This window comes from Acanthochromis polyacanthus, chromosome 6 (assembly GCF_021347895.1).
Source record: "Acanthochromis polyacanthus isolate Apoly-LR-REF ecotype Palm Island chromosome 6, KAUST_Apoly_ChrSc, whole genome shotgun sequence".
Taxonomy (NCBI): Eukaryota; Metazoa; Chordata; class Actinopteri; family Pomacentridae; genus Acanthochromis; species Acanthochromis polyacanthus.
Window position 1 is genome coordinate 3,750,324 of NC_067118.1, and position 121,944 is coordinate 3,872,267.

The window sequence follows — 121,944 nt, forward strand, 5'->3', positions numbered from 1 at the left end:
ACAATGCAGAAAATAATCCAAACTATAAAAATCAGTGATTGAGAAGGTCTGTCCAAACCTTTGACTGGTAGTGTACCTGCTGATTCAAACATAGTAAAAGTGATATGATTTAATGGTCAAATGTAAAAGAATGAATTTATGAATCAAGGTACAATTGACAACAAAATGATGAGTGAGGATGCAGAGCAGGACCTGTAGAGCTGCAGCTCATCTCACCATCGACTCGTCCATAAAGACCGTGCTGCAACAACCGTGTCACACCGACCCACCGGAGCAGCCTTCCCCTCAGCTTTACTCTGCAGTGAGGACCCTGACCCCCAGCAAACCGTCCTCCAGAGAGAGGACATGGCCCCCACCAAGGCACCTCCAGATAGAGGACCTTGGAAGCCATGTTGCAAATAAGGGACTTGGACCCCCGACTGCTTCGGTTCACCTGGCCCCGCTCCTCATCCCTGGCAGGGTTCTCGCCAGCGCATTTCAGCGTAACGCTGTCATAATGGCCTGTTACACTGTCTAACGGGCCGTTACGCTGTCTTAATGGCCTGTTACACTGTCTAACGGGCCGTTACGCTGTCTTAACGGCCCGTTATGCTTAGTTTAAAAGATTACACTGTGGTTAGGGCTGCTACGCCAGCGCATTTCAAAGATTACGCTGTTGTTATGAGAGTGTGTGGCTCCGTCATGAGAGAGGGAGAGAGAGCAGCGTGTGTGTGTGGGAGGGAGGGGGAGAGCGAGATGTCCAAGCTACCCTGAATGCAGCCCGAGACGGCAGTCGGTAGAGGTGGAGAGGTGTGTAGATGCTGGGTTGACGGTACTGTGCGGTTCAGCCACTGTTTATAGACAATAAAGGCTGCAGTGTTCTTCCATACGGCTGGGCTCCTGTGTCTTTGCCTCTACGGCTGCTGATGAAGTGAAGAGGGTTAACCCCGGGCTTCCTGACCACGGTCGGGGGCCGAACAGGAAGGGTTAACACTGTGATTAGGGCCGCTGCGCTGTTATTTTGACAGATAACGCCATGTGTGTTTGTTTTAAATCGACTGGGTGCCTATCTAGGTTAATTTATGTCTCCCCACCTCAGCCGTACTTTCCTGTCGATTGACCCGGTCCCGTCTATTGCACATGCGCGTTCCCGTTTATTGCGCGCGCGTGCAGGAGGACCTGCCGTTACGCTGAAAAAAAATCCTGACGAGAACTCTGCCTGGGCGTCGCTGTTCTCTGCTGGATGCCGGCAGCGCTGACGTAGGCCTCCCCTGGAGCCTGCTCTCCCCCTCCTTCACCCGTAATGAGTTCTGCATTACAGTTAATTTTGTGTTTTTGTTGTAAACAAAATCCTGTTCAGCTTCAGTCTGCATGCCGGCTGCTCTGTGCAACTCGTACTTTGGGTTCAAATCCTCCCGTCCCGTAACACAAAATTTAAACAAGTAATTAAAATTCAGATTTCTGAAGTGGAAATTATTTATAGTTTGGCCTGTTCCTGGCAAATACCATTGATGGTCCAAGTATTTTATATTGAAGTGTTTTTGTCACGCCCTCTGGCTCCAGTTAGTGGCAGGTCCTCCCTTCCTGTCCCCTGCTCTCTCTGGTCAGGTGCAGCCAGTTGACTCACCTGGAACTGGCAAGCGAGCAGGTGTGGGTAATCAAGGGCACTGCATCCTCTCCCATATACGTGGAACGCTACTCTATGCCGGACCGTCGAACAGCTACAGTCACTCTCTATTTACCTGTTCAGTCTAGCTCCTCTGCTGTTGGCCTCGTGTTCATTCCACGTTCTCCGTATGGACACAGGATCCACCTGTGTCTTCCTCCTCTGTCTGCCTGGTTCTCCTCTCCCCACCAGTTCAGTCCATCCACTGCCTTCCGTACCGCCCTCTCTGCTCTTATGACAGCTAAGTAAATGTGTCCTGGCCCAGCGAGATCCTGCAGATGCTCTCAAACGAAAACAAAAACAACGGATGCTAGCAGCGTAACAGGCCCAGGGGGAAACAAGACGGCATCAGGAGCAGGCTGAGGCTGTGAGCACACCGACCACCTCTACCTAGTGTCCTGCTGCTAACGTCCAGTCGCTGGACAACAAGCTGGACGAGTTCAGAGCCAGGATAAGGTCCCAAAGGGACACCAGAGACTGGAACATCATCTGCCTCATGGAGACATGGCTGACCCCCAAAATCCAGGACCATCCAGTGGAGTTCTTCACAGTTCATCGTACGGACATAACAGCTGATAAAAGTGAGGGGTCTGTCTCACTACCAACAACTGGTACAGAGATGTTGTTTATTCTCAAAGTCCTGCTCGCCCAACCTGGAACTTTTAACCATCAAATGCCGGCCCTTTTACCTCCCCCGGGAATTCACCTCGGTGGCGGACACGGATGCTGCATTAGCCGAGCTACATGAGGCTATCTCCAGCTACCAGGCTAACCACCGGGAAGCTGTCCTCATCATGGACGGGGATTTTAACAGTGCTAACCTCAGGAAGGTGATGCCGGAACATTGCCAGCACATCACCTTCCCCACCAGAGGAGACAGAACTTTGGACCGCTGTTATTCTCCCTTCAGAGATGACCCTAACCACCATTGGGCAGGTCAGACCACGCCTCCATCCTCCACCTGTACAGGTACAAGCAGCAGGTGAAGCGAAGAGCCACGGCGGAGTGAGAAGTGACGTGTTGGTCTGACCAATCAGACGCCTCCCTGCAGGACGCCTTGAAGACAGCGGACTGGGAAATGTTCCACCTCTGTGATGACGTCAGCGTGCTCACGGTGACGGTTGTGGGATTTATTGGGAAACTAGTGGAGGACACAATCCCCAAAAGAACCATCAGGGAGTTTCCCAACCAGAAGCCAAGGATGAACAAAGACATCTGGATGGGCAGCAGCACCCCACCACTTTTGACACCTTGATTTATATATTTATTTTTACTGTTCAGTGTGGAACAGATGCGCAGTGCATTTCATTGCACATTATAGCATATATATATTGTAGCTGTGATAAATAAATATCTTGAATCTTGAATCTTGGTGTTACCTTACGTGAGTCCACTTGTTTGTTGTATACTTTGCATTGACTCTGGTAGTTAGTACAGGTCTCCAGTCTCAGTCAGTTTCTCTGGAAACTTGTTGCGTGCCCGTACAGCATTCCCTGTTGTAGTCTTCTGGATATCAGTTGTAGTTTTTGTAAATATTATTCTGTGTTGTAAATATACTCTTTACCATTTCACCTTACGCCTGTGTCATGTCTTGTACCCTGCTCACGAGCCTCTGTTTGTGGATCCATAATGTTTTATGTTTAGTTTTGTATTACTGTGACTTGAAACTGAAAGAGGTCCAAGAAATATTTTGACTTGAAATATGATTATTTATTCAAAATTACAGATTCTGAATCAACAACATGATGAGAAATAACCGAGGAAATTTCAGAGTTTCATCCTGAATAGTTCCTCAGATGTTGTTGTTCAAACAGCATCATAAAAACCTGCTGAAAGTGGGTCAACGGGCAGCTTTTAATAATATCTCTAAAGTATTTGATGTCTTGAATTGAAACTTCAGATACAGTTTTATAAATATCCACACTGTTTGATAAAGTTTTCAGTCCAGATTGAACCGACTGTTTCTTTACAGAAGCTCTGTGGGATGGACACGCCCACATCCTAGTACTTGACAAAAACACCGGAGACCAGTTGAACTACGGCTTGCAAATTACATCCAACGCCAGCATCCAGTTTCTGTGCAGGAGGGAATGTCAAGGATCAGACGTCCTCATCAGAACCGAACAGAACAGAGCTGTGAGTGGCAGATACAGCATCGAGTACCAGAAAACATCACCCAACGGAGGACACATGACCGGATTCATCGAGTCTCTGGAAACCTTTGACTCTGGACGGTACCGGATCGGTGTCGGCAGGCCTCTGGTTCCTGATAAGTTCAGGGACTTTGAGCTCCGAGTTACTGGTGGTGAGTTTCAGATGATTATGTCCACCTATAAAAAGACCCTGTTTGTCATCAGTCTGTAGTTTCTAATGGCTCATATAATGATGGAATCAATGAAACATGAATATTTGTAACTTGAATTATCAGTTTTGGTGATGTACAAAGTTGTGTTAATCACATTTTCTTAGTTTTGTGGACTCTTAACATCTCCTGAGTGATTCTGATCGACTACAGCTGCTGACTCCTCTGATCCAGTTTAAATAGAACCTATTGGATCCATTAATTAGACTAAAGTCAGGACTTTGGGGAGACCAGTCTAGAACCTTCATTCCAGCCTGATGGAACCATTTCTTTACCACGTCTGATGTGTGTTTGGACTCATTGTCTTGTTGAAACATCCAACTGTGTCCAAGATCAACCTTCTGCTGATGGTTTTAGGTTTTCCTGAAGAATGTGGAGGTGATCCCCCTTCTTCATTATTCCATTTACTTTGTGTGAAGCTCCAGTTCCACAGAGCATGATACTACCACCACCATGCTTGATGGTAGGTTTGGTGTTCTTGGGGTTAAAAAGATTCGCCCAAGACAGTCTGAAACCAGTCCTCATTCAGGACCAGATCCGGAGTAAAATAAATCCTAAACCAACTTTAAATCACATTCAAAACCAGGAGAACCAAGACTGAAACCAAACATCAACCAGTCCCAAAAAAGTCCAGAACCAGTCCAACATAAAGTCTGAAACCAGTCCAGAAGCTCTTCTAGAAAGCCCCAGAACATGATACTGCCACCTCCATGCTTGATGGTAGGTTTGGTGTTCTTGGGGTTAAAGGCCTCACCTTCAGTTTTTCTTCCATCTGACCACACAACTTTCATCCAGAAGATCTTTTCTTTGTCCATGTGATCAGCAGCAGACTTGAGTGGAGCTTTAAGGTTCTGCTTCTAGAGGAAGAACTTCCTTCTTCATGGATCCTCTCAGCTCATGTTGATGGAAAATCCTGTGGACACTGACAGCTGTGTTCCAGCAGCTTCTCATTCATTCACACCTGCTTTTTCATCATTCTTGCTTGACTCTTGTCCATCCTGACCAATGGTCTCTCAGCAGCAGGTGATAGTTTGTGTTTTCTTCCTGATGGTGGCAGTAACACAACTGGACCATGAACTTTATTCTGACAAACAGATGATTTAGGATCTGAAGCTGCTTTCAAATGGCTCCAAGTGACTTTCTGACTTGTTCAAGTCAATGATTTTCTTTTTCAGATCTTTGCTGAGCTCCTCAGACTTTCCCACTGTAGTGTTTGAGTCTAATGAGTGGATCTGATGGGTTCTATTTAAACTGGATCAGAGGAGTCAGCAGCTGTAGTCGATCAGAATCACTAATGAGAAGTTAAGAGGCTACTAAGAAACTTTCTACATTACCAAACTGATAATTCATGTTGCTGTATGTATATTTATGACCCAACAGATTTTGTCATAAATCAGACTCTGAATCTTTTTCAATCCCATCAGCCACCACTGCACCACCAACAACCCAGAGTTCAGGATCTCCTCCGTTCAGTCCACCTCGTGAAACCTTCAGCCAGTTTTCAGGTAAATTCATCTCCATTTATGCTCCTTCAACTTCATTTTCAGTTAAAAAACACAAATCTACAGTCGAGGATTCTTTGGATTTTTTGGCTTAAATGATGAATTAGTTCACTCAAATTACTAAATTACGTTTAAAAAGCAAATAAAACTAGTCCCTGTTCTATTTACAAAAGTGTAACATGAACTTTTTACAATAAAATTTAGTGTGTTCCTCAATAAACTAGAATAACGGAGTTTGCTCAATGCTAAAAGAAAATTCTTTTATTTTGCGTAAATATTTAGTTTTTTCCAATTAAAATCATTTTAAGAATTAATTCTTCGCAGTTGAATGTGGACAAAATGAACTCAATCAAAAACACAAAGTATTTCCATGTTTTTATAGAGTTGAGTTCAAGTTGAAACAAGTTTATTTACTTGAGCAATTTATTTAAAACTGTAAAATGTATTACTTATACAGACTTAATCAAATTAGGTTCAGCCCAGCTCTTTGAATTAATTTGAATCAACTCTAAATACTTCTGTTGACTCAACACAAGAACATTAAACTGGTTCAACAGAAGTTCTTGTGGCTAAAAGAAAATAATTTTATTTTGTGTGAAACTGTAAAATTCATTGTCCCAGTGTGGTTAAATGAAGTCAGGCCCAAACCTTGGAAATGAGCTAAATTAACTCTAATAAATTAAGTTGAGCTCAACCCTTTGAATTAAGTTTAATTAACTCTAATAATTTATGTTGGCTCAATACAAGAGCATTAATCTGGTCCAACAGATGTGATTAATGGTAATATATATTAAACAGCTGTTTTTTAAACTGTTAAATTCATTGTCCCCGTCTGGTTAAATTAAGTCCAAACCTTGGAAATAAGTTGAATCAACTCTAATAAATTGTGTTGACTCAACACAAGAACATTAAGTTGAACCAACAAACACTGAAAGAATGTAATTTTTTCACTTTTGTTTGAAAAAACCTTCTATAAATGTAGAAAATGTACACACGTGGACAAAATTGTTGGTACCCCTCAGTTAAAGAAGGAAAAACCCACAATTCTCACTGAAATCACTTGAAACTCACAAAAGTAACAATAAATAAAAATTTATTGAAAATTAAATCATCAAAAACAGCCATTACTTTTGAATTGTTGATTAACATAATTATTTAAAAAAACAAACTAATGAAACAGGCCTGGACAAAAATGATGGTACCTCTATAAAAGATTGAAAACTATTTGACCAGAGTGACATGATTAACTCAGGTGTGTCATTTAATTGACATCACAGGTGTTTCCAAATTCATAATCAGTCAGTCTGCCTATTTAAAGGGAGACAAGTAGTCACCCTGCTGTTTGGTGAAAAGGTGTGTACCACACTGAACATGGACAACAGAAAGCGAAGGAGAGAATTGTCCCAGGACATCCGAAAAAAAATGATAGACAAACATCTTAAAGGTAAAGGCTATAAGACCATCTCTAAACAGCTTGAAGTTCCTGTGACAACAGTGGCTCATATTATTCAGAAGTTCAAGACCCACGGGACAGTAGCCAACCTCCCTGGACGTGGCCGCAAGAGGAAAATTGATGACAAATTGAAGAGACGGATCGTTGGAATTCTATCCAAAGAGCCCAGAGCAACCTCCAAAGAAATTAAAGGTGAACTCCAAGGCCAAGGTACATCAGTGTCAGATCGCACCATTCGTCGTTGTTTGAGCCAAAGTGGACTTCATGGGAGACGACCAAGGAGAACACCACTGCTGAAAAAAACTCATAAAAAAGCGAGACTGGAATTTGCAAAAATGCATGTTGACAAGCCACAAAGCTTCTGGGAGAATGTCCTTTGGACAGATGAGACCAAACTGGAGCTTTTTGGTAAGGCACATCAACTCTATGTTCATAGACTCAAAAACCAAGCATACGAAGAAAAGAACACTGTCCCTACGGTGAAACATGGAGGAGGCTCAGTAATGTTTTGGGGCTGCTTTGCTGCATCTGGCACAGGGTGTCTTGAAAGTGTGCAAGGTACGATGAAATCTGAAGACTATCAAGGCATTCTGGAGAGAAATGTGCTGCCTAGTGTCAGAAAGCTTGGTCTCAGTCGCAGGTCATGGGTCTTCCAACAGGACAACGATCCAAAACACACAGCCAAAAACACCCAGGAATGGCTGAGAGAAAAGCGTTGGACTATTCTAAAGTGGCCTTCTATGAGCCCAGATCTGAATCCCATTGAACATATGTGGAAGGAGCTGAAACATGCCATTTGGAGAAGACACCCATCAAACCTGAGACAACTGGAGCTGTTTGCTCATGAGGAGTGGACCAAAATACCTGTTGACAGCTGCAGAACGCTCATTGACAAATACAGAAATCGTTTAATTGCAGTGATTGCCTCAAAAGGTTGTGCAACAAAATATTAAGTTATGGGTACCATCATTTTTGTCCAGCCCTATTTCATTAGTTTGTTTTTTTAAATAATTATGTTAATCAACAATTCAAAAGTGATGGCTGATTTTGATTATTTAATTTTCAATAAATTTTTATTTATTGTTACTTTTGTGAGTTTCAAGTGATTTCAGTGAGAATTGTGGGTTTTTCCTTCTTTAACTGAGGGGTACCAACAATTTTGTCCACGTGTGTAAAAACAGAGAAAGTCTGAGTTGAATTTATTTAACATTCTGAGTTTGTTCAATTTGTTTTCTCAAGTTTAGTTCATTTAATTCAGTTTTTTCTATTTTCTCGGCTCATGAGGCAACTTTGGACTAATTAATCGTGATAAACTCTGGTGTTGTTGAACTTCTTTATGTACGTTTGTGAGCTGAATGAACTAAACTTCCTTCCAGTGCTGCTTGTGGTCGGAGGTTCGGTGGTGATTGGAGGGATGTTGGCCGTCATTCTGCTTCTTTACAAACTGAAGAAAAAGAATCAGGGAATCAGGAACATGGAGGTGAACGTCTCTGACTCTTAAACCGTTAGGTTGATTGAAAAAAAAGTGAAAAATTTCAGAGAAATCAGAATTTTTGCGAATCAACTCAATTACATTGACTCAATATGAGAACATTAAGTTGCTGATAGAAAGCTGTTTAATTGGGTTTAAATACTATTATTTACATATTTCATAATGTGTTCCCATAAAATGATACAATTACATCAGCTACAATTATAACTATTTGACAGATATTTCCTGTTATTAGAAAGAAAATATATCAGTGAAAAATAATTACAAATGCATCTATTTTACAAGATTTTCCCTGTTTCATAGTTTCATAACGTTGCAGTATTCCACTGCTTTTTATTTTAACTGTTCATCTACAGAGGTTTTATGTTCTATTTCTTCTGTGGTATTCAGTCATTTAGAGTTAAAACTTCTGATTTAAAGACAAAATGTCAACAATCTGAAAACTAAAATGAATCTAATGAACAGCAGCAACGTCCAGCTGCAAATCTACATCAATGAAAATGTTAAAACAAGATAATAAACATGATAATTGTTTTTGATTTCGTGATTTTTTTGTACTAAAATGTTGCTTTAACTTCCAGTCTGCCACCTATGAGAACCTCAGAGGAGATCCCAACTACCAGAGTCTGAACCTGGACGGAAACAATCAGGAACAAATCTACTTGACACTCTGAACACCTGAAGACACAGAAACGTCCTGTTAATGAGCAAAAACACGTCTGGGTTGAACTGCAGGCAGTGTTTTCATGTTTGACGTAAAGCAAAGTTGGAAAAATTCCAGGTCTGAGCTTAAATGTAATCATATTTTATCAAAATCACATCAGTCGACACACCTGATTTTTAAAAAAAATGTCAAAAATTAAGATTTGCAGAGTTTTCGGTTGAACTGCAGGCAGTGTTGTCATGTATGATGTGAAATATTGTTGGAAAATTTTCAAATTTAAGATTAAAATTCACGATATTCCATCATCTTGTAGGTCGACTTGTTTGATTTAAAAATCGACTCCAGCTGACATTAAATCATTGAACCACATTTTGCTCCTACGTACTTTTACTTCAGTAGGACCTGTTGAGGTATGACTTGTAATGCTGTAAGTTTACTTTACTATTTTGGTATTTTTACTACAGTAAAAGATCCAAACACTTCTTCCACCCCAATAATTCTGATCCACACACTTCCATACATGTTGTGTTATTTATCTAATGATTGATTTTTAGATTTGATGGTTTAATTGTTTAATATTGTGCAATGTGCTGTTTCAGTAAGATTTTCTCAAGTTTTGTTAGTGTAAACTATGAATCAGAAAAACTAAATAATAGTAGTAACTGAGTAAAAAATACAAGTCTGAAATGTAACCTGAAGTAACAGAAGCTCAAAGTACTTCAGTAAATATACTTATTTGTGTTTTAATTCCAAGTAATAAATGTATGTAGAATAGAAAAATGCAAAATTGCCCTTTTAGAGTGCTAAATTTGGGCATATTTAATTTTTGTATAGGAGATAAACTTGTATTTTGCTGTTATTATCATGTTAGCAGAATAAAAACACGCTGAATACTCCTTATTACTACATTTAGCTTTTATTTAAAAGCATTTCTTCCACTACTGTTGGATATTGTGTACTTTAATATGCAGTTAGATCTCTAAACTCTACATTCCATCTCTGTTAGCTGAATATTAGTAAATAATCCGACTCCATAGCTGTTAGTAGCTAACAGCTAGCCACGCAGCGCTAATGTAAGCTAATAACAAACATCAGCCGGTTTAAACCACTCTAAGTCGTTTTAAAACTGAAGTGATTTAAAAATGTTTCATGAATATTTAAACTCCACATTGCTCCACTTTAATGTTACCTGAGTCTTGTTTCTGTCTCCGTTTTCCATCTTTAAATTAACAGTTTTTAACTTTATGCTCTACTGAACGTCAGTTAAGATAACAGAAGACACGCAGTGAAGGGGAGCACAAACTAATCTGGATCCGAAGCAGAGCGTAACACCGGCGGCAGTTTACCGGGAGGACAGGTGGATCTGTGAGGACCGTACAGGTGTACTGATGAGCTCACCTGTCTGCAGGTACAGTCAGTCCTCTGTCCAGGTCCTCACCTGTCTGCAGGTACAGTCAGTCCTCTGTCCAGGTCCTCACCTGTCTGCAGGTGGAGCCGTCATGATTAAAAACAAGTGAACCTGGCTGCTAACAAGATGACGGACAGGAGACACTTTTGTCGCTGACAGAGAAAGAGGTTACAACAGGTTACAACCTGTGAAGGTTTTATTCACTACAGATATGTTTTAAAACTTTGTTGATTTTGAAAAAACGATATTGAGTACATCATTTATTCTTTAACATATGTATGAATATATGAAGAGTACATTTGCAAAAACAGATAACTCCGTTTTGCTAACATTTTTTATTGTTTACTTGAGATAACATCAATCAAACTGAAGTTGAGTGGATTTGACTCAGTACAAAAATACATGACAACATAGAGAAAAAATAAATTATTAGTGTTATTACTATTATTATTATTATCTCAAGAAAACAATAAAAAATGAGTTTTCTGAAAACGGAGGTTTTGCAAATGAACTCTTCATATGTTAGCATTACAAATAAAAATATTGTGAATATTAATATATTTATATTTTTTATTTTTAAAATTGATATATTTGAGACATGTAAACATTTTTTAAAGATAACATACATTTCTAGAGACTGAAAATAATTTTAAAAACCATAATTAAATCTTTATACAAATAATTAGCAATATATTAAATTATAAAAATGCATGTATGTATTAAAAAATCTTCATATATTTTAAGTCTATTGACTCTATTAAGGGCTACAGACAGCTCTTTCTTTCTTCTTTAAGTATTATTAATATTATTATTATTATTATTATTATTATTCATGGTCACCATTGTTATTATTGTTAATAATAATAATATATTTATTATTATTATTATTATTATTATTATTATTATTATTATTATTCATGGTCACCATTGTTATTATTGTTAATAATAATAATATATTTATGAATAATAATAATAATAATATACTTGATTTCTAAAGTACCTTTCTAAACTGGAGTCAAAAAGTGTTTTGCAAAACATTAATTACACAAAGCATGTATTTGTATGTGTATTCATTAGAAATAATTTAAAATTTAAGTACATGAATATGTTAAACACATACTGAGATATGTACAAAATAATTTAATATATTTTAACACATATTTAAATATAAATTATATTAAAAAGATCAATCTGTTTTTAAATATATTTTATGTAAAATGTATGTGAATGTATGTAAAATGTATGTACTTTTGAAGTTCTACATATTATTACAGTAAATATGATTAATAGTTCCCATAACAGCATCTGATAGACATTCAGTAGTAAGGTATTTGCTTCATTTCAGCCACATAATTCTGTTTACAGTAATTCAGAAATATAATATCAGGTTTTCTGTCATAAAACAACAGAGACTCTACATGTGTTGGAGGTCGATGAAGGTTCCTGAAGCCACATTTATCTGCTGATCATCATCTCTGCATCCATCAGAAACAACCAGACTGTGAAACTCTGCATCAACATCTGGATCCTCATGAATCCTGCAGCAGACCTTGTGACCTTCAGCCTCCACCAGGACTGTCAGGAAACACCTCCAGTAACACAACACATGTTTAACACTGTTCACAATGTGGAAAACACAAAAACATCCATCCAAATGCAACAACCTCTATAGTGAGAAGAGCCTCTGGAGTTTGTTTTCATTGGACAGTAAACAGATTTTCAGATTTAACTGTGATCAGGGAGCCGTGGAGATGAAACATTCATGTTTTACATTCAGCAATCTCTAACCACACTGAGCCGTTTAAAGCCACTTCACTGAGGAGACATGAGGATGCAGAAACAGACTGAACAAATCCCTAATTTAACCTGTAAGTAAGACAAAACGGACAGCACGTGGTTACCGTGGCGACCGCAAACAGGCAGGTGATGGGGCTGCTGCTTCACAGCCATCAATGCGGTTAGAGAACGAGATGTCAGCATGTAACTGTACGACAAGCGTTCAGTGTGTATATATATATGTGTGTGTGTGTGTGTGTGTGTGTGTGTGTGCCCATGTTTTTGCTATATTGTGGGGACCAAATGTCCCCACAACTGCAGGAAAACTGAAAACTATGTCACTTGTGGGGACCTCATTTGGGTCCCCACAAGTTTAAACAGTGTTTTCTTGGCCATGCTGTTGTTACTGAAAAAAGTAAAAGTGCAAAAACGTTTCTTTAGGGTTAGCCAATGTTTTGGTTAGGTGGAGGGTTTGGTTAAGGTTAAGGTTAGGGTAAGGGTTAGGGGTTAGATATGAATGGGAGTCAATGGTATGTCCCCACAATGATAGCAAGACACACACACGTGTGTGTGTGTGTGTGTGCGTGTGTGCGTGGGTGTGTGTGTGTGTGTGTGTGTCAGCGCTAACGGCTAACGGATGAGCCTGTCTGTGTGGTTGCTGATATTTCGTGTCATTCTTCATCTGTACCCGAATGCAACACACACACACACACACACACACACACAGATGGAAGGCAGGGCTCTGGCCGGCCTCAGACCACCAACCGCCTCCTTCAGCTCCTTTTTCCTCTCTTGGCCCTTTTTTTTTTTGATTCCGGAAAACCAGAAGCCTCCTGGTTGCACAACATGGAGGGGGGGTGAAGAACACGATGTCCTCTGACAGGCTGAGGCCTCTCAGCAGGAATAACTGCAGTCTGTGTGGCGTTCAGGTGTCTCCTCGCTGAGACCTTCAGGCTGAACTGAGCTCTCTGAGCTGAAAGACTCATCGATGATAAAACAAACAGTCTGGATATTGATCAGAAGTTTGATCAGCTGTTCTTGTTTGTGACATTTCAGTAAATGCAACATTTACCGCCTGTAAATCCTCTGATTGACTCAGCTGCACCAACATGCAGTAAATGAGCACAGCAGAAACGTGATGTCACTGATTAATAAGATGATGTAAGATCAACTTCAACATCCATGACTGCTTTGGACACCAGTCAGATATCAGGAAATTACAGAGGTAATTATCAGCTTTCAGGTGTTCTTCATCAGGCTCTGAGTGATGCAGCAGCAGTTACCATGGTGATCTAGCTCTACAGCATCAGTTACCATGGTGATCTAGCTCTACAGCATCAGTTACCATGGTGATCTAGCTCTATAGCATCAGTTACCATGGTGATGTGGCACTACAGCATCAGTTACCATGGTGATCTAGCTCTACAGCATCAGTTACCATGGTGATCTAGCTCTACAGCATCAGTTACCATGGTGATGTGGCACTACAGCATCAGTTACCATGGTGATCTAGCTCTACAACATCAGTTACCATGGTTATCTCGCTCTACAGAATCAGTTACCATGGTGATCTAGCTCTACAGCATCAGTTACCATGGTGATCTAGCGCTACAGCATCAGTTACCATGGTGATCTAGCTCTACAGCATCAGTTACCATGGTGATCTAGCTCTACAGCATCAGTTACCATGGTGATCTAGCTCTACGGCATCAGTTACCATGGTGATCTAGCTCTACGGCATCAGTTACCATGGTGATCTAGCTCTATAGCATCAGTTACCATGGTGATCCAGCTCTATAGAATCAGTTACCATGGTGATCTAGCTTTATAGCATCAGTTACCATGGTGATCTAGTTGGCTGTAAAACCACTAATGAAGCTCACTGTGAGCAAAAACAACAACCTGATAAATCCAAGAGTCTGTGAACATGTTTTTATTAAACCCCGGTAGATACACACAAACACACACACACACACACACACACACACACAACCTTGTTACTGAAACGATGACTGAGATGAAAACAGAGTAGAAACTGACATCATCATGTGAGGATTCAGACAGAGGGAGCAGTGATACACCAGCAGCTGTGTGGAACTACTTCCTGAACTTCACTGTATCCTTCCACACAACAACTAGTTCCAGAACTCACAGTAAAACCAGTCAGTTCAGCAGAGTGGGCCGAGCTGAAGGGAGGGGGAGGAGCCAGCCTTGACCTCATCAGTGGGAGGGGCTAGGGCTGGACAGCATGAGCTCTGATTGGTTGGCCTTCCTCTGGTTCGTCTTCTTATTGGTCAGTTTTCGCCTTCTGGTTTGGATTCCGTCTCTCTTCAGCGCTAAAGGCCGGTTCACCTGCAGACAGAATTCAGGGTGAAGTACTGCAGGTAGTACTGTAGGTAGTACTGCAGGTAGTACTGCAGGTAGTACTGCAGGTAGTACTGTAGGTAGTACTGCAGCTAGTACTGTAGGTAGTACTGCAGCTAGTACCCGAGGTAGTACTGCAGCTAGTACTGTAGGTAGTACTGCAGGTAGTACTGCAGGTAGTACTGTAGGTAGTACTGCAGGTAGTACTGCAGGTAGTACTGTAGGTAGTACTGTAGGTAGTACTGCAGGTAGTACTGTAGGTAGTACTGCAGCTAGTACTGTAGGTAGTACTGCAGGTAGTACTGCAGGTAGTACTGCAGGTAGTACTGCAGGTAGTACTGCAGGTAGTACTGCAGGTAGTACCGTAGGTAATACTGTAGGTAGTACCGCAGGTAGTACCGTAGGTAATACTGTAGGTAGTACCGCAGGTAGTACCGTAGGTAGTACTGCAGCTAGTACTGTAGGTAGTACTGCAGCTAGTACTGTAGGTAGTACTGCAGGTAGTACTGTAGGTAGTACTGTAGGTAGTACCGCAGGTAGTACTGTAGGTAGTACTGTAGGTAGTACTACATATAGAGATGCACCACAGTAGTGATGTTTGCAGAAGTACCAGATGCAGTCTGCAGTACAGTCTGTAGTACTTTTTGCAGTACAGTTTTAAGTACTTGTGTCAGTACCTGGTGTAGCGTGTAGTATTTATTGCAGTATCTGGTGTAGTTTGTAGTATTTATTGCAGTACCTGGTGTAGTTTGTAGTACAGTCCACAGGCGTTACAGACTGGTTCTCCTGCAGAGTTTCTTCTCCACAGAGTCGTGATTTTAGTTTGACAGTTGAAACATTCAGTTCCTTTTTTCTGATTCACCGTCTGGAAACACAAATATCATTATATTATATTATCCATCCATCCATCCATCCTCTATACACCGCTTTATCCTCACTAGGGTCATGGGGGGTGCTGGAGTCTATCCCAGCTGACTCTGGTGAAGGCAGGGGACACCCTGGACAGGTCACCAGTCTGTCACAGGGCTACATATACAGACACACAATCACACTCACATTCACACCTACGGACAATTTAGAGTAATCAATTAACCTCAGCATGTTTTTGGACTGTGGGAGGAAGCCGGAGTACCCGGAGAAAACCCACGCATGCACAGGGAGAACATGCAAACTCCATGCAGAAAGATCCCAGGCCGGGATTTGAACCGGGGATCTTCTTGCTGCAAGGCCAAAGTGCTAACCACTACACACTGTGCAGCCCTATATTATATTACATTACATTACATTACATTATATTATATTCATGTGGACAAAATAGTTGGTACTCCTCGGTTAATGAAAGAAAAACCCACAATGGTCACAGAAATAATTTGAATCTGACAAAAGTAATAATAAATAAAAATTCTATAAAAGTTAACCAATGGAAATCAGACATTTGTTTTGAACCGTAGCTCAACAGAATTATTTTAAAAACAAGACGACATGGTCATCAATATCCCCCGCCACATGTGACGTCTATGAGTCTATATCCAAAATAGTGATAAAGGGCCAGAACTCTTAAATATTATCGCACAGGTCTCATTTTCGAACTTGATCAAGGTGTCCATGGTGTGAAGCTACACACTAAATTTTGTAATCCTAGCTGTAATAGTTTCCGGGAAAAGCTGTCCCCTTCATCTCGGACGGACGGACGGACGGACGGACGGACGGACGGACGGAGGCCAAACCTATATCCCCCTTTTCCACTTCGTGGAGGCGGGGGATAATAAACTCATGAAACAGACCTGGACTAAAATGATGGTCCCCTTATCTTCATGTTTTGTTGCTGAACCTTTTGAGGCGATCACTGCAATCAAACCATTCCTGTAACTGTCAGTGACACTTCTGCTCCTCTCAGCAGGTACTTTGGTCCACTCCTCATCAGCAGATGCACCAGGTGTCTCAGGTCTGAAGGGTTCCTTCTCCAGATGTTTCAGCTCCTTCCACAGATGTTCAATAGGATTTAGATCAAAGCGCATAGAGCCACTTCAGAACAGTCCAATGTTTTCCTCTTAGCCATTCTTGTCTGTTTTTAACTCTGTGTTTTGGTTCATTATCCTGTTACAGACCCATGACCTGCAGCTGAGACCAAGCTTTCTGACACTGGGCAGCACATTTCTCTCTAGAATATGACTGACTGATTGATTGATTTCTTGATTTTCGTGTCATGCACTAAGCGTGCCCAACCCATGGGTTTACAAGACACCAATATACCAGCACTGCAACAACACATCCAAAACACACACTATTCTGCTGCTCAATCCTTAAACTAAATATGTTTCCTTCTATTCAGGCCTGGCAAAGAAATTCTGCCATGAAGAAGGTTCCTCTTGTAAAACATAACTCTAGTTTTTCATGGTCATCCAACCAAAACAAATCAAATAAACAGAGGACATCTTACTGAAAAGTACCTCATTTACATCTTCATCTACAGGACAGTAAAACACAAAATGAACCTCATTCTCAACTCTACCTAAATTACACAGCAAACAAAGTCTGTCCTCCTCTGGAGCAGCATTAAACCTCCCAGTCTCTAAAGCTAATGCTAATGTTCCTGAGCGTAGCAGAGCACACAGGGATCTCTGTCTTTTACTTAAATTATACTTAACATAAGGTTCCACGCAGTACCTATCTTTTATAAGGCAACACATTCATAACTTTGGTTTATACCAAACATCAACAGACCATTTTTCTCTAAACCTTAGAAACATATTACTCCTCATCTCCTGGATGTCACATGATAACCTATTAAAAAAATAAATGATGAGTTATTCAAATGGAATAAAGACTTTATCTCATTTGCCTAGGGATGAAGATTGGAGATGCTCCAGTTAAAGACCTTTTTAATGATTCTCTGATTTGACATCTTCACCAATCTGTTCCAAAGACGAAGCATTTGGCATTTATGTCTGATGTTTGGAGGTTCCCATCCCATATCTGCAGTAATGGCCAACACAGAAGTAAATTTATGGACTCCAGAAATGATGGAATGGCTCTGTGATGCTCTGCATTACAGCCTGTAGGTTCCTGGAAGCCCCAAACACCAGAAGCAGAGTCAGACACATGAACTGTAGTATGCAACCCTAGATTACCACAATGCTTAACTTTGTTCAGTACAGATCCCAGAGCTCTGCCTGCAGACTGAGCTAAAACATCAACAGCTTCCTTAAATGTCGTGTGTTCATCCAGTGTCACCCCAAGATATTTATACTGCTCAGTATAAGACAGCTCTATTGGACCAAAATTAAAAATACCTTGATAGTCATGAGATTTCATTGTTCCTGCACAGATTCAGACTCCCTGTTCCAGATGCAGTAAAGCAGCCCCAGAACATAACAGATCCTCCATGTTTCTGTTCTTTTCTTCATGTGTTTCATGTTTGTGTCTGTGAACATAGAGCTGATGTGCCTTTCCAAAAAGTTCCAGTTTTGTTTCATCTGTCCATAAGACATTCTCCTAGAAGGTTTGTGGCTTGTCAGCATGCAGTTTGGTAAATTCCAGTCTGTCTTTTTTATGATGTGTTTTCATCAGAGGTGTCCTCCTTAGTGGTCTCCCATGAAGTCCACTTTGGCTCAAACAACGATGGGCGGTGGATCTGACACTGATGTACCTTGACCCTGGAGTTCTCCTTTAATGTCTTCAGAGGTTGTTCTGGGCTCTTTTGTTACCATTCCTGTTATCCGTCTCTTCCATTTGTCATCAGTACGTCCAGGAAGGTTGGCTACAGCCCCATGGATCATAAATTTCTGAATAATATGTGCATCTGTAGTCACAGGAACATCAAGCTGCTTGGAGATGCTCTTATAGCCTTTGCCTTTAACATGCCGGTCTATCATTTTCTTTCTAATCTCCAGAGACAGCTCTCTCCTTGTCTTCCTCTGGTCCATGTTTAGTGTGGTACACACCATGTCAGCAAACAGCACAGTGACTACTGTAACCCTATAAACAGGCCAACTGACTGATTACAGGTTTGTAGACACCTGTGATGCTAATTAGAGGACACACCTTGACTGAACATGTCCCCATGGTCACATTATTTTCAGTCTTTTCTAGAGGTACCATCATTTTTGTCCAGACCTGTTTCATGAGTTTATTTTTTAAATAATTAATTTTCTTAGAATTTTTTTGAATTTATTATTACTTTTTTCAGATTCAACTTATGTCTGTGACCATTTGGACATATTGAATCCAATAGAACACCTTTGGAACATTATGTTTTGTTCCATCCGACACCATCAGGTTGCTCCTCAGACTGTCCAGGAGCTCAGTGATGCCCTGGTCCAGTTCTGGGAGGAGATACCTCAGGACACCATCCATCGTCTCATTCAGAGCTTGTCCCGGCATCGTCAGTCGTGCATACAAGCACATGGAGGCCATACAAACTACTGAATACCATTTTGAGTTGCTGCCAAGGAATTTCAGAAAGATGGACCAGCCTGCCACATCAGTTTTTCACTTTGATTTTGAGGTGTCTTGAATTTAGCCCTCCTGGGGGGTTGATAATTTTCATTCCCATCAAACAATGTGGCACTTTTCATTCCTAATACATTAACCAGTCCATATCAATGTAAATATCCAGTTTGTTTTTTCCCTGTATTGAAATATGATGTGTTTTCAAAGTGTTCCTTTAATGTTTTGAGCAGTGTACATACATACATAATAAATATATATGTGACGATATTATTTGCAAAAACAGATAACTCCATTATATAAATTTTCAGAAAACTGAGATGATAATAATAATAATAATAATAACAATGATTTTTTCTCTATTTTGTCATGTATTTTTCTACCGAGTAAAACCCACTCAACTTCAGTTTGATTGATATTATCTCAAGTAAACAATAAAAAAAGTCTTATGAAAATATATAAAAATGGAGTTATCTGTTTTTGCAAATAAACTCTTCAATAATATGTGTATGTATGCACATACTCACATAATATGATATAATACATTATATTATATTATATTTAATAAATATGGTGTGTGTCTTACAGTTCTCCTCTTTGGTCTCAGCAGTGGTGCGTTCTTGTCGTTCTCGTTGTTGTTGTTGTTTGTTTGTTGGAGGCTGCAGGTGTTACACAGGTGTTGTCCTGCAGCGCCTCTTCTCCACAGGGGGGCGCTGCAGCTGCCACAGCTCACACACTGACGCTGCTCTGGACGCACAACACACATCATTAACACATCAACACACATCAACACACGTCAACACACGTCAACACACATTAACACACATTAACACACATTCGTCAACACTCACCTGGTCCAAAGTCCCGCCCCCAGCACAGACCGCCAGATAGCCTCCAATCAGCTGCAGAGGGGGAGGGGACAGCACTTGTGTCGCCATAGTAACCAGTCCATGGAGCTGCTGATTGACAGTTGGAGTTGTCCACCCACAGGGAGGGGCGGAGGAGGAGTGGAGTGTCGTGGGACGTGAAAGGTGATTGGAGGAGAGTCTCTGAGGGGGCGGGGCCAAACTGGAGGCACAAAGGAAAGAATCAAAGTGTTTCAATAAGAACAGAAATCAGCTGACTGATCTGTGTCCCCTGTACAGATAAATACCGTTACCATGGTGATAACAGATCAACCTGCACAACACATTCAGGAACTAGAAAAGCACTCGGAGAGTGCAGACCTACACCAGGCCATCGCTCAATTGTACAGATGACCAATCGGAGTTTGTTTGTCTGTCTGTTTGTCTGTCTGTCTGTTAACAGCATAACCCAAAACGTAATGGACGGATTTAATTTAGTTTTAACAGTTTGTGCACAAAGCATAACATGCATGTACAGTGTAACAGCACAGTGTTTTGACGCACGCACATAACGGTAGCGTTGCGCACGCGTGTGACGATACTGTTCGCGTCGCCGCCGCTTCGTTCCGTCGGTCCCAACTCGCTCGGGCAGCCCGAACCGGCCGCGCGCGATTCGGCCGTCGCCTGGGATCGATCCGGCGACCTCTGTCTGTACAATTGAGAGATGGCCTAGTGGCCATCCCTCGCAATTGTCCTCCGACCTTCAAAAACATCCTGGATCCAGTGATCCGGATCACCTCCAAAATCTAATCGATTGTTACTTTTGCTCTTCCAGACATCCTGTAAAAATTTGGTGAAAATCCGTCCATGACTTTTTGAGTTATGCTGTTAACAGACAGACAGACACACACACACACACACACACACACACACACACACACACACGCACACAGACAGACGGACAGACAGACAAACAAATCCCGGCGATTACATTACCTCCTGGCGGAGGTAATTAGTACCTCACAAGGATGAAATATGTTTCAATTCATTCTGGACAAGTTTTGAGTCATTTTGTGAGTAATTTCAAAATATTTTGGACAGATTTTTGTCAATCAGGGAACTATCTGAGTAAATTTAGACAAATTTGAATCATTGTGGACAAACTTTGATTGATTTAACAACGTTTGATTTGAAGTATTCCTGGACACACTGTAAGACACTGTTGATACTTTTTGAGAAATTTCTGGAAAAACTTGCATCATTTGGGACATTAAATCAAATTTATTAAACTACATTCAATAATCCAATAAATGTTTATTTTGTTCTGATTTCAGTCTTTCTGTATCTGAAAGAGTTCTCTCTCCTTCATTCTGGTTCCTCGGAGCTGCAGGACTTCAAAATGAACCACAGTGAGCTAAAATGTGCACATATATTTAGCAGTGTTGGACAAGTTTCAACTAATTTTAGAACAACTGGACACATTTTGTGTGGTTTTGTGAAAGATTCAAGTCGTTCTGGACACATTTTGAGTCATTTAAGGGAAATTTTGAATATTTTTGGACAAATTTCAAGAAATTCCTTCAAAACAAGCTTCAAATCTTTTCTGACAAACTGAGACACTTTGGACGTATTTTAAGAAATTTTGGACAAGATTCAAATCATTCTGGACGAGTTTGAGTCATTTTAAAGGATCTGAGGCATTTTGGAGAAATTGTGAACAATATCTGACAAGTTTTCTAGAATAAATAATCAAATAAAGGCTTATTTCCTCTGGTTTCCATCATATAATATCATATATATATTTATTTATCCACCTCCTGCTGTGACTCAATAACAAACATAAAGCAGAATTATCAGCTTTGTTTAATAAAACTGAAAATTATAGAAACTTGGTTCAAACTGTTGTATTAGAGTGTGTTTTACATTTCACAGATAAATAAAGCCACTGAATGTACAGTAAAGTATGAAGAATGAGCTATTTTCAAACAGTTATGAACCGATTATGACGTCATTTATTTATTTATCTGCAGTCTTTTTTATGCACTTTCAAGGAATTTAAAACAATAGCTAATTCTGCAGAAAGTTTAGCCTCAAATCACCTTAAAAAGTGTCTGTGAAGATATGAGAGTAGATTATACGACAAAGAATCTAAGTGTGGTGAAAACTACTGGATTATTTATTTGGTTGTAAATTCAACATTTAGGACAAATTTGAACTGAATCAGGTGAGAAAAAAACAACAGATGAGGCTTAAACTCAGCTCCAATGAATCAAAATCAAAAAAATTTCTTCAGTTTAGTCGTAAAAATGTAGAAAGAAAATCCCAGAGATGAAGATGAAGCTTTTAAACTGAAAATCTGAATATAAAACTCAACAAAAAAACCCTGAACACTCCTTAAAACGTGACTTCTGGCTGCAGAACTCCAGATTAAAGCTGCTGAAAACTGCATTTAGGCAGATTCTGACCTCAGCGCTGAAACTCGCTTCAGATCCGGCAGTCGCCACGGCCGAGGACCAATCAGCCGCCGGCGAGTAGTGTGACATCATCGCTGTGTTTCTGAGGGAGAAGAAGCTGCTCTGATGAAAACATAAAACATGTCAGGTATTTAAAGGAGGAAGAGGAGCTGCTGATTGGCTGCTGATGCTCTGACATCATCAGGAAGAGGAAGGGTTAGACTCCGCCCACAAAACCTGACTTCTGAAATCTAAAGTTTAATTTCTGCTGAATGAAATCAGATAAAATGAAACTCAAACTCTCTGAGGACAAAATATCAGAGCATTTAGTACTGTTATATATTTAAATATTGTTAGGAGGAGCATTTTAAACAAATAAAGAGTCGTACAGTTGAAATATATAGAAAGAAAACACAATAAAACACAAAGAGAAGAAAGATAAAACACAAAAAGAGCTGAAGTCCAACAATAAAGTCTGAAGCAGATTTAAAAGATTATTTAAAAGCTTTGGTTCTCTCCATTTATGGATATTATAATATAATAATTAACGTAAGTGCTTGCTTTGCTGCAGATTCTTTCACTTTTCAGGAAGTTTTTAATTATTATTAAATCCTCTAAAGTCCAAAACTCACCAAAAAACAGGTTAGTTTCTTTTCTAATTCAACGTTTATCAGCTGGAAACTGTAAAAACACAAAGACTCACTGGATTTTCTTTACAACACTCCTCCAATGTATTATGTGTGAATTCTGACGGGAAAATGAACTAAAATCCTGATATTTCATCAAAACCACTTCATTCTTCACGTCTACTTTAATCAGATTGTGTAAAAAGCTAAAACTTCCTCCGTCCTGGTTCAGTTTGTAGAGGTCGTAAAAGCAGAAAAAGCCGATGAGACGCGACACGTTTCCATCTGTCTTGAACCAGAGTTTCTGTTGGCGCCCTCCATCCACCCCAAGCTCCTCGCGTCAGAAACGTGGAGTTTTGTTTCTAAATTTCACGTATTCCATCAACGTTTTCTAATGAAATGCAAACAAGTGTCTGTCATAAGAACACAGCTGGTAATTCTACAAGTGTGAGACGACAGAAAACATCTGGAACTAGCAATAAAAATGTCAAACAACAAAGAGAAACAAACCAAACTAAAAAAAACACTGGATAAAAACACGTTATAAAAACACAGAAAGTGCAGAATTTAGCAGCTGAATAGACTGAAGTTTCCTCAGGAGACCAAAAACTAGCTAAAAGAGAAAATGCTGGACTGAAACTCACCCAAACGCATCAAACGTGACTCGTTTTCTGAGAAACTCAAAAATTACTTTGAGAGAGCAGAAAACTTTTTCCAGAAATTAAGAATTTACATGTTTCAGGTTCATTTATTCTGCTTCTTCTAACATGAGCCGTCTAATACGTATAAAAACATCAAATAAAAACGGCTAATGTGGCTGAAGAAGTGGAGGAGCTGCTGGAGACAAACAGCTGGTAGTACTGATTGCAGTACCTGGTGCAGTCAAAGTACAGTCGTAGTACAGCTGTAGTGCAGTTGTAGTACAGCTGTAGTAAAGTTGTAGTAAAATTGTAGTACAGTCGCAGTACAGTTGTAGTAAAGTTGCAGTACAGTTGGTATTACAGTCATAGTACAGTTGTAGTACAGTCATAGTACAGTTGTAGTACAGTCGATAGTACAGTCGATAGTACAGTTGCAGTACAGTTGTAGTACAGTTGTAGTATAGTTGGTAGTACAGTCGTAGTACAGTCGTAGTACAGCTGTAGTGCAGTTGTAGTGCAGCTGCAGTAAAGTTGTAGTAAAATTGTAGTACAGTCGGAGTACAGTTGTAGTACAGTTGTAGTATAGTCGGTAGTACAGTCATAGTACAGCTGTAGTACAGTCATAGTACAGTTGTAGTACAGTCGATAGTACAGTCGTAGTACAGTTGCAGTACAGTTGCAGTAAAGTTGTAAAGTCGGTAGTAAAGTTGTAGTAAAGTCGGTAGTACAGTTGTAGTACAGTCGTAGTACAGTTGTAGTACAGTCGGTAGTACAGTCGTAGTACAGTCGGTAGTACAGTTGTAGTACAGTCGGTAATACAGTCGTAGTACAGTCGTAGTACAGTCGTAGTACAGTCATAGTACAGTCGTAGTACAGTCGGTAGTACAGTCGGTAGTACAGTCGGTAGTACAGTTGGTAGTACAGTCGTAGTACAGTCGTAGTACAGTCGGTAGTACAGTTGTAGTACAGTCGGTAATACAGTCGTAGTACAGTCGTAGTACAGTCATAGTACAGTCGTAGTACAGTCGGTAGTACAGTCGGTAGTACAGTCGGTAGTACAGTTGTAGTACAGTTGGTAGTACAGTCGGTAGTACAGTTGTAGTACAGTCGGTAGTACAGTCGGTAGTACAGTCGGTAGTACAGTCGGTAGACCAAAACCAGAGCCATAGAATGTTGGAGTCAAACTCACCAGCTGGACTCCTGAACATGACGTGGTGTTTTAAAATTCAGAAATCATTTAAACAGAGCAGAAAAACTTTACATATGTTGAGCTTTTTGTTCTAATCCAGAACCCGCTGGTGGAGCCGATAATAAATGAAGCACTCGATGAAAGTGAAGCCGATTGGTCGGTTCAGAGGCAGGAGGCGTGGCCATGCAGCAGTGCGGGGTCCACCACGCTGCTCTGCAGGGGCAAGTCCACTGAGAAGTCGGTGGGCGGAGCCTGGAGGCGCTGGCGGGGGGGCGGCCCCCCCTCTGAGGGATGGGCAGCTCTGAGTGGTGGGCAGGAAGTGGAGATGAGAAGAAGTAGGGATGGAGGAGGGCCTGCAGGGCAGATATCAATAATCAATGATCAAAAATCAATAATCTATACTCAATAATTTATAATCTATAATCAATGATCAATACATCCATCAGTGAGACTGGTGAGCTCCAACCTTCACCTGAGCTCAGTTGGAGGTTGAAGCTCACCTGATCATTAGTTCATTTTACTTACGGTCATTTAGGACACATTTTCAGTCATTTTCTACAGACTTTGAGTCATTTTGGGATTATTTTGAGTCATTTTGGGAACTTTTTGAGTCATTTGGAAAAATCTTGAGCAGTTTTGGACATTTCAAATTTCAAATGATTTAGTAAATTACAATAAATAACCAAATAAATGTTTATTTGTCATCCTGGCAGAAAACGTCTCTGAGTTTGTGTGCTTCAACCAGCTGGTTCTGATCAGTAATCAATAATGGACCCTCTGACACGTGTTGGTGTCACCTGTGAGGCGGAGCAGCGCTGCCTGGACGGGTAAACCAGGAACTTGTAGAGCAGGTGGACGGCCTGGGGACAGGTGTCGGGGACGATCTCCTCCAATGGGATGGCTGGATTCTCCTTGAAGGTGATCTTGTTGTAGTCGGGCAGCTCCACGATCTCCTGGACAGGAAGACGCGTCATCAGAGCAGCAGCCAGTCAGGAGGCAGAACTGATGTTTAAATGATTTTAGATCAATGAAGCCAAACAGAGACGTCTCCTCACGTTCTGGTTTTAATCTGGCTTGAGACACAACAAACATCCATTCTGGGTCTCTTCCTGTTTTACTGTATCAGCTCTTGAAATTCTGAAAAACATTGATGCTTCTGTCATCAAAATTTTGACTGATTTTGGACTCATTTCAAAACATTCTGGACAAATCTGGGTAATTCTGGACATGTTTTGAGTCATTTTTGAAAGATTTTTAATTATTTTGGACAATTTCCGTCTGTTGTTGGACAATTTTAACAATGGTTAGTTATGTTTTAAGATATTTTGGACACATTTTAAGAAAATTTTGATCAGTTTTAGGATATTTTGGACAATTCTGCCAAATTTTGGACAAAGTTAATCAAAGTTTGGGCCAATTTCAGTTCATTTTAAACAACTTTCAGAAACTTTCAACAAGTTTCACACCCAAACAAACTAAAAACTGGAACCCTGTCTGGTCCAATTTTAACACATCAGATTCTACAGTTGATGAAATGTCGACTAAAGAAAAATATGGATCCATCCATAGATAAACATTTACAGGAACTTTATGGAGACACTAGACCAGCCTGGATTGGAAATTTTTGCCCTTTTTTCTATTTTTTCAAGGTGCAATAATTATTCAGAATAGTCTTTTTTTTGACAACTTTGATAGTTTTCAATTAATTTATTAGGCTCACCGGCCAGCTGTCCTGTGTCGGCGTTCCTAACACTCTGAGGACACAACAGAGCTGCTCGATGTCGTTTTCTCCAGGAAACAGAGGAGACGAGTTCAAGAGCTCCCCAAAGATACAACCTACTGCCCTGTAACACAATAAATACACAATATATACACAATATACACAACCTACAGCCCTGTACCAATAAATACACAATATATAAACAATATACACAACCTACAGCCCTGTAACACACACAATATTCAAACATACACATACAACACACACATAGAGCAGTAATCTGTCATGCTGCTGCCCCCTACTGTTCAGCTCTCAGTACTACATCTGTGTGTTTCTGTAAATATTTACTCCTTTATAGTCAGTGTGGGAATAAACTGGAATAAAATCAGCCTGAATTAAACACAATAAAAACATCTGGACATCCTAATGAAGGCTCAGGTAGCAGCATCAGTACTATTTCATGAGTACTACCTTATGAGTACGACTTTATGAGGACAACCTTATGAGTACTACTTTATGAGCACGACTTTATGAGTACTACCTTATGAGTACTACTTCATCAATACTACCTTATGAGTACTACCTTATGAGTACTACTTTATGAGTACTACTTTGAGTACTACCTCATGAGTACTACTTTATGAGTACTACCTTATCAGTACTACTTTATGAGTACTACCTTATGAGTACTACTTTATGAGTACTACTTTATGAGTACTACCTTATGAGTACGACTTTATGAGTACTACTTTATGAGGACTACCTTATGAGTACGACTTTATGAGTACTACTTTATGAGGACTACCTTATGAGTACTACTTTATGAGTACTACTTTATGAGGACTACCTTATGAGTACTACCTTATGAGTACTACTGTATGAGTACTACTTTATGAGCACTACCTTATGAGTACTACTTCATCAATACTACCTTATGAGTACTACTGTATGAGTACTACTTTATGACTACTACCTTATGAGTACTACTTTATGAGTACTACCTTATGAGTACTACCTTATGAGTACTACTTTATGAGTACTACTGTATGAGTACTACCTTATGAGTACTACTGTATGAGTACTACTTTATGAGTACTACCTTATGAGTACTACTTTATGAGTACTACTGTATGAGTACTACCTTATGAGTACGACTTTATGAGTACTACTTTATGAGGACTACCTTATGAGTACTACTTTATGAGTACTACCTTATGAGTACTACCTTATGAGTACTACTTTATGAGTACTACTGTATGAGTACTACCTTATGAGTACTACTGTATGAGTACTACTTTATGAGTACTACTTTATGAGCACTACTTTATGAGCACTACTTTATGAGTACTACCTTATGAGTACTACTTCATCAATACTACCTTATGAGTACTACTGTATGAGTACTACTTTGAGTACTACCTTATGAGTACTACCTTATGAGTACTACTTTATGAGTACTACTTTATGAGTACTACCTTATGAGTACTACCTTATGAGTACTACTTTATGAGTACTACCTTATGAGTACTACCTTATGAGTACTACTTTATGAGTACTACCTTATGAGTACTACCTTATGAGTACTACTTTATGAGTACTACTGTATGAGTACTACCTTATGAGTAGTACCTTATGAGTACTACTTTATGAGTACTACTTTATGAGTACTACCTTATGAGTACTACCTTATGAGTACTACTTTATGAGTACTACCTTATGAGTACTACCTTATGAGTACTACTTTATGAGTACTACTGTATGAGTACTACCTTATGAGTACGACTTTATGAGTACTACTTTATGAGTACGACTTTATGAGTACTACCTTATGAGTACTACTTTATGAGTACTACTTTATGAGGACTACCTTATGAGTACTACCTTATGAGTACTACTGTATGAGTACTACTTTATGAGTACGACCTTATGAGTACGACTTTATGAGTACTACTTTATGAGTACTACTTTATGAGTACTACCTTATGAGTACGACTTTATGAGTACTACTTCATCAATACTACCTTATGAGTACTACTGTATGAATACTACTTTATGACTACTACCTTATGAGTACTACTTTATGAGTACTACCTTATGAGTACTACTGTATGAGTACTACTTTATGAGTACTACCTTATGAGTACGACTTTATGAGTACTACTTTATGAGTACTACTTTATGAGTACTACCTTATGAGTACGACTTTATGAGTACTACCTTATGAGTACTACTTTATCAATACTACCTTATGAGTACTACTGTATGAGTACTACTTTATGACTACTACCTTATGAGTACTACTTTATGAGTACTACCTTATGAGTACTACCTTATGAGTACTACTTTATGAGTACTACTGTATGAGTACTACCTTATGAGTACTACTGTATGAGTACTACTTTATGAGTACTACCTTATGAGTACTACTTTATGAGTACTACTTTATGAGGACTACCTTATGAGTACTACTGTATGAGTACTACTTTATGAGTACTACTTTATGAGCACTACTTTATGAGCACTACTTTATGAGTACTACCTTATGAGTACTACTTCATCAATACTATCTTATGAGTACTACTGTATGAGTACTACTTTATGAGTACTACCTTATGAGTACTACCTTATGAGTACTACTTTATGAGTACTACTGTATGAGTACTACCTTATGAGTACTACCTTATGAGTACTACTTTATGAGTACTACCTTATGAGTACTACCTTATGAGTACTACTTTATGAGTACTACTGTATGAGTACTACCTTATGAGTACTACCTTATGAGTACTACTTTATGAGTACTACTTTATGAGTACTACCTTATGAGTACTACCTTATGAGTACTACTTTATGAGTACTACCTTATGAGTACTACCTTATGAGTACGACTTTATGAGTACTACTTTATGAGGACTACCTTATGAGTACTACTTTATGAGTACTACTTTATGAGGACTACTTTATGAGTACTACTTTATGAGGACTACCTTATGAGTACTACTGTATGAGTACTACCTTATGAGTACGACTTTATGAGTACTACCTTATGAGTACTACTGTATGAGTACTACTGTATGAGTACTACTTTATGAGGACTACCTTATGAGTACTACTGTATGAGTACTACCTTATGAGTACTACTGTATGAGTACTACTGTATGAGTACTACTTTATGAGTACTACTTTATGAGCACTACTTTATGAGCACTACTTTATGAGTACTACCTTATGAGTACTACTTCATCAATACTACCTTATGAGTACTACTGTATGAGTACTACCTTATGAGTACTACCTTATGAGTACTACTTTATGAGTACTACCTTATGAGTACTACCTTATGAGTACTACCTTATGAGTACTACTATATGAGTACTACCTTATGAGTACTACCTTATGAGTACTACTTTATGAGTACTACTGTATGAGTACTACCTTATGAGTACTACTTTATGAGTACTACCTTATGAGTACTACCTTATGAGTACTACTTTATGAGTACTACCTTATGAGTACTACTTTATGAGTACTACCTTATGAGTACTACTTTATGAGTACTACTTTGAGTACTACTTTATGAGTACTACTTTATGAGTACTACCTTATGAGTACTACTTTATGAGTACTACCTTATGAGTACTACTTTATGAGTACTACCTCATGAGTACTACTTTATGAGTACTACTTTATGAGTACTACCTTATGAGTACTACTTTATGAGTACTACCTTATGAGTGCGACCTTATGAGTACTACTTTATGAGTACTACTTTATGAGTACTACCTTATGAGTACTACCTTATGAGTGCTACCTTATGAGTACTACCTTATGAGTACTACTTTATGAGTACTACTTTATGAGTACTACCTCATGAGTACTACTTTATGAGTACTACTTTATGAGTACTACCTTATGAGTACTACTTTATGAGTACTACCTTATGAGTACTACTTTATGAGTACTACCTTATGAGTACTACCTTATGAGTGCTACCTTATGAGTACTACCTTATGAGTACTACTTTATGAGTACTACTTTATGAGTACTACCTCATGAGTACTACTTTATGAGTACTACCTTATGAGTACTACTTTATGAGTACTACCTTATGTGTACTACCTTATGAGTACTACTTTATGAGTACTACTTTATGAGTACTACTTTATGAGTACTACCTTATGAGTACTACTTTATGAGTACTACCTTATGAGTACTACTTTATGAGTACTACCTTATGAGTACTACCTTATGAGTACTACTTTATGAGTACTACTTTATGAGTACTACCTTATGAGTACTACTTTATGAGTACTACCTCATGAGTACTACTTTATGAGTACTACCTTATGTGTACTACCTTATGAGTACTACTTTATGAGTACTACTTTATGTGTACTACTTTATGAATACTACTTTATGAGTACTACTTTGAGTACTACCTTATGAGTACTACTTTATGAGTACTACCTTATGTGTACTACCTTATGAGTACTACTTTATGAGTACTACTTTATCAGTACTACTTTATGAGTACTACCTTATGAGTACTACTTTATGAGTACTACCTTATGAGTACTACTTTATGAGCACTACTTTATGAGTACTACCTTATGAGTACTACTTTATGAGTACTACCTTATGTGTACTACCTTATGAGTACTACTTTATGAGTACTACTTTATGAGTACTACCTTATGAGTACTACTTTGAGCACTACTTTATGAGTACTACCTTATGAGTACTACTTTATGAGTACTACTTTATGAGTACTACCTTATGAGTACTACTTTATGAGTACTACCTCATGAGTACTACTTTATGAGTACTACCTTATGAGTACTACTTTATGAGTACTACCTTATGTGTACTACCTTATCAGTACTACTTTATGAGTACTACCTTATGAGTACTACTTTGAGTACTACTTTATGAGTAATACCTTATCAGTACTACTTTATGAGTACTACCTTATGAGTACTACTTTATGAGTACTACCTTATGAGTACTACTTTGAGTACTACTTTATGAGTACTACCTTATGAGTACTACCTTATGAGTACTACTTTATGAGTACTACCTTATGAGTACTACTTTATGAGTACTACATTATTAGTACTACTTTATGAGTACTACCTTATGAGTACTACTTTATGAGTACTACTTTATGTGTACTACCTTATCAGTACTACTTTATGAGTACTACCTTATCAGTACTACTTTATGAGTACTACCTTATGAGTACTACTTTATGAGTACTACTTTATGTGTACTACTTTATGTGTACTACCTTATCAGTACTACTTTATGAGTACTACCTTATGAGTACTACTTTATGAGTACTACCTTATGAGTACTACTTTATGAGTACTACCTTATGAGTACTACCTTATGAGTACTACTTTATGAGTACTACCTTATGAGTACTACTTTATGAGTACTACCTTATGAGTACTACCTTATGAGTACTACTTTATGAGTACTACCTTATGAGTACTACCTTATGAGTGCTACTTTATGCAGTACTGTGAGTGTACTCACCACAGGTCGACTCCTTCGTCGTACTTTCGGGCTCCGTACAGCAGCTCAGGTGCTCTGTACCACCTGGACACACACTTCACTGTTACCTGAACACACCTGATCTGCTGCTACACAACAACACGATAAAACACACAACCTGACGACAACAAACACTGATGGGCTGTGGCCATTTGCTGTCTCTTTGTGGTCGTTTTGTGCCTTCATGTGGTAGTTTTATGTCTCTTTGTGGTAGTTTTGTGCTTTTATGTGGTTGTTTTGTGTCTCTTTGTGGTAGTTTTGTGTCTCTCTGTGGCAGTTTTGTGTCTCTTTGTGGTAGTTTTGTGTCTCTCTGTGGTGGTTTTGTGCTTTAATGTGGTTGTTTTGTGTCTCTTTGTGGCAGTTTTGTGTCTCTCTGTGGCAGTTTTGTGTCTCTTTGTGGTAGTTTTGTGTCTCTTTGTGGTGGTTTTGTGCTTTAATGTGGTTGTTTTGTGTCTCTCTGTGGCAGTTTCGTGTCTCTCTGTGGCAGTTTTGTGTCTCTCTGTGGCAGTTTTGTGTCTCTTTGTGGTAGTTTTGTGTCTCTTTGTGGTAGTTTTGTGCTTTAATGTGGTTGTTTTGCATCTCTTTGTGGCAGTTTTGTGTCTCTTTGTGGTAGTTTTGTGCTTTAATGTGGTTGTTTTGTGTCTCTCTGTGGTAGTTTTGTGTCTCTTTGTGGTAGTTTTGTGTCTGTTTGTGGTAGTTTTGTGTCTCTTTGTGGTAGTTTTGTGCTTTAATGTGGTTGTTTTGTGTCTCTTTGTGGCAGTTTTGTGTCTCTCTGTGGCAGTTTTGTGTCTCTTTGTGGTAGTTTTGTGTCTCTTTGTGGTGGTTTTGTGCTTTAATGTGGTTGTTTTGTGTCTCTCTGTGGCAGTTTCGTGTCTCTCTGTGGCAGTTTTGTGTCTCTCTGTGGCAGTTTTGTGTCTCTTTGTGGTAGTTTTGTGTCTCTTTGTGGTAGTTTTGTGCTTTAATGTGGTTGTTTTGCATCTCTTTGTGGCAGTTTTGTGTCTCTTTGTGGTAGTTTTGTGCTTTAATGTGGTTGTTTTGTGTCTCTCTGTGGTAGTTTTGTGTCTCTTTGTGGTAGTTTTGTGTCTGTTTGTGGTAGTTTTGTGTCTCTTTGTGGTAGTTTTGTGCTTTAATGTGGTTGTTTTGTGTCTCTCTGTGGTAGTTTTGTGTCTCTTTGTGGTAGTTTTGTGTCTGTTTGTGGCAGTTTTGTGTCTCTTTGTGGTAGTTTTGTGCTTTAATGTGGTTGTTTTGTGTCTCTCTGTGGTAGTTTTGTGCCTTCATGGAGGTCAGGGTTGTGTGTTTGACTCTGTTGGAGCCTCTAGTGGACATCAGAGGAACTACAGGTTTTTAGTGTAAATTGTCTGAAACTGAACAAACTGAACTCTGACTTCCAATCAGCTGTTAGTAGAGGTGAACATTCAGAGATCTGGTCTGACTGAAAATGAATCAGGTGTTTCTCTGGAGCTCTGCAGGTGTGACAGTTCTCACCTGGTGGCCACCTGGTGGCTGTACAGTCTCTCTTCCTGCTCACTGAACAGCCGAGCCAGACCGAAGTCTGCGATCTTCAGGTGACCCGAGGAGCTGATGAGGAGGTTCGCTGGCTTCAGGTCCTGAGCAGAGAAAACTGAAGCGTCAAACATTTTGACTCCTCCATTCAGGGGATTTTAATGCACATTTTGGTCCTTTTCTACATCATGTTCATTAAAGGAAAGAAAAAGAGTAAATCCAGGTGAGGATCTAACTCTAAAGCAGCTTAGTTGGTTGTTTGAGCTCAAAATTGATATTTTAAGATTCAAGAACAAGAAATAAAGCACATTTATTTACACCAGTCTGTCTGAGAACACAGTGGAGCTTTAAACAATCAGTCGATCCACAGAAATAAAATAGTTTTGTGTGTCTCTGTAGTCGTTTTGTGTCTCTTTGTGGTCATTTTCGTTACCTCCCTGTGTTCGACGTGAACTTTTCTGTCTACAACACATCACATATGACAGGACTGAAGGCTGAGATGAAGAGGACAGGAAGTGGGACTGACCCGGTGCATGATGTTGTTGTGGTGCAGGAAGGCCACGCCCTTCAGCAGCATCATCATGTAACCTTTGACCTGCGCTGGGGTCAAAGGTCGCTGGGAGTTCCTGATGACCTCCGAGAGGTCCGACAGCATGAAGTCGAAGACGAGGACGAAGCCGGTGCCGTGAGGAAAGACGTCCTTCAGCTTCACCACCTGAGACAGAAAACACGACTGAACACTCCAGAACGCTGATGGGGCGATTTGTTTGTATTGACTAATGATCATTTAACAGATTTACTGATGGATTGACAGTTCAGGAAACCAACAGTCTGGAAATAAAAAACATCTGGAACTCCATAACTTCCCTTTCTGCTTTCTCTGAGCCCGTAAACTGTCTATCTAGGTATAGAAGGAGTCATAGTTCCACTAATCAGGAGGTCTAGAAGGAGTCATAGTACCACTAATCAGGAGGTATAGAAGGAGTCATAGTTCCACTAATCAGGAGGTATAGAAGGAGTCATAGTACCACTAATCAGGAGGTCTAGAAGGAATTATAGTTCCACTAATCAGGAGGTCAAGAAGGAGTCATAGTTCCACTAATCAGGAGGTCTAGAAGGAGTCATAGTTCCACTAATCAGGAGGTCTAGAAGGAGTCATAGTACCACTAATCAGGAGGTCTAGAAGGAGTCACAGTTCCACTTATCAGGAGGTCTAGAAGGAGTTATAGTACCACTAATCAGGAGGTCTAGAGGGAGTCATAGTACCACTAATCAGGAAGTATAGAAGGAGTCATAGCACCACTAATCAGGAGGTCTAAAAGGAGTCATAGTACCACTAATCAGGAGGTCTAGAAGGAGTCATAGTTCCACTAATCAGGAGGTCTAGAAGGAGTCACAGTTCCACTAATCAGGAGGTCCAGAAGGAGTCATAGTACCACTAATCAGGAGGTCTAAAAGGAGTCATAGTAGCACTAATCAGGAGGTCTAGAAGGAGTTATAGTACCACTAATCAGGAGGTCTAGAGGGAGTCATAGTTCCACTAATCAGGAGGTCTAGAATGAGTCATAGTAGCACTAATCAGGAGATCTAGAAGGAGTCATAGTACCACTAATCAGGAGGTCGAGAAGGAGTTATAGTTCCACTAATCAGGAGGTATAGAAGGAGTCATAGTTCCACTAATCAGGAGGTCTAGAAGGAGTCATAGTTCCACTAATCAGGAGGTCTAGAAGGAGTCATAGCACCACTAATCAGGAGGTCTAGAAGGAGTCATAGCACCACTAATCAGGAGGTCTAGAAGGAGTCACAGTTCAACTCATCAGGAGGTCTAGAAGGAGTCATAGTACCACTAATCAGGAGGTATAGAAGGAGTTATAGTTCCACTAATCAGGAGGTCTAGAAGGAATTATAGTTCCACTAATCAGGAGGTCTAGAAGGAGTCATAGTACCACTAATCAGGAGGTCTAGAAGGAGTCATAGTTCCACTAATCAGGAGGTATAGAAGGAGTTATAGTTCCACTAATCAGGAGGTCTAGAAGGAATTATAGTTCCACTAATCAGGAGGTCTAGAAGGAGTCATAGTACCACTAATCAGGAGGTCTAGAAGGAGTCATAGTTCCACTAATCAGGAGGTATAGAAGGAGTTATAGTTCCACTAATCAGGAGGTCTAGAAGGAATTATAGTTCCACTAATCAGGAGGTCTAGAAGGAGTCATAGTACCACTAATCAGGAGGTCTAGAAGGAGTCATAGCACCACTAATCAGGAGGTATAGAAGGAGTCATAGTTCCACTAATCAGGAGGTCTAGAAGGAGTCACAGTTCCACTAATCAGGAGGTCTAGAAGGAGTCATAGTACCACTAATCAGGAGGTCTAGAAGGAGTCATAGTACCACTAATCAGGAGGTCTAAAAGGAGTCATAGTAGCACTAATCAGGAGGTCTAGAAGGAGTTATAGTACCACTAATCAGGAGGTCTAGAAGGAGTCATAGTAGCACTAATCAGGAGGTCTAGAAGGAGTCATAGTTCCACTAATCAGGAGGTCTAGAGGGAGTCATAGTTCCACTAATCAGGAGGTATAGAAGGAGTTGTAGTTCCACTAATCAGGAGGTCTAGAAGGAATTATAGTTCCACTAATCAGGAGGTTTAGAAGGAGTCATAGTTCCACTAATCAGGAGGTCTAGAAGGAGTCATAGTTCCACTAATCAGGAGGTATAGAAGGAGTTATAGTACCACTAATCAGGAGGTATAGAAGGAGTCATAGTTCCACTAATCAGGAGGTATAGAAGGAGTTATAGTTCCACTAATCAGGAGGTCTAGAAGGAATTATAGTTCCACTAATCAGGAGGTCTAGAAGGAGTCATAGTTCCACTAATCAGGAGGTCTAGAAGGAGTCATAGTTCCACTAATCAGGAGGTATAGAAGGAGTTATAGTTCCACTAATCAGGAGGTCTAGAAGGAATTATAGTTCCACTAATCAGGAGGTCTAGAAGGAGTCATAGTACCGCTAATCAGGAGGTCTAGAAGGAGTCATAGTTCCACTAATCAGGAGGTATAGAAGGAGTCATAGTACCACTAATCAGGAGGTCTAGAAGGAATTATAGTTCCACTAATCAGGAGGTCTAGAAGGAGTCATAGTACCACTAATCAGGAGGTCTAGAAGGAGTCATAGCACCACTAATCAGGAGGTCTAGAAGGAGTCATAGTTCCACTAATCAGGAGGTCTAGAGGGAGTCATAGTTCCACTAATCAGGAGGTCTAGAAGGAGTCATAGTACCACTAATCAGGAGGTCTAGAAGGAGTCATAGTACCGCTAATCAGGAGGTCTAGAGGGAGTCATAGTTCCACTAATCAGGAGGTACAGAAGGAGTCATAGTACCACTAATCAGGAGGTCTAGAAGGAATTATAGTTCCACTAATCAGGAGGTCTAGAAGGAGTCATAGTTCCACTAATCAGGAGGTCTAGAAGGAGTCATAGCACCACTAATCAGGAGGTCTAGAAGGAGTCATAGTTCCACTAATCAGGAGGTCTAGAAGGAGTCATAGTTCCACTAATCAGGAGGTATAGAAGGAGTCATAGTTCCACTAATCAGGAGGTCTAGAAGGAGTCATAGTTCCACTAATCAGGAGGTCTAGAGGGAGTCATAGTTCCACTAATCAGGAGGTCTAGAAGGAGTCATAGTTCCACTAATCAGGAGGTATAGAAGGAGTCATAGTTCCACTAATCAGGAGGTATAGAAGGAGTCATAGTAGCACTAATCAGGAGGTCTAGAGGGAGTCATAGTTCCACTAATCAGGAGGTCTAGAAGGAGTCATAGTTCCACTAATCAGGAGGTATAGAAGGAGTCATAGTACCACTAATCAGGAGGTCTAGAAGGAGTCATAGTAGCACTAATCAGGAGGTCTAGAAGGAGTCATAGTTCCACTAATCAGGAGATCGAGAAGGAGTCATAGTATCACTAATCGGGGCTACAAGGTAAATGCCCATGCTTGGTGCTCTGAACTAAACTTCCAGATGAAAGTTTGCTGAAGAACACGAGAAGAAGCCTGATGGATGCTGGAGAACATTCTTTGGTCAGATGAAGATCAATGAGTTGGGCTCAGATGTTTGGTGAGAACCTGACCAGGACTACCACAGTGGATGCATTGTTCTGACAGTAACATTTCTAGATGCAGCATGAAGGTCCGAGGATAAACCCCTCTCTGAGACCATGACCTTTAGAAGGCAATGCTCACATGCTGGTTGTCCTCGATCTCCTGCAAGGCCTTGATCTCCCTCAGAGCCTGGTTGGGGATGCCGTCCTCCAGCCGCCTCAGAGCGACTTTCTTCAGAGCCACCGTCTCTCCTGTCTGAAACATTTCAGCCAGACATATAAAGAAGAGGTGAATACGACGGAGGCCTGAACATCATCTTACTGCAACTTCACTCACCTCAATGTGTTTGGCCTTGAATACGATACCATGAGCTCCTTCTCCGATCCGACCCAGAATACTGTACTGCTCCATCAGCCTCAGTGTGTCTGCAGAGCTCCCAGGTTCAGTTTTCTCAGCTGATATTTCCTTTAACTTCAGCTGGAGTCAAGTTTGTTTACAGCACAGCTCAAAAATCATCGCTGCAGCTTAAAATTAAACGTTTCTCAGATGGTCTTCTGCAGCGGAGCTTCTATTAAATCAACACGGTGAAATATTAAAGTGCTGAGTTCACCAAGAAACTCCGACAGACAAAATAAAATGTTATTGAGCTCCAGAACAACCAGTCTGGGCCATTGTTGTAGCTTCCAGTTGACTAGCAGAGGCAGGAAAACAACAAGTTACGCGAACCCTGAACTCCAGTCATAAATTAATTTGTTCAGAAAGTTTCGCTTCTCGGCTCATTAATAAACAAGGTTACTTACTAATTACTTGAATCTTACAAGAGTTGAAAGACTGTCTTTTAATTCGGCGTGTAAAAAATGTGCTGCTCTGAAGATAAATCAGCTTTAACAAGAGAAACTCACCGCTTCGGGAGGGAGCTCGCTAAACTGTTGGCTAACGTTGCCTTGGTAACCAGCTAACTGAGCTAGCTCAGCTAGTAAGTCAAATTCGACATTTGCTGGAGCTAAATTGCAGCTCCCGTCACCGACACAAACAACGAAACGCGTATCTACTTACTAACTGTAAATGCATGTCGTTGTTTATTAATCCAGGACAGGTTTAAAGATGTTTGATGCTAAAAGAGCGAACCGCACAGCCGCCATGTTTGTTTACAGTGACGTTATCGAACTGGCAGAACCAGAGCAGGTAGAAGAGACAGAACCAATGATATTTTTTATTTATTTTTATTTTATATCCCTTATTAATCCCACGAGGGGAAATTCTGATTTTCACATATCCCTCCATCTGGGGGGTCAGAGCGCAGTTGAAATATAAAACTAACAAATTGTATTATATTAAATGTAACATTAACATTTCATATCTTTAAGATAGCCTTGATGTTTTCATCCTTAAGGCAGCAATAATATTTTATTGTTTGATACAACACAAACATTGTAAAATTTAACATAACAGGAATATTTGAGGTATTTAATATAATAGTAAACATAATATTTCAGATATCTTAAATGAATATAAATTACCAAATCAAATACAACCCAACAAAGAGATATGAAAATGACAACATTAAAAATAATAATAGAATATATATATATATATATATATATATATATATATATATATATATATATATATATATATATATATGTTTAGCATGTATATGCTAAACTTAAAAAATACTGAGAACAGTAAAAAAAATAATGCATAAAAATAATCAATAATGACTGAATAATACTAAATTATAAATTCAATCAATAATAAAAAAACATGAATAATATTTTATGCATTTTATTATTGATTTTATTTTGCATTTATAAAGAGAACAGATGAGTGACATGATTTAATCGGGTTTATTCTTAAATAAAGTGAAAAACTACATAATGATCATCGTGTTTCCTTTCTGCTGCATCGATTTTTACTGTTCAAAGCTCTTTTCTCTTGGCTCTAACTCTATATTACATTGCCGTTGAACACCGGAAGTACTTGTTGTTCTTCTTCCGGTGCAGCTCTGTTTACATCCGCTGTTAGCATGCTACCATGCTAGCGCCGTGAACCAGACAGGCTGAGGATCGATAACTGCGCAGAAACTTCACCGTGAGCGGCGGAGAGAGACTCGAGGGGAGACCGCTGCACATTATTATCACCACATCTGAAAGATATTTTTTATTTTTTCATTTTTATCTAGAAATCGGTGAAGATGTCTCCACCTGCTGATGCTAATGCTAATGCTAACGTGGGACAGAAGGTGGTTCAGTACGAAAACTTCATCAACGAAGTTCTGAAGAGAGATTTACAGTAAGATTCACTCCTTAAAGTCACTCGTACACTCACAGTACGCGGATTTATCACAGTTTAAAAATACATGGAAGTCGTTTCTGTGAAAATATTTGTTAATTCTGCTTTCCATGGTAATTCTATGTAAATATTACTAAGGTAAAGAGAATAAAACTGGTTCTGTTTATTCAATGTCTTACCATCTTTTGCGGAAGTAATGCACAGTTTTATGGTATCTGTTCAGTCTACGTTTTATAATGATTTAAAGTGTAATTAGTGAAGAGATGTTCCTAATTTAAAGGTTGTAATATTGTTGTAGAGCTTTTAAAATGTTTTAATTAGTAATAAATCAGGTCAGAGGAGTTTCTTAGTTTAAATAATTTTTTCTCTTTTGCTGTGTGTTTTTCTTTACTGCTTATTAATTCATATTAATATTTAATTTTTTTTGACATTTTCTTCATTGTTTTTAAATTGATATTTTAGAATATTTTTGAAAACATTTTCTTGATTATTGTGGTTTAATGATAGTATTGTAATATTTTTTTTGCCATTTTCTTGATTGTTTTTAACGTGATATTTTAGGATGTTTTTCTGACATGTTCAGCTGTGGTTTTTTGTGTTTAGACTCAGTTCTTTGTGACTCGTTGCTCTGTATCGATCCGACCGTCTGATGGTTTTAGTTTGTCTGAAGATGAATTTTAATATTTTCTGTGATGTTTCTGTTGGACAGGAAGGTGTTGGAGCAGAGAGACATCGTTTATGAGAAGATCTCTCAGTACCTGCAGCTAAAAAACACCATCCAGAGTCTGCAGGTAGAACCAAGTGTTCTCTTCATGTTCTGTTAAAACGTTTGCCTGAACACAGATCCTCTCTGAGTAAAGACGTGTCACTCTGAAAGATTTCTGCTCATTTTCCCGGACATTTTATAAACATTTTATTCTGATTATTGCGTATTTCATTAATATTTTTGATGTATTATTGGTCTCTTATTATGTTATTAACATTTTTTCAGACATGTTAATATTTTTCTGATATTTTATTAACATCCTTCACACTGATTATTCCTGTTTTTATATTTTATTTATATTTGTAGGCATTCTTAAAAAAATTGACACTTTGCTGTAGATATTTTAGGAATTTTCTTCAGACATATTTTAAAGATTCTATGTGAATTAAAAATTTCAACATTTCATGAAATATTTATTTAGATTTTTAGATGTTTTCTGAATTTTTCCAGAGATTATGGTGATATTTTTGGATGTTTTATTCAAATTTTTCAGACATTTTAGAAATAATTTTTAGATGTCTTGGAAATATATATTTCCATATCTTTACAATGTTAAAAGACACATTGATGGTATTTTTGTTAAAACATGTTTTTAAGTTTTTAAAGACATGTTCTTCATGTTTTTATTATAATTATTATTATTATTATGACATGTTCTCATTATTTTGGGATATAGTTTATATATATATATATATATATATATATATATATATATATATATATATATATAATTTTAGAAACATACATTTTAGACATGTTATTACTACTTTTTGGTATTATGACTATTTTTAGGATTAATAATTCCTGATATTTTATTATTATTTTATTGTTTTCATTCAGACATATTTTACACTTTTTTATATTTCTCTGCTAAGTTGAGTTTTTTGTCGATGTGAATCAGATTGTTTACAGAATATTTATTTAGATTTTTGGATATTTTATGAATGTTTTCCAGAGATGTTGTTCTGACGTTTTAGAAATATTTTTAGATGGGTTAATAATGTATTTAATATTTTATTAATGTTTTTTCTTAACATGTTAAGAATTTGGGTTATTTTATTAAATTTTTTTTTCCAAAATGTTTTCAATATTTTTCTAAGACAGGTTATTCATTTTTGGATTTGGGATGTTTTAATAATATTTATTATTTATTTAAATTTAATGAAGCTGATTTCAGAAATGTTTTTCATACTTTCTGGGGTTTTAAGATTTTTTTTCAGACAGATTATTAATAATTGTCAATATTTTATGACTGTTTTCAGACATTTAATTGTTATTTTACAGACATATTACCGTCAGCGTCACAATGTTTCGGCGTCGCTGCTGATGTTACGATGATGTCACTTTGTGTGTCTGCAGGAGGCGGAGTCTCGGCGGCTGAAGACAGACGTGGATCTGGGTTGTAATTTCTACGTTCAGGCTGAAGTGTGAGTGACGTTTATCAGATGAACGCTAAGAGTCGATTCTCTAAAAACTCAACCCTGTATTGTCTCTTTTCCTCCGACAGCGACGACTCGTCCAGAATCTTTGTTGCCGTCGGTTTCGGTTTCTTCGTGGAGATGACGCACGATGAAGCTCTGAGGTTCATCGACAAGAAGACGAGTCAGCTCACAGCGTCAGTAGTCAACAAACACATGAAATAAATAAGCAGAAGAAATAAACATAGAATAAGTAAACATATAATAAACACAGAATAAATAAACTCAGAATAAATATACACAGAATAAGTGAAAATAAAAATCACTGGACTTTTTCCAGATTCATCTTCAGTTATTTACTTATTTTCATATTAATATAGAATTTATTTTAATAGATAATCACATTTCTTCATTTGTTTTTCAAGCATTTTAATAAATATAAAGAACATTTTTTAGACATTTCCCAATTTTTTTCATGATATTTTAGAATATTTTTAAGACATTTTAAAAATAATTCTTCATTTTTGGGTAGTTTGAATTTTGAATTTGTTTATTTTTGTTATTGTATTTTATCAATAATATTGAAATATTTTATTCAGATTTTTTTTAGAAGAAATTTTAGAAATTTTCTGTTTACTTTTTGTAAATGTGTTTTCATATTTTATGTTAGTTATTGACTCAGTGATATCACTTAATACTCAATAACATTTTAATAGTTTATTATTATTTTTAATATAGTTTTGGTTGAACGTTAGCTCAATGCTAGCTGTGTCTGTTGTTCTGAATGAAGGATGCTAACCATGCTAACGCTGTGTTTGTGTTTCAGCTTTACAGAGCAGCTCACCAAACACTCCGCCAAAATAAAAGCCAACATCCGCATGGTGCTTGAGGTCAGTTTGTTTTACCTTCTACACAGAATACATCCCATAATACACAACCATAATACAGACACAATAACACAGAATCTCGTCTCCTGTTCAGGGTCTGAGGGAGCTCCAGGGCCTCAGCGACGTGCCGGAGAGCCGAACCACAGACGTTTTCTAGACGTTTTCTAGACGTTTAATGAAACCGTCTGTTCCTGAAAATCATCGCAGAGGACGAGGAAACTGAGCCTCTTTATTGTGGAAGTTCTTTTAGGATTTCATGGATTCAACAGAAGAAAGACGTGATGTCAGAAACACGACACTTCCTCTTCCTGATGATGTCATCACATCGGACGCCGCCACAATAAAAGTCTGATCAAATGACGAAGGCTGAGAATCCATCTGATTTGAGTTTTTCTGAACTTCCTGATCAGACTGAGGCTGATGTGAGAAAGAAATGTGAAATAATTCAGATTTAAAGTTGAATCAAAGCTCAGACGAAGCAGCTTCTCATTAATGTTGTTTTGTTTTTTTTTTACTTCTGGGGGATTTTTCTGTTTCTGAGGAACGTTTTGCAGAAACATAAAAAAATATAACAAGATCTAAAATTTCAATAAATTGCATGGTCTGTGTTTTTCTGGGTAAATTTCTTTAAATAATGTATTGAATATATTCAGATGTATTTGTTTGTCCTAGTTATTTTTAATTCTATTTTTTTTTAGGATATTTTTTGGAGGGTTTTTTTTATGGGGAAATTCTTTAAATACTTCATTAAATATTTTTAGGATCATGTTTTGTCCTGTTTCTTCTTACTAGAATTTTACTAGAATTTTTCTATTTTTATGATTGTTTTTTGTTATTTTTTTTAATTCTAACTTTTATTGGAATTTTTCCATTAAAACCATTTTTGAAAGGACTTTTTTTTGCAGGAGTTTTGTTTTTGGTGAATTTTTAAAAATAATTTATTGAATAGTTTTTGGGTTATTTTTTGTGTTCTTTTTTGAAATAAGTTTTCTAAGTTTTTTTTCATGTTTTAAGGATATTTTTTTGGAGTTTTTTTTCCCCAATGAATTTCTTTGAATAATTTCAATAATATTTTCATGAATATTTTTTGTCCTATTTATTATTATTTTATTATAATTTTTATGACATTTCTTTCTATAATTGTTAGGATTTTTTTTGGAGAAGTTTTTGCTGACTTTCTTTAAATAATTTAAATATTTTTACTAAATATGTTCCAAATTTCCTAATTTTCTCAATAACGACCTCTTCTAATATCTTGAAATTAATAATTCACACTTGTTTTACAGAAATATACAGTTACCTTCAAAAGTATTGGAACAGCAAGTTCAATTCCTTTGTTTTTGTTGTACACTGAAGACATTTGGGTTTCAGATAAAAGATGAATATGACACAAAAGTTCAGAATTCCAGCTTTTATTTCGTGGTATTTACATCTAGATGTGTTAAAGAACCCAAGACAGAGCACCTTTTCTTTGAGCCCACTGACTTTTCAAGTGAACAAAAGTATTGGAACAGACATTGTTAAATTAACTTAAAGTGAATAACATTTAATATTTGGTGGCATAACCCTTACTTGCAATAACTGCATGGAGCCTGTGACCCATTGACTTCACCAGGCTGCTGCATTCTTCATTAGAAATGCTGTTCCAGGCCTTTACTGCAGCCTCTTTCAGTTCTTGTTTCTTTCTGGGGGTTTCTCCCTTCAGTCTCCTCTTCAGGAGGTAAATGCATGTTCTATTGGGTTAAGGTCTGGTGACTGACTTGGCCAGTCCAAGACCTTCCACTTTTCCCCCCTGATGAAGTCCTTGTTGTGTTGACAGTGTGCTTTGGGTCATTGTCTTGTTGCATGATGAAGCTTCTCCTGATTAGTTTGGAGGCATTTTTCTGTAAATTGCCAGACAAAATGGTTTTGTAGACATCAGAATTCATTCTGCTGCTACCATCATGAGTTACATCATCAATAAAGACCAGTGAGCCCGTTCCAGAAGCAGCCATGCCAGCCCAAGCCATGACACTACCTCCACCATGTTTCACACATGAGCTTGTATGTTGTGGATCATAAGCAGATTTCTTTCTCCATACTTTGGCCTTTCCGTCACTTTGGTAGAGGGTAATCTTGGTCTCATCAGTCCATAAAACTTTGTTCCAAAACCTTTGTGGCTGATCTCTGTACTTCTTTGCAAAATCCAATCTGGCCTTCCGATTCTTTTTGCTGATAAGTGGTTTTATCTTGTGCTATGGCCTCTTTATTCCTTCTCTCCGAGTCTTCTTCGAACAGTGGATTGTGACTCTTTCACCCCTGCCCTGTGGAGGTTGGCAGTGATGTCAGTGACTGTTGTTTTTGGATTTTTCTTCACAGCTCTCACAATGTTTCTGTCATCAACTGCTGTTGTTACCTTGGGCCGACCTGTTCCATGTTTGTTGCTCAGTACACCAGTAGTTTCTTTCTTTTTCAGAACATTCCAAATTGTTGTAGTGGCTATGCCCAATGTTTGTGCAATAGCTCTGATCGATTTTCCTTCTTTTCTCAGCTTCAAAATGGTTTGCTTTTCTCCCACAGACAGCTCTCTGGTCTTCATGTTTGCTTAACTGAAAATGCAGTTTTCACAGGTGAAACCCAAAGCCAAAAACAAGAACTATTTAATGTCTCTGCAATCGATCTAAAAGGCAACACCTGGGCAACTAGAAACATCCATCAGTCACATGATCCAATACTTTTGCTCACTTGAAAAGTGAGTGGGTTCAAAGAAAAGGTGCTCTGTCCTGGGTTCTTTAACACATCTTGATGTAAAAACCACAAAATAAAATCTGGAATTCTGAACTTTTGTGTCATATTCATCTTTTTATCTGAAACCCAAATGTCTTCAGCATACAACAAAAACAAAGGAATTGAACTTGCTGTTCCAATACTTTTGGAGGCGACTGTATAACCTAGAAACTATTTATTTCTTTGCAAACATTTTGAAAATATATTTTTCAGTGTTTTAAGTTCATTTAAATCTTTATGGTTATTATAATTATAGATAACATTTCTGTATTTTTTTTATTATTTGTACAAAATACAACAAGTACATTTCTCTTTTTTTCCATGATTGGAATCTAAAAAAAATTGAGAAATTGCTAAAATATTTTTTAAAATATTGATTTTTGAAGAAAATATTTTTAGTATTGTTTTGTGACCATTTTTATTTTATTACTATTTTATATTTTGACATATATTTGTTCCTGCTTTTTTCGGAAAATTTTCTTTATAATTTAATATACGTTATTTTAAATGTATAACTACAAAATTTCTGAGATTTGCTGATTTTTTATGTTTTATGATGATTTTTTAATTTCAGATTTGATTTAATTTTTTTTGTTTACAGTTAGGTTTTACATCTTTAAACTAATACTTGACCCATATTTAGTAATTTATAGGACTAAAACTGCATATTCCAAATGTTTTAATTGAGAATTTTTAAGATAAATTTGAGGATTTTTTTCATCTTTGGTTAATAAACTTTTAATAAGCTGAGACATGTTTCACAACAGATCTGACATCAAATTAGTTTTTTCCTCTGAACATCTGAGGAGCTGATTCTGCTCTGATGATGATGAAGATGATGATGATGGTGATGATGATGATGACAAGGCGTTCGACTGTCAGCTGCTGTCAGAGATGCTCCTCGTCGTCACGGAGCCTGTTGCCGTGGAAACTGGATGCTGAATAGAAGCATAAAGAAGCTGAGAGACGACGCTTGAAATAGACTCAGAGAAAAGAAAAGCAGCTTCGAGTTGTGGAGAGAAACGTGACTCTGGTTCAGATTAAAACCCCAGAAATTTGTTTTACAAAAACATCTGGTTTAAAAGCGACTTCACTGCTGCAGATTCTGTGAAAATAAAATTAAAACCACTGTTTAGAAAAATCTAAAGTTCAGAGAATTTTTACTAAACTTTACAAAAGATTTCAGTTCTTTGAAAGTATTTTTATTATTTAAAAGCATTTTAAACTCATCAATACAACACCAATAAAAATAAAATATATTTTTACACATATTTATTCACATTTTGGTGCTTTTTGGGCAGCTTCACAATTATTGAACATTTTTTATTCATTATTTTGTAGTATTTTGCAAATATTTGTTTTTCTTGTGTTTTATAAATATTCTTTAGAGAAAATATTTATATTTTAAATTTTTTCTTGACTTCTTTTCATATTTTACTAATGAGTCACAAACTCTTTTTTTTAACATTTTGAAATAATTGTTTTGGTATTTTTGATCGCATTTTTTGTGATCCTTTTTTATTATTATTTTATTACTGGATATTTTTTGATTTTCAAATGTACCTTTTTTATTCTAATGTTTCATTGTGTAAAACACTTTCCTAATTTTTATAAAATAACTTGAACTTCATCTTTATATTAACTTTTTGATTCTTTGAATTGCATTATTCATATTCTAAATATCAATAAAAATATTTTGTCATTTGTCTGGACATTGATCTTATTTTAAATATTTATATTTTTGCACTCTATATGCTGTTCCACCTGTTCCTTCTTTTACAATCCGATAGTAAATTAGCTTATTGTTTTCAATTGATGCTTTATAAAATGTTTTTTCTAATAAACAGATTTTTCTGCTCCACACTGAACTGTGTCTCTCTGGTACTTTTATTTTGAATCGGCTCCCGGTTGCTCGGCAGCTCCTCGGCAGCGGACAGGCGTCGTAATGACGTCATCGCCCTGTTGCCGCAGAAACAGCGCGCAGCATCAAGTTTGATGCTGTTAGAGAGGGAAAGACACAGGAAATCGATCAGCGTGTGGCGGTGGTCGTTCAAAGGAAAAGCAGTTCAATTTTTCAAAACAAAAATAACAAAATAAATTAAATACATAATATCATCAGTTGATGTTGGGACTAAACTGTAAATATTTACACATCATTTACAGATGTGATTATTTTTATTACACAGCTGTCTGATATTTGTTTATTTTTTAATTTCTAAACTGCTTTCAGATCATCCTCAGACTCTTATTTTGGAATTCATCTTTGATTTTGAAAAATAAAGTTTGAATCTTTGGTTTAAAAAAGCACCCTTAATGTATAGTAACATAATCCTGTTAATGTGATTAAATATTTATGATTCATTTCATTTTATCTTTTCAGAAATTAGAAAACTAGAATAAACAGATGCGATTTTTTTTATTTTAAGATTTCATTTTCTTAATATTTCTTAATAAAAGTGTTACTATTTTTTAGATGTTTGATAAATACTTTTATGAGATCTTCCTAATTTGTGAAAACACCTTTCCTGATATTTTGATTTTCTAAACTTTACAATATTTCCTTATTTTCTGTATTTTGTCAATATTCCTTTGAATTATTAGAGAGATTTTTTAAAAATCGTAATAAACAACAGCATTTTATTTTTATTCACAAATATTTATTATATTGTATCAAAGGATCATTGAAAAGTGGACTCAATAAACAAGCATCCATTTTCTTCAGTTTCTAGATATAAGTGACAGAAATCAACAGCTTACATAGAAATTATTAAAGGAGATGTTTTACCCTTAAAGCTACTTTTCTTCAGAATTTCCTGAAAACCACTGAAATCACTAAATCCAGGGATTTTCAGCTACAAAACTGTGGGACCAAACTGAACAATATCATTTTAGACAATAATAAAACAGAATAAAAAATAGAACTTGAATGGAAAATTTAAATAGATTTCTTTTTATCTATAATCAACATTTAATCACTTAAATTTACATTTTGAATTAAAAGTAAATTTTGACTGAATTATAGTAAAATATATATAAATGCAATTTTAATTTAAAATGAAAAACTAAAATATAAATATAGTTTCAAATTAAAATTAAGATGGATTTCCTGGTTTAAATCCTCATTTAAAGTGCAATTTTAATTTCAGGCATAAATGTAAATAGAACTTTAACTGAAAAACCAAATTAAAATGAGTTGAATTGTAGTTTTAGTTTAAGATGTAAATTAAAATGTATTTGGATAACTTTGATACACGTAGACCTAATTTGAAAGTCTCTCTGGAAGCGCTGCAGTAAATGGCGGAAACCTGACTGTGATGAAAAGTGTTGAGGAGGCGTTCGTCCAAACAGGAAGAAACTGGAAAACACACCAAATATCAACCTCTAGAGTCGGGACGCAGCGGATTAAGCGCCGGGCGGATGCTCCAAACTACTTTTGCTCCGTGTCGGAGGCCTGCGGAGGGTTCCCGGTGAACTCTGCGGCTGCGGTCTGCAGTCAGCGGGCGCTGTTTGGGGGCTGACGCACCAGCAGGAACGGAGCAGGCGGGGGGCTGAGGCTAGGCTAGGCTAGCTGGTTAGCACGCTTTGCTAACAGCCTCAGCGGAAATCAGAGAACTTGTGGAAACTTTGCATGAACCAGCAGCCGTTGGTTTAACCGGAAACCAGGAGGAAGATTAAAGTAAAGACGGCCAGAATCTAGTTAACCTACCAGCTAGTTAGCGGCTAGTTAGCAGCTAGTTAGCTCCATCAACACTTTAAAGCCGCAGGATGGACTTAACTCAGGTGCTATTTAACGCCGTGCATCGTAATTAGCACCGAGTCCGGAGCCTCTAACGGCGGCCCGTCCACTTTCTCAGCGGTGTCTCGGTGCTCGTTGGACCGTGTGAACTTTCCACTCCCCGCCGTCGCCGTTAGCATGGAGGCAGCGGAGCCTGGCAGTGGCTCGGAGCGGTTACATAACGCCAGCAGGTCGGGAGAGAAGCTGCCGAACGTCGCCTCCTCCTCCTCAGCGAGGCTCTGACAGCTGTAACCTGCACGACAACACGCACACACACACACACAGTAACACACACATTAACAACGGCAGGAGCATGATGGAGATCTGAACCCTCAGAAAGCAGCAGCAGATCAACTGAAGATGGAGACGAACCCCCTGATCAACGGTCAGTTACTGAGTGAGTGTGTGTGTGTTTGTGTTTGTGTCTGTGTGTGCGCGCGCGCACGCGTGCTGCAGCTCTGTGTGTGTTTTTGTGCTGCAGCTCTGTGTGTGTTTTGTGCTGCAGCAGTGTTGCAACAGGTGAGATGAAGCTGCTGAGGCCTGCAGGTGTGTTATGGTGTGTTGTTATATCTGTGTGTGTTATTATATGTGTGTGTTGTTATTGTGTCGTGTTAATGTGTGTTCATGTTTGTTTTCAGGTTGTGTCTTGAATCTGTTTGTTGGTTTTCTTCCATCTTGTAGAAAGCTGTTTTTTATGAAACTTAATGTTTTTATTTGTGTAGTTTTCTGATCTGAGTCATTTATTTATTAAAAACATTCAGACTGAGGTTTTCCTCAGTGGTTCAGTCGATCAGTGGTTAGAACCGTTGCCTCACGGCTAGAAGATCCTCAGTTCACATCCCAACCTTTCCTGGATCTTTCTGTTTCTTTCTGTTCTCCCTGCTGGCTTCTCCAGGTTCTCCAGGTTCCTCCCACAGTCCAGAAACATGCTGAGGTTAATCAGTGATTCTAAGCTGTAGGTGTGAGTGATTGTCTCTGTGTGATTGGCTGTTACCTGTCCAGGTGAACCCTCAGTAAGCTGAATAGACTAAGCAGTGTCTAGATCATAATTATTGGATGGATTTCCCTCAGTAATTTGCTGATGTGTTTCTCCAGTTGTTGTTTATTTTTCCCGTCTGCTGCTCAGATCATCACGTTTGTTTATTTTAAAGTTTTCCTTCTTTTACTTTCCGTCGTCTTCTTCACATCCAGCAGCTTCTTAGTTTAAAAATAAACTGCATTTTAGAAAACAGTAGTTTAGATGTGAACAATATTGTTTCTATTTTTCAAATATATTGTTTAAATGTTCCAAATTTTCATGTTTTTTATTTTTCATTCTTAAATCTATAGAGTTCTCAGTGGGGGTATTTTATTATTTGTTTTAATTTCCCTTTTTATATTTTACAGATGTCTTGCAAATATTTTGAGGATATTTTTTCATTATTCATCTCCACTTTTTAAATTATATTGAACTTTTTTGTTTTGGGTTTGTGTTGATTTTTTTAGATAGTTTTTCAAATTTATTGTAGATGTTTTACAGTTATTGAAATTCTAATATAATAATATGTTTAAATGCATTTACATTTATGTTTTCCAGTTTCTAAATATACTTTTCAGTCTTTAGAATATTTATTATTACAATTATTTGATTTATATTTAGATATTTTACTGATGTTTTACTAATATTTTAATAACTTTTCACAATGTTTTTTGGGCGGAACATTCCACGTTTTATTATATATTTTACATATTATTGGTATTTTTGTTTTTTTTTCAAAATATATTTTTTAAATAAATTACAATTGTTTTTAATATTTTATTTTTTTCTAAAAAATAAAAACATTACTCGTGTGTTACTAATAATATTATATTTCATATTTTCATTTTCCTGTTTGGATTTTACTATTTTAAAATCTTTATTGGTGTTTTGCATTTTTTTATATTACCAGTTTATTTCAAATATTCTTAGGGAAATATTTTAATCTATTTTTACATTTTATTTGTAATATTTTCCTTCATCTCTTGACATTTTTCCGTGGTTATATTTCACTAATCGCATGCTGGTAGTTTTTTTGATAATTTTCTAATATTTTTTTATATTTTCATTTTTTGGCTCGTGCAAACATCCGTGAATTAATTATTTGTGCCGAATTCACGCTGAAGGACGTCACACAAACCAGAATAGATGTGACTAGAACTTTAGCTGCCATTTTTTTATTATAAATTAATATAAATTAATAATTTTATGGATGTAAAATGTCAGAAAATGTTGAAAAAAGGGTGCCTTTACCTGTACTGTAGCATCATTTTGTCAGCGTTTAATGTTTAAATTCTAGCTGTAACTCATAATTAGTTTAATTGTGGATTAATCCAAGTTATTTTCTGGGCTAAAATGTTGAAAAATATGAATGAATGTTTCCTCACATGTCAGATTTTGTCCAAAGATCTTCAGTTTACTGTCACAGAGTAAAGAAACCAGAAAATATTTACGATGAAGAAGCTGAAATCACAGAATGCAGACCGTTTTCATTTTGAAAAGACACTTAAACAGATGATTAAAGTAGATTATTGACCATTAATGTAAATTGATGTGCTATAAATATTTTCTCCCCTTTATCTTTCTTTACACCGCCTGCAGTTCACCTGAAAACTCTGAATTTTCTCCTCCGTCAGTCACAGCTTCACGGCTCCATAAAAGAAGTTCAGAATTTATATTTTTTACAGAATGTGTTTCATGTAAACTGTTTTTTTGGTGCATTGTTTAAGTAAACGCGTAGAATGATGTGATTTTGATTTAATCTCTTGATATTTATTTGGTTATTTTTCCCAGATGGAGCTGAACATTCGACGTCAGCAGCGACACGTCCAGTAAATAGATCGTAAAATAGCACCGTTAAGATAAAAACGCAAAGTAAAAGTGCGCTTCTATGCAGATGATGCCATAAAGTTGAAACAGAGATGAAAAAAACTGCAGTTTGAGAGAAATACATTATTATCAACCCTCCTGTTGTCCTCATTTACAGGCACCAAAAATATTGTTCTTTGTCTGAAAAAAATCCAAAAATTCAGCAAAAAAAATTCCAAAATTTATGACAATTTACAAAACCTTCAGGAAGAAAATTCCAATCATTCCTTAAAAGTTTCCCTTATAAATTTTGTTTAAAAAAATCCCCCAAATTTGGCAATAAAATTCTTGTAAATATTTTCAAAAAAAAATCTGAAAAATATCTAAAGTGATTACACACACGTCAGTAAAACTTCTGATATTTTCTTTAAGAACATTCACATAAAAGTCAATTCACTGGATTTTGGTTGGGTTTTTTGTAAATGTTCTTAAAAAACATTTTTAACTTTTTTTTTCCACCAAAAAATGTTAAAAAATTTCCAGAGAATGTGGACATCAGAAGTTTCACTGTGAAAATATATTTTTGTCCACATTTTCAAACTTTAAAACGGGTCAATTTTGACCAGCAGGACGGCACCAGGGTTAAATCTAAAAAATAAAGAAAACTAAAATTCTGCTGTTTGTTTCAGATGAAGATCAAACACAAAGAATACGGGAAGTTATAACCAGTTTTTACAGCCTGTGGTTGATGTACAGAGTCATTTTGGTGATTTATTTTTCAGATAACGTGTCTTTAAACCTTTTTAGCTCAGCACCAGTCCTTTAGCCACATAAACTCATCCACAGAGTGTAATATTCATGCTAACGGGTGAGTTTTACAAGCTGTAATTTTAATAATTAACATCCAGCTGAAGTCTGAAAGTTTAGAATTTAAACCTGGAAGATGAAGAATCGAGTAGAGCAGCAGATCAGACGTCACAGACTGTTCTGTTTATTATTATTATTATTATTATTATAATAGACTGTTGTCATGGAGACAGTGTCAGCCCGCTGTGATGTAATATTCACACGTTGTCGTGGCAACACTGACGCATTCTGATGAGCTGTGAGATACGACGTGTTTCTGATGAGAAACGGAGAGTCACAGTAACAGAAGTAGCACAGATACTACCAGAAGTACTATTAGAAGTACTGAAAGCAATAGTGATAGAAGTACTACCATAAATACTACCAGAAGTACTGATAACAGTACTACTACCAGCACAATAAGACATAAAATGACAAAAACAAGACACAAGTGACTACAACGAGACACAAAACAACAAACAAGACAGAAAACGGCAAAAACGAGACACAAAGCGACATGTGTGTACACACACACACTGTATTGCCAAAAGTATTTGCTCACCCATCCAAACAATCAGAATCAGGTGTTCCAATCACTTCCATGTCCACAGGTGTATAAAATCAAGCACCTGGGCATGCAGACTGCTTTTACAAACATTAGTGAAAGAATGGCTCGCTCTCAGGAGCTCAGTGAATTCCAGCATGGAACTGTGACAGGATGCCACCTGTGCAACAAATCCAGTTGTGACATTTCCTCACTCCTAAATATTCCACAGTCAACTGTCAGCTAGGGATGTCCCAAATGATGCATCGATGCATCGTCTGAGCACGACACATCATCAAAAGCGGAAGTGAGCGCGCAATGCAAAAGGCCGTGTTTCGCGCTCCAGTCGGCCGGTGATTTCTGTTGCATTGCGCGCTCACTTCCGCTTTTGATGACGTGTCGTGCTCAGACGATGCATCATTTGGGACATCCCTACTGTCAGCTGAATTATAAGAAAGTAGAAGTGTGTGGGAACGACAGCAGCTCAGCCACCAAGTGGTCGGAGCGGGGTCAGAGGATGCTGAGGCGCATAGTGCCAAGAGGTGGCCAACTTTCTGCAGAGTCAATGGCTACAGACCTTCAAGCTTCATGTGTCCTTCAGATTAGCTCAAGAACAGAGCTTCAGCAGAGAGCTTCATGGAATGGGTTTCCATGGCTGAGCAGCTGCATACAAGCCGTACATCACCAAATGCAATGCAAAGCGTGGGATGCAGTGATGTAAAGCACGCCACCACTTGACTCTAGAGCAGTGGAGACGCCTTCTATGGAGTGACCAATCAGCTTCTCCATCTGGCAATCTGATGGACCAGTCTGGGTTTGGCAGTTGCCAGGAGAACCATACTTGTGGAACTGCATTGTGCCAAGTGTAAAGTTTGGTGGAGGGGGGATTATGGTGTGGGCTTGTTCTTCAGGAGCTGGGCTTGGCCCCTTAGTTCCAGTGAAAGGAACTCTGAATGCTTCAGCATACCAAGACATTTTGGACAAGTCCATGCTCCCAACTTTGTGGGAACAGTTTGGCGCTGGCCCCTTCCTCTTCCAACATGACTGTGCACCAGTGCACAAAGCAAGGTCCATAAAGACATGGATGACAGAGTCTGGTGTGGATGAACTTGACTGGCCTGCACAGAGTCCTGACCTCAGCCCGATAGAACACCTTTGGGATGAATTAGAGCAGAGACTGAGAGCCAGGCCTTCTGGTCCAACATCAGTGTGTGACCTCACAAATGAGCTTCTGGAAGAACAGTCAAAAATTCCCATAAACTCACTCCTAAACCTTGTGGACAGCCTTCCCAGAAGAGTTGAAGCTGTTCTAGCTGCAAAGGGTGGACCGACGTCATATTGAACCCTATGGATTAGGAATGGGATGTCACTGATGTTCATATGCGAGTCAAGGCAGGTGAGCCAATACTTTTGGTAATATAGTGTATATACATACATACATTGTAAAACATTAATATACAAAAAGGAAAGCTGCTGCTGCTGATGGTTTTCCAGTGTGGCAGGAAGTAGAGGAACCGCAGAGCAACAGGAAGTGGTCAGGAAACCACATTCTTCTTCTCTGGTGGAGAAAATGAGCAGACTGCTGGCTGCTCTTCGCTTTTTATTCACTCTGGATGTGATTTAACACGATGCTAATATGATCTACAGTACAGGTCAGAGTCTTAAAGGTGTGAAGCTTTACTGGGTCTTAAAAATATTTGGGGAAAAATAGGAGGCACAAAACGACAAACAAGACACAAAATGACAAGAATGAGACACAAAACGACAAAAATGAAACAAGAACGAGACACAAGATGACCATTATACAGTTTTTGTAGGGGTTTTATTCTTGCTATCTAGATTACTCAGTGTGAAAGCACAGTAGGGTCCAAATACTTTCACTTGTTAGGTGAACTTACACCACCAGTCATTCTTTTTTTGTTGTTGTTTTTACTGAAAGCACTTTGGTGTGAAAGCTGGTGTTTTAATTTTGCTTAAGAAATAATATGAAGTGATTAATCCTAAGTCAAGTTTCCGTCTGTCTTTTAATTGTTTAAAGCATTTATTAACTGATGAGACAGAAGAAGAAGGTTCTGATGTCATAAATCAGCTGTAGTTCCTGGTTGTTCCACCAGGTGGAGCCTCTTCCTGTTTAATCCTGTAGAGACCAGAGGAGGCATCACTCAGACTACAGTTCATGTTAAAGCAGAGAGCATTGTGGGAGTTTAGCAGCAACGGACACCATGACAAAGACTTCTTTGGAGGTTAATGACCTCCAACCAGAACTAACTCTTACATGCAAGTTAAAAGTAGCTTTTGGGCTGATTTAAAACTGGTTTTGACCAGTTCTGGACTGTTAGTCTGTATTGTCAGATTTAAGGCTAGTTTCAGACTAAATGTTTTTAGACTATGTTCCGAATTTTAGGGGAGCAAAAAATTGTGCATTCATGTGTCTTGTTTTTGTCGTTTTGTGTCTCGTTTTTGTCGTTTTGTCTCATTTTAGTTCTTTTGTGTCTCGTGTCTTTTTTTGTCTTGTTTTCATTCTATGTCTCATTTTTGTCATTTGTGTCTCGTTTTTTGCTGTCTTTTGTCTTGTTCTCATTTTATGTCTCGTTTTTGTCATTTTTGGTCTCGTTTTTATGATTTTGTGTCTCGTTATTGTCGTTTTGTGTCTCATTTTTGTCTCTTCCTGTTTAATCCTGTGGCAGAGAGCATTGTGGGAGTTTAGCTAGCAACGGACACCATGACAAAGAGCTCTTTGGAGGTTAATGACCTCTGACCAACTCCAACAATATGCAGACGACACAACATTATCTGTGTGTTTGTAATAACAAATAGCTAACGTACCTGAGACTGTATATGCACATTTTTTATGGTATGAATTTCATTTTTGACTGTAAATCAAATTGCCCAAATTGGGACAATAAAGATTTTCTAATCTAATCTAAATGTGTTTGTCGCTTAGCAAGCAACAGGCCAGCGTCGCCAACTTAGTGACTTTCTTGCTAAATGTAGCGACTTTTCAAAGCTCCTAGCGCCTTTTTTTGTCAAAAGCGACTAGCGACAAATCTAGCAACTTTTTCTGCCATTTTGGAGACTGACAGGAAAACTCGGCTCATTCTGCAGTTACTGTCCTCAACAAGCAGCAGGTGCTGCTGTGAGCTTCTCCCCCTCCCAGAGCACAGGCTGTCAGTCCAGTAACCCCGCAGCAGTCCCAGTGTCTGATTAGAGGACTCATTACTCCGTGGCCAGACAGCAGATGAATCGCACATGCACAAAGTCACTACAGATCCCATCCAGACTTACGGAGAGGGATATAAATGAAAATGTTTCTTCACTGTCACACTAAAATAAACCACAGCATTTAGCCTCTAGTGAAAAAACATATTTTGGGTGTTTTATACTCACTTTTTGGTCTCTTCCACAACGTTATTCCTCTCTCCTACAGCATTGATTACAATTACATGCAAACTGGGAAATATGCAAATTATGCGATGGCGTCATTTAGCGACTTCTGGCGACTTTTAGGACAGCCAACAGCGACTTTCCTTACTAAAGAGTTGGCAACAGTGCAACAGGCACCATGACAAAGACTTGTAAGGAGGTTCATGACCTGAAATGTTCCACCTTTAAGTCGTAGGAGCTTCAGGAGAAACCAACTGGACTTCTCTGGCAGATGTTTCTTGAAACGTTGGTTTCTCCTGAAGCTTCTATGATCCCCAGGACCTGGATGAGTTTAGCAGCAACGGGGCACCATGACAAAGACTTCTGTGGAGGTTAATGACATCCAAACTGAGCCCAGGTGTTAAAGATAAGATGGAGGACAACATTTCTACAGCTGAGTGACCAGATTAATTTGTAGTTAATGTCACAAGTGGGTCAAAGGTTTCTCTTTCAGCTCCTGATGTCACATCAATTTGTTTCAGTCGCTCTAATAATGAATTCATTATTGATCGTAATGCTGCTGGCTGTTAATAAAGTTCAGGATCAGTGCTGAAGTGCCTCTGAGCCTCCATCCTCTGTCCTGCTCCCATGGTAACCGTTGATGAAAGGTCTCACCATGGCGATGGTTTCCGTGGCGTCTGATAGGCTGGTTGTGTAACGGGTGATTAGCGTGGCTGTAATCTGTTTAATGTCTGCTGAGTCTCTGTGATCCACTCAGCCTGAACGTTTACCTGCTCCGGAGCAAACACACCTGGATTAACGTCTCCTGAATGTCTCATCTGGTCTCCTACAGCCATGGACCCGTCCATCACGCTGTGGCAGTTCCTGCTTCATCTGCTGGAGGACCAGCGGCAGCGACACCTAATCTCCTGGACAGGTGAGGACGGAGAGTTCAAGCTCCTGGATGCCGAGGAGGTGGCTCGACTGTGGGGCCTCCGCAAGAACAAGCACAACATGAACTATGACAAGCTGAGCCGGGCCCTCCGATACTACTACGACAAGGTACTTCTACTGCTGTTAGTGGTGACGGTACTGCTGATAGTAAAACTCATGATAATACGACTGATGATCAAACTGATACTACTGATGATGCGACTGATGATAATGCTGACAATACTACTGATGATAAAACTGATAATACTGATGACAAAACTACCAACAATACAACTAGTACCAACAAAAATACCGACATTACTACAAGTAGTAACAAAACTACGCATAAAACTACCAAGAATACTACCACTATTTACAAAACTACCAACAATATAATCAGTACTGACAAAACTACTGATACTAAAACTGATGATAATATTGATAATACTACTGATAATACTACTGACAATGCCCTTGATAATACTGCTGATAATTCTGATAAACACGACTGACAAAAATACTACCACTACTGACAAACGACTTCTAAATATACAAACAATATTAACAATTCCAACAAAACTTCCAACAATACTACCCCAACTGACAAAACTCCCAATTATCATGTCACAGCTGACAAAACTACCAAAAGTACTACCACTGCTGACAGTACTACCAACAATGCCACTACTAAAGACAACACTACTCATAAAATTGCTGTCTATAGTAACGACAAAACTTCTGAAGGTACTACCAACAGTACTGCTGACAGTACTACAGAGAAAATTACAGACAATCCTACCTCTACTGATGACTGTACTATCAGCAATTAAACTAATAGTACAACTGAAAAAACTACCTATGAAACTACCAGTAATATTAATGATGATACTACTGCCAAAACTACTGACAGTACTGTCTAGGAAACCGCCAACGATACTACCAGCAATACTAACGACAGCTGGTAATACCATCAGTAGTGGTAGTATTGTGGGTAGTTTGTTGATAGTATTACCCACAATACTACCACTACTGACAGTACTACAAGTGAAACTACTGACAGTCTACTAGTACTAGCAGTCGTACCGAGTACACCACAGAACGCGGTTAGTATTGTTTCCTTGTACTCTTCAGAACATCATAAAGAAAGTGAGCGGCCAGAAGTTCGTCTACAAGTTTGTGAGCCAACCCGACCCGTCGCTACCTGACGGAGTTCGCTGTATGGAGGAGGGTCAGAGGAGGGACATCACCGACCCAAACGGCCAATCAAAAGGCCTCGGGGGCGTGGCCTCAACCTGTCCTTCAAAGGGCTTACCACAGGTACTTTTAGCTTTGGACATCTCAAGCCCAAATTCTGCTCAGAGACAGGAATGTGATCTGAAAGAAATATTGACATCCTTCAATGTTCCATTGAATGATTCATTGATTTACTGATTTATTGATTGATTAAATCATTTATGGATTCATTCATTCCAGCAGCGCTCGTCACCCAGCAGCTCCCAGAAGAGCTCCAGAAACGACTACATGAAGTCCGGCCTCTACTCCACCTTCACCATCCAATCACTGCAGACTTCACCCAACCCGCGGCCAGTCAAGTCGGAGCTCCTGCTGCAGCAAGACCCCGCCCCCAAGGTCGATCGCACGCCCAGAGAGGTGAGAGAGAGCGTCCTCTGTGCTCTGCTCATCATCAGTAGAAAGATGTTTCACCATGCTGGATGGATCCTCTGTTCACTGTTTCTGAGCCGAACTGCATCTCAGTTTTGTGGCTTATTTGTGGTGCTGTGTCTCGTTTTTGTCATGTTATGTATCGTTTTCGTTTTGTGTCTTGTCTTTGTCGTTTTGTGTCTTTTTTTTGTCATTTTGTCTTGTTATTTTGTGTTTCTTTTATGTCATTTTATGTCTAGTTTTTGCCGTTTTGTGTCTTGGTTTGTCTTTTTGTGTCCTTTTTGTGTCTTGTTTTTGTTATTTTGTGTCTTCTTTGTCATTTTGTGTGTCTTTTGTCGTTTTGCGACTCAGTTTTGTTGTTTTGTGTCTCGTTTTTTTGTCTCATTTTTTTATTTTGTCTTTTTTTGTCATTTTGTCTCTTTTTGTTTTTACGTGTCTCGTTTTGTGTCTTATTTTTGCCGTTTTGTGTCTCGTTTTGTCTTTTTGTGTCTCGTTTTGTGTCTTATGTGCCTCGTTTTGTGTCTTTTGTGTCTCGTTTTGTTTGTTTATTTATTTATTTCGAACTTGGATCAAAATAAAAACAATACATACATATATGTATTATTTTTCACATATACAACAAAATAAAATAAAATTGTAGCTATGACATCTTTTTTTTTGTACTACCAATAATCAATTTCATAACGAGATTTTGTCCGAAAAAGGGTGTAGGAAGAAGTAAAAGAACTTATCTAGTCCCACCCCTTATTCCTTATCAAAATGCATCACTAAATTCACCCTGAAACACTGTTCAGGTCACGGCCAGTCATTAGTTAACAACAAAACAAAACAAAAACAGCAGCGAAATCAAAAGAATAACAGCATAAAATACAAAAAAAAATAAAATAAACAACATCCCAGGATACACAACACCCCTGATGTTACTGATTTTACCCGTTTTCTATTCTCTTTCCATTCTATATCTGTTTAATATTTCTGTTTTAAAGATGTATTTCAGCCTACCTATTGTTTTACACAATTTCAGTTCATCACTGCAGCTGTTCCATAGTGGAACTCCTTTTACTGAGGCACAGTGAAGTTTCATATTGGTTCTGACTGGTTGTTTTTTGAACATAAAAATTCCTCTGAGATGATATTTGCCTTCTCTCAATTGAAAAAACCTCTGGATACTACTCGGTAACTGCTGATTTTTAACTTTATACATAACTTGAATTGTTTTATAATTAACCAGATCCTTAAATTTTAATGTATTAAATTTGATGAAGAGTTGGTTTGTTGGTTCTCTGTAGGTGAATTTGTTCAAAATTCTTATTGCTCTTTTCTGTAGGATAAATATAGACCGTGTATTTGTTTTGTACGTGTTCCCCCAAACCTCCACACAATAATTCATGTACGGGAGTATGAAGGAGCAGTATAAAATGTATAATGAAGATTTATTTAGGAAATATTTGACTTTATGTAAAATTGCCACTGACTTTGCTATTTTTCCTTTAATATAGTTAATGTGTGATTTCCAGCTCAGTTTCTCATCTATTATAACACCAAGAAACTTGATTTCAGATACTCTTTCAATCTCTACATCATTTGTTATTAGTTTTTTGGTTGAGCAGGTTGGACGGTTTCCAAATACTATGAATTTTGTTTTGGCTAAATTTAATGTTAGTTTATTTGAATCAAACCAGCTCTTCAATTTTTTTAGCTCATCACCTACTTCATCCAAAAGTTTTTCCAAATTGTCTCCACAACAGAACAAATTAGTATCATCAGCAAATAGTATACATTTTAATGAACCAGAAACTTCACAGATATTATTGATATATAAAATAAACAACAATGGTTCCAATACTGAGCCCTGAGGAACCCCACACTTTACTCCTAAAAGTTGTGATTTTGCCGAGCCTATTTGTACATACTGATTTCTGTTATTCAAATAACTAATAATCCGTGCAAGTGCTAGTCCTCGTATCCCATATTTCTGCAGTTTTATTATTAACAGGTTGTGATCAACCGTATCAAAAGCTTTTTTTAAATCTAAGAACACTCCCACTGCATATTTCCGTTTTTCTACAGCAGTTGATATCTCTTCCACAAATTCCATGAGTGCCATTGAGGTAGTCCTGTTTCTCCTAAATCCATATTGTTGATCATAAAGTATGTTATGTTTAGTGATGAAGTCATGAAGTCTTACGTAAAATATTTTTTCCATTATTTTTGAAAATTGTGAAAGCAAAGAAACTGGTCTATAGTTAGAGAGAATGTGACAATCTCCTGCCTTATAACAGGGTATGACTTTTGCTGTTTTCATTTTCCGTGGAAAAACACCAGTTTTCAGGGATTGGTTACATACATGCATGAAGGGTTTTACCACACAGTCAATTATTTGCTTAACCAATGACATTTCAATACCATCACAATCTGTAGATTTCTTACCCTTAAAACTTTTCACAATATCAATAATTTCTTTTTCATTTGTTCCTTTTAAAAACATGGTTTCAGTAACTTGTATGTTTTTACTTTTGACCTCATTTCTGTCACTCGAACTTATAGTGTCTCTTGCTAAAGCAGGACCAACAACTGTTTTGTGTCTTATGTGTCTCGTTTTGTGTCTTTTTTGTGTCTCGTTTTGTCATTTCACGTCTCTCGGTGGTCGTTTTTCCCACTCATCCTCATCATCAGTAGAAAGATGTTCCTCCATGCTGGATGGTTCTCTAACAACCTGCTGCTCTGTTCTCTGTTTCTGATGCATTTATTTTATTGGGTTTCCTCTGTCTCTCTATTTTTCTACACAGCCTCTGATAAAGTCATTTATTATCAGATTAGTTTTAAATCATACATATAAAATAACATTATTCTGGATAAATATCAGAATTTTAAGCTCAGGTTTGCTTCATCTTTGCGTGATGCGTTCGACGACTGCAGGAAAGTTGAAAACGTGACTTTCTTTTTCTGTCTTTATAGTTTCTGGCTGACATCTGGTGTCATTTTGTGGGTGTTTTTTGTTTGTTTTGTTTTCTTAGCGATCGTGTGCTTTCAGCCCCAGCAGTGGGGTTTAGAGTTTGGAAGTCAATAAATACTTGTGATAATCGGGATCTCAGCCGTGCAGTTGGATAACAAAATGAAAATCTGTTTACAGAAATGATAAATTAAAAATGAATGTCTCATTTCTAAAAGTACTCAGACAAATGTTTTGATTTGTTCTTCGGCAACTGTTTCCTGGGTTTGTTTAATCTGTGGAAATAATGAAAAGTTAAAAAATGATGGATTTATTGATAAGTTTTTGCCTAAATGTAGCATAAATGATGAGCCATCTGCCTCACAGTAACACTTGACTGCAGATGTTGAAGCTGGACTCAGATCAGGAATCAGCTCTGGTCTGTTAATCTCCTCAGAGGATCATCGGCTCCTCTAAACCCTCATACCTGTTCTTCCTCCTTCTCCTCCTCTTCCTCTTCCTCTTCTTCCTCCTCCTCCTCCTCCTCCTCCTCCTCCTCCTCCTCCTCTTCCTCTTTCTCCTCTTCCTCCTCCTCCTCCTCTTCCTCTTCCTCCTCCTCCTCTTTCTCCTCCTCCTCCTCTTCCTCTTTCTCCTCCTCCTCCTCCTCAGGTGTGTGTCCTCTCAGACTCTAAATCCTCTCCATCGGTGGGCGGAGCCGTCGACTCTTCCCTCCAGGTGATCGTCACTCAGACGTCTCCGTGTCCGACTCCAGCTCTCAGCCCACAGATACCTGCCAGCACCGCCAGCCAATCACAGGTCAGCATCTGGCCCCGCCCCCCACCAGGTCCCTCAGTGGGACATTATTCAGTTAATTAAAGTGAGCTGAGGTCAGAGGAAGGACGGACTGCAGCACAACCTGATTCACACTCAAAGCTCTGACAGCCTCACAGTGATTATATGTTAGAGACACTGACTTTACACTATTTTACTGCTTTTTGCATCTTAATTTATAACTACTTTATCAGATACGTAATGATTAACATGATAGAAATTATTTTAGTTTGACAGGCGCCAGTCATCTACCAGTTAAACTGGGTTCAGTACTCTGTTGGAGGTCATTAACCTCCACAGTAGTGGTTGTCATGGTGCCCGTTGCTAAGCCCATCCACGTCCTGGTGATGGTTGGCGCTTCAGCAGAAACCTGCAGGACTTCTCTGGAAGACACTTCTTGAAATGAGACCCAAAATGACACAACGAGACTCTAAATGACAAAAACAATGCACAAAATGACAAAAACGAGATACAAAACGACAACAGAAGACATAGAGTGACAAAAACGATGCACAAAATGACAAACGAGTTCTACAGATAATTTACACTACAGTTCTTTACATGCACAACCTTTTTCTGCCTCATCAGTTAATATATTTTTAATCAGTTAAATTATTAACAGCTATTGATCGATTGACGACTAACCATAGTGCATATTCTGACATGCAGAACCTTCTTCCACCTGTTAAGCTGTTATATATTTTGTTTAAGGTACAACAGATAATCTGCAGCAGTGGTCCCCAAACTACAGCCCGCCTCCACATTTGGTCCGGCCCCCTGAACTACACTAGAGACAAATTATGAGTTTTTTTTTTTTCAGTCTGGCCGCGCGATCGATACTAAGAACGTGGAACCTACAAAAGGATTCAGTGTTTCCTCTCGGACTTCTTTTCTGTAGGCGGCAGGCTCCCCGCTCGCCCCCCCCGCACACACACACACACACACACACACACACACACACACACACACACACACACACACACACACACACACACACAAAGAGTAGATACTGAGAGCACCACAGTTATCTGTAGGTTACCTTAGTACTCACGAGTACCCGACACGGTGCAGACTGCTGTGAAGGTGGAGACATGCAGCAGTGGAGTATTTGCGACGATTAAAAAAATAATTTAAAGGAGCGGCGCTGGAATTTTAGCAGCAGCAGGCTGTCGCTGCAGAATGAATGTAGCAGAAACCCTGGGATTAAAAAGAAGGAACACAAGACCTTTGAGACACTGCTCATAGGATTCATTTAAGTCAGAGATTCTGCTCTGACAACTAAGATGAACTTTTCCCTGTTAAGAGTGCACACAGGGCCGCCTGTATAGCTCAGTGGTTTAAGGTGAATCATGTTTAGGGGCTGGTCTCCGGTGCAGCGGCCCGGGTTTGATTCCCGCTCGTGGCCCTTTGCTGCATGTTTTTTCCCATTCTACTCCCCCGTTTCCTGTCTCTCTTTCACTTCGTCTATCCAATAAAGCCAAGAAAAGGCCATAAAAATAAAATAAAATAAAATAAAAAGATTGTGCACGGCACAATTGAAAATTAATGTTCCATGGACTTTTTTTCTGTGAAGAACCCTGAGAGGGTAATTTAGTTATTATTTATTTCATAAATAGTGTTGTTATATATTTCCTGACTTTATTTTTTCTGTGAAGAACCAAGAGAGGGTTATTTGGTTATTATTTATTTCATAAATAGTGTTATTTATGTCATTAATAGTGTTATTATTTATTTCCTGACCTTTTTTTCTGTGAAAAAAATATTAACCCGGAAAGGGTTGTTAATATTTGATTATGTGTGGCTTTCTGGAAAACAGTGTTTACGTTTAGGCACCCCTGCGATCGTCACACTTTCTGTTACAAACTGACCCCGGCCCCCCACCAGAGAAGGGAAAAGTTATGTGGCCCTCACAGGAAACAGTTTGGGGACCCCTGATCTACAGTATATTTTCTGGCATGCATGACCTCCTTCTGCCTCATTGTTTAGTAGATCTTTAATTGTTTAAATACGACCATCTCTGTTCTGTCCGCTGAGTCGAGTGGTTCCAATCTGTCCAATCACAGAGTTTGGTCTGTTTTTTCCCAGAATCCTCCAGCTGCTCCTCTCACCGACCCTCCCCAGATTTACCTCACCAACGTCGGGGACCCGTCCTCCCTCACGCCCCTGATACCCCTGGGTCCCGTTGGGGGGACGGTGAGCCCCGTCCCTCCTCCTCCTCACGTCTCCATGGGCCCCCAGGGGCCTCAGCAGGAAGACTGTGGCCCCGCCGGCTTCCCCCCTCACCCCCACAGCGCTCCTCACCCGACTCACCCCCACCCGGTGTTCGTCATCATCAACCCTCCTCCCTCTCAGCAGCAGCAGAACGTGGCTCCTCCTCCTCCTGTAGCTCCTCCCACCAGACCTCCTCCTCCCCCCATCGTGATCAAGGAGGAGAGCCTGCCGTCGGAGGAGGAGCTGCTGGAGATGGTGACCCTGGAGGGGAAGCAGGTGGAGGAGGTGAGAGGAGGACACCACTCTGACTTCACCTCCATCCTTCAGCAGACTCATGGAGTGTCTCTTCTCCTCCTGCAGGTTCCTCAGCTGATCTGTGGGTCCGGAGAACCAGAAGCTCCCCTCACCGTGGTGGAGAACCTGCCTCCTCCCTGCATGGAGCCCAGGGAAGGAGTCCAGCAGCAGGCCGAGGAGGAAGGAGGCGAGGGGGAGGTGAAGGACGCGCTAACCGGTAAGAAACACGGAAATACAAAAACGCCGAATCACACTTAGTCATTTTAGACGGAGAGGAGAAAAACGACACGTCCAAGGGGTCGCAGTACTTTAGCTTTACTTAGCAGTAGTTTTCCTTCTCTTGCTATAGTTTGGCATTACTTTGCTGTACTTTTATGTTGCTTTGCAGTACTTTGCATTCTTTCACAGTTATTTTGGCTTCCTTTGCAACAAGTTTGCTCTCTCACAGTACTTTAATGTTATCCTGCAGTACTTTAATTCTTGCAGTACTTTAATTCTTGCAGTACTTTAATTCTTGCAGTACTTTAATTCTTGCAGTACTTTAATTCTTGCAGTACTTTAATTCTTGCAGTACTTTAATTCTTGCAGTACTTTAATTCTTGCAGTACTTTAATGTTATCTGGCAGTACTTTAATTCTTGCAGTACTTTAATTCTTGCAGTACTTTAATTCTTGCAGTACTTTAATTCTTGCAGTACTTTAATTCTTGCAGTACTTTAATTCTTGCAGTACTTTAATTCTTGCAGTACTTTAATTCTTGCAGTACTTTAATGTTATCTGGCAGTACTTTAATTCTTGCAGTACTTTAATTCTTGCAGTACTTTAATTCTTGCAGTACTTTAATTCTTGCAGTACTTTAATTCTTGCAGTACTTTAATTCTTGCAGTACTTTAATTCTTGCAGTACTTTAATGTTATCCTCCAGTACTTGAATTTATGCAATACCTTTGCAGTAGTTTTGGTTCTATCACTACAGATTTGCATTCCATCGCAGTATTTTGTGTTTCCTTGCAGTACTTTTGGCTTCCTTCCTTCCTCTCCTGGTGCAGTAGCGTCCATCATTCTACCACTCAGTGTAAAAACAGAAGTGACATAGGAAGTAGAATAAAATGAAGGAAGACTATGTGAGTGAGGCGTTTGAGTTTCTGAGGTGGTTTCACATGATTAAAAACATTGACTGATTGACCTGGAGGAACCGTAACCATGTTCTCTCAGCTCAGCCGTTTCTGCTTCTTTATACCTGACGACATATTCTTAAATTCCCTTCTTCCAGGCAGGAGTACGCTCCAAGTATTTGTTGCACATAAAATAAAACTACACAACTTAACCTTCACAACGAAGCGCCAAAGTGTTAGTGAGAAAAATCATGTTTAGTTTCCATCACATGTAATCCTAGTTAGTGTTCACCCTAACCGGCCTACATGTAAAAACATCCTCCCTGCCAAACACGTGTCCTCAGTCTACAAAATGCTTCCAGAGAGTTTCTGACATGGCTTACCTTTTTACAAATACTCCCACTTTTTAAAAATATCCTCACCTGGCTGGGTGTCATCATGTTTTATGTTGGTCCTTTAAAATATCTTCTCTTTCTGCTAATTGTCCTTAACCTTTTCAGGTATCTTGACTTTCTAACATTTATCATTTCTTTCAAAAAATGTTCACATTTTAAACTTTGAAATATATTTAAGTAAAATACAGGAAGTCCTCGACTTACGTCAGAGTTCCATTCTTACGGATCTACAGAAGTTGGAACTGCGGTGAAAATGTCATCAAAGCCGTTCCATTCATCATGATATTGATCAGTTCTTTGGAAAAGTCATGAATTCCAATGACTTTCATGGATGTATGAATCATTTTACTAGAAGATAACAGAATATGTTGACCTGTTTTTACAACTTGATCAGGCTTGGGAGCCATAATGAAGGTAAAAAGTTAGTGAATGTAGCACAATCCAAGGTGGAGTACAACCAGAGAATGGAAACAAAACCGTCTGATAGCGCCGTCTGACGACATATTCATCCGCTCTGCTCGTCAACTAGTTCCACGTAACCAGTTCCAACATAACAATGAAACGCCGTAGGTCAATGATACCATAAACCAAATGCTTCCTGTATACTATGAATAAAAAATGTACTAAATGTAAAATGCACCATAAAGTGTCACATGCTCCTAAAAATATACAGTGAATGAGGGAATTAAACAGCAGAATAAACAGTTCAGGCTGCTGTTGTGTAAAAAACTGAAATATTTCTGTTAAATATTTGACCACAGACTGATTGTCTTCTCTGTAGTGGTCTGATCTTCCCCCTCCAGGTTCATTCTGAGCTTGAACCCCGTCTGTAGCGTCCCATAAATAAGCCTGGACCAGTTGGATTCTTTAGTTTCAGTTTTTCCCTCTGATAATAAACTCCAGTCTGTTGGTTTTCTTCCTGTCAGATCCCGTCCTCCCTCCGGTCACGTCCTCGTCAGTGGTGACTCCTCCGGTGACCTCAACGTCAGACGCTGTTCCTCCCAAACCAAAGAAGCCTCGGGGCCTGGAGCTTCCCTCCTCGCCGTCGCTCCCCCCCGGCCTCTCCCTGGATAAGGTCTGCAGCCTCTATCCACTTCATTCAGTTACAAACAGATCGGATGGTGATTGAATCTGTGTGTGCGATTAATATCTTCATGTTTTGTTGACAAAATGGCCTAGCATTAGCATTTGTGTTACCATTAGCATTACCATTAACAACATTGATATTTACTTCAGTTTTTTGTCATGGACTAATATCTTCGTGTTTTGTTGAATAAATGAGTCTTACTTTTGCAGATAATGCTAACCTAGTGTTAGCATTAGGGTTACCATTAGCATTAACAACGTTGATATTTACTTCAGTTTTTGTCTTAAGCACATCATGGACTAATATGTTAGAGTTTGTTGATGAAATGATTCTTAATTTTGCAGGTAATGCTAACCTAGCATAAGCTATAACTTTAATATTAGAGTTACTATTAGCATCAACATAAAAAACATTGATATTTACTTCAATTTTTGTCTTGAAAACACGTCATGGACTAATATTGTAGTTTTTTGTTGAAGAAATCAGTCTTTATTTTGCAGTCAATGCTAGCCTAGCATTATCGTTTCCATTAGCATTAACATTAACAACATTGATATTTACTTCAGTTTTTGTCTTGAAAACACGTCATGGACTAATATCTTAGTGTTTTGTTGAAGAAATTAGTCTTAATTTTGCAGGTAGTGCTAAGCTAGCGTTCGCATTTCCATTAGCATCCTGGATTGAAAGGGTAAGCTGTGACATGGCCTGTTTGCTGTTTTTCCTGCAGGTGAATGCAGCCGTTAACAGCTTATTGGCTCCTGGATCGGCGACCAACACGCTCACGCCAACCGTCATCACCTCCCACGCTCTGGTAAACACCGTCTGTCTGCATGTTCACTCACATTAGTCCTTCTTGAACAGAAAATGTGTAATTTCAGCAGTTAGCCTCTAGGGGATGCTGGAACCAGTCATCTCTGTGAAGCTGCTCAGTCATTTGCAGTCAAACCCATCACACTGCATTGACTTTAGACAAATGTTTGAGCTTTGTTAAGGTGGTAATGATGGTGAAACTGCCTGGGGAGGGACCTCAGGAATGTGTCATATGATAAGTGGTGTCGTAGATTCCTCCTCTGATCAATTAATTAATCCTCCCCATAAATTAATATGTTGGCTTCTCCAAGGTATTAATTTTATTGAAACTACATGGGGAGCGATGACTGAAGGTGTTAATTATGATACACTGCCTACAAAGGGGTGTGTGTCACTTTGGTAAAACTACCTGAGGAGGGGATAAGTCAAGGTGTTAATGTGGGTGAAAGTAACCAGGAGGGGATGACGCGAGGTTTTATTTTTTGATGGAACTGCTTGGAGAGGGATCTTAGGACCTGATCAGTGATGTTGTCGACCCCCTCCCCTGGCAGTTCAGTCACCATTAACGCCTTGACTAACCTTGACTTTGTAACCATAGTAACTGTACATAAAGATGGCGACAGCGTTTGTGTTTTTTTGTTCTAACTGGTTTCTTCTCGTCTCCTGGTCCAGACTCCGGTCCTGTTGACTCCCAGTCCTCTTCCCTCCACTATCCACTTCTGGAGCACGCTCAGTCCCATCGCTCCCCGATCCCCAGCCAAACTCTCATTCCAGGTAATAGACCGAGCCCACCGCCCCCAGTTCTGATGTACACAACTGTAAATACTTTAGAGAACGCAACAGAACGTAGTATTACTGCCGTAACCAGAAAGCAGCTTTAATTACAGTTTCATGGAGATCAATCTTCAGATTTCTTAAATCTGTGTCCGAGTTTGTAGTGCTTTGGTGTTACCTAGCACCCCTCAGTACTTCTACCTCGCAATCTTGTTGTATTACCTCACAGTAATTTTGTGATAGCCAGTAGTACTTTTGCATTCCTTCTCAATAGTTTTGTGTGGCCTCGCGATACTTTTGTGTTGCTTTGCAGTACTTCTGTGGTTGTTTTGTGCCTTTTTGTGGTTGTTTTGTGTCTTTTTGTGGTGGTTTTGTGTGTCTTTGAGGTTGGTTTGTGTCTTTTTGTGGTGGTTTTGTGTCTTTTTGTGGTGGTTTTGCATCTTTTTGTGGTTGTTTTGTGTCTGTTTGTGGGGTTTTTTTGTCTCTGTGGTCACTGTATTGACCTACCAACAGAAAAAGTTAACAGAGACAGAATCATGTTTGATGGGACACGGTTCCAGTGTAGAACCCTGAGGAACTCCTTAACAGACTCAGGCCATGTCCACACGTAGCTGGGCAGTTTTAAAACTGAATATCCGCCCCGCTCCGTTTAGGAAAATATCTGTGGCCACACGCCCCCATTTTCTACAAAAATCACACACACAGCAACACACACAGTAACACACACAGTGCTCTGCATGTACCTGAACCATCTCCAGGACCCAGACTTGTTTATGTGTTTGTGCTTCTATCTCTGAGGACTCTGTAGATGTTATAAATGTTCTCCAGTGTTTAACCTGAAGGTTCCAGCAGCTGTTTAAATGTTCCACCCTGAGAACCAACACGTTCTCTGAAGATCTACGGGTCAGATGTGTCCTCACAGAGACACACAAACACCCAGAGCTGGTGTTCCTGCAGGTTTCTGGCTCTGGTTTCCTCCATCTGTTCTCTGCTGAAGTTATTAAAGGTTCACTTCACAGAAACCGTAGAGAACAACAGATTTCCTGTTTCTGGGCTCCTCGGACCTCATGCCCAGTTTACAGTGTTAAAAATACACTATAATGTACTGTTTAATAATAATAATACACTATAATATACTGTTTAATGGTAATAATACACTATAATATACTGTTTAATAATAATAATACACTATAATATACTGTTTAATGGTAATAATACACTATAATATACTGTTTAATGGTAATAATACACTATAATTTACTGTTTAATAATAATAATACACTATAATATACTGTTTAATAATAATAATACACTATAATATACTGTTTAATGGTAATAATACACTATAATATACTGTTTAATGGTAATACACTATAATATACTATTTAATGGTAATAATACACTATAATATACTGTTTAATAATAATAATACACTATAATATACTGTTTAATAATAATAATACACTATAATATACTATTTAATGGTAATAATACACTATAATATACTGTTTAATGGTAATAATACACTATAATATACTGTTTAATGGTAATAATACACTATAATGTACTGTTTAATGGTAATAATACACTATAATATACTGTTTAATGGTAATAATACACTATAATGTACTGTTTAATGGTAATAATACACTATAATATACTGTTTAATGGTAATAATACACTAATTTACTGTTTAATAATAATAATACACTATAATATACTGTTTAATGGTAATAATACACTATAATATACTGTTTAATAATAATAATACACTATAATATACTGTTTAATGGTAATAATACACTATAATATACTGTTTAATGGTAATAATACACTATAATATACTGTTTAATGGTAATAATACACTAATTTACTGTTTAATAATAATAATACACTATAATATACTGTTTAATGGTAATAATACACTATAATATACTGTTTAATAATAATAATACACTATAATATACTGTTTAATGGTAATAATACACTATAATATACTGTTTAATGGTAATAATACACTATAATTTACTGTTTAATGGTAATAATACACTATAATATACTGTTTAATGGTAATAATACACTATAATATACTGTTTAATGGTAATAATACACTATAATTTACTGTTTAATAATAATAATACACTATAATATACTGTTTAATGGTAATAATACACTATAATATACTGTTTAATAATAATAATACACTATAATATACTGTTTAATAATAATAATACACTATAATTTACTGTTTAATAATAATAATACACTATAATATACTGTTTAATGGTAATAATACACTATAATATACTGTTTAATAATAATAATACACTATAATATACTGTTTAATAATAATAATACACTATAATATACTGTTTAATGGTAATAATACACTATAATTTACTGTTTAATAATAATAATACACTATAATGTACTGTTTAATGGTAATAATACACTATAATTTACTGTTTAATGGTAATAATACACTATAATATACTGTTTAATAATAATAATACACTATAATGTACTGTTTAATGGTAATAATACACTATAATATACTATTTAATGGTAATAATACACTATAATATACTGTTTAATAATAATAATACACTATAATTTACTGTTTAATAATAATAATACACTATAATATACTGTTTAATGGTAATAATACACTATAATATACTGTTTAATAATAATAATACACTATAATATACTGTTTAATAATAATAATACACTATAATATACTGTTTAATGGTAATAATACACTATAATATACTGTTTAATGGTAATAATACACTATAATATACTGTTTAATGGTAATAATACACTATAATGTACTGTTTAATGGTAATAATACACTAATTTACTGTTTAATAATAATAATACACTATAATATACTGTTTAATGGTAATAATACACTATAATATACTGTTTAATAATAATAATACACTATAATATACTGTTTAATGGTAATAATACACTATAATATACTGTTTAATGGTAATAATACACTATAATATACTGTTTAATGGTAATAATACACTAATTTACTGTTTAATAATAATAATACACTATAATATACTGTTTAATGGTAATAATACACTATAATATACTGTTTAATGGTAATAATACACTATAATTTACTGTTTAATAATAATAATACACTATAATATACTGTTTAATGGTAATAATACACTATAATATACTGTTTAATGGTAATAATACACTATAATATACTGTTTAATGGTAATAATACACTATAATTTACTGTTTAATAATAATAATACACTATAATATACTGTTTAATGGTAATAATACACTATAATATACTGTTTAATAATAATAATACACTATAATATACTGTTTAATAATAATAATACACTATAATATACTGTTTAATAATAATAATACACTATAATTTACTGTTTAATAATAATAATACACTATAATATACTGTTTAATGGTAATAATACACTATAATATACTGTTTAATAATAATAATACACTATAATGTACTGTTTAATGGTAATAATACACTATAATATACTATTTAATGGTAATAATACACTAATTTACTGTTTAATAATAATAATACACTATAATATACTATTTAATGGTAATAATACACTATAATATACTGTTTAATGGTAATAATACACTATAATATACTGTTTAATAATAATAATACACTATAATATACTGTTTAATGGTAATAATACACTATAATATACTGTTTAATGGTAATAATACACTATAATATACTGTTTAATGGTAATAATACACTAATTTACTGTTTAATAATAATAATACACTATAATATACTGTTTAATGGTAATAATACACTATAATATACTGTTTAATAATAATAATACACTATAATATACTGTTTAATAATAATAATACACTAATTTACTGTTTAATAATAATAATACACTATAATATACTGTTTAATGGTAATAATACACTATAATATACTGTTTAATGGTAATAATACACTATAATATACTGTTTAATGGTAATAATACACTAATTTACTGTTTAATAATAATAATACACTATAATATACTGTTTAATGGTAATAATACACTATAATATACTGTTTAATGGTAATAATACACTATAATATACTGTTTAATGGTAATAATACACTATAATATACTGTTTAATAATAATAATACACTATAATATACTGTTTAATGGTAATAATACACTATAATTTACTGTTTAATAATAATAATACACTATAATGTACTGTTTAATGGTAATAATACACTATAATATACTGTTTAATGGTAATAATACACTATAATATACTGTTTAATGGTAATAATACACTAATTTACTGTTTAATAATAATAATACACTATAATATACTGTTTAATGGTAATAATACACTATAATTTACTGTTTAATAATAATAATACACTATAATATACTGTTTAATGGTAATAATACACTATAATATACTGTTTAATGGTAATAATACACTATAATATACTGTTTAATAATAATAATACACTATAATATACTGTTTAATGGTAATAATACACTATAATATACTGTTTAATAATAATAATACACTATAATATACTGTTTAATAATAATAATACACTATAATATACTGTTTAATAATAATAATACACTATAATTTACTGTTTAATAATAATAATACACTATAATATACTGTTTAATGGTAATAATACACTATAATATACTGTTTAATAATAATAATACACTATAATATACTGTTTAATAATAATAATACACTATAATATACTGTTTAATGGTAATAATACACTATAATTTACTGTTTAATAATAATAATACACTATAATATACTGTTTAATAATAATAATACACTATAATATACTGTTTAATAATAATAATACACTATAATATACTGTTTAATAATAATAATACACTATAATATACTGTTTAATGGTAATAATACACTATAATATACTGTTTAATGGTAATAATACACTATAATTTACTGTTTAATAATAATAATACACTATAATGTACTGTTTAATGGTAATAATACACTATAATTTACTGTTTAATGGTAATAATACACTATAATTTACTGTTTAATAATAATAATACACTATAATATACTATTTAATGGTAATAATACACTATAATATACTGTTTAATGGTAATAATACACTATAATTTACTGTTTAATAATAATAATACACTATAATATACTGTTTAATGGTAATAATACACTATAATTTACTGTTTAATAATAATAATACACTATAATATACTGTTTAATGGTAATAATACACTATAATTTACTGTTTAATAATAATAATACACTATAATATACTGTTTAATAATAATAATACACTATAATTTACTGTTTAATAATAATAATACACTATAATATACTGTTTAATGGTAATAATACACTATAATATACTGTTTAATGGTAATAATACACTATAATTTACTGTTTAATAATAATAATACACTATAATATACTGTTTAATGGTAATAATACACTATAATATACTGTTTAATGGTAATAATACACTATAATTTACTGTTTAATAATAATAATACACTATAATATACTGTTTAATGGTAATAATACACTATAATTTACTGTTTAATAATAATAATACACTATAATATACTGTTTAATGGTAATAATACACTATAATATACTGTTTAATGGTAATAATACACTATAATTTACTGTTTAATAATAATAATACACTATAATATACTGTTTAATGGTAATAATACACTATAATATACTGTTTAATAATAATAATACACTATAATTTACTGTTTAATAATAATAATACACTATAATATACTGTTTAATGGTAATAATACACTATAATTTACTGTTTAATAATAATAATACACTATAATATACTGTTTAATGGTAATAATACACTATAATGTACTGTTTAATAATAATAATACACTATAATATACTGTTTAATGGTAATAATACACTATAATTTACTGTTTAATAATAATAATACACTATAATATACTGTTTAATGGTAATAATACACTATAATATACTGTTTAATAATAATAATACACTATAATATACTGTTTAATGGTAATAATACACTATAATATACTGTTTAATGGTAATAATACACTATAATATACTGTTTAATGGTAATAATACACTATAATTTACTGTTTAATGGTAATAATACACTATAATTTACTGTTTAATGGTAATAATACACTATAATATACTGTTTAATGGTAATAATACACTATAATATACTGTTTAATGGTAATAATACACTATAATGTACTGTTTAATAATAATAATACACTATAATATACTGTTTAATGGTAATAATACACTATAATATACTGTTTAATGGTAATAATACACTATAATATACTGTGTATTCCTTTAAGTTCTTTTAAATTAAACATTTTGTAAAAACATTAAAAGGAAAAGCAGCAAATGATCACATCGAAGAAGCAGAAAATAGAAAATTTGTGACATTTTTTCATGTAAACAGCTCAAATGAGTGAAAAAGTTACTTTTTCTGTTTAATTGATTTTTTGGTGGTTTCATTTATAACAGTATAGTTTTATAAACTTCTATAAATGAAGGCAACTGTTGATTGTTTTCATTCTGGGTTAATCTGTGGAATGTTTCCTGGAATAATCAGTTTTTCTCTGAAAATGCTGCAAGGTTTGGATCAGTGTTTGATCAAATGACTTTCAGTAGGAAAGAAACCAGAAAATATTCACATTTCAACTCTGTTTAGAGAATTTAGACAGTTAGTAGTTGACAGCTTATCTTTTTTTTGTTGCAGCTCTGATTTGTTGAGTTTAAAGGGGAACTTCGGTTTTTTTCAACCTGGGGTCTGTTTTCATGTCATTTCATACATGTGAGTGATGGAGGAATTAATTTTTGACATAGCTCCAGTATTTAGCCAGGCAGGCAGCTTAACAGCTCAGCTAGCAGCTCAGCTAGCAGCTCAGCTAGCGAAAAGTATGGGGCAACTGGCCCCCCGCGTCAAAGTTCACCCTAACGTGCTTTTTTCCCCACACTGACCGGCTCAGATAGTCTCAATGAGTGTCCCACAACATACTAGAGATGAGAAGTGAACGAAAACCTCCACATTACCTGGTGATCGCTCTTTGTTGTGGTCTGTATCCAAATCTGGGGACGCTAGAAAGCAAATCTTGTTCCGAAATCGCACGATAGCTCGCAACGAGATTTGCTTTCTAGCGTCCCCAGATTTGGATACAGACCACAACAAAGAGCGATCACCAGGTAATGTGGAGGTTTTCGTTCTCCTCTCATCTCTAGTATGTTGTGGGACACTCATTGAGACTATCTGAGCCGGTCAGTGTGAGGAAAAAAGCACGTTAGGGTGAACTTTGACGCGGGGGGGCCAGTTACCCCATACTTTTCGCTAGCTGAGCTGCTAAGCTGCCTGCCTGTCTAAATACTGGAGCTATGTCGAAAACTCATTTCTCCATCACTCACATGTATGAAATGACATGAAAACAAACCCCAGGTTGAAAAAAACCGAAGTTCCCCTTTAATGCAATAAATAGTTTTAATTTTCTGATGAACAGGTTTAAAACGTCTTCTGGTGTTTGTTGTTGTGAAGTTTGTCGCCTCCTGCTGGTGGAAAATGAAAAAAACTCCTGAATATCAGCTGCAGTTTTGTTTTGACCTCAGCTGAGGATTTGTTTTATATTTCCAAAACTAAACATTTTCACAAATAAACAGTCAAACATGAAAACATCAAAGTCTTCTGAGTATTTTAAGACTTGAAGAAGGTTTGTAGGAGCACAAATATCAGAGCAGGAGGCTTTTAAAAATGTTAATATGAGATAGATTACTACACATGTAGAGGTAGCACACACCTCCGAAACACAATAAACATTTTAGTTTTAGTCGTGTTTCTATCTGCAAGTGTGGAAGAAGAAGAACTAAGATGAAGAAGAAGAACTAAGATGAAGAAGAAGAACTAAGAAAGACGAAGAACTAAGAAGAAGGAAAAGAACTAAAGAGAACTAAGAAAATCTAAGAAGAACTAAGAAGATGAAAGAAAAAGAACTAAGAAGAACAAAGAACAGAAGAACTAAGAAAAAACTAAAGAAGAACTAAGAAGAAGAACTCAGAAGAGAAAAACTAAGAAGAGCTAAGAAAGAAGAACAAAGAACTAAGGAGAACAGAGCAGGAGAACTAGAACTGTTAGTGGTACTCCTTCTATACCTGCAGCCACTGAGAACGTTCTGTTGTCCACGGCTCATTTTAGAACCATGTTCATGCAGCTAGGCTGATTTTTGGCTGATTTTTGTTTTTTAGTCATTTTGGATCATTTTTAGTAACTTTGGTTAGTTTTAGTTTTGAGTCCTGTTTCTGAGAATGTCTGTTCCTAGCAGCAGCAGCACCGATGTTTGAAATGAAAACATGGAGGAGTAAAGTGTGAACATCACAGAAGAGAAATGAAAACATGACATCTTCACCTGTTTTTTCTGTGTTTTTTCCCTCCAGTTTCCGTCCAACGGCAGCAACCAGATCCACATCCCGGCCCTCAGCGTCGATGGACTCTCCACCCCGGTGGTTCTCTCTCCTGGACCCCAGAAACCCTGAGCTCTCTGCCCGCCTCACGCTGCTCCTCGCTGGGCTTCGGCCTCCATCCACGGCCCCCTGTCCTGGAGGAAGACTGGACTCTGGAACCGGGAGCCACCAGGGCTTACTGGTCCTACTGGGAGGGTTGGTGGTTTTACTGGGGCCTTCTACTGGTGGAACTCCTCAGGTCCAGGTGTCGTCTGGGCTTCGTCCTTCCTCCTCTCGGGTCACAGTTTGGTTTCTGTGGCGGTGAAGGTGTTCTCTGACTGACGTCGGCCTGGAAACTGTGAAAACTGTTTCTCCAGTTCGACTCAGAGGAACGCTGGGATGGATTTCAGTTTTTGTCGGAGAATGTGATGGTTTGGTTTTTAAACTCGTTGATGCTAACGAGGGTTTCTGAGACGCACATTTATCACTTCAGATTGCTGGATGTTTTTATTTATTTCCCTTTTCTAAACTTTAAGGCTTTATGCTTCGCTGTTATTGGCCGCTTTTTTAGGCCCCGCCTTTCTCCAGTTATGCATGGACTGAGCGTCGTCGTGAAGTGACCAATCACGGAGGAGGGACCGGAGCTCACCTGGAGGCTTTTTTCTCAGCCAAGTTGTTTCTCTCTAAATGTGACTGTTTGGATTTAAAGGTTCCTTCGGGTCTCATTCCTTCGGCTTTAAGGCACCGTGTTGTTGATCGATGATCATTCCAGGCCTGCGCTACACTTCAGTCCATCAGTGAATGTTTATTCTGTTCATGATCGCCTCGGATTCTTGGAGTCTTTGCAGAGATGTTGCCACGAGTCGGACGAGTTTCCAGATTTTTGCTCTTTTCTGTCTGGACCGGGATAAAAACATTATTTATCGTCCCGTGTTAGAATCCCATCCTGTCCTTGATCAGCTGGCTATCTTTACAGTTAATCGATGAATCATTTGGTGGTAAAAACCCGTCACACCGTTCTGGAGTCCAGAACAGGAAACATTTTAGTTTAACTTTCAGATTTACTTCAACGAGAAAAGGTTGTATTCAAAAGCAGTTCTCAACGTGACGACTAACCGTCTGAACGTCATCCACCAAACATCACAAAAACCAGCACGGTAACTGACAGTTACAGTAATCAGATTACTTCTAAGTTGACCAGTAGGGTCCAGGGGCCTCATTTATAAAACATTGCCTAGGATCCACACTAAAAGTTTGCGTACGCCGAAAATCTGAAATAGGTGTACGCCATAAAGTGTTCTGATTTATAAAACTGTGTGTAAGCACAGCTGCACGCAATTTCTTTATAATCACACACCGGCTGGAAGATTGCACAGGTGGATCCACCTCACATTCCGCCCACAACACACCCACATTTTACCATGAATGGTCAGTGCAAAGTAACTCATGAATGTATCTGTATATAAATAAGCTGCTGATCCACGGCATTTTACGCAGCGCCCCCTGCAGTCTGTTCACTGCTGTGCTTCAGGATGAATGAATCATGTGTTGACCCAGGCCATCCTGACACTAAATTTGTTATGATCATGTCTGATGTACAAATAATTTGTACACTGATTGAATGTACATTTTTTCGGTTCACAGACAAATTCATTTTCACTCGGAGCCCTTACAGCAACATGAGTGCAGTCAGTTACGCCGATTACATTTGGGAAACCGGACATCGCTGCAAATTGCCGTTTAATGTTGGCCTGTTCACCCACAGTGTAAGGAAACCTGATGTACTGACTGGTCATGTTTATAATGTCATCCAAACAGCTGGCATTATTGAGGGATGGTTGTGATATCCAGACCTAAAGGACATCATTTAACTGTATATCAGACCCAGATAGGATTTAGACAACAAATGTAACCTCATATATTCTTCATATAAAACACATACCTGTCGGCCACTTAACGCTGGAAGGAGCCAGAAACCCCCGAGTGGTCAGCTCCTGTGTCTGTACCGGGATGGTTTGGGTGGGGGGGTCTGTCTAAGACGGCCCAGTTCAGCACATCGATCCAAGAGTACTGCTCTAGGGAATCTGAATCTGCTTATTAGCCAGTCATCATCATGGGCCAGGAAATCCCTGTGATCCCTAAAATCTCTCTCCATTCTTAACATGATCTTCCAGCAATGCCAGCGCATCCATTGTGCCACATTACGCACGGCTGTCACCCGCTATTTATCCACTTGATCAGCGATTGGACTGATTGTCACAGACCTTTTCCAAATCAGTAATCAATCAGTGCCACTCACCGCTCTGTATCATTTGAAGATGGAAGTTTGATATATGAACTTAGTTCTGCAAATACAGTCGTAGGCCGAATGACGCACTATATGAACATCTACAACAATGAGGGTTTATGATTATCCGGCTCTACAAGTCTAATATGTGATAACAATAAAGGTTTGAGATCAATCTGGTTTCAATTCACCACTTCACCCTCCGGCACTGCCGTTCCCTCTGTGTCCAAAATGTGCTTAAGCAAGCATCAAAGTTGGCGCACCGGTGCACACATTCTCACGCCAAGTTTGTTTTTAGAAATCACAACCTTTGTGTAGAAAATGGCGTACGTAACTTTCTAGCCCTGTTTTGTGCGTACGCAAGCTTTATAAATGAGGCCCCTGGTCATGATGTCACATTAAAGTTCAGGCTCCACGGTAAGAACAGAATCAGTGAGATCTTTGAGGTTTAAGCTGGTCTACGTTCTCCACAAAGTTGTTCTGTTGGGTTCAGGTACTAGAAGTTGTTGTTCTTCAGATGTTCTCTTCTTCATCTGGTCGGTCTACTTTGGTTCATCCTCAGACATTCGGTGTGGTAGTCCCAACTCATTGATCTTCATCTGATCAAAGAATGTTCTCCATCATCCATCTTGTTCTTTAGTTTCATCTGGAGGTTTATCTCTGTGGACAAAGCTCAGAACCTGAGCAGACACCAGGTTTAGTTCTGGTCCTCCGTCCATAGAGGCTGATGTTCTGAAGGTTCCTTCACAGCTCTGATTAGTGGTGCTATGACTCCACAGCTGAGAATGTTCTCCTGTCCACAGCTCATTTTAGGACCATGTTCATGCAGTTAGGCTGATTTTGGATCATTTTTAGTAACTTTGGAACAAACTCTAGGTAGTTTTGGATATATTTTGAGTCATTCTTGATGTTTTGCTAGAGTTGGACAGATTTGGAGTCAGCTTTGATTCATTTTGGTCATTCTGTTCACTTTGTTCTTGTGTCTAAACTATTTGTGATCTTTCTCTTCCTCTGTTCAGTTCTTCTCCATGTGGAGCTCTGATGACATAGATAGACCCGGTCCAGAACCGAGAATGTTCTGCTCAGTTCAGATGAGTTTTGAGTCACCGAGTTTCTACTGTGGAGCCTTAATTTTCAGTTTAGCCTTTCCTAAGTGTTTTTGTTTGTCCGTTAGAGTAAATACTCAAACCTGAAAGTAATCAGATTACTGTACACTGGTAGCTCTCTGCTGTTGTCCTCTGGTCTGCATGCCAGCAGGTGTTGATGGGTTTGGTTCAGTTTGTGGTTTCTCTTTACGTTTACCTCCTGAGACGTTGTCGTGCTGAGAACCGGTTTTAACGGAATCACAACAGTCGTTCACCTTACAGATGTCTGACGGTAACCCGTGGCAACATCTGGAGCAGAAACCAACCAGCTGCAGACGTCGACGAGACGCTGATCCTTCTACAGAGACTGTTGTTGTTCTTCTTATTGTTGTTGTTGTTATCTCTGATGCTAGCTGTGGTTGCCACGGTAACCTGACCCCGACTGTTGCCGCCGACCTGCAGGTTGCCGTTTCCTGTCGCTGTCGTCGTTGTTGCTGCCAACGCTGTAAAAAAAATTGTGGGGTTTTTTCTACGCTTCTGTGTGTGTGATGCCTCGCTGCCGACACACACACACAGTAACACACACGCAGCAACACACACGCAGTAACACATACACACAGTAACACAGTAACACACACACAGCTGGACCTTCAGGAACCGACTGAAGCTGAAATTCAGGGTTTTATTCGTTAAATTAATCCGACTGAACACTTTAATTCTCCCTGAATTTTAAAGAAACCTGATGATGATGATGTCATCGGGTCCATCAGAACCGACTTGATGACATCACTCTGGTTCCAGCCCCGGTTCTGTTCCTGAGGGTTCAGGTCCTCAGCAGCTCCAAGCCATCGTGTTCGACTGTTCTCTCTCTTTACAGCATGATTCTATTTTTCTATCAGAGACCGCCTGTTTATATCGAGTAGAATTAAAAGAGCCTTAAGATTTCAGAGCAGACGGACAGACAGACACGTCTTCGTTGTTTTTAAAAGAAAAAAGTGGCACCATGAAGGTTAGAAATAAGCCATTTTATCGAGGCGAGGAGCCGAAGTTTCGTGGACGAAGGTTTTAGTCTTTGAGCCGATGTTTCTCTCACCAGCAGAACAGGAAGAATGTCTTTATAGCGATCAACGGCAGCATTGCATTCTGGGTAACAGGCCTTTTTAAACCCAACCGAAGAGTTTTGGGGGGATAAAATGCTGCGTCGGTTTGAACAACCGGAATCAAGTCACGACAGCCGACAGTCTAACGGAACTATCCTTTAACTTCACCGTGGTTCATTTTAAAGTCCTGCAGCTCTAAGAACCAGAACATCATGAAGGAGGAGAGAACTCAGAGACGTCTTTTGTCTCGAGGACTCAGTTAGACGAACCCCAGAATTTACATAAGTCACCTCAAAATTAGGTTAAAACAAATAAATCCCATCTAAAATCACAAAAATGCATCCAAACCAACTTAAAATGCATCCAAAGTGACTTCAGAATGGTTCAAAATTACTCAAAACTTCATTAAAACGCTAAGATTTTGTCAAGAAATTCCAAAGAAGTTTTTAAATGACATGAAATGTCTAAAGTGACAAAGAAAACCATCCAAACTGACTAATAGACGGAGAAAAAACTCAAGATGAGTTTAAAATGAAGTTTGTCCAAAATGACACTTAGTCGTTTAAAAGTTTGGTTTTAAATGAAAAAAAACAAGACAAAAAAGAAAAGAATGATGCTACGTACCAAAACATTCTATAATTACAGGAGGTCCTCAGTTTATGATGTCATTGACCTATGGCGTTTCATCATTATGTCTGTAGTGGTTACATGGAACTAGTTAATGAGCGTAGCGGATGAGTACGTCATCATGCGACACTATCAGACGGCTTTGTTTCCATTCTCAGGGTGTACACACCTTGGATTGTTCTACATTCATTAAATTTCTGCCATTCATTATGGCAACATATTCTGTTATCTTCTTGTAAAATGACTCATACTTGCATGAAAGTTGTTCATATTCCTGACTTTTATAAAGAACTGATCGAAATTGTGATGCACAGAACAGCTTTGTTTACATTTTCTCTGGAATTCCGACTTGCGTAGATCAGTACAAATGGAACTCTGATGTAAATCGAAGACCTCCTGCAGATAACTAGCTACACTATCGTTCAAAAGTTTGGGATCACTTAGAAATGTTCTTATTTTTGAAAGAAAAGCTTTTTTTTTTTCAATGAAGATAACAAATGAATTTAGCTAATGTTAGCTAATGCTGTTAAAAGGCTCATTGATGACTAGAAAACCCTTGTGCTGTTATGTTAGCACATGGATAAAAGTGGGAGTTTTCATGGAAAACATGAAATTGTCTGAATGACTCCAAACTTTTGAACGGTAGTGTATGTATACTACTAAATATTTTATTTGTTTCCATGCCATGAAAACACTGCCTGCAGTTCAACCGAAAACTGAGATTACAGGGGGTCCTTGACTTACATCTGAATTCTGTTCCTACGGCGCGACTTAACACAATTTGTGCCGTACGTCAGAACTCACAACTACCTATAGGCACTTTTCCATTGGCGTCTACTCGACTCGCTTCAGGTCATTTTCCATCACAATTGAGTACAACATCATCATGGGTGGAGCTGTCATAGCACAACGGCCTGGCCACGGAGTTAGCATTGATGGCTAACTAGCTAGCTAATTGTCTTCATGCAGGAAACGGCGACATTGCTTTCATAATATGCTTGTTTGTTAAAAGTGAGCTCGCCACCAAAGGGATAAGAAACGTAAAAGTTTCCTTCAGTCACAAGACACTCACCAGTTTTCGTGAAGGAGTTGTTGTCGTGTGTCGTCACTCCCTGTCCAATCACTGACCTGCACTCTGTCGACGTCACATTGTCGGCTCAGCTCGCTTGGAACCCCGGCTGAGTAGATACTAGGGCTGGCCCGAATAGTGGTTTCTGCCCTCCGAACATTCGGGCCCTATTAAAGACGAATATTCGTTCCGCCCCATAAGGGGGTGAATATTCGGATACCAAAATTAATATCCGGATACCGCCGTAGCGAACGAATATTCAGATATTCGGGATATTCGGGTCCAGCCCTAGTAGATACTAAACTAGTTCCTAGTAACCGCCATAGGAACAACTGTGCAGTTGTCGGTAGGTCTACTCTAGAACTTTCTACAGTTGGTACCAGGTACTACAGCCTAGTGGAAAACCTCATAAACCAAGTGGAGTCAGGGCAAGTTGAGCTGAGTAGGTGTTAGTGGAAAAGCACCATTTGTCAACTGGCCGAAGTTCGTGGGTGTTTCGCCCTGTTCCCAGTGTTTTATTCTGTCTAGTTTGACTTCCATGGAGACGTCTTTCCTTTTCTTCCAAGCATCAGAAGAGTCTGACTCTTGGGAGCCATAATGAAGGGCAAAAAGTTAGTGAATGTAGCACAATCCAAGGTGGCATATGTCAGGTGAAGTCTTCAGTGGAGTCTGGACTTCTCTAGATGAACACTCAGTCATCTCTCAAGTCAAAGCAAAGTCAGCATGAACAGAACACAGTCTGGACAAGGTCACCATGTGCTCCACATGTTGGTTATCAGTATTACAATGAAGAAGAACATTTAATCATCAAATACAATCGTTTTCACCACACCTACAACCAGAGAATGGAAACAAAGTCTTCCTCGTTTAGCGGCGTGTGACGGCGTGTTCATCCACTCCGCTCACCAACTAGTTCCCATGAAATTAGTCTTAACGTCGTGAACACCATAGGTCAGAACGATGGAACAGGACTTCGGTCATTTTAAGGGAGCCGTAACCTCAAAAGACCGTAAGTCCAGGACGTCGTAAATCGGGGAGCTGCTGCCTTTTGTTGCTTTTCTGCCACCTCTGATGATTTCAGCTTTAATCAGTCGTTGCTCCTCAGTTCTGCAGAGAAACTCAGACTTTTTAGGTTTTTATAGAATCTCGTTCGAACCAACGGTAAATTTTTGGTGAATTTTTAACTGACGTGGACAAAAATTCGCACTTTTAAAGCTGGGATTTGGATAAATTTCCCAACGGAAGAGTATCAGAGACGAGTACTTCAAGGACCGTAGGAAAGCGTAGAATCTGATCATCTTTTTCATTTTTTACGGTTTTATTATTTGTTATTTTAAAGTCTGTGTACATTTCAAACCAGCTGGCTGGTTTTGGCCTTCAGAGGGTTAAACTCAAATATTTTCACTTTCTTTTTTCATCCAAACAGATTTAAAAATGTCCAAAAAGCAAAATACTGCAGAGAATCTCAAAACTTTCCCTGTTGATCGCTGATGTCGAGATTTCTGAAACTTTATGTTCAAATATTCAAAAGAAAGAGTTAACAAGTTAAAAGTACAAACATATATGTTATATATTTATATAATCAGAAAATTTAAAAGCATTTTTATTTCTGACAATGTAGGAAAAAGTTCTAAAAATATTTTTTACAAAATCAAACACCCAGAAATGTATAAAATATCCTTTAAAAAATAGTCCAGTCTCTCAAAATATTAATGAAATGTTCTATAAATCAACAAATGCCTCTGATAGAAAATAAACTTTAAAAGAAGAGCAAAAGAGCAGCAAAGTAGATGAGAGTAGGAGCAAAAAAAGTTTACAAAAATCCCCCACAAATCAATAAAATGAAAATATTTTCAACTTTATTAGAAATAATAAAATTCCTATTAATGAAAAGCCCAAAAGATGCCTTTAAATAAATATTTAATAATAATGACATAAAAAATATTAACAAGAGTCATAAAATATTTTTTTAAATCCCTAAAAAAAATGTGAAAATGAAAGCAGCATGTTTTATAAATCAGATTTATGAACAAACTGTCAGAATATTTTTAACAAAGGAAAATGAGTTTAAATTCTGTCGTGACTTTTTCCTGTTTTTCTTTCATTTCTCTGCCGAGTCGATAGAGAAACGTTAAAATGTGACGCATGGAGTCGAGGTTGGAGCGCTGCAGATGTTCAGGTTTTACTGGAGGGTTTTGAAGTCTGAAAACGTTTAATTCAGTCTGGAGGACGTTTAGAGGCTTTTATTCTGAAAGATGTTTAGAGTCTTTTATTCTGGAGGATGTTTAGAGGCTTTTATTCTGAAAGATGTTTCGAGTCTTTCATTCTGGAGGATGTTTCGAGTCTTTTATTCTGAAGGATGTTTAGGGTCTTTTATTGTGAAGGATGTTTAGGGTCTTTTATTCTGACGGATGTTCAGAGTCTTTTATTCTGTCGTGTTGACGTGAAACGTGACGAGTTTTAACTATATTCTGAAATATCTGGAGCTTCCTGTCTGATCCACTCTGCTGTAGATTTGGTTAATTAGTCCTTTTCTTAATATCTCTGATCATTTATCCAATAGAAACTCCTCCTGTGTCCTGCAGCTGCTCTGATTGGCTGCAGGTTTGGCTCCACTTCACCTCCAGCCAATCAGAACTCGAGCTGAGGAATGAAAACAGAAATCTTTTCTGGTGGAAATCTGCTGAAAATGTGAATTGATTTCAGTTTTTCATAAATGTTCATCCTCTGGAGGCTGGAAAGACTTAAAGCTGCGGCGCTAATGACAGTTTGATTATTTTCTGGATCAATCGATTAATTATTTTGTCTCTAAAATGTCCAAAAAATGGTGAAAAATGACCTAAAATCCGACAAAAAAACTCTGAATTTCAAAATCGTGGACAAAAGTACTTGAAATTTGTCCAACTTTGTACAGTTTTATTTTAAAAATGAATCAAATGATTAATCGATTATCAGAATGTTCCGTCATTCAGTCAATAATCAATAAATCGATCTCTTCAGCTCTACTTGGAACAGTTCAACTGCAGTTTGGTCATTAAACATTTTTGTATTGATCAGCAGTCGATCGATTAATCAGTGAGCTTCAAACATTAACCGATCGAATGAATCGGCAAGCGTTTTGGTAATCGATCAATAGTTTTGGTCCTTTTTTAATGAGCTAAAAATGACCATATTTATATCAGAAATGTGACCTAATTAGCATATCAATCAATAGTTTTACTCCTTTTCTAATCAACTTTTCTGCTCCTTCACATTTGTTTCAGCTGATTTTACCAGAAATTGATTTAAAATTTGCAGCACGTTTGTCGTTAAACTACAGGAAACTCTCCCATGATGCTTTGCAGCAGGACGACATTAGACAGGAAGTGACATCAGACAGGAAGTGGAGGTTGGAGCTGGAATCTTCTCTGTACATAAACTATAACCTGAACATGAATCTATATCTTCTGTACCATGTGACCCGCCCGACCAATGGGCCGAGGCGTGTCCGTGACGTGTTGTTTCTGTGGCCTATTGTCGCTGTCAGATCCCGGCATGGCCCCGCCCCTCCTCGGCTGCGATTGGCCGGGGAGTTTATTGATATGAGGGGGTGGGGCCTGCATTTATTTTTGACATGTACTGGAAACATTAAAAGAAAACATATTTTTTATGATGTTTGTTTCTGATTGTATTATTATTTATTGCTCCGTGTCTGTTATTAAATCTAAAAACATAAATTACAGAGTTATTAACGGCATGATTAAATATAGTTTTGGAAGGAAAAGAAGTGATTTAAATATTTTAATGTCATTTATTTACAGTAAAATTGTTTTAAAAATTAACTCCACTACTGCTTATATTGTAAATGTAGCACTAATTAGCATATTACTACTTTGAAATGACGACTTATTTCTGAAATATCAGTATTTTTGCATATTCATTTAGGATGTTTACCATAATTAGCTTATTAGTTTGTATATCTGCCTAATTAGCATATATATTATTCAAGATATTTCCCCTAATTAGCATCAATACATATATACATATATATATGTGTGTGTGTGTGTGTGTGTGTGTAAATACACTATATTGCCAAAAGTATTCACTCACCTGCCTTGACTCGCATATAAACATCAGTGACATCCCATTCCTAATCCATAGGGTTCAATGTGACGTCGGTCCACCCTTTGCAGCTAGAACAGCTTCAACTCTTCTGGGAAGGCTGTCCACAAGGTTTAGGAGTGTGTTTATGGGAATTTCTGACCGTTCTTCCAGAAGCTCATTTGTGAGGTCACACACTGATGTTGGACCAGAAGGCCTGGCTCTCAGTCTCTGCTCTAATTCATCCCAAAGGTGTTCTATGGGGCTGAGGTCAGGACTCTGTGCAGGCCGGTCCAGTTCATCCACAGCAGACTCTGTCATCCATGTCTTTATGGACCTTGCTTGACCTGCTTGACCTTGCTTGATATATATATGTGTGTATGTGTACACACATATATATATGTATATATGTGTGTGTGTGTGTGTGTGTGTGTGTGTGTGTTCTTGTACTTGCTACATTGTGAGAACCATTTTCTGCATTTAACTATCAAAGTGAGGACATTTTTACAAAGTGAGGACATTTTGGCCGGTCCTCACTTTGAAACAACCATGTTTGAGGGTGAAGACTTGTTTTTAGAGAACAGGTATGAATTGAGGTTTGGTTAGGGTTAGGGTAAGGATTAGGGTTAGGCGATCAGTTGTGATGGTTAAGGTTAGGGTAAGGCTCTAGGAAATGCATTACGCCTATGGATGTCCTCACTAAGATAGAAGTACAAACATGTGTGTATGTGTGTGTGTATGTGTGTGTACACACACATATATATGTATGTGTGTGTGTGTGTGTGTACACACACATATATATGTATGTGTGTGTGTACACACACATATATATGTATGTGTGTGTGTACACACACATATATATGTATGTGTGTGTGTACACACACATATATATGTATGTGTGTGTACACACACACACACACACATACATATATATATATATATGTATGTGTGTGTACACACATATATATGTATGTGTGTACACACATACATATATATGTGTGTACACACACATACATATATATATATATATGTATGTGTGTACACACATACATATATATATATATGTATGTGTGTATGTACACACACATATATATATATGTGTGTACACACACATACATATATATATATATGTATGTGTGTACACACACATACATATGTATGTGTGTGTGTACACACATATATATATGTGTATGTGTGTACACACATACACATATATATATGTGTGTACACACACATATATATGTGTATGTGTGTACACACATACACATATATATGTGTGTGTACACACACATATATATGTGTATGTGTGTACACACACATACATATGTATGTGTGTGTACACACATACATATGTATGTGTGTACACACATACATATATATATATATGTATGTGTGTGTACACACATATATATATATGTGTGTGTACACACACATATATATGTATGTGTGTGTACACACACACATACATATATACGTGTGTGTACACACATACACATATATATGTGTGTGTACACACACACATACATATGTATGTGTGTGTACACACATACATATATATATATATATATATATGTATGTGTGTGTACATATATATATATGTGTGTGTGTGTGTGTATAGATAGATATATCAATGCTAATCATATTGATTAGCATCTATATTCTATATGCTAATCAATATGATTCGCATATTGATGTCAAATATTTCACCACAATCATTATAGAAATATATATTACATATATTTATTTTTATTTACATATTATGTTGATCTAATTAATGTGTTATTTCCACACAGTCGTATCTGGATGTCACCAAGTTTTGATTTGTTTTTACCCATGATTCAATCTGCCTCATTAATTATTCAGTATCTGCTGCCTCCAGTGCCATAGATCATTTTCATTCCTAATTACCTTTTCAGTTGTTTGGTTACCATGTAAATACAAACAAACAAACAAAGCTTTAGCGTCACTGTGGTGCTTATTTAGGACACACTTTTATTCACTTTAAACAAGGTTTAGTCATTTTCTGAGCACATTGGACCACTTTCCAAGTCATTTTTAAAATGATGTCGGACTCATTTTAGTCATTTAGGATCAACGTTTGTTGTTTATTTTTTAATCAACCTGCATTTGCTGGAAACACAATCAAACATGTGACACCTGATGATGGACGTAAGCAAAGCGTTGAGCTCAGATTTGTTCTGAAGACCTTGATGACTCCAGATCTTTGACTTGAGATCAGGATGTTCTACCTGGTGATCTTTGTCATGTGACCCATAAAGAAGTGGTGTCTCCACCGTCCTGCTGGTTAAGTGGGTCACATTTTGCCCCAAAAACCAGGAGGAGCCGATGGATTAACGTCCCCGCATCGCAGCAACAACACAACTACACACACTGATGGAGTCTGTTTTAATCCACACTAATCTGGATTTCAGAGGATTGTTTTCACTCAGCAGGACTTCTCACACAGACCTGCAGGTCACATGACCCACTGGCTAGCGTTAGCATTAGCATTAGCACAGCTGGAATCCTCCACTTTAAGACTTAATGTAGCGTCTCAGCTGACTTTGATTCTCCTCCAGTTTCATTTTTACATGAATCATTTTCTTTTCACACACTAATGGAACTACTTTCCTGGAACTGTTTTAAACATCTACAGCAGGGGTGTCCAACATGCCCGTGGCCCAAAAGTGGTCCTCCAGAGGGTCCAATCTGGTCCTCAAAGTGTAAAAACTACAGAGAAGACATTAACTGCAGATTGTAAATTAGTAAAACTATAAATTTAAAATCATTTCTAGACCATGACAAGTTGTTTGGATCAGAAAGTAAAGATTGTTCTTTGTTCTTTTGTCGTTTTGTGTCTCATTTTTCTCATGTTTTGTGTTTCCTTTTAGTCTCGCTTGTGTTGTTAGTCCATTTTTGTGGTTTTGTTTCTTTTTTTGCCATTTTTTGTCTCATTTATGTAATCTTTTGTCTTGTTCTTGTCCATTTTTGTCTCTTTGTAACTATTTTTGTCTCTTTTTTTGTCTTGACACGAGACACAAAACAACAAAAAAACTAAACACTATTTTGTGTCGTTTGTCTAATTTTTTTTGTCATTTTATGTCTCATTTTTGTTGTTTTGTGGCTCATATGTGTAATATTTTCTCTTGTTTTTGGTCGCGTTTTTTTTGTTTTTGTTTGACTTTTGTCGTTTTGATCATAAAATAAAATTCTAGATTGTTCAGTTCCAGATAGCCGTGATTATAATTAGGAGTTGTGGTTGTTTATAGGTTATTATGCAGTGGTTTTACTGGTTTTACTGGTCCGGTCCACTGCAGATCAGACTGGACTGGATGTGACTCGGGTCATTAAAGTTTGGTGATCAGCCGTTAAATGACTAAAAGTCGTCCACCAGAAATATTTTTGTGTCCTCAACGACCATAAATGGTCCCACATGACGAAATGTCATCCAATGTGACAAAAATTTAGTAAAACTTGTTAAAAGTGATTAGAAAGTGTCCAAAACAACAAACATTTGTTGTAAATGATGACGATTTGTCCAACATGAGCGTGTATTTGTCTTAAATGACCACAGAAATGTATCAAACCTGTTCAGAAATGGTTCAAATTGGTTTGAAGAGACTAAAAATTGACAAAAACAACAAAAAATGGCCTAAAACTTTCAAAAATGGTCCCAAATGATTAGAAGTCATCCAGTGTGACTAATATCTGTTCTTAATGACCAAAAGATGTTTAAAGTGAATAAAAATTGTCTGAAACTAAATGAAAACAACAAATGTTTATCCAAAATGATCCAACATCCAATTAAAGTTGTCACATTACATAAATGTGTCCAACATAAATGACAAAATAATGTCAAAAAATGGCTTTAAAAGGATTGTAATTGACTAAAAGTTGCTTCATATCATGATGCTGCCTCCACCGTGCTTCATATCATGATGCTGCCTCCACCATGCTTCACATCATGATGCTGCCACCACCATGCTTCACATCATGATGCTGCCACCACCATGCTTCACATCATGATGCTGCCTCCACCATGCTTCACATCATGATGCTGCCACCACCATGCTTCACATCATGATGCTGCCACCACCATGCTTCACATCATGATGCTGCCACCACCATGCTTCACATCATGATGCTGCCTCCACCATGCTTCACATCATGATGCTGCCACCACCATGCTTCACATCATGATGCTGCCTCCACCATGCTTCACATCATGATGCTGCCACCACCATGCTTCACATCATGATGCTGCCACCACCATGCTTCACATCATGATGCTGCCACCACCATGCTTCACATCATGATGCTGCCACCACCATGCTTCACATCATGATGCTGCCTCCACCATGCTTCATCATGATGCTGCCTCCACCGTGCTTCACATCATGATGCTGCCACCACCATGCTTCACATCATGATGCTGCCTCCACCATGCTTCATCATGATGCTGCCACCACCATGCTTCACATCATGATGCTGCCTCCACCGTGCTTCTCAGTGGGGATGGTGTGTTTGTGATGATGTTCAGTGTTTGGTGTCCAAACATATCATCTAGTCTGATGGACATAAAGCTCCATCCTGGTCTCCTCAGACCAAAGAACCTTCTTCCAGGTGTCTTCAGAGTCTCCACATGTCTTCTGGTGAACTCTAGTCCAGATTTAATTGGAGCTTTTTCCATCAGAGTCTTTCTCTTTGTCTCCATAAAGCTTTGACTGGTGAAGAACAGACAACAGTTGTTGGATGAACAGCCTGAAGATGGAACTCCTTCAGAGGAGTCATAGAGTCTTGGTGGCCTCCCTCTCTTCTCTTTCTTGAACTCCTTTATGGTTCCAGGACCTCTGACTGTATTTCGGGTTTTGTTTCTGCAGTGAAATGATCTCATCTTGTCTCCACTGATGATCTGATTTCTCTGATGTCATCCTTCATCACCTCATCCTCGTCTTCATCATGGACCGTAACTGTGACTCAGGCCGGACACTTCCTGGATGCTGTGACATCACAGAGGTGTCAGATTACACCTGGTCTGCTTCTCCTGCTGCTGGTTTAAAGATACAATCACCTCATTTTTTTAAATAAACTTTAAAAATGAGTGAATTTAAATGTGAACTTTTAGGAGGAAGGTTCAGTAAATGTTTATTCCAGCTTCATCTCCTAATAGTAATCAGGTTTATTTAAATCTGCTGCAGACGTCTGAACTCCTGATGTGATTATTAGTGATGGAGGAGATCAATAATAATAATAAGAAGAAAAAGAACTGCTGATTGGAGCTGTTCTGTCTTTCTTTGGGTGTTTTAAATTAAAATGGTTTCACTAAATGATGCTGTGTAGCGTCTGCACATTAAATAAATTCGTTTCTTGAAGCTGTTTGTTCTAAAAGACTTTAAATTGAAGCTGAAGTCAGTCTGTCAGGTTTTATTTAGAATTTTCTTCTTATTTTCTTTCTAGTATTCTCTTTATCTCCCTCATTATTTGTTCCACGTTGAGTTGTTCTCTTCAGTTGGAGGTTATAGTCTCTCTTTTAGTCTCTTTGTGGTTTTAATAATGAACCGTATCAGAAGAAATCAAACAGAAAACAGAAGAATCTCAGTAAATGTCAGAACTGTATTCCATGTTCTGTGTTTTAGTGCTTTGGTTTGTCTGGAAGGAAAATTATGATTTAATTATTTAGTTGGAGGAGAAAATGATATTAGACTGAATTAATAACAATAATAATAATAATAATCTTTATTTATATAGCAGTTTTCATCCAGGAGTTGTAGCACAGAGTGCTTTACAAACAGACAAATAATTAAAATAGATGAAAGAAATTGTGACCCAAATCCACCCCACCCAGCCCCGAACCCACCACCCCACAATCCATACACTGTATTATTAAAAGCAACATAAATAAAAGACAATAATAAATCGGGGACATTCTTCTTCCCAGTACGTACTGAGGAAACACCATCTAAAGGTTTAAAATGGGTAAACACTGGAGGTTAAAGTGTAAAATAAATGAATAAAATAAAATAAATCCATAAGTAGATCAGTAAAATAAATAGATAAATAAGTAAATTAAATAAAATAAAACAGAATAAAAGATAGATAAAATAAAATAATAATAAAGATAATAATAATAATAGTGATAATTATAAATTGGGAGTTGTAAAAAGAATCAGAACATTAAAAGGTAATTAAAGTAAAAGCCAGACTAAAAAGGTAGGTTTTAAGTTTGTTTTTAAAGCTGAATTAAATGTTTAAACGCTGATCTGTGCTCCCTCCATCAGCTCTATAAGCTGTTGATAATTCTGTATTTACTGATATTAATAATTGTGTTTTTTTATTAAAGTTTGCTGATTTTCCCATCTCTCCTGGACATGAAGTTAAACTTTCATCTTCCTGCTGTTCTTGTTTTATTTTTATTTCCTCTAAACTTGTGAAATAAAGAAACTTTTCCTCCACTTCTGTCTGAACTTCTCTCTTCTTCTTCTCCTGATGATCGCAGACCGACACCACCGAAGAAGAAGAAGAAGAAGAAGAGAATCTGGAGCATTACGTCATCCATCAGACCCCCCCCCCCGCCCCCCTTCCCTCCTCTCTCTGCAGCATCCGGCCTCTGATTGGTCCGTCTGCCGGCGGCCTGTGAGCCCCATTGGCTGCTGCAGAGTCAGCTGCAGACCTGATGGAGGACAGGAGGGAGGGACGCTCCGGATAAAAGCAGCGGGACTCGGTCCGCCTCCATCCGGATCAACGAAGCCTCCGACCGGAGAAGCTGCAGGCTCTGACCCGTCCTGGTCCCGGTCCTGGTCCCGGTCCAGCTGGTTCTCTGCCCCGGTCTCTGTGCGGGACTCTGCCCGGCTCGGAGCGCCTGTTGGCGGCCTGCGGAGCCGCTGCGGCTCGGAGCGACGGAGCTGCAGGCGGAGGACAAGGTGAGGAGCTGGTCTGTCCTTAGAAGCGAATTTACGGCGATCTGACGGGAGATTTATTATTGTTATTAATTATTATTAATGATTAATACAGTTAAATATCAGAGAATTAAATGTTTAAACATCCTGGAGGCTGGAAGGGAAATAAAATCCTGTTTTTATAGGAAGAAACTGATGGAAAATAGAAAATAACAGACATGAAAGTCATTTAATTCATCATTATGTTCAGTATCACTGGATCACTGCAGTCAGATTGTACTCTACTTTCAGTTTAGTTCACTGTTGATGTTTTTTACTAATCTATTAAATCTTATTGATATTCTGCGTTTATTCTCCTGTTTTCTGACCAACATCAGGTAAAATCATTTATTTTAGGACAAATAATGATCATCTTATCTTCTCTTATCTTAGATGTGGCGTCTACAGTCTAAAATTAATCAAAACTGACCAATAATCAATAAAAACAGCAGTTTTGAAACAAATCAAATATCGTTATGGATCTCCAAACATTCAGACACTGATGCTAAACAAACTCAGTAGGATAGAAGATGATGCAAGACAGCAACAACAACCACAATAATAATAAAAAAAATCTCGAGACATAAGAGCTGACTTTAAATGTTTCATCTATTAAATTATAACAAAGATGAAATTGTTCTCAGTTTATTGATGTATTTAAATAGTTTTAGTTGCAATTAATTTAAGTTTTCTTCAAAAATTGGGATTTTTTTGGTTATTCACAGTTTCAGGTTTTTAAAGTTGTTTTATGTTGCTCTCTGTGTCATCACACTTCCACCTCCATGCTTCACTGTCAGGACCATCCATCCACTGTGGTAGTCCTGGTCAGGTTCTCACCAAACATCCGGACTCCATCTGAGCCCAACTCATTGATCTTCATCTGACCAAAGAATGTTCTCCAGCATCCATCAGGCCTCTTCTCGTGTTCTTTAGTTTCGTCTGGAGGTTTATCAACCTCTATGGACGAAACTCAGAACCTGAGCAGCCACCAGGTTCTGGTCCTCCGTCCATAGAGGTTGATGTTCTGAAGGTTCCTTCACACTGTCTGAGCTTCACACTAACTCTGGTTTCCATGGAGAACCTCTGAACCAAGTCTGAAGCAGCTGATGTCTGTTTTTACAGCTGATGGAGAAAGTAGTTCACTGTCTGTGGAGTCATTTTAGGAGCTCTGATTAGTGGAACTATGACTCCTTCTAGACCTCCTGATTAGTGGAACTATGACTCCTTCCAGACCTCCTGATTAGTGGAACTATGACTCCTTCTATACCTCCTGATTAGTGGAACTATGACTCCTTCTAGACCTCCTGATTAGTGGAACTATGACTCCTTCTAGACCTCCTGATTAGTGGAACTATGACTCCTTCTATACCTCCTGATTAGTGGTACTATGACTCCTTCTAGACCTCCTGATTAGTGGTACTATGACTCCTTCTAGACCTCCTAAATAGTGCTACTTTGACTCCTTCTATACCTCCTGATTAGTGCTACTTTGACTCCTTCTAGACCTCCTGATTAGTGGAACTATGACTCCTTCTAGACCTCCTGATTAGTGCTACTGTGACTCCTTCTAGACCTCCTGATTAGTGGAACTATGACTCCTTCTAGACCTCCTGATTAGTGGAACTATGACTCCTTCTAGACCTCCTGATTAGTGCTACTTTGACTCCTTCTAGACCTCCTGATTAGTGGAACTATGACTCCTTCTAGACCTCCTGATTCCTGCTGACTCTGTGCTTCACTGGTTTTTAGGTGTTCACTGATCTTCCTGGATCTTTTTCTATCTTTTTGAGACTCTTAGTCAGATGTTTCTGTTCCTCCATGATGCAGACATAGATAGACCTGGTCCATATCAGTACCTGATTTTCAGGTCAGTCTTTCTCATGGATTTGTTTCTGATTGTTCATCAGGGAGGTGTGGTTCAGTCAGTTCTGGTTTTGTGTTTGTATATTTTCATCTGTCTCGGTTTATTTTCTGTACTTGGTTTTAAATGTTCAGACTTTAGTGCTGCAGAATTCTGGTTCTGAGGTTTGAATCAGCTGGTTTTAGTTAAGAACTTGTCGTTTTTGGATCTCTGAGTCCACTTCCTGTTGACCGGATCACATGGTCTTCATGTCTCTGACCGGCTGAAGGAGGCTGACTTCTCTTCTTGTTGCGTAACGGATTCTCATGAATGAAAGTAGGTCAGAGAGTTTCTTCTCTTCGGCTTTACATTCTCAGGGTTTCCACGGTAACACCGACTCAGCTTCATGTTCTCAGGTCATCCTGAAGGTTCCTCGGAGAACGATCAACTCAACACGATGAAACCTGACAGACTCACGATGATCCAGACTGAGTGTTGGTGGTGGTTTTATGTCTCTTTGCTCTTCGTGATCGTTGGATTTTTCAGTTTTGTGGTGATGGTTTGTCGTCTCAGTAAACAGCTCCTCACTTGGTTGCTCCTGAAATTGATCAATTCTGTTCACTCGTCTGTGTAGGAATAAAACCAGAGCAGGAAAGTTGATTCCTGACAAAACAGAAACACTCAGATTCCACTCAGTAGAACCAGTGAACTGGAGGCTTCACTTAAAATTAATAAAGTGCTCTGTTATTATTTTTCCAGAATGTGATCTTCAGTGTTTCATTTAAAAACACCACAAACATGGTTGATATATTCATGTGTGTATATCTCCTGTAGTTTTAAATGAGCTGTTGCTGGCCCTGCCCCCTTCAGGAAGAAAACTCTGTCTGTGATTGACAGATGATTGAGACTTTCTATCTTCTAACTCTCTCTGAGCATCATTTTACATGGAATCTGTGTGAATTATGTGCTTAGTGAGTTTCTCAGATGACACTATGAATCAAAATTTAAATGAAGCTACTGCCGGCTAACATGTTAGCATATTAGCATGTCATCTTGATAAGTTTCACTGTTTCATCCTCATTTTGCTGCTTGACAACAGAAACATCTGGAAGTCAGAGCAGCTTTATTGTAGTTCAGCTGGATTAAAATGCAGTTTAATGATCACAGAGAGCAGGACAGAAGCTAACAGATGCTAACATGAAAACACAGAAACCCACCCAGGTCTGGTGTTCCTCATTTAAATTAAAGTTTAACATTTCTGAAGGTCCCTCAGTGGTACAGTTTATACAGAGACCTGACCATCAAAGCTAGCATTAGCCTTATTACTAGTACCACTATCAAAGCTAAAATTAGCTACATTACTACTATTACTACTGTCAAAGCTAATGAAAATTTTCCTGCTGCAGGATCAGTAAAACTTTAATCTATCTATCTATCTATCTATCTATCTATCTATCTATCTATCTATCTATCTATCTATCTATCTATCATTAGCCCATTAATGCTAACGCTAGCCACATTACTACTACCACCCTTAAAGCCAATGCTCGCCACATTACTACTACCACCATCGACATAATAAAGAGTAGACGCCGCTCGGGTTGCTGCGCAGCGAGAAATACGGCCGCCATCTTGGTCCGGTCAGCCGCTCCACTCAGCGCTGTTTGACAGCGCATTTAATCCATCTTAACTCTGAATATTAAACTGATTTTCACGCTTTTTTATTTATTTATTTTTTTTATTTTTATTTTTATTTTTTTCTTTGTGTCCTGTCCAGCAACAGAGCAGGCAGAATGAGGATCTGGCTGCTGCATTGTGCCACACAAGTTTGCTTTTCCAAGGGGAGTTCGTAAGTATAAGACTCCCCTTGATACTGTACAGTAATTTATTTAGTTTGAATACTTGTTGATTAGTTAAATATACATAAATTTGCCGGACCTGACAGGGGAAAGGCAGGAAGAAAGAAACGAGAAAAGGAGAAAAAAAACAACAACAAGAGGGGATAGTGAAGAGAAAAGGAAAAGTGCAAGAATACCATTATCTTTCAATTGAAACCGACACAACAGACAACAAGCTAGTACACCTTAACAAAGACACACCGGAACGCATCCTACAGGTTTTGTTAGGAAACACAGCTAGTAATTATTCAAATCATCTATGTGAAACACACAAACTGAGGAAACATGTCTTCTGATATTTTGGCACCAGGACAAACTTAACTCCCCACAAGACAACATGGTTGCTATGTCCACATGCAGAGTACGGTGCAATTGTGACTGTGATCATGCAACTATGACCTCTGACCTCCGTGAAGGCCAGAAGCGGGCCGAGAGCCCACAAGACCCAGGCGAGCCGGCAGCAATCCCAGAGCAGAGATCCGAGCCACCAAACCACGAGGACGACCACGGACCGGCCCGGAAGGGGGCAGAGGGAGAACCCGGCCAGGACCCCCAGCGCCCAGCAGGGCCGGGCCCCAGGCGACCAAGATCGGCGGCCGCCGACCCCGCCAGGGGCCGGAGGCCCAGGGCGGACCCAGCACAGGATCCCGGGCCCCAGGCGCCAAAGAGGCAACCCCCGCCCCCCCAGGCAGAGGGTTAGGGTTAGTAGGGAACCAGCCACCCCAGACGGCCACCCGGCATGGGCCGGCGCCCCCGCCGCAGCCCAAGATCCAGGGCCAAAATACCTGTCTACAGTCGAGCTTAATATCAGAATATTCTATTACCTATTATTATTATGATCTATTATTCCTGCTATGAATATTAAAATACGCCGAACCATTTGTCCTGTATCAGAGGTACATGTATGACGTTTGCAGCAAAAAAATAAAAATAAAAAACGTGTGAAAATCAGTTTAATATTCAGAGTTAAGATGGATTAAATGCGCTGTCAAACAGCGCTGAGTGGAGCGGCTGACCGGACCAAGATGGCGGCCCCACGTCTCGTCAGCCCCAATAGGCAGTAGCGGTCGATGCGGCGTCTACTCTTTATTATGTCTATGACTACCACCCTTAAAGCTAATGCTAGCCACATTACTACTACCACCTTTAAAGCTAACGTTAGCTACATTACTACTACGACCATAATCAAAGCTATTGTTGGCTGCATTAGCCACAAAACTAACTCTAAGGACCTTCTTATAGTTTCAGCTGATGCTAGCATTAGCCTACTGCATGCTAACTCTTAGGATCCTCCTATAGTTGTCGATGATACTAACTAACTGTGGGGCCCATCAGTAATCTGGGTGCTATCAGTGCATGGAGACTCTTGTGTTCACTCTAACAGCAGAACATCTGTTGAGTTTTCAGACATTATAGAGTTTAGCAAAAGCAGCTGGAGGAAGCAGGAGGACTGAGAGGCTCATTGTGATTGGTTCACCTGGAGGTAGTGAGGGGGCGGGGCTATCTAGAGCTGGACCATCATTGGTTAGTTAGGAACCAGGTGAGTCTAATTCTCGGTAGCTTGTAAGCTAGTTCAGGGGTGTAGCTACCTTAACTGAAGCAGAAGATGTTTGATTCGTGGTTTGATGTCTCTTGGTTGTTCTGATCTGTAATTATTTTGTGTCTATGTTTTTTTGGAGTGTTTTTAATTTGGATTTACAGTTTAAGTGAGAATTTGCTTCTGAAACAGATTAACAGACTCTCAAAATGTTTGTTAATCTGTTATTTTTTCCTTCCATTGTTTCATTATAATTCTGTAGTTAACATTATAATTACATGTGTGTTATCTTATCTCATGTGAGTACAAATGCCTGTGTGTGTCTGATTTAATTATCTATCGCCTCCTGCTCTCCTCCAATCACAGCCAGGGCTCAGGACACTTAACGAGGCGCTCGCTCCTCGTTAAATAATTAAAATTATCTCATCAATATTCCATCTGCTGAGCAGCAGGAGGGAGGAGAGGAGTTCAGACGGACCTCCTCACAAACACACTCAGCTTCCCATGATGCTCTGGGAGAATCCCCGTGCTAGTGTTGTAGTTTGAGGTCACATGCACGCTCCTGGTGGACTCGTGCACACTCCTTCAGGTTTGAACAGCAGGTGGAGGATTATTAATATCTGACATGCCAGATGTTTGCAGCTCACATCTGTACATCTGTCAGACGGCACGCGCGCACACAAACACACAAACACACACACACACACACACACACACACACACACACACACACACACACACACACACACACTGTAACTGTCAGGAGTTGGGACGCTGTCAGAGGCAGCCGGCCAATCAGAGAGCAGCTCAGAGGTCACTCCTGCCCCTCTGTTTTGCCATGTCATTTCTTGGCTGGTTGCCATGGCATCAGAGGCAAGGTGTCCCCGTTTCCAACCCCACTGAGTGTGTGTGTGTGTGTGTTGTCAGACTATTTGCTGCTGCTGTTGACGGTTGCTGCAACACAAGTTTGACACAGTTAGCACTAATGAGCTACGCGTGTTCTTCTGAAGAGATGCTAAATGCTAAGCTAGGCTAGGCTAAAGGCTAAACACTTCCTCCTCTCAGTGTTTGTGTAGATGCGCTTACTGTTGACCTTCTGGAGGAAGCTGCCTCGGCCCGGTGCATCATGGGATCTGCGGTCCTGCCCGTGCTCCTCCTCCTCCTCGTCTCCATGGTGACGGTGTGTCCTGCAGGTGGTGCTGTGCTGTGTCCTCTGCAGTGTGTGTGTGAGACGCGACCCTGGTACACTCCTCAGTCAGTATATCACCAGGCCAGGACGGTCGACTGCAACGAGCTGCACCTACAGAGAGTCCCGGCCAACATCTCCGCTGACACGCAGGTAATGCTGACATCACACAGGTAAAGCTGACATCACACAGGTAACGCTGACATCACAAAAGTAACGCTGACATCACACAGGTAACGCTGACATCACACAGGTAACACTGACATCACAAAAGTAACGCTGACATAACACAGGTAACGCTGACATCACACAGGTAACACTGACATCACACAGGTAAAGCTGACATCACACAGGTAACGCTGACATCACAAAAGTAACGCTGACATCACACAGGTAACGCTGACATCACACAGGTAACGCTGACATCACAAAAGTAACGCTGACATAACACAGGTAACGCTGTGGCTTACCTGTTCTTGTTTTGTGTCACATCACACAATGTTGACAATAAAACATGTATTTCTGATTTCTTGATTTCTTTCTGAAACATTGTAAATATGTTGTAAATGTGTTGTAAGCGTGTTGTAAGCATCTTTCTTGTCCTGTCTTTAAGCTGCTGTTGCTGCAGAGCAACAACATCTCCTCTATCACTACTGAGCTGCAGAGTCTGACCAACCTGACAGAGCTGGACCTGTCTCAGAACCACTTCACTCAGGTAACTCACCTCCTTACCGAGGCTCCATAAACACTGTTTCCTTTCCGGTTCTACTGGTTTCTGTTTCCATCCAGGTGAGCTCTATGGGTCTGTCCTCTCTGGGCCGCCTGGTCACTCTGTACCTGGAGGAGAACCACATCGAGGAGCTGGAGGACTTCAGCCTGAAGAACCTGTCCAGTCTGGAGGAGCTCTACATCAACCACAACCACATCTCCTTCATCGGACCCAAAGCCTTCGCTGGTCTCACCAACCTGCTGAGGTAACCACCACAGCTTCTTCTTCTTCTTCTTCTTCTTCTCCTTTCCTCGTAAAAAAACACTACAACTACCCAAAGTACCATCAGAGCCACCTAAGGGAGTCCTAGAGCCCAAAAAGCACCAAGACAACAATGGTATCACTTGAACCTCAGATAAAGGACCACCTGAAGGACATCTAGAACCTTTTAAAGTTCAAAGTCACCCAGAACCCCATCAGTGACCACTAAAACCACCTGATAGGATCACTAGGAACTCCCAGGGACCACCAGAACTAGAACCATTTAAGCACAAATGGATCCCCTTAGATTATCCCTAGAAGTCAATCAATGACGACAAACATCCCAAAGGAATCACTCGAGTCTTCATGAAAGGACAATGAGAACCATGTGAAGGACCCATTCAACCCCCTGTGAGGAACCTTAGATCCTGTTCAGTGAATCAGATTCTTCCAGTGGCCAGCAAAACTACCTCGAGGGCTTCCAGAACCCTTTAAACTCGATTTTGACAGCTCGAACCCTTTGATCCACCTCAGTGACCATAGGAACCTCTTCATTAAGCACAAGAACCACCTGACAGATGGCGAGAACCTTAGAATTACCTTCATTTCTTTCTTTCTTAACGTTCTGGTCAGTAAATCTCTGTCTGAATGACTTTCTGCCTTGTGTCCGGTCTTGTAGGCTCCACCTCAACTCCAACCGTCTGGTGGCCATCGACAGTCGCTGGTTCAAGTCCCTGCCGTCCCTGGAGATCCTGATGATCGGCGAGAACCCCATCCTGGGTCTGGAGGAGAAGAACTTCTTGCCTCTATCCCGGCTCCACAGCTTGGTCCTGGCTGGGATGGGTCTGGCCTCCGTCCCGTCCGCCGCCTTCCTGGGCCTCGACTACCTGGAGAGCCTCTCATTCTATGACAACCGGCTCAGGTTCCGTCGCAGTTTCACTTTTATTTGTAGAAGTTCGAAGAGAAAAGAACTGAGTCCAACTGTGTCTGTAATCTGGACAAAGTGGACAAACCACTGTCTTCCTTGCAGGTCTGTTCCTCGGGACGCTCTGAGCATTCTCCCAAACCTCAAGTTCCTGGACCTGAACAGGAACCCGATCAGCCGAGTCCAGCAGGGAGATTTCCAGAACCTTCAGCACCTGGAGGAGCTCAGGTAGGGCTGAGTACCGAACTTCGGTTCTTTAATGGCACCGACCGCAATGTTTCGGTAGTAATGAGTATCGAAATAAGCCTCGTCTTTCGGTTCCATGTTCCGGTACTTATCACGTGATTATGATAAAGCAAACCTGTGATTGGCTGTAACATTACACGTGACTGCGGAAAGCCGGAAAAAAACATGCTGCCCATTCACAGACAGGTTTCACGTTAGATACATTGAATTTACTCCAGTTGTGTAGCATGTCGTCAAAGCAAGATTACCTGGCTGCAGCAGGAGGTCCCTCTCCGTCGAAGTGGGAAAAGATGCCTCTGAGGTCTAAAACGTGGCTCTACTTTTGTAAAATGGACGTCAATAGTGCGCGGTGCAGTACATGCCAAAGCGGGTGGTAAACTCCATCTAAGGCTAAATACCGGCACGAGACCGATAGTCGGCAAGTACCTTAAGGGAAAGTTGAAAAGAACTTTGAAGACAGAGTTCAAGAGGGTGTGAAACCGTTAAGAGGTAAACGGCTGGGGTCCGCGTAGTCCGCCCGGGGGATTCAATTCGGCGGGGCAGGGGCGGCCGCTCGGTGCGGGAGGATCCCCTTGCGGGACCTCTCGCCGGGTACGGGCCGTCCCCCGCCGGGCACAATTCCTCCGCGGTGGTGCACCGCGACCGGCTCCGGGTTGGCCAGGAAGGGTCCGGGGGGGAAGATGACTCAGTATGTACTGAACTGTACATTGCTTGCAAATGTTCTTTTGCACTGGAAATCACTGGAAAATTAAACTCAAGATGTGAAAAGTAATGTGTAATGCAATTTTCATTCTGTTAGAGTATACATTGTAAAACTGGTATCGAAAAAAGTATCATTTAGGAACTGGTATCGAAGTGAAGGTATCGGAATTGGTACCGGTATCGAAACTTTTACATTGATACCCAGCCCTAAGCTGAGGTCAGTCTGACTGCAAAATCCATAATCCTAGTCTAAGTCCTTATGTTTGGTCTGTCTGAAATCTAGTTTAACGCAGCTGTTATTTACAGTTCCTGTCTCTGCCTGTAGAGGATATTGTTCTGTAGTTCCTGTCTCTGCCTGTAGAGGACAGTGTTCTGTAGTTCCTGTCTCTGCCTGTAGAGGACATTGTTCTGTAGTTCCTGTCTCTGCCTGTAGAGGACAGTGTTCTGTAGTTCCTGTCTCTGCCTGTAGAGGGCTGTGTTCTGGTACCTTCCTGTATCACATTCAGTGTGTTCAGGTTGTCTTCTGTTTGGCTTCAGTCTGAACAACATGGAGGAGCTGCTGATGGTGGAGCGAGCAGCTTTCCAGAACCTTCCAGAAATTGCCAAACTGGAGCTTTGCAACAACCCAAAGCTGTCGTACATCGACCCGCAGGCCTTCAGGTGACTTTCTGAGCTGGTTTCTGCTTTTCTATTTCTGTTAGACCAGTTTCCACCAAAAGCAGCAGATAGACGCCATTTACCAGAGTGATTAGCAAAGGTTTAAGAACGACAACACCAAAAGCAAACTTCTTCTTGGAGCTGAATAGTTTACCTACCTAACTACTTTACAACAACATACCACTAAACCAAAAATCTAACCACTCCATGCAAACCGAAATACAAACATAGAAGCATCTCTAAACTAAAACTATCAATGATTTCCATCCCAGTGTCCCTGTCTAAGAATTTAACTCCAAATAACAACCCATCTAGTTCCCGTGACGACTTAGACCGAGCTGGGGCACACCAGGACAAGATCAACTCCTCACTAAACAGCTGTTTAGGACTTTTAAAGCCTGGTGAGCAGTTTGATTGGAGGCTGTAGTCAGGTCTTATCCAATCTAGCTTCAGGAGAGGGAAGGCGGGACAACGGAAGCCAATACAGCCAATTAGGACAAATTACAAAGCTGTTCACAACAAATTATTATGAGAAAAGGATTAGAAGGAGGGCAACGGCTCGCTAGTGAGCACTAACAACAGATTCAAATTAAGGACATTCACCTAAAAACGTTAACCTAAAGACATTAACCTAGAGACATTAACCTAAAAACGTTAACCTGAAGACGTTAACCTAAAAACGTTAACTTAAAATCGTTAACCTAGAGAAATTAACTTAAAGACATTAATCTAAAAAACATTAACCTAAAGACGTTAACCTAAAAACATTAACCTAAAAACATTAACCTAAACACATTAACCTAAAAACGTTAACCGAAAGATGTTAACCTAAAAACGTTAACCTAAACACATTAACCTAAAAACGAAAAACGTTAGCCTAAAAACGTTAACCTAAAGACGTTAACCTAAAGATGTTAACCTAAAAACGTTAACCTAAAGACATTAACCTAAACACATTAACCTAAAAACGAAAAACGTTAGCCTCAAAACGTTAAACTAAAAGCGTTAACCTAAAGACATTAACCTAAAAACGTTACCCTAAAAACATTAACCTAAAGACATTAGACGCATAAAATTATCAAAATGAGATGCAAAAGACCTCAAAGAGACACAGAATTTGTATATATGGCCACAAGACGACCAAAGTTTGACATGAAATAACACAAAGAGACAAAGAGCAACAGTTTCTGTGTTTAAGTGTTTTGTGGACCCGTCCCTCCACCCCGTCCTCCTGAAGCTGGTAAAGACTGAAAGCAGGGTCAGGTTTTAAGACACAAAACTACCAAATGAGACACGACAACAACTAAATGACCAAGAGAAGACAGGAAATGGCCACAGAATCAGACAAAAGGAATACAATATGTTAAAGATACACAAAGTGACTGTAAAGGGACACAAAGTAAGACATTTACCGACCACAAAGAGACACTAAAAATTAGAAAGAAACACATGAAATGACTGAAATGAGAGGCTAAAGGACCAAACTAATATGTGAAACATCAACAAGGAGACAAAAAATGAGTGTAAAGAAAAACAAAACAACCGAAGTTTGGCATGAATTTACACAAAAAGACACGAAGTGACAGTAAAGAGAGACAAAATGACCAAAATAAGATGCAAAAGGCACAAAATAATATACAAAACGGCCACAAGCAGACAAAAAATTAGTATATAGGGACACAAAACGACCAAAATTTGGCATAAATCGACACCGAGAGACACATAGAACATATTTAAGCAAGTTTTGTGGACCCGTCCATCCAAACCATCCTCCTGAACGCTTCTTTCATCAGGATCATCTATTTAACGTTGGTTCTCCTAATTTAATAGGGATCTATTTATCATTGGTTCTCCTCCTTTAATTGTGGCTAACGTTGGTTCTCTTCCTTTAATTGTGGCTAACGTTGGTTCTCCTCCTTTAATTGTGGCTAACGTTGGTTCTTGTCCCTCAGCGACCTGTCATCCCTCCGGACCCTCCTCCTCCACAGTAACCAGCTGAGCCTGCTGTCCGGGGACGTCCTGTCCTCGCTGTCCTCCCTGGAGGAGCTGTCTCTGCACTCCAACCCGTTGCGCTGTGACTGCCTGTCCTCCTGGGGGCCTCACCTGGGCAACCAGTCTCACCTGAAGCTGCTCGAGGCCCCCGTCACCTTCTGCTCCTCCCCGCCGCACCTGATTGGCCGAGAGCTGCAGGAGGTGGTGGCGGTCGGCTGGGGAGGGGGCGGGACCAATAGCTGCCTGCCCCACATCTCCCCCCACGCCTTCCCCCCCACCATGAACGTCAGCGCCGGGCAGCCAATCACGTTAGAGTGCTGGGCGGATGCTGACCCCGTCCCCCAGTTCTATTGGGTGACACCGAATGGAGACAAGGTGGGTGGAGCCACGTGTGTGATACTCTCTGATACCTCATAGACACACAACAACTGTAAACAAGTAAACAACTGTAAACATACAAACAACTGTAAAAGGACACACAACTGTGAACAAATAAACAACAAAACCACTGCAAACTAAACGGCTGTAAACAGACACGTTACAACTGTAAACAAATAAACAGCTGTAAACAAATAAACAGCAACTGTAAACAGCACAACTGTAAACAAACAACAACTGTAAACAAACACATAAGAATTATAAACAAATAAACAACAATTGTAAACCAACACACAACTACTGTAAATAAATAAACAACAAAGCAGCCCTGTACAGACACACAACTGTAAACAAATAAACAACTGTAAACAAACACAAATAACAGTAAACAGACACACAACAACAATAGACACGCAACAACTGTTAATAGACAACAACTGTAAACAAGTAAACTATAACAGTAAACAAACAACTTTAAACAAATAAACAACTGTAAACCGACACTCAACAACTGTAAAGACACACACAACAGTCCTAAACAAATAAACAACAGAACAACTGTAAACAAGACAGCTATAAACAGACATGCAGCAACTGTAAACAAACAACAACTGTAAACAAAGACACGGTGACCGTAAACAAACACAAAACAACTGTATTTAGACACGAACTTTAAACAAATAAACAACTGTAAACAAACAACTAAATAAAACATCTGTAAATAGTCAACAACTGTAAATAGACATCAAGTGTAAACAGACATACAACAACTGTAAACAAACACATAACAACTGTAAACAAAACCAAAATATCTAAAATGAACATGAATGGATCTGTCCATCCACCCATCCTCCCCCCCACACCTTCATGTCTCTGCTGACCTCCTGCTCACTGTGACCTCTAGATGGCGCCGTCACTGAAACGTGATGTTAGAAACTCCTGAAGCTCAACGGTAAAATCTTTGCTGCTTCAGACGTCAGGAACCCTGAGATTCTGAGCTTTACATTTGTTATGATCATTTCATTTTGATAAGTCGACAGCTGCAGCCTAAAAAAAGAAGAAAGAAAAAATAACGCGCTGCAAACTGAGAATGAATACACGTTTTCATTAAAGACTGAAACTGCACTTCTTCACTTTTAAAAAAGTCGTGTTTTTATGAGACTGTAGTGATTTTTTTCTATTTGAAAGATAATATAAAATAAAATAGATTTAAATAAATGAATAACATGAACATGAATAAATTAAATGAAGTGGAATAAATACAAACATCAAACATGTTTAAGAATTGAAAAAATATAAATGTAAATATTTTAGAAATGATATGGAGTAAACAAAAATAAAAAACAACAAAGTAAAATAAAATAAATATCAAAATATATTTAAGATACAAACAAATAAGTAAATAATCTAAAACTATATATACAAATAATAAATAGAATAAATACAAGCTTAAAACGGAAAAATAAATTAATTATATATTATATATGCATAAATACAAATTTACATCTAAACATGTATATATGTGTATGTGTGTGTGTACATATATATATATACATGTAAATGTCATAAATTCAATTTAATTTAAAATTTAGAATGAAGAAAAATAGAAACACGCTTAAATAAGTGTGAAAAATTAAAAAATGCGATAATTAAAATAAATAAAATGCAAAATGAAATTTCACAAAAAAATATAAATACAAAATATAAATGCTGTAAATATTAAAATTAAGTAAACAAGATAACATATATTAGAGAAATAAAATAATTTAGTGGAATAGAGATAAATAAAGTACACCTTTAAAGATGCATCACAGGCTGATTGTCGTTGTGAATATTTCTACCTGCTCAGGTGAGCTCAGAGGCGATGGCTGCTCCAATCATCTCGGAGGAGGGGCGTGGCCTGAGCTGGAGGAAGAGGAAGCACCGAGTGTCTGAACCCGGAGCTCTGGTCATCGAACACGCCGAGCCGTCGGACGCAGGTCAGTCTGAGTCTCAAACACCTGAAGCTCCTGTTGACTCCGCCTCCATGACACCTGTCCGTCTCCCTCAGGTGTGTACACCTGCGTAGCCTGGAACGCCGAGGGAGCCGACACCAAGAGCGTCTCCGTGTCCGTGGACTCTGAGGGGGGCTGGAGGGGCGACGAGCCCAGCAGAGAGCAGCCGTGGACGGGCAACGCGTCCAGCGCTGCAGCCTCCCTGGTGGTTCTGGCCAAGGTTCCTGTTGACCGTTATTATTTACACACGTGGACAAAATTGTTGGTACCCCTCAGTTAAAGAAGGAAAAACCCACAATTCTCACTGAAATCACTTGAAACTCACAAAAGTAACAATAAATAAAAATTTATTGAAAATTAAATAATCAAAATCAGCCATCACTTTTGAATTGTTGATTAACATAATTATTTAAAAAAACAAACTAATGAAATAGGGCTGGACAAAAATGATGGTACCCATAACTTAATATTTTGTTGCACAACCTTTTGAGGCAATCACTGCAATTAAACGATTTCTGTATTTGTCAATGAGCGTTCTGCAGCTGTCAACAGGTATTTTGGCCCACTCCTCATGAGCAAACAGCTCCAGTTGTCTCAGGTTTGATGGGCGTCTTCTCCAAATGGCATGTTTCAGCTCCTTCCACATATGTTCAATGGGATTCAGATCTGGGCTCATAGAAGGCCACTTTAGAATAGTCCAACGCTTTTCTCTCAGCCATTCTTGGGTGTTTTTGGCTGTGTGTTTTGGATCGTTGTCCTGTTGGAAGACCCATGACCTGCGACTGAGACCAAGCTTTCTGACACTAGGCAGCACATTTCTCTCCAGAATGCCTTGATAGTCTTCAGATTTCATCGTACCTTGCACACTTTCAAGACACCCTGTGCCAGATGCAGCAAAGCAGCCCCAAAACATTACTGAGCCTCCTCCATGTTTCACCGTAGGGACAGTGTTCTTTTCTTCGTATGCTTGGTTTTTGAGTCTATGAACATAGAGTTGATGTGCCTTACCAGAAAGCTCCAGTTTGGTCTCATCTGTCCAAAGGACATTCTCCCAGAAGCTTTGTGGCTTGTCAACATGCATTTTTGCAAATTCCAGTCTGGCTTTTTTATGAGTTTTTTTCAGCAGTGGTGTCCTCCTTGGTCGTCTCCCATGAAGTCCACTTTGGCTCAAACAACGACGAATGGTGCGATCTGACACTGATGTACCTTGGCCTTGGAGTTCACCTTTAATTTCTTTGGAGGTTGCTCTGGGCTCTTTGGATACAATTCCAACGATCCGTCTCTTCAATTTGTCATCAATTTTCCTCTTGCGGCCACGTCCAGGGAGGTTGGCTACTGTCCCGTGGGTCTTGAACTTCTGAATAATATGAGCCACTGTTGTCACAGGAACTTCAAGCTGTTTAGAGATGGTCTTATAGCCTTTACCTTTAAGATGTTTGTCTATCATTTTTTTTCGGATGTCCTGGGACAATTCTCTCCTTGGCTTTCTGTTGTCCATGTTCAGTGTGGTACACACCTTTTCACCAAACAGCAGGGTGACTACTTGTCTCCCTTTAAATAGGCAGACTGACTGATTATGAGTTTGGAAACACCTGTGATGTCAATTAAATGACACACCTGAGTTAATCATGTCACTCTGGTCAAACAGTTTTCAATCTTTTATAGAGGTACCATCATTTTTGTCCAGGCCTGTTTCATTAGTTTGTTTTTTTAAATAATTATGTTAATCAACAATTCAAAAGTAATGGCTGTTTTTGATTATTTAATTTTCAATAAATTTTTATTTATTGTTACTTTTGTGAGTTTCAAGTGATTTCAGTGAGACTTGTGGGTTTTTCCTTCTTTAACTGAGGGGTACCAACAATTTTGTCCACGTGTGTATAGTTTATTTATTAAAACACACATTTACTTTCATCTTTACATTACATTACAATACATTTTATTAATAGAGTTTATTTATTAAAACACAAGTTTACTGTCATCTCCTAATGTACTACATTAATACATGTTAGTAATATGATTAATTATTAAGACAGTCAGCTATCTAACAGCATGACTGTAATATATATATATATATATATATATATATATATATATATATTTATAATAATTAGAATTAGTCAGTCTGGTTGTTTGCAATTTTAATATTCATTTTTTGGGAAATATAAAATTTACACCTTGTTATTTAAACTAAAATATAAATATTTATTCATTAATGTAAATATTAAATATTAAGTTTTTTAAACAAAATCTTGTTTTGTTTTATTTTTATTATTATGTCAACTGTATATCTATAGCATTTGCATTTATTTGTATATTTATTATTGTAAGAGGATTACTTAAAAGGTGCAAAATTGTTGTTATTGTTATTATTAATAACAATAATGATAATTATTATTAATTTGTTTAGTTTTTGCATAGTCAACATTATACCAGGAGTCTGTAGCGTTTATATTCTTTTCAGTACATTTCAACTTTGGTATTTTTTTTTTGTTGGATGAATTTTTAGAAGTTATTACTTTATTTTATTGTTGACTACATATTTGTAATTATTTTCAATATTACTGGTATATTAAATATTTAAACATGTAACATAATGGTAATATTTACATTTTAAATAATTAATAATTCATTAATTATTCAAATACTGATGTCATAATAAATACTAAAATATTAGTGGAATATGTAATATGAAAAATCAGTGTTAAATTTTAATTTTAGTGGAATATGTTTTTTTTTTTAAATAATCGTAATCTTTAGTCTTGTAATTGTTATCCAGTTGGTTCCAGCTGATTCATGTTCTGGTTCTTCATCTGCAGTAACTTGTTCCAGTAATTCTCTGCTTCTGGTTCTGGTTCTGGTTCTGGTTCTTCAGGTGGTTCACGCCCAGTCGGTGGTTCTGGAGTGGAAGTTGTATCCCAGCAGAGAAGCCTCGTCTGTGGGTCAGACCCAGCAGGACGTCCCCGTCCCTCCGCCCCACTGGACCAGCGCCACGGTCCACATCGACAACCCGACCATCAGCTACACGGCAAAGGTACTGCCACTCAATACCTCCAGGTCCGACCACTTCTGACTCGACTCGACTCCAGTTTAACTTGTTTTGACACAACCGTTAATCCCCTCAGGTTCATTTAGTCCCCCACAGGTCGGGTCATCACAGCGAGTTAAACCAAGTCCAGTCAGGTCCAGTCCACTTAATAACAGCTAATCAAATGGAGAAGAGTCAAGTTAAATAAAGTCAAATCAAGTTGGGTCATATAGAGTCGAGTTAACTCAAGTCAGCAAAAGTAAATCAAATCAAATCAAATCAAGTTATATCGAGTCAACTTGACGCAGCTGGAACTAAGTCAACTTGAGTTGAGTCAAGTCACTGAGGCTCAGGCAGGTAGGCCCAAGTCAGTTTAAGTTAAGTCATGTCGAGTCGCATCGAATCTCAGTGAATTAGGCCGATCCTAAAACAAGCCCAGTCAGATCAAGTCGAGTTATCTGGAGTCGAGTTAACGAGGTCCAAGAAAATGTGTCCAAGTCAAGTTAAATAAGATCAGTTTGGATCAGGTAGAGTCAAGTCACACTGAGTCAGGTGGAAATATCAGTAAATCAAGTCAGATAGGATCAGGTTAGGTTGAGTAGACTTGACGCAAAGTCAGATTATAAAAAGTCAAGTTTAATCAAGTCAGTGAGGCTGAGGCAAATGGATCCAAGTCATTTTAAGTTGAGTCGAGTCTCTTCTCAGTGAGTCAGGCTGACCCTGAAACAAGTCCAGTAAATGGAGTCAGACCAAGTCGAGTCTGAACCGACCTGTTTTCACCTCCAGCATCCATCTTCCAGGTGTTACTTCCTTCTTGTCTCTGCAGGTTCCTGTCGATGTTCAGGAGTACAACGTGACTCACCTGCTTCCTGCCACCCAATACCACGTCTGCCTGACCATCTCCTCTGCCCCCGCCTCCTCCTTTAGCTCCTCCCCTTCCCCCGTCCCCTCCTCCTCTTCCTCGCCCCTCCCCCCGGCGCCGGTCCACACTTCCTGTCTGAACGTCACCACCAAGGACTCGGGCTTCTCGGTGGAGCTGGTGGCGTCGCGGCGCAGCAGCGTGGCGCTGGCGGCCGTCATGGGCTCCATGTTCGCCCTGTCCATCATGGCGCTGCTGGTGGTCTACATGGGGCGCCGCGTCCAGCAGCACAAGTCCTGCGGACACTCACTGAAGAAGTACATGCAGCACGCCACGTCCATCCCTCTGAACGAGCTGTACCCGCCGCTCATCACGCTGTGGGAGAGCGAGGCCGAGAAGGACAAGGACAACCAGGAGGAGGAGCAGGAGGGCGGCGGCAGAGGGCCGGAGCCTGGGGGCGGCCAGATCGACACCACCAAGACCTACATGTGGTAGCCGAGGGGGGCGGAGCCACAGGACGGACCAATGAGCTGCTTCCTTCATGTTTCAGCCCGTTAACAACAAACACAGTTTCAGTTACTGATCTGACTGATCTCTAGCATTCAAACTCTGCCGCTGCCTTCAACTCATCAGTCCTTTGTTCTTTATAAATTTACCGTAAATAATTTAATTTATTTAACTTTAATTCCAAACACATAAAACTCCCTGAAACACAAAGCAAATGATAAACTAACAAGAAAATGAAGAAAAAGTCTATTTTTTAAATTGAACAAAATCTGTCTGAGATGTTTTCAGGAAAATTATCACTTTATGTAAATTAATTTTTCTACAGAAAGTGAGTTTGTCCATTTTGTTTGTAAATATGTACAAAAATAGAGACTGAAATTTCAACACAGCTCTTATAGAAGAGATTCTTAATCTCAATAAGACTTCCTCCATTAATGAACACCTCATGTATGTATATATGTATACATACAGGTATATATATGTGATGAACACCTCATATATGTATGTATACATATATATATATATATATATATATATATATATAGATATATATATATATAGAGAGAGAGAGAGAGAGAGAGAGTGTTCACCACTCTACCGTTTAAAAGTTTAGGGTCACTTCAATGTCCTTATTTTTGAAAGAAAAGCAGTTTTTAATCAATGGCAAATGTAAACAAAAACCATCTTACAGCGCCATGTGATGACATATTCATCCACTCTGCTTACCAACTAGTTCCACGTAACCAGTTCTGACGTAACGATGAAACGGTGTAGGTTGTAAACTGAAGCACTATTTTCCGACACGATACACTCTTCAGGTATGGTAGACCAGCTGTAATTCCAGGTTATCCCACCAGGTGGAGCCTCTTCCTGTTTACTACTGTAGAGAGCAGAGGAGGTGTCAGCTAGCAACGGGCACCATGACAAAGACTTCTGAGGACGTTAATGACCTCCAACCAGAGCTGATGTGAAAACGTTCTTCCAACACCACCTCTTAGTCGTGGGAACTTCAGGAGAAACCAGCTGGACTTCTCTGGAAGATGTTTCTAGAAGTGTCTTCTAGAGAAGTCCAGTTGCTTTCTCCTGAAGCTCCTACGATCTCCAGGACCTGAATGAGTTCAGCAGCAAAGGGCGCCATGACAAAGACTAATGTGGACGTTAATGACCTCCAACCATGTCATTTACACCACCGTTCCAAAGTTTGGAGTCACTTAGGAATGTCTTTTTTTTAAGAAAAGCAGCTTTTTTCAGTGAAGATAACTTTAAATGAATGATAAATCCAGTGTAGACATTGTTAATGTGGTAACTGACTATAGCTCTAGCTGGAAACAGCAGATTTTTAATGGAATATCTCCATAGGGGTACAGAGGAACATTTCCAGCAACCATCACTCCTGTGTTCTTTGGCCTGTGAGAGTTTCCCAAAGACTGTTAGAACCAGGAATCAGAGGCTACCGAGAGCTTGATAAAAGACCCTGTACCCCTCTCTCTTCACTCCAAGGTCCTTAAATTACTTCAAGAAACTATAAAACCTTCTGGAGTCCCAAATAGCCACATGGTGGATGTTTATTCGAGCTCCTTGGTGATGTCTGGAACCTCCTTTGTATCCTTCAGATCATGATTGAAGAACTTTGGAGACTTTCAGATACACCTCAAAAAATATTGTTTCCTTCTCAAATATTCCCAAACCTACAAAATCATTTGAAGGACATCTGGAACCTTCTCAAGACCCTGAAAATTCCCCCAAACATAGAATTGTCTGGATGACTCCAAACTTTTGAACAGTGGTGTACGTATAAATATAGAAACTGAAATGTCAAAAAGCTCCTAAAGAAGAGATTCTTAATCTCAGTAAGACTTTCCTCCATTAAGGAACACCTCCACATGTATAAATCTCTACAAATATAAACCAACTTTAGCGTCATTGTCGTGTTTTAACCTCAAATTTACGTCTAAATTAGCAAAAATATCTGTTTCATTGCAGGTTTCTGGAAGGATGTTGTGTTTATTAGAAGAAATATATTGAAAGAAAATAAATCCCATCATCCATTCTCTTTATCTGCTTCATACTTTTATTAAACCAAACACTGAATGTTTTAAGTGGTTCCTCTTCTGGATGGAAACAGCTGCTGCTCTCACATTTAGTTTTTATTTTGGGCTGAAACATGAAAAAGCAGCTTTCAGTTTCTGTTCTGAGGAGCTTCTTCTGTCCAAACAGACAAACAGACGGATGGAAATGTTGTCGATCGGCTGCTTCAGACGATTCTTCCTTCAGATGTTTCCACCTCCGTCAATGGGACTGTTAATAAACCATGTTATTGTAATTTAGTTCATGTTTGAACACGATCGCAGCACTGACACTGAGCACAGAACCAGGAGGATTTACTGTCAGGAGGTCCAAGGTCCTGAAGTCACCAGAACCCCTCAGAGGTCCGACGTTTAACGGAAACGAAGCTGAAACATCAGCAGCAGATTAACGAAACCCATCAAACTCACGTCAACCGTGAGCTCAGATCAGCATAGCTCTCATGTCACTTAATAGACGTGGTTCTTTCTGGATATTTCTGTTCTGAGTTTTAGTTTCTGAATTTTCTGAGTGATTTCTCCTCTTCTGGAAATTCCACTTTATTGTTTTAAACTGTCGAAGCTCAGAGTCTGCAGGAGGAGCTCTGGATGGATGGACGGCGTAGACAAAAACACTTAGTTTAATCTAAATCAATCTCACTGGCTGCGTTTCCTTCAATGTAGTTTTATTTTGAAGTTTGGCATTTGATAAAGGAATCAGCTAAATTTGAAAAAACGTCCTCAGATTCTCTCACTTTGTTGTAGTTTTTGAGTTTTTTTTCTAAAAAGTATGAGCTTCACCTTTTCTGATTAACAAACATTTTCTTCTTCTTTGACTTTTTTTTTTAGCATTTAACAAACAGCTGGTTTTGTTGATGTCCTGTGATGCGTAGCATAGCGCCACCTTCAGATGAAACCGTTAGCGCGGCACACGGTTCACTTTTACTTTTCAGGTCTGTTTTTCAAAAGTTTGCTTCAAATTTGCAAACGTTGTTGCAAGATTGTTCAGTTTTCCTGACATAAAACATATTTTAATTAACATTTTTTAATTTTTATTAGAATCTGAGTGCAGTATATCAAAGCTAAGCCCCGCCCCTTCTTGTAAAGCATTTCTTTTGTCATAAATATATTTAAATAGGTGTTTAACAGGTGACGTGAGTTTTAACCTGAAAATTCCCAAAGATATGAGACAAATCTACATATGTTTTTGACAAACGGGTGTGTATGTCTGAAAAGTGGAGTTCCAAAATGAAAAATATTCCCATATTTTAAAACAGTATTATTTTAGTTTTACTTGAAGAACCATAGAATCAAATTGTCAATCTGTGCTCAAAGATTGGACTTGAATTAATTTCTTATTTCAGCATGGTGGCAGCATCATCATGGTGTGAAGTTGAAGATTTTAACAGAAACAAACCATTAGATTTCAAACAGGAAGTCCCGAATATAAATAAAATGTCGATAAAACAGAAACAAAGCCTGATTTGCTGCCATCTAACTGCAGCTTCCAGTGTTTCCTGACAAACCTTTGCAGATGTTCTGATGACTTCTGGACCTTCAACCTCTTCAGGCTTCACTGCTTCCCTCCTGGATTTTATTATTCAACACTGAGAAACTTTACTGACACTCTGCACAAACACTAACGGACTGTTTTCTATGGGTGCTGCTGCTGCATGTCTTTGCACTTCATGTTTAGGACTGTTGGAATCAGACGACCTGCAAACTGCTGCAGCCCAAACCTGATCATACAAACTCTCATTTAACCCGAGAAAAATAGCACAGAAAGATCCCAGAGCTGTGCAGAAATCAGACAAAATCAACTGAAAAAGTAAAAACCAGAAGTACGGCTTCATTTTTATTTAACGTTTTTCATCAACAAATGAAAACTAAACATTAAAGATGGAGGACGGAACTTTTAGCACATTTATTTTAGAGTTTAAAGAGTTTTTCCTTCTTGTTGTAAAAGAAAATACGTTTTTGTAACTGTACAGAATGTCCTGTCTCAATATATTTTTAATTTCTCATAATTTCTGAAACACAAAATCATAATACAGAAAATAGCAAAGTCGTAATTAATCATTCAGAATCAAAAATTCAAATTTTTATATCGGAAATCGGAAATATTCAAGCTATTATCAAACTTAGTAACAAAAATTTGCCTTAAACATGTAAAATAATTGATGATTTCTGCTTTGAAATGTAGAGAAATTCTCATTTTAAGACATTTTTGTGGTGAAAATGTGGTAAAAAATTTAATTCTGAATATTCTAGTTGCTCAAATTTATTGAGTTAAAATAAAAATCCCACCCCCATCCACCCAAAAAAACGGTTTAAAATTCCAAGACATTAAATCTGGATTTATTTTGGTAACTGAGTCTGAGCTGGTTGATTTTCTAAAACTGTCATTTTTGATTCTAAATGTTTTTTTCATCATATTTTTGATTAAATGCATCAAAAATATGGTAAATTATGATAAAACCCATCAAACATACTGAACCAGCATCCTGAGACGACTCCGTCCGGTTTCAGACATTCAGATCGGTTCTTTGTGTTTCCGTTTTTGGTTTCTTCGCTCCACAGTTTGCAGGATTTCGTCGTTTCCGCACTTTTAGCCAAATATTCCCTCAAACCATCGTCAACCAAAACTCTTCAGGAACAAACTGTTTAAAGAACTCACTGTAAATACGTTCTGTCAACGTTTGCTGCTGGAACGTTTCTGGTTCTCTGGTTGTTTTAAACTGTTCCAGGTTTAGAGACTGAATACGAATTTTAAAAGAAGTCTAAATGTGAAAACGATGAAGCCTCAGCAGCACCTCCTGGTGGCAACAACAAGCAGAACCAGAGACCGAACAGCTGACCTCACAGTAATATGCAGGGTATTTTGTATAAAGTGTATGGCTCTATATTTGAAGAACTGCTCATGTTATTATTATTATTATTATTATTATTATTACTCTGAACTGGACACTGAGCACTGACTGTACCTGAAGCTGTGTCAGATTATATAAAACACTTTGTCACTCCACAGACTCCTGTCTCCTCGCTAACTCTTCTCACTCTGCGATGTGATTGGCTGTGATGTCACAGATCCTACAGGTACGTCCAGGTGTGGAGCTCAGTCTGAAACATGGTTTTAACTCCTCAGAATCGGGTGTTTTTAACGCTCAAAATATGAATTATGAAGTCAAATAAAGATCTGTCTATGCTCTATTAGGATCATTTCGTCTAAAATCAACCAAACCTGAACAAACTTTTTCTCAGAACATCTGGTTCGTCATCTCCAGTAACTTTATTAATGATCAGATTTCCGCCTTCATACTGGGAATATTTCCAGAGTTCCAGGTCCTTGAAGTCCATAGAGGTGAACGTCCCAAGTAGAATGTTCTAGAGGAGACCTAGCAGTAGGTCTCCTCTAGAACTTTCTCCAGTTGTTGGTAGGTCTACTCTAGAACTTTCTCCAGTTGGTCTACTCTAGAACTTTCTCCAGTTGTCAGTAGATCTGCTCTAGAACTTTTTCCAGTTGTCGGTAGGTCTACTCTAGAACTTTCTCCAGTTGTCTACTCTAGAACTTTCTCCAATTATCTACTCTAGAACTTTCTCCAGTTGTCAGTAGATCTACTCTGGAACTTTTTCCAGTTGTTGGTAGGTCTACTCTAGAACTTTCTCCAGCTGTCAGTAGGTCTACTCTAGAACTTTCTACGGTTGTCGGTAGGTCTACTGTAGAACTTTCTCCAGGAGACGTTCTCCTTTCTTGCTTCCAGTCTTTAAGTTTAGTCTCACTTAGAACATTCCAGGTCCTTGAAGTCCATAGAGGTGGGTCCAGATTTATCACTTTTTAATGGACTTCATCAGAATTTCACCAGTCTAACAGATAGAACCATGACATTTAGGGGGGAAAACATGTCTGAGTTCTGGTAAAAACTGACACCAGATCAGTTTAAATCCATCCAGGTGTTACAGTCTAAAACCACACAGAATTACCAGAAAATTACCACATAAAGATGTAAAATCACTACAAAAACACACATCAGATGATTCATAAAATGCTCACATTACCTAAAGCTGATCCAAACTGTCTGGATTTGTTTCCAGAACAACTCAAAATGTGACCAGAATGACAAAAACATCGATCAAATGACCTCAAATACAACACTAAACAGCTAGAAACTTTTCCAAAATGACTCAAAACTTGAAACATGGGCCCTTAAAGACTGAGATTCCACCATTTCATCTTCATCTTCCTCACCACCACTCCACCATCCTGTGCTGTCTGGCTACTCTCCCTCCTGATCTCCTTCAGAGTCCACCGTCTCTACAGGAAGTAGTCTACCTCTGCTCTTAGCACTTACCCTATGGTTCTGCTTCTTCTAGAACAATCTATCTACTACAGCCATCTCCATCCGTCCTGTAAAGTCTACCTCCGTCTGTCCTTCTGTGTTCCTGTCCTGGACACCAAAACAGCTCCTCACTTCCTCATCACCTCTGTTGGTCCATTGAAGTCTACCAATCACCACTCTCTAACTTCTGGAGATCCTCTGCATCACTTCATCAAACATCCTACTTGTGGAGTAAAACCACCAACTACACTGAACATCACACCTTCAGTTTCCAGCTTCAGACTCACCACTCTATCTGACACACCTTTTAACTCCAGAACATTCCCAACAAACTCCTCCTCAAACATAACTCCTACTCCATTCCTCCTGACCCAACAGCTGAACCGTTCTCCTTAACATCTAGCCTTGCTGCCTTTCTCTCCTGAACACAGTACATCCACCTTCCTTCTCTCCTTCTTCAACCATCAGCAGTCCAGTTTCCATCGGCTGATCCGGTATGGAAGTCATAGGGTTGATTCGCATATTTCTTCTTTATTTTGTCAGATTTTCACTACAGATTGTCGAGTTCACAGTAACAATAACATTTTAACATCTACGATACATTAATTCTACTTCAGTTTTTTAAGGTTTATCTAATCAAAAATACTACTTTCTCCCACCTATTTACAGTTTTAACAGCTTGTTCCACTTCTCTTTGTGTATTTTTGTGTGTCTTTGTGGTTATTCTGTGTGCTTTCGTGTCTATTTGTAGTTGTTTCATGCATTTTTGTGGTTGTTTTTTGTCTCTTTGTGGTTATTTTGTGTCTCTTTGTGGTTGTTTTGTGTCTCTTTTTGCTTCTTTGATTGTTTAAAAGGTTTATTCCATG

The 121,944-nt window shown here is 38.4% G+C and overlaps 4 protein-coding genes and 3 long non-coding RNA genes across 13 annotated transcripts; 4 read left to right on the forward strand and 3 right to left on the reverse strand.

The window, feature by feature from the left end:
* Positions 1-14,219: 14,219 nt before the first annotated feature.
* On the reverse strand, positions 14,220-38,914 carry LOC110961236 (cyclin-dependent kinase 20). Its single transcript, XM_022208772.2, is given in 13 exon segments — positions 14,220-14,654; positions 15,406-15,531; positions 19,702-19,862; positions 19,967-20,183; positions 22,426-25,153; positions 25,156-25,222; positions 25,667-25,822; positions 26,590-26,713; positions 32,128-32,190; positions 33,631-33,752; positions 34,175-34,363; positions 37,880-37,993; positions 38,075-38,914. Coding segments are annotated over 9 exon segments (1,032 nt in total). The 5' UTR covers positions 38,150-38,914; the 3' UTR covers positions 14,220-14,654; positions 15,406-15,531; positions 19,702-19,862; positions 19,967-20,183; positions 22,426-25,031.
* On the reverse strand, positions 26,720-30,889 carry LOC127534337 (uncharacterized). Its single transcript, XR_007942444.1, has 3 exons — positions 30,751-30,889; positions 29,969-30,666; positions 26,720-29,912 (listed from the first exon to the last, which is right to left on the reverse strand). It is a non-coding gene; the product is annotated as an uncharacterized LOC127534337 (long non-coding RNA).
* Positions 34,382-37,651, forward strand: LOC127534331 (uncharacterized). Of its 3 annotated transcripts, XR_007942436.1 has the most exons (6): positions 34,382-34,621; positions 34,724-34,791; positions 35,574-35,675; positions 35,710-36,049; positions 36,628-37,273; positions 37,308-37,651. It is a non-coding gene; the product is annotated as an uncharacterized LOC127534331 (long non-coding RNA). The 3 variants fall into 3 exon arrangements; XR_007942437.1 differs by lacking the exons at positions 34,382-34,621; positions 34,724-34,791; positions 35,574-35,675; positions 37,308-37,651 and adding an exon at positions 34,866-35,131 and having other exon boundaries at positions 35,982-36,049; positions 36,628-37,286; XR_007942438.1 differs by lacking the exons at positions 34,382-34,621; positions 34,724-34,791; positions 35,574-35,675; positions 37,308-37,651 and adding an exon at positions 35,138-35,267 and having other exon boundaries at positions 36,628-37,286.
* A 751-nt stretch (positions 38,915-39,665) lies between the features above and the next one.
* uxt (ubiquitously-expressed, prefoldin-like chaperone) lies at positions 39,666-43,867 on the forward strand. The gene is made up of 6 exons (XM_022208771.2): positions 39,666-40,030; positions 40,740-40,821; positions 42,156-42,223; positions 42,304-42,411; positions 43,041-43,104; positions 43,196-43,867. Exons 1-6 carry the CDS (start codon positions 39,933-39,935, stop codon positions 43,256-43,258), a joined length of 483 nt encoding a protein of 160 aa, XP_022064463.2. The 5' UTR covers positions 39,666-39,932; the 3' UTR covers positions 43,259-43,867.
* Positions 43,868-49,176: 5,309 nt separating this feature from the next.
* Positions 49,177-88,596, forward strand: elk1 (ETS transcription factor ELK1). 2 transcript variants are annotated; one of them, XM_022208773.2, is made up of 11 exons: positions 49,177-50,027; positions 58,073-58,281; positions 59,284-59,469; positions 59,626-59,802; positions 63,416-63,562; positions 65,663-66,073; positions 66,149-66,299; positions 68,517-68,665; positions 69,405-69,488; positions 70,160-70,261; positions 78,771-88,596. In XM_022208773.2, exons 1-11 carry the CDS (start codon positions 50,003-50,005, stop codon positions 78,867-78,869), a joined length of 1,740 nt encoding a protein of 579 aa, XP_022064465.1. In that variant the 5' UTR covers positions 49,177-50,002; the 3' UTR covers positions 78,870-88,596. The 2 variants fall into 2 exon arrangements, with proteins under 2 accessions (XP_022064465.1, XP_022064466.1); XM_022208774.2 differs by having other exon boundaries at positions 59,629-59,802.
* A 6,536-nt stretch (positions 88,597-95,132) lies between these two features.
* On the forward strand, positions 95,133-119,764 carry si:ch211-180f4.1 (uncharacterized protein LOC100144405 homolog). The gene is made up of 12 exons (XM_022208775.2): positions 95,133-95,944; positions 102,300-102,573; positions 103,034-103,135; positions 103,210-103,394; positions 104,070-104,312; positions 104,421-104,543; positions 105,801-105,923; positions 107,873-108,287; positions 110,140-110,269; positions 110,341-110,504; positions 113,160-113,318; positions 114,139-119,764. The coding sequence occupies exons 1-12, from the start codon at positions 95,511-95,513 to the stop codon at positions 114,664-114,666; spliced, it is 2,880 nt and encodes a 959-aa protein (XP_022064467.2). The 5' UTR covers positions 95,133-95,510; the 3' UTR covers positions 114,667-119,764.
* On the reverse strand, positions 96,880-98,430 carry LOC127534424 (uncharacterized). Of its 4 annotated transcripts, none has more exons than XR_007942595.1 (4): positions 97,635-98,430; positions 97,465-97,600; positions 97,227-97,328; positions 96,880-97,192 (listed from the first exon to the last, which is right to left on the reverse strand). It is a non-coding gene; the product is annotated as an uncharacterized LOC127534424 (long non-coding RNA). The 4 variants fall into 4 exon arrangements; XR_007942598.1 differs by having other exon boundaries at positions 97,227-97,362; XR_007942597.1 differs by having other exon boundaries at positions 96,880-97,328.
* Positions 119,765-121,944: the final 2,180 nt, after the last annotated feature.

Excerpts from the sequence above, each read along its gene's own strand:
- uxt (XM_022208771.2), top strand. The coding sequence starts at position 39,933 with ATGTCTCCACCTGCTGATGCTAATGCTAATGCTAACGTGGGACAGAAG. Across the intron at positions 40,031-40,739 it reads GTTCTGAAGAGAGATTTACA|GAAGGTGTTGGAGCAGAGAG; the intron begins GTAAGATTCACT and ends TCTGTTGGACAG. Across the intron at positions 42,412-43,040 it reads AAGACGAGTCAGCTCACAGC|CTTTACAGAGCAGCTCACCA; the intron begins GTCAGTAGTCAA and ends TTTGTGTTTCAG.
- elk1 (XM_022208773.2), top strand. The coding sequence starts at position 50,003 with ATGGAGACGAACCCCCTGATCAACG. Across the intron at positions 58,282-59,283 it reads TCCGATACTACTACGACAAG|AACATCATAAAGAAAGTGAG; the intron begins GTACTTCTACTG and ends TGTACTCTTCAG. Across the intron at positions 59,470-59,625 it reads CTTCAAAGGGCTTACCACAG|CAGCGCTCGTCACCCAGCAG; the intron begins GTACTTTTAGCT and ends CATTCATTCCAG.
- si:ch211-180f4.1 (XM_022208775.2), top strand. The coding sequence starts at position 95,511 with ATGATCGCAGACCGACACCACCGAAGAAGAAGAAGAAGAAGAAGAGAA. Across the intron at positions 95,945-102,299 it reads AGCTGCAGGCGGAGGACAAG|TGTTTGTGTAGATGCGCTTA; the intron begins GTGAGGAGCTGG and ends TCCTCCTCTCAG. Across the intron at positions 104,313-104,420 it reads TTCTATGACAACCGGCTCAG|GTCTGTTCCTCGGGACGCTC; the intron begins GTTCCGTCGCAG and ends TCTTCCTTGCAG.